Consider the following 118,351-nt stretch of genomic DNA (forward strand, 5'->3'; position numbering starts at 1 on the left):
AGCTGCCAGTTCATCTGAACTGGTATTTCCGAAGATCAGCTGTGCTGCATGATTTAAAATTGCTAGAAAGCAGGAAATCCTGCTTTCTAATGAATCTATATCACGCAGCACGGCTGATCACCCCTCACTGTTCTATTTACCTTCCCAAGCCTCCTTTCGGTGCGTACTGTGCATGCGTGTGTGCGCAGCCAGTGAACCAGTGGCAAACTGGTTTAGATGTCACCACTGGTGTACGCATAAAGCTAATATGTAAAGCATTTGCTGTGCTTACTTAATGCACTTAGCTTGCTCAGTTATAAACCTAATAGTTGCATTCACACAATACGCTATTGCACTCATTGTGCTTTTCGATTGGTTTATGTTTTGTATCTTGTGTGAATCCAGGCGGTCAATGTCTTATGAGACTCACAACTTGCTTTCTGCCAGCTGTCTACCCATGGAGACAGATCCATCACATCTGGGGAAAAAAGTTTTGAACTCAGAAGGAAGGTATGTATGTATTTATTTGTATCCCACCTTAATTATTCATGCAAATAATTCAAGGCAGCGATCATATCCAACACACCTAATGTCAACCGTCCCACTCACTCATCCAGCAAAGAAAGACTCCTGGCCATTTGTGTTTGCCAAGAGTCTTTTATTGACGCTTAAATGGTTACAGAAGTAGCATAAGTTGAATCTGAGGATTTCCCGTGCAAACACAAAGGAAAGTTCCCTCTCCCCCAGTTATCTCTAAATATCCAATTAGGTGCTTGTATATTGTTTAGGAAACAGGTTCTTGGTTCCCAGCTCTGCATACCGATGGTTGACCTTGGCTGGCTGAAGCTTCTCACAAGGCTCAGCTGGGCTTCCATCCCCCCCTTCTTCCTCCTTACATTTCAATCTTTCCCTCCCCCCTCCTAATGTCAGGCTGTCAGTTCATGAAGCTTAGAGAGGAGAGATGCAGCCATGACACCTTCCTCCTCCTATTTTGCTTACAACAATCCTGTGAGGTGAGGTGGGCTGAGAGAGAGGGGCTGGCCCATTGTCATCCAGCTGGGCTTCATGGCTAAAGCAGGACTAGAACCCAGAGTTTCCTGCTTTCTAGCCTGATGCCTGAGCCTTAAATTTGGCTCAAATAGTAATAGTATTAATAGGAATAGTAATCTGTTACAGAGAAAATTGAGTATGAATGGAATATGATAGCCATTGTATTGTCTGTAGTTATGCTCATTCAATGTATTAGCATTCCTTAACCACAGCTTGTTAAATTAAGGTATCAATGGCTAAGTTCATGCAGTACCATACACTAAATCAGGAGTCTCCAACCTTGGCAACTTTAAGAGTTGTGGACTTCAACTCCTAGAATTCCTCAGCCAGCTTTGCTGACTGAGGAATTCTGGGAGTTGAAGTCCACAACTCTTAAAGTTGCCAAGGTTGGAGATCCCTGCACTAAATGAACCACACTGAGGCTTAATTCCTTGTGTGTCCAATCACACTTGGCCAATAAAGAATTCTATTCTATTCTAATGCATTGTGTGAACTCATTCATAAAAATACCCACATTTCTTTAAATAATTGTAAATGTATGATATTTGGCGTTGCTTGTGTGATTATCCAAATGATGTAAGTTAACATCCTTTGCACAGTGCAAACACTGCCTATATGATGATGGTTGATGAAATGATGTAATGCATATCAAATACGTGTCCTTATCCTAAAGAACTAATTTAGGCTATTTGATTTAATTGGATTTTCTAACCTTCGAATATCTGTCTGGCTGTAGAAAATCTGCTGTTTCTCAGCCTCAGTTTCACCTGCTAACAGCGTCCCTCATAGGGATGGTATGGTTATAATGTTACTTTAAAGAGCCAGTTTGGTCTAGTGGTTAAGACATCAGGCTAGAAATGAGGGGGCCCTGAGTTCTATTCCTGGCCTTAGACAGAAGGCAGGCTGGATGACCTTGGGTGTTTCTCAAAACACAAAGTGTGTGCGTGAAACGAACCAGTTGTAACACCGGTTGAAAGCCACCACTGTCTCCCAGCATTGGGGCAGCAGGCAAGGGGAAACCACTTCTTAAAAAATCTTGCCAAGAAAACTGCAGATTGTTGCCAGGCAATTGCCAGGAGTCAACACTGACTTGAAGGCAGAGAAAGCGTGTAGAAGTCATGTTAAACACTACAGGAATAATTAACCTTTTAAAAAAATCTTCCAGCTTCAAATCTTTCTAGTGACAATCACTGTGACCAATTTGCCATAACTGTGGAATTTGATAGCTGGCTGCTCCACACTTTTCCATCTAGTCCTCCCCCCCCCCGCCTTCTCTGTTTCTAAATATTTGCCTGCTTCAACTCCTGTCTGCAGTCTGTGAGAAGACCTGGGTGATAGAATAGCCTCAGTCAGTGGTAAGGAAGGGCGTTTCAGTTCCAACCTTTTCCTCCCCCTTTCCCCAAATGCTGAATATTAATGTTCCCACCTCCCTTCCTGACTTTCTCAGCTCCTCTTAGCTCTTCCCATTCAAAGGCTGGCTGTGTCCTAGCTTGAAGCTTCTTGATATGGCTAGATTGCTGGATCTCTGCTTCCTTCTCCAAAGCTTTGTCTTCTCCTTAAGCCAGTTGGTAAGTTCCATTCATACATACATACATACATACATATATATATATATAATTTCTGGAAATGTATTGGGGGAGGTATAGAAGGTGTTGCTGGTGGCCTGAAAGGGAATGTTTGGGAAACAATGATCACCACTGAGGATCCAGTGTAGACAAAAGAATGGGTCAGCGTGCCTTAGAATCAGTATTGTGTAATTGGAAAGCCCTGGGGGTTTTCATACTCTGTGTTTGATTGTTTTTGGTTTGTGTTGGTGTGTGTTTCAGGGCCAGAGGAGAAAATTGTTCTTGTTTGATTTCGTATTCCTTCTGTAGATCTAGTCATTTTTGGTAGTTAGTTACTTCTAACTTAATAGGGTTGGTTTCTTTAGGTTTCATCTTTATATGTGTTTGATATGGTTTCTTTAGGTTGCAGTCTTTACGTGTGCTTGGTTGGGAATAAATCTCACTGAACTCTACCAGTTTGCTTCTAAGCGGGTGTGCAAAATCACACTGCTAGGATGAGATTTTTACTCAATTGGGTGGATAAACTATTTCTTGTTTAATAGATAAGAAGCCCCAGTAAACTCTATGGAGCATTTTTTGAGTTCCTAAAATATCTGCATAATCTTGAGCAGAATCTAGGTAGGTAAGACAGGTCTGCATCCAAAATCTGGTATACAGAACCAGACCCATCAAAGAGGCCGGATGGGTGGTGGCAGTGGTGGGAGGTAGAATTAAGATGAACTTAATTTGGAAACCGATAAAAACATCACTTTTGGAACATGATATAAACTTTCTCACCTGTTCCCAAAAGGCAGAACAGGAGGTGAGAGAACACAGATACAGTGGAAGACTACAGCATCCATGCCCCTGTCCCCAATGTTTCCTGTACTTAATCTTCTGTTATTCATCAAGAACAGGGAGTCTCTGTCCAGTGAAATAACTCTCTTCTGACTGCAGTTTAGAAGCAAGTTGGCTGTTATCTTGATAACAGCCAAGAGGCTGAACAGAGTCAAATTAAAATTGCATTTCATTTGAGTTCAAAACCAATCTTCTCCATGAGCAGCAAGGATTATGAAAGTTATTGCTTTTAAGAAGGAGAAAGTTTCTTTCAGGATATCTGTGCCCATTTATACGATGCCTTCAGTCCCTCTTCTAGAGTTGGGTGCTGCTTTCTAAAAAGAATAAAGTACTGTTCGGTAGCCTCAGAAGGACAAAGAGGACCATTCACACATCAAATACCTGCTGGAAATCTTTACTGCAAAGGTGGTATTTTAAGTTCAGTAGCCCTCGCACATGTTTCTCTTTTTTGAACTTGCAAACATTCCAGATGCAAAATATCACCCTTAAATGTATTTATTCATTTGAAATATTTATATAGCTGTCCATCTTCCAACCAACTCTGGGTAGTTCCCAATCAAAATGAAGCAAGAGTGGAAACATGAAGACCCTGGCCTCCACTTTTTGATACAACTAGGAATTGGGTGTTCCTTTGAACTGGTGGGATTTTGATTCCCCTTGAAAGTAAATGCTCTGCAATGCATTGCATTAATTAAGAGATTGAATTAAGAGTGAACCATTCTAGCTGATGAATTCACAAAGTGAAACTTGGGAGAGAACCATGTTCTTATATTTTATGACATCTTGGACTTCATTTAAGCAATTTTGCTGCCCTCCCTATCCATATATAATCATGCTTATCCTGGAAGACCTGAAGTCAATTGCTTTACAGTCTTAAATTTAAATTTTCAGATTTAATTTAACTTAAATTCAGTTGGGGTCAGAGGTAGGCACTGGCAGTGCAGCCATATAGTGGTCCACAGTAGTTCCTTGTTTGCAGCTCATTTCTGACTTAGTAACACATCTGTAGACCACATACACACAAGTATCTTTTCAAATCGAGAGTCAAGGAGAGACAATTATACCTTGTTTTGAAATGTCCAAAAACAATGGAGACTCATAACATTCCCCCACCCACTTTACTCTGCAAACAAAGGTGAAAGACATAAACCTTCCAAACAGGCTTTCAGTTTGAATACGTTTGGCGTTGTTATTTGTGAAGAAATAGATTTTGTCCACATATCTACAGAAACTCTAGAAGACTTAAAGCTGTTAATGATGGAGCAGACTAGGGATGGGAGTCTCTCTATTAGAGATATTTCTACAGAGGCTGGAGCTCCTTTGCCAGAGATTGTAAGAGCAAATCCAGCATTGAACAGAGAAGGGTCCCCACAACCTTAACATCTCTTTTTTAATCTCTGTGGAAGTAGATCCCATTGAGTCTAATGAGAGCAAGCCTGAAATGCCCAGATTGTAATAATTCTTTGAATCTTCTTTCACTCTTCCAATGGGATTTATGTGACACCATTGATTTCTTTCTTTGTCAGCCCTTCAGAGTAGGCAAGGTCAGGAAGCAGACAGAGCAAAGATTTCAGGAATGCTACTTTTTTCTGTTATGGGATCCAACTGCAAAATCTTGAAAGCCTATCAGACTATCAGTCTACCTACTCTTACACCAAACAGAATCAAAGTGGAGTTATTTTATGTTACTTTCTCATGTCTTCTCCTTTCCTGAGATTGAGTTTTCATTTAGTTTTTTGTAAATTTCTTGTATACCTTCACAGGTGTTATCACCCTACGCTCCCCCACCCCTAAAGAGTCTCTGTAAAAAATGAAACTGTTCTTACCCTTGAACTAGAAAATATTAAGTGGAAATTTACCCATCAAGAGGGCTGTTGGGTGCCCACAAACAAGGGGTTAAGGTTTAACAGTTAAATTAAAGTAAAAGTCCTGCTAATAGAAATCTGGACCGCTTCCATGTTGTGGTATTTGGAGCAGCATTTTTTCACTTGGGTGTCATCCTTCACCCTTAATATATTGGGATGCAACACTCAGAACTGCAAAATTAAGAAATAACTCTCTAAATGTAAAGAAGAAATATCTAATTGATTTGCAGAGACTTAAAAGCTGACTATTCCATACATTAAGGGTTATCTATTTTACAAGCTGCTTTACAGCTTAAAAAAAGATAGGCCCCATATTCACTTTAGCTCTTTAAAGGAATATAATATATATATATATAATTATTCATAAGTACTAATCCTATTTTAGAAAGCCATAACTTCTGTGACATGCTTAAATTCCTGTATTACTTTTTCCATGTTCTCTCCGCACCTTGTTATTAAAAATAACAAAAAAATGACAGATCTGCATGAGAAATGGGTAACTCAAGCTAACAAGTCAAGCTGCATGCTACTGGGGAAGCCACTTGTTTTTAGAACTATAACTCGGAGAAAATGTATGCCCATTTCACAAAGGTCCCAGGGTTAGTACTGTACATCCAGGATCCATTTTTTTTTAAAGAAAAGAAATGGGATTTTTCCTCCTCTGAGTGAGATACAATTCCAACCTCTGGGGGCTAAAGGGGGAGTTGCAACGCAAACTAACAATTGAAATATTACTGTCATCTTCTCTTTTCTCTTTTGCTGTTGGAAGGAATGAGTGTTTCAAAACTGAAATGTATTTTAACCTTTCAGTCAATTGGATAAAATTGTAGTGAGGCATTTTTTGGATTTGGACTGAATGCTGGTCAGGGAGTGCCCAAAAAGTCTGGTTGGGTCCGAAGATACATATTCGATTATTCATATCATAACAGCAGCGAGAATAGTATTTGCACAAAACTGGAAAGCAGAAAAAAATCCCATCAGAAGGAGAGATAATAAAGAAAATGTTAGAATGTGCAGAAATGAACAGATTAACATTAAAAATAAAAGATAAAGAGGAATCGGTGTATTTCAAGACATGGGAACATTTTTATGATTGGCTAGAAAAGGAATGTGAATAAAAGATTAGAGATTAACAAATTGGATAGGACAAAAATAAATGAGAGAAAAGACAGGAAAGGGATAGAAATCCAGATGACACCTGAGTAAGGAGAAAGAAGGGGGAAAATGGAAAAAGTGTTACTATACAAATGTACATTAAGGATGTATATGGGTAACCAGCAAAATAGAAAAAAAATGAAAGGAAAATGTATGTGAATAGAGAATTGGGATTACTTGAATACCATCTTGAAAATATATTGAATTGAAAATAATCACAACAATGGAGAGGGAATGGAGAATGAAGAAGAGGGACAGACAGGAAGAAGAGAGGAGAAGAGAGGAAAGGAGAGAGAGAGAGAACGAAGGGAAAAGGATGGGAAGAAAGGGAGAGGGGAAATAAGACTAGGAGAAAAGGTTAGAAAGGGAGGAAGAGGGGAGGAGTGGGGGAAAAGAAGGGGAAGGAGAGAAGGGGAGGAAAGGAGGAAAGAAGAAAGTGGAAAAGGATAGAAGAAGAAAAGGAAAGGAAGGGAGAAGGAGGGGAAGGGTTGTTGTGAAATAAGGGAGATATGGAATGGTAGAAGAGCAACTCCGAGTATACTTTAAATCTTTAGGATGAAGAATGAATTAATATGAAAGTCAAAAGATAATATATATGATTAATAATGGCTAAGAGATTGTACATTTATGTATGTTTATGAGAAATAAAAATAAAAACCTTTACAAAAAGTCTGGTTGGGTCCCTGGAGTCATTGTTGTCCCTTCCTGGCATCTCCCTCTGATTTTCAGTGTTAAGCAAGATTTCTCCAGTCTGTTCTCAGCCACAGCGGGTCTTGAGAGTTGGTGAACCTCAAGAGTCTCTCCTACATGATTCTCAAACATGGATAGTTCTTCCAAAGGTTCTGTTTTCCCACCGAATTCCCAGGGTGCTTCAGTTTGGATTGATTAAAGACTTGTTTTAATGATCCAACCAGGCTCCGAAGAGCTTCAGGCCTCCAGTCCTGCACCAAATATTAGCGTTATGTTGAGGTCTGAATTCAGCATGTATTTGGCCTAACAGATGGTGGTGGGGACCCTCAGGTCTGCTCTGGTTTGCAGTTTGCCCTTCGGGTCCCGATCCTTGCATAGCCCTATAGATCGGGGGGCTCCAACCTTGGCAACTTTAAGCCTGGTGGACTTCAACTCCCAGAATTCTGGGAGTTGAAGTCCGCCAGGCTTAAAATTGCCAAGGTTGGAGACCCCTGCTTTAGATTCCATCCCCTTCCAGGGAAAAAGGTCCCAGTGACTGTAATCCAAAAATCCTTTCCACCATCTACGTCTCTTTCTTTTCCTCCTGCCTTGCAATTGTGGAAGAAATGCAACCGGTTCAGTTCTTCTGTTTTCCTGGGATTCTCTTCCTCCACTAAATAACCTTTTTTTTTTGGATTTGCTTTCTTTCCTTAGCAAGGTCCGCCAGGAGAACCTGGGCCACGGGGCCCCCCAGGTCCACCCGGTGTGCCAGGAGCAGACGGCATTGATGTGAGTCCACCGCTGAGCTCAGGAGCCAAAGCAGGCAGGAAAAGCACCTCTGCGCACAATGATGGGCATTGTATCTAGAAGGAAACGCGATGCTGTGTCCCTCCAATGTGGCCTAAGGTTGCAGGAGGGGAGGAGGAAATTCTGTTGGCTCACCCCCCCCCCAAAAAAACAGGCTTCAACTGTCAAATTCTCCCAGGCCAGCATTCCCTCCCCCCATGTGGGGTTTTTGCAGGGAATTTTGCAGCAAATGTGAGAGTGGCAGAAGTTTGCAGTTGGCCCTTCGGCAGCCTTAATTCACCGGTTTTTAAGCAGAAGTATTACCTTTTTTTACCCCCAAGTGAAGGTAGAAAGGATTCTGTGACTATGGGAAATGTTCCTGCTGGTTACTTTTGGAAGATGGGATGCGGGGGGGGGGGGAGGGGGAGAGGGAGAAATGAGGTAAGGGAATAAAATTGAACCATTTTGTTAACGTGGAGATGAAATTTGCAACCTGCAGCCACCCATCTTAAAGAGGGTCAGAGTCTAATTTAATCCTTTGCTCTCTTTACTTTCTTAGTGATGGATCATTATTCATAGAGGTTTTTTATGTGTGTATATAGGTAGTCCTCAATTTATAACAGTTCATTTAGTGACCGTTGGAAGTTACATCAGCACTGAAAAAAGCGACTTATGGCCATTTTTCACACTTAAAACCGTTACAGCATCCCCATGATCACACGATCAAAATTCTTTTATTAATATTATTTATTATGCAATTTTCTTTGTTATATGTAAAATTTCCACATTCACAATAGCAGTGATGATGGATCCTAATTTGTTCTGTTTTGGAACAACACAATACTTACAGCCACTCCTCTGTGTCCCAAAGGCCCCGGAAGGCCTGGTTGACCCACACTTCCCTATATGGCAAAAAAGAGAAGGAATAAAGAAATTAGGAAAGATGCAAAGAGAACGGCAAGTACAGATAGTTCTCTACTTACAACATAATCATTTAGTGACCGTTCAGAGTTACAACTGAAAAGTGACTTATTTTTCACACTTACGACCCATGCACCATCCCCACATCACGTGATCAAAATTCTGAAGTTTGGAAACTGACTCATATTTATGACGGTCCTGGGGTCATATCCCTTTTGTGATATTCTGTCAAGCAAAGTCAATGGGGAAACCAGATTGACTTAACAACCGTGTTGCAAACTTTAACAACTGCAGTGATTCATTTAATAATCGTGGCAAGAGAGGTCGTAAAATGGGCCAAAGCTCACTTTATAACTCTCTCGCTTAGCCAAAGAAATTTTGGGTTCCAGTGTGGTCATAAGTCAAGGACTATCTGTATGGGAATTAGTATCTGGACTGAATGAGAGAAATATGGGCAGTTTGAATTTCAGTGTGATTTGAAATGCAAGTTTCTAGTCCTTATTGCTGCAGGCACATATAAACACGTAGTGATTTGAGGAAACCTATGATAGTAAAAATGAAGAAGCCAGAGGCCTCAAAGTTATTAAGGAGGTACCAGCTCTGGGGTTTTACTGACCTGGCCGTTGCTTTCATCCATCCTCCCCAATCATTTTTGGTTACCTCAATCAGGATGGTCAATTTTTCTCTCCCCAAATACTTCATTTTTGTATGATAGAAGGAGTTACTGTACAATGTGGTTCCCAAATCTGGATGGTTCCTCCAAAAATGCTCCCCCCTCCCCAAAGCTTCTGTTTTCCTGCCTTACTCTTAGGTTGTTTGAGGGCTCCCTGGTTCTCTCTGAGCCTGGTTGTTTTATTTCAGACATTTCAATACCCAAATTGGGTCACGTTATCAATGCTAGTTGATCATCAGCACTGATTAATAGAATAACAGAGTTGGAAGGGACCTAGGAGGTCTTCTAGTCCTCAGGCAAGAAATCCTACACCAGGGGTCAGTAACCTGTGGCTCTGGTGCTGCATGTGGCTCTTTCACCCCTCTGCTGCGGCTCCCTGTCACTCAAAATAACCGCCAATGTGCAACACCCGCCAGCATGCAATTTATTGAGCTTTTCAACCCCCGGTAGGCCAACCATGGATAAATCCAAGAAAAGAAAAGTTTCAGAAGAAAACAGAACATTTAATTCAACTACATATGCTAGTTTTGTGGCCGCTCAAGAAATAGTCAGGCACGGGAAGGGTTTTGTGGCTTCCGGTGCTTTCTTTTCTGTGGGACATGGGTCCAGATGGCTCTTTGAGTGTTTAAGGTTGCAGACCCCTGCCCTATACCATTCTGGACAAATAGTTGTCCAAGTCTTGTCTTAAGTGTTGGAGCACCCACAACTTCCAGAGGCAAGTTGTTCCACTGGTTAATTGTTTTCACGGTCAGGAAATTTCTCCTTAGTTCTAGGTTGTTTCTCTCCTTGATTAGTTTCCATCCATTGCTTCTTATTCTGCCTTCAGGTGCTTTCAATAAGTTGACCCTCTCTTCTTTGTGGCAGTCCCTTAAATATTGGAACACTGCTATCATGCCACCCCTAGCCCTCCTTTTCATTAAACTAGATTTACCCATTCATGCAGCCATTCTTCATATGTTTTAGCTTCCAGTCCCTTAATCGACTTTGTTGCTCTTCTCTATACTCTTTCTAGAATCTCAGTATCTTTTAGCATCATGGTAACCTTTTTTAAATCATGGTGATTATGTTACCTATCTTGGGGATGAAATGCCTGCAAGAAAACCACCAAGCTCAGAGAGCATCAAGGACAGTGGTGGGATTCAAATAATTTTAACAACCGGTTCTCTGCCCTAATGATTTCTTTCAACAACCAGTTCACCAAACTGCTCAGAAAGTTAACAACTGGTTCTCCCGAAGTGGTGCGAACTGGCTGAATCCCACCACTGATCAAGGACCCCTCATTTCAACGCTGAGCTACAACTGTTCTCCTTTATTGGTAGGGTGGTTGAGTTTGGCCTTATTAAAGACCTGCTTTATTGCTATCTGCTTAGAAGTAGGGAGAGCCTAACTGTTGGTATTAGTGTTTTCTCTGATGAAGCATCCTGAAGCTCAGGATAGCTTCCCTGGTTGCTTAGTTTCCCAGCCTCAGAAGGGTCCAGAAGTGGACTTCCCTTAGGGTTGAATGGAAGAACAAGAAGCCAGGGAAGCTGGAGACAAAATTGTGCCATGAAAAACAGGACTTTTGCCCTCCCACTCTTCATTAAGCCAGTACAAGAACATCTAACCACCAGAAAAATTTCTCCTGGATTCTTTATTTCAAAGGACATTTTGCAATCTTCGTATATCTCTGAGCTTTGAGAGTAAGATGGGAGGTGTATAAATTTGATAAATAAACAAAATATTGCTGCTCTACCAGATGCTTTGTATTTGCCTTGAAAGAATGACTTCCTAAAAGGAGGCTGAAACTTATCAAACTGAACAATAATGACTATTTTTTCTTCTCCGTAGGGCGACAAAGGTTCACCCGGTGCAGCAGGTATTCCTGTAAGTATGTTGACTTTGCAAGCCAGGATCTGTAGGTTTCTCATGCCTACACAAGGCTCAGGATCTGGGGCAGAACACCAAAGAGAGTCCTGCAGCTATTTTCAGGCTATAAGTCTTTGCTAGGTGTTGCAAAAATAGCATATTTGAAGGACGCTCTTTATGGATAACTAGTGTGTAAATAGTGCTTGACTTATGACCAGTTGCTTAGCAACCATTCAAAGTTATGATGCACCTATCTTGAGCTACTTATGACCCAATTCAGATTATCGGGATGCTTCTATAGCCATCTAACCAAACTTCAGGGATTCGACAACATAGTTGAGTTTAGGGGTATTTCCAGCATCCCACAGTCGTGACCATGTTTTCCTTCTGGGTTTCGGCAAAATCACACCCATAATAAACCATGGGTTTGCTTTATTACTATACTGTTTTTTACGACCACCGTGGTCACATAACAGCTGCTGCAAAAAGGGTTATAAAATCAGATCAGTTACATGACTGATCCATTTTACGACCGTCCCAATTTACAACTCCAACAAACAGGCTCCATTACAATCATATATCAAGGATAACCTGTACTACACAAGTTGCCCTTGGCTTGCAACCATTCATTTAGTGACAGTACAAAGTTACAGCAGCATTGGGAAAAAAAGTAACATGACCAGTTTTTGTACTTACAACTGTTGCAGCATCCCTATGGTCACATGATCAAAATTTGAGCGTTGGGCAACTGGCATGTACTTATGACAGTTGCAGTGACCTGGGGTCATGTGATCAACATTTGTAACCTTCACAGCTGGCTTCCGACAAGCAAAGTCAAAGGGGAAAACCAGATTTGCTTAATAACTGCATGGTTCACTTAGCGACTATGGTGATTTGCTTAACAGCTGTGGCAAAAGAGGTCATTAAATGGGGCACAATTGAACTTTCTTACCTAGCAGTGGAAATTTTGGGCTCAATTGTAGTCATACGTCAAGAACTGCTTGTGTTAAAATTTGAGGAATGTGGGAATTTTGAGCTTTGGACAGTCTAACTTGCCTTTCCCAGATGGGCATTCTCCAGATAAATTGGGACTACTAATTCCATCATTCTCACCCAGCATGGCTAAATTCAGGATTGGACGTCCTAACATAGCTGGAGGGCATTAAGTTGAAAAACAACAGCTTAAATCTTTCCAGAAGGGCTAGGTACGAGGCACCTGCTTCTCCTTGAATTTTTTGAAGACTCTTTTGTAATGTCCCCATCCTTTCCTTGCAACAGGGGGCCAAAGGAGCTCCAGGCCTACCAGGACCAGATGGAGCTCCAGGAAAACCCGGAATAGATGTGAGTAGTAACTCAGCCCAAAATCTGAATTGCACTTCAGCATAGCTACAAGGCTCTGGGTTCTGATTTAGAATATTATTTTGCTTCATATAAGTATGCAAATGTATGCAAACACCTGTTTCCTTTAGATGGTGTTCCATTCCCCCTCAAACCTTAATTTGACCCTAGCTGATTCCTTGATCATTCCTGGCTTACCTTCAGGGCTTCAGCCAAGCTTCTGCTTCTCTCTATAAATGCTGTTTGATACCCTCAAACTGATCCCTGTAGTTCTCTTTCTTATCCTTTCTCTTATTTCTTCTTCTTCTTTGCTTTTTGCAGGGCCTTACGGGAGCTAAAGGAGAGCCAGGCCGTGTTGGAAGACTAGGTCCCAAAGTGGGTAACTGTTTTTTCTGCCTGGGGGAGAGATTTCGATGCATGTAATGTATTGAAGTCACCAAAGCATTCTTCCTCAGCTTGTTATTTCCCATGTGTTGGGGCTGCAACTCCAGATACCCCCAACCAGCTGTGATCTCAAATGTGGGGAGGGGGCAGAGTTTAGAAAAACAGGATCCATGATTGACTCAGTGGTGAGTTGCTACTGGTTCGCACCAGATCGGGCGAACCGGTGATGGGAAGCTCCGCCCACCCGACTGGATGCGCCGCACATGTGCGGCATGAGCAAACCAGTAGTGACGGGATTTGGAACCTGCCCCTGGATTGACTTCAGTTTTTGATCCTGCTTTCTAACACCATGATTGTTATTACTACTGCTGAAGAATGAATGGGAAAGGTCCCTGAGTCTGTTAGGCATGGAAGAAGAGTTAGGTCATCACTGCTACCTGGGACAGATTGTATCTTCTTCTCTTTGCTGATGATGGCAAATGCAAAAAAATATTTTAAAAATCCAGGCCACTCAGGTGGTGGCAGATCAGGTTTTGGACCTTGAAGCTGAAGTCAGCATCTGTTCAAGAAATAAGTCATTGTCCCAAAAAGCAACAGGACTTTCTTGTTTTTCTTTGAAGACATTTCACTTCTCATTCCATCCTTCTTCAGCTCTGACTGGATGGCGGGGAATGGAAGGATTTATATTCCTTGCACACAGCTGGTTATCTGCATTCTTTTAGCGAGTTTTTGAGGCCACTTGGAGGTTTATCTATGTCCTCAGGGTCACCTGAGTGGTGCAAATGGGTGCGGAGTCTTCTTGGAACTGCTGAAAGGACTGGTTGTGGTCTGCCGGCGGCTTGAGGAGCTGGCAGCAGAGTCAGACAGTGAGGAGGCTGGGGAGGAACATGGGCCAGTCCTGGAGTCTGGGGAAGGCTTGGACGAAGGCTCTGCATCGGAGGCAGAAAGGAGGCTAGGGCCATTTGGGAGTTATGTGCAGACTCCGGAGCCTGCAGAGTTGGACATCAGCAAGGCAGAGGAACAGGGGGAGCCTGTTCCCAGTGTGTGCATGCACAGAGCTGCCAGAAAGTTAAAACAAAAGGGACTACTCGGGGGTAGGGCTTGGAGATGATTGGCCCCTCCCATAAGACATAAAGGAGGAGGAAAGGCATGTGAGCCTTTGCAGGAAGCAACATTGTTCTGTCTGGCCGGTTTAAATTCTGCAGCTCAATTTTGACTCTGTGTTCTGTGTGGCTTTGCAAAGTTAATTGCCAATTAGGTCTTGGCAGCATGTCAAGGGAGATAAAGGTGGTGCTTATTAGCCTTATCCCGAAGTACTGTGACAAACTTCTGTCAGACTCTTTACCAACTCTTTGTGACTCATCTGTGAATGAACAGAATGAGAATGAACAAGCAGTGAATGAACAGAATTCACAGTGGTTGAAATAAAAAGAGGGTTTGGGGAATTAATTGTGTGATTTTTACTGTCTCAGGAAGCCTAAATTAGAACAGGACTGTGTTGTAGTCTGGAGATAGATGATGTCATATCCCTCCCCCTCTGTTGAGAGAGGGCTGTTTTGACATAGATGGCCTTTTTGATCCCTGTTTCAAACCAGCCGTCCTCTCTGTCTAAAATGTGGACTTTGCTATCTTCAAAAGTGTGGCTTTTGTCTTTTAAATGCAGATGGACTGCTGAAGCTTGTCCTGATGGATTTGTTCTCCTATGTTCTGCCATGCATTTATGTTGCTTTTTGGTCTGTCTCATCTACAACACAGTCCTTTCAGCAGTTCCAAGAAAGCTCTATACCCATTTGCACGTCTTCCAAAAAGAGAAAGAAAGAAAGAAAGAAAGAAAGAAAGAAAGAAAGAAAGAAAGAAAGAAAGAAAATCCAGTTGTCTCTTGAAAAAAAAGCACCAACCATGACCTGGATGACCGAGAATCTCCATAGACAAATAAGTCTTTGGGGAAACCTCTGAAACTGGAAGTTGAATCAAAGTCTTGTTTTGTGGCTCCTGCTGCGTCAAAGTTCTCTCTTCTCTTGCAGGGCCAGCCTGGACTTCCTGGACCACCAGGGCTCCCAGTAAGTGTCTGCTTTTCTTTGCACGTGCTGGATGAGAAAATACCTCTGTTGTACAGAGTAATGACATATATCTTTAATGTAACAGGGGGAAATCATGGTTTTCCAAACCTGGCTTGAGTTTTGACCTGGCCAGGGCTTCTCTAGCATAAGCCAAAGCCAAGCCTTTGTTTATGATCTTAGATTGTTAATGCATCACGCAAGAATGCAAGTTTCTCTGAACCCAGAGACAATCAGAATTTTCCGATTCATTTGGGGGCGGGATCCCAGAATGGAGCACTAGAAACACCTTTGGGCCTCAGAATGTTCCAATGGAGAACCAGAATGGAACCCTAAATATCTGCATGATCCATATTTAATGCAGAGCCACTGGACCCAACTCAGATCCCACAGGTGGTCTTAAAAATAAATCATGGGTGGCTGCAGCCAGGGAATTAAATTTTCCCCTGCCATAGTTTTTTTCCCCCCATGATTGGCCATGTCCAGCAGGATGATAGTTTTGTGAGAATTTCTCTAATAAGTTCTCAAATTCTAAATGTGCACCATGGCTGAAAAAATTATAATCCCCCAATGCAGTGAATTCTGACTGGAGAAAAGCAAGATGTTTTCTAACTCTTGGAAATTTTGGTGCCAGTGCTACAGCTCTTAATTTTTCAGCAGTTGACCTGCATTCAAAAGTAACAACCTGTTGTATCTGTCTGTTTCAGGGACCTGGATTTCCAGGACCTCCTGTAAGTGTGACTTGTGACATGTTTTTATTTGTATTTATTTAGTTTGTCAAACATTTACGAGATAACAGGTATAAGTATAAACATGAATATGAACACAGGAAATGGATATGAATAAAAAGGGACAGTAGGACAAGGACGGCAGGCATGTTTGTGCGCTTATGCACGTCCCTTACAGACCTCTTAGGAATAGGGTGAGGTCAATAGTAGACAGTTTAAGGTTGAAGCTGTGGGGGTTTGGGGATGCAACAACAGGTAGAGCGTTCCAGACATTGATCACCCTGTTGCTGAAGCCGTATTTTCTGCAATCGAGTTTGGAGCTTGAGTTTGTATCTATTGCATGCTCATGTATTATTGTGGTTGAAGCTGAAGTAGTCATTGACAGGTAGGACATTGTAGCAGATAATTTTGTGTACTTTGCTTAGGTCAGATTGAAGGTGGCATAGTTCTAAGTTGTCCAAGCCCAAAATTTCAAGCCTGGTGGTATAAGGTATTCTGTTGCGAGCAGAGGCGTGGAGGACTCTTCTCGTGAAATACCTCCGGACTCGCTCAATTGTATTAATGTCTGATATACAGTGCAGATTCCAGGGCGATGAGCGGTATTTGAGAATTGGTCTTAGCAAAGGCTTTGTATGCCCTAGTTTGCAGTACAATATTACCGGAGAAGAAGCTTTGCAAGATTAGATTAACAACTCTTAATGCCTTTTTGGCAATGCTGTTACAGTGAGCTCTGGAGCTTAGATCATTTGAGATGTTGGGTTACACTGGTGGTAGGTAGTGTGCTTGATGACAATAAAGAAGAAATTTGCTTGATTCTCACTTAAATGCAAAATAATCGGATACTCCTGATGTATCTGGAGTCCATTCATTTGATGACCATTCGAAATTACAACGGTGCTAGAAAATATGGCTTATTATCAGTCCTTGACTGTCATCTGATTACATGAACTGGCAGTTGGCAACTAGCATGCATTTATGGCAGCTGCCGTGTCCCAGGGTCACTTGATCACCATTTGTGATCTTCCCAGCCAGCTTCTGAAAAGCAAAGCTAATGCAGGAAGCTGGACTTGCTTAACGACCGCACGATTCACTTAACAACTACAGTGATGTGCTTAACAATAGTGGCAAAAAAAGGTTGTAAAATCAGGCACAACTCACTTAAAACTGCCTTGGTTGGCAATGGAAATTCTGAGCCCATTTTGTAGCCATAAGTCAAGGACTATCAGTATTCAGAGCCAGAAATAGAATCAGAAAGATGTAATCCAATCAATGCAGCAAGCACAGATAATCCTCAATTGAGCCCAAAATTTCTCTTGCTAAATGTGACATTTGCTAAGTGAGTTTTCCCCAGTTTTATGACCTTTCTTGCCTCATGTGTTAAGTGAATCACTGCAATTGTTAAGCTGGTATCACGGCTGTTAAATGAATCTGGCTTCCCCACTGACTTTGCTCGTCAGAAAGTCACAAAAGAGGATCACATGACCCCGGCCAGAGGTGGGCTGCTGGGGGTTCACAGGGGTTCAGGAGAACCTCTAGCTAAGATTCTGTGCAGTTTGGAGAACCCCCAAAGCCCACTCCTGGCTGGCCCCACTCACCCCACCCCGCCCCGTCCAGGAGTCTCCACTCAGCCTGTTTTGGATGCAGGTAAGTGCAGGGTGCGTGTGGAGGCTCAGAGGGCAAAAAACGGGCCTACCGGAAGTTTGGGAAGGCTGGAAATGGCCCCGTTTCCGGCCTCCAAGGGCCTCCGGAGTCTGGGGAGGCTGTTTTTGCCCTTCTGGAGGCTCAAAGAAAGCCTTCAGAGCCCGGGGAAGGCAAAAACGCCCTTCCCGCTGTGGTGCAGGAGGCCAACTAGCCACGCCTACCATTAAAAGTTTTGAAGCCCACCCCTGACCCCGGCGCATTGCAACCATCATAAATATGCATCAATTGTAAGCATCTAAATTTTGATCGTATGACCATAGGGATGCTGCAATAATCATAAATGTGAAAAATGGTCATAAGTCATATTTTTTCCTGTGCCGTTGTAAATTTGAATGGTCATTAAGCGAACCGCTGTAAGTCTAGGACTACCTGTAGTTAAACTAATTTCATGCATGGAATCAATTTGGCGTCCTGTACGTGGGCAACCCTTCTTTTTTTCTAACTGGAATATGATTTTTTGAAATCAAAGCAAGGGAGATATGCAAAGCTGTGTGCCTTCTTTTAACAAAGAAAGAGTGGGAGGAAAAGGGCTTTCTTTTAGGCAGCTTATTAGTCACATCGACAATCTGATTCAGCGTCAGAGGATTTGGTATATGCTGCTAAATGCCCAGAACTTTGCTGACCAAGGCAGAATCCGGTGCTCTTGGCTGATGATCAGAAGCTGAAGTAGCAAACCAGGTGATCGCCCCACTCCTCCCTGTACAAAAAGAGCACACGGTGATTTTTTTAAAAGATACTTTCCAATTTTTAAAAGAAGTTAATAGGAAGTCAGCCAAACAAATCAGAAGTCTCACAGTCTTTTCTTTCCAACCATGCCTTTCGACACCACTGCAGGCAGTCCCCAACTTATGACTGTAATGGAGCCTGCCCATTCCAGTCATAAGATGTGACCGATTCAATTTCATTATCTTTGTTTGCGGTGGTCATTTGGTTGTTCAGTGAATCTGCAGTCGTTAACTGAACACCACAATCGTTTAGCAAACCCACTGTTGGGGATTTTTGCTGAAAATCTGAAGCAAACAGCAGTGTTCAGTAAAAGCATTGTAAACTGCAGTCCTGTGACTGCTGAATGCTACAAATGGCCATCAATTTCAACTTCTACCCTCAAAACGACGCTATAGGACACTGCATGTCAGAACAACTAGACCAAAGACAGTTTTTTTTTAATTGAAAAAGTTTTACAACAATTAAATTTTTCCCCTCCCCTCCCTTCCCCCCTCCCTCCAAAACCCCCCTCTCCCCCCCCCCGACTTCCCGGAGCAAACACAAGGTATAGTTCAATAAACAAACAGTCATACATTAAATTTTTAAAATCTAATACAATTATAATCCTTCTCTCTCACATAACCTGACTTCTTCCATTAAAATCAAAAACAACGTCCTTCATTCAAAGGCAATCTGAAATTTCTTAATCTGATATCTATTTTGAATATAATCAGTACAATTCTTCCATTCATTTAGATATTTTTCCTGAGTACTGTCTTTCAAGAAGGCTGAGATTTTAGCCATCTCAGCCAAATTGGAAACTTCCGGTGGCAACCAAAGACAGTTTTGTCCCCCCCGCCATTACTCTGCTAAACAACTAATTCCCACAACACTGTCTAGAAAGGCAGTATTACCATCACTATTCTCATATTCCCTATCTTCTTAATCTTCTTATGACTATAACTTTGTTGCTTGTATCTTACGATTTATACTGTTTATTTAGTATCCTAGTATGATTTATGTTGACTGCTTATTTAGTATCCATGACTATCACTAAGTGTTGTACCTAATGTTTTATGGTGGATGTATTTTTACAATGACTGTGATAATGGTCTATCACTATTGCTTGTATGTACACTGAGAGCTTATGCACCGGAAACAAATTCCTTGTGTGTCTAATCACACTTGGCCAATAAAGAATCTATTCTATTCTAAATATGGGCTGGTTGCTTAGCACCCAAAAATGCAATCATATGGGAGGGGAGAGCAGCCATCAGAAATTGAGAACCAGGCTGTAAGCACTTTTTGGCATCTTAAGTTAAGATCCATCTGTAGAATATATTCTTGGGATGGTAAATTGCTGTTTTATGACAGGCTGTACCGGTGCTGTAAACTCCCATGGATGGATATCAGCAAAGCTTATACCATGACACTGATACTCCCTGTTCTTAGAATCATAGAGCTGGATGGGCCCTCAGAGGTATTCTAGTCCAACCTTCTGCTTAAGGCAGGAGCCTTATACCATCCCAGTCAAGTGGTTGTCCAGTCTACACCCTGCAATGGTGTTAGGGCAGGATCAAGATTTGCATAATGAACTTACAACATGGCTTTTGCCATATTTCTCCCAGGGCAGCCATTGTGTGGATATATTTGTTACATACTTTGATGTGCTCCTGGCCCAAACAATTTGCTGTCCCTGTTTATAGATATGCATTATTGTAATGCAAGGTTGGTTTTGAAGTATCATTGCTGAGCAACACAGAATCTGGCTAGCATGTAGAAATTTACAGCATCAGTTCCCACCTCTCCAGGTAGGACCAAGAAAGAGATCATGCTGAAACCCTCAGGAATTTCTAGGCTAAGTGAAATGAAGCTCTTATATGATATAAGGCAGTTTTCAGTCTTCCTATCAGCCAGAAGAAGAGCCATCTAGTCTTAGTTTTGGAGAGCTTCCAAAATTTGTCTTTTATTTTTTAACCAAGCAAATCTTTTCTGCAAAGGAGGAAGTCCAGCTCAACCTGCATGGTGAAATAAATCCTCCTTAGTGTCCTTCATTCTCTTATTCTTTCATCTAGAATGCATATGGTGAAAATAAAACCCCCTCCCTCTCTCTTTTCATGTCTCAGGGCCCCCCAGGTCAAGTTGGACTTCCTGGAGAAATGGGACCTTTAGGACTTAAGGTAAGGGTTCAGTTGAGATGATATTCCTTGGGGTTACTGAGTTGTCTAAAAGTGTTCTGGAATCAGTTCCTGGGTACACATTGTAGAATGATAATATGATGAGGGTCCTTATAGGAAAAAAGAAAGATAGGGTGGATGGATGGATGGATGGATATGATATTGGATATAAGGAGAGAGAAAGAAAGGGAGGGAGGGATACAATATTGATGGATGGATGGATGAATACTGTATATTGGATGGATGGAGTGATGTATAAATGAAAGAATTGAGGGATGAATGGATATGATATTGGATGGATGGCAGCCATTCAGAGACTTCTCTGGAGCTCTTCATTGGACAGAATGTTCCAGGCAGAAAAATCAAAGTTTGCCAGAATGAGAGAACAAACAAGAAACACCACTCCTTCCAATTTTCTTTTAGCCATGAAATTTAAAGTTGGTTTCAAGGTGGACATTATCAGCCTCAATGTCTTATTCCATGGTGGATATTGCCCATGCCGGGTTATATTAAATAGAGGTAACAATAATGATGGCTAATGTACTTCATTCCAGGTCTGGAAGTAGGTTTACTTGGTTTTTATCTGTAGACAAGATATATGCATCATGAGACATGTATCAGGGTATTTGTAGAAATTGTCCAGGAAATACTATAAATAAAAAATAAGCTGACACAAAAATGTAATCTGGAGGCAACATGTCTAGAACACTAGGTTTATATATAGTTACTGCCACCATATGGCTGAGGATACTTGCATCTTTGAGACTAACTCAAAAAATAAGGAGAAAGAGAATGAAAGATTCGGAAAGAGACCCAAATTAGAAATTAAAAAATGAAAGCTGCCCAATCTCTCCCTTTCTTTTCCTAGGATCAGGACTATGCATGCTAAATGAGTTAAATTAAATTAGATAATGCAAATCCTGTGTTCAGAATAGGTTGGTTCTGCATCCTACATAATTTATATCCTCATACTAAAAATAAATATTGCACAAGTTATTCTGTTGTATTTTAAAATAAACCAGCCATTCGGCAAAACTTTGCTCCATTTTGGGCAGAAGGAGGCAAAAATAAAATAGAATTGAAGACTGGCCCCAGAAATCATTCTTTTCCCACTCCAAATTGCCTAATAATTCCATTTTTCCTTCCTTGTCTTTTTTATCCCTTCATTCTCTGCACTCCTGGTTGCTTCCTTGGCTATCTACTTCACTGTATGGCTTACATAGCTCAGGTGGCAATAGGAGAGCCATCCTAAGCAGTATGTCTCAACCTTGGCAACCTGAAGATGGGTGGACTTCAATGCTCAACCTTCATCCATGCCAAGGTTGAAAAATTATGATTCTAATAATTGTGGATATTAATCCTGATGCCCATTGTTAAAGACTGTGGATGCTCACAATGGAAGTCTTTGCTGCTGAAATGGTTTTGGGATTCTTCTTGTGTTTTTTAGGGGGAACGTGGACCAGATGGACCACAAGGGCCTCCAGGACCTCCCGGAAAGCCAGTAAGTTCTTGTCAGGCTCCAAAAACCAAGAAAGGCACAGTGAGGTTCTTCCAAGCAGATTACTTTATTATTCCTCACCCATAGACAGAATGATAAACTAAAGCATGCTAAAAGGTAAAGGTTCCCCTCGCACATACGTGCTAGTCGTTCCCGACTCTAGGGGGCGGTGCTTATCTCCGTTTCAAAGCTGAAGAGCCAGCGCTGTCCGAAGACGTCTCCGTGGTCATGTGGCTGGCATGACTCAACACCAAAGGCGCACAGAACGGTGTTACGTTCCCACCAAAGGTGGTCCCCATTTTTTCTACTTACATTTTTTACGTGTTTTCGAACTGCTAGGTTGGCAGAAGCTGGGACAAGTAACGGGAGCTCACCCCGTTACATGGCAGCACCAGGGATTCGAACCGCTGAACTGCCAACCTTTTGATCAACAAACTCAGCATCCTACCCCCTGAGCCGCTGCATGCCTTTTTAAAGCATGCTAGCGCCTCCTAAAAGCATATACTCTGGGAACTATTAGGGAGAAGCCATCTTCACCCTCTTTCACACAAGCTATCTGAACTGAGTTGCCTCTTGCTCCTTTGGAGTGCAGCCCCTCCCTCCTGGGAATCCAGACTATATTCCATCACAGCTCTGTTGCTACTGATTTGGGTGCTTTACACAGCAGTATGAGGGTGAGTCACTTATAGATTTGAGAGTAATATCTAGTGAACAACTCAAATATCAACACCTGTGCTATATAGAAGAACTGAATTCAGTTTTAACCAGGCATACTTGTTCTTATTTCTGTCAGGCTGTAAAATGGTTAATCACTGATGTGCATATCCTTCAGTTACTTCAGGGGAGGCTTTCACCGTTAAATGACTGAGTCTCAGGTGGTGGGAAAATGAAAAGTAACTCCCCCCCCCTTTTTTTTTACAAGTGAGAGAATGTTTTGCATTTTTATGCTTTTTCATGTTTTCCAAGGGCCCAATTGGTCGTATCCAAGGAGCCGAAGGCAGTGCTGATTTTGTGGTAAGAAGGACTGCGTTTAATTCCCATTTCAACACAAAGCCATCATGTCTTAGGCTAGTTGGAAAACAGTAAGATGCAAAGTAACTCTTTCTTCTGTTCCCATGGTTGGTTTTTCTTGCACTTCATGATTGTTATTTTTATTTTTATTTTTTTTAGTAAAAAAGTTTTATTTCCATTTTCCAACAACTTATTCAATATACAGTCTCTTATTCAACATTAGTCATTAACTTTCATTTGTTACTTATTCGGACCTGCCCAGCTACCACTTCCTTCCTTAACAAACCTTTCCTCCTCCCTTCTCTACTTTCTTCTACTTTCTTCATCCTTCCTCTCCTTCGCTTTTCTACATCCTCTCCTCCTTCCCTACTCTTCTCTTCCACCCTTTCTAACCCTCTCTCTTTCCCCTTTCTTCTTCCTCTTCTTTCCCCCTTTTCTACCTCTCTCTTTCCTACCTACTTTCTTCCTTCACTCTCTCCTCTCCCTTTCCATTCCTTTCTGAAATGGCAGCTGACCAGCCCCGATTTCATTTTAAATTATTTCTATTTCTTAATTACATATCTTCAATCATTCCTTTACATTGATCCTTCATCTCCCCTCTTCCCCTTCCCTCCTCCCCTCCCACCCCGAGACTTCCCAGAACAAAGTACAGGGTATAAGATTAATAATCATAAATTAAAATACAACATGTCATAATCCATAGTCACTCCTCTCTCTAAGACCTTAACTCCCCTTCCAGAAACAAAAAAGTACATTCTTCTTCTAGTCCATTATATATCAGTCCATTCCACTCCTAAAATCTTCAGAATCTTCCAATTAAATTAGTATTTCCAGTTCATCAATAAAATACATAGTTTTTAATATCCAATCTTCATCAATTAACACCAAATATATATCAATCCATTCCACTCCTGAAGTCTTCAGAATCTTATAGTTTTTAATATCCAATCTTCATCGATCAAGACCAAGACGATATTCCATCTTCCAGTATTTTTTTTTATTTTTTTTTTATTCAAAAAGTTTTACAAAATTTTTTCCCCCCCTTTCCCCCTCCCCTCCTTCGCAACCCCTCCCCCGACTTCCCGGAACGAGCACAAGGTATAGTTAAAATAAAACAAACATATGCTAAAAATTTTCGTCCCAACTTAATTATACCCCTACAATCATCAATTCCTAACTTCCCCAAAAGCAATCAAAATAATACATCATAATCATTCAAAACAGTCTGATAACTCTTAGTCTGATATCTACGTTGAATATAGTCAATCCATTTTTTCCATTCCTTTAAGTATCTTTCTTGCGTATTGTCTTTCAAAAAGGCTGATATCTTCGCCATCTCAGCCAAATTGGCAACTTTCAATATCCATTCTTCTATTGTTGGTACTTCTTTTTTCTTCCAATATTGTCCTATTAGTAATCTTGCTGCAGTTATTAGATTTAAAATCAATTTAGTCTCAATTACTGTACAATCCGTAATAATTCCCAACAAGAAAAATTGCGGCAGGAACTTTATCTTCTTTTTCAGAACATTTTGTAAAATCCACCAAATTTTTATCCAAAAGGCCTTTATGTCCTTACAAGTCCACCAAATGTGAAAATATGTAGCGTCATCACAATTACATCTCCAACATTTTGCTTGCATTTCTGGATACATACACGATAATTTTTTAGGATCTAGATGCCATCTATAAAACATTTTATAAAAGTTTTCCCTCAGATTCTGTGCCTGCGTGAATTTAACATTTCTAACCCAAATTTTTTCCCACGTTTCCAATAATATTGGCTCCTGAAAGTTTTGTGCCCACTTTATCATACAGTCCTTTACCAAGTCCCTTTCAGAATCTATTTCAAGTAACACATTATACAATCTCTTTATATGCTCCTGAGACTGATTTCTAATTTGCTTTACCAAATTTCCCTCGTTCTGCTCTATACCAATTTTCTGATCTCCCTTCCATCTAGCACGTAGTTGCTCATATTGAAACCAAGTATAATTTTTCCCTTCCTCTCTTAATACCTGCAGAGATTTTAACTGCAAATTACCTCTTTCAGTATACAAAAGATCTTTATATGTAATCATTTCCTGATTCTGTTCTATGTTTATATTTTCTACTGTATGTCTAGGACTTGCCCATATAGGAACCTTATAATTTAGTTTATAAGAGTATTTTTTCCAAACACGCAGAAGGGCATTTCTTAGCACATGATTTTTAAAAGCCTTATCCACTTTTTTGTCATAAATTAAATATGCATGCCATCCATATAGCAAATCATAACCTTCTATATTCAAAATTCTGTCCTCTGTTAAATTAAACCAATCACTTATTGCAGAGAGAACAGCTGCTTCATAATATAATTTAAAATTAGGCATTTTTAAACCTCCCCTTTCCCGAGAATCTTGAATTATTTTCATTTTAACCCTAGCTTTTTTACCTTCCCATATAAATTTGTTAATTCCCTTCTGCCATTCCTCAAGATTCTTATCTTTCTTAATTATTGGTATCATCTGAAAGAGGAATAAAAATCTAGGTAAAACATTCATTTTAATAGCAGCAATTCTCCCCAGCAATGATAATTGCAATTTTTTCCAAACAATCAACTCCTTCTGAACTTTTTGCCATAAAACCTCATAGTTATTCTTATACAATTTCACATTTGACGACGTAATATAAACCCCTAAGTACTTAACCTTCTTTACAATTTCAAATCCTGTTACTTCCTCTAGTTTTTCTTTCTGTTGTCTGGCCATATTTTTTGTTATCACTTTTGTCTTTTCCGATTTACCTTAAACCCTGAAACATTCCCATATTGATCAATTATTTCCAACAAAGATTTACTAGAATTTATAGGGTTTGTTAAAGTAATCACCAAATCATCTGCAAAAGCTCTTAACTTATATTCATACTGTCTAACTCTAATTCCTCTATCTCCTTTACTTCTCGTATTTTATCCAATAATGGTTCTAGAGTTAAAATAAACAATAATGGTGATAAAGGACATCCCTGTCTTGTTCCTTCGCAATCTTAAAAGGTTCTGTTAAGCTACCATTGATTATAATCTGTGCTGTTTGCTCTCCATAAATTGCCCTAATTATTCTTAAAAACCATCTCCAAATTGCATCTTTTCTATTAATTTAAATAAAAATCCCAATGCAATCGATCAAAAGCTTTCTCTGCATCGAGAAAATAAATGCTGCTGGAATAAAATTTTCTTTTCTAAGTACTCCAGTAAATTAACAATCTGCCTAACATTATTCCTCATCTGTCTCCCTTTATAAATCCAGATTGATCATTATGAATTCTTCGCTGCAGAATCAACATTAATCTATTAGCTATTATTTTAACAAAATCTTATAATCATTATTTAAAAGTGAGATTGGCCTATAATTCCCAGGTTTAGAACAATCCTGTTCCTCTTTGGTATCAATGAAATAAAAGAGGTTCTCCATGAGGGGAATTCTCCTAGTTGTATCTGATTAAATAATTCCTTAAGTGGACCTAACATCTCATCCTGTAAATTCCTATAATAACTAACTGTAAGCCCATCCATTACCAGGAGTTTTCCCCATTTTTAATTGTTTAATTACCAAAATAATTTCTTCCGAGGTTATAGGCCGATTCAATTCATCCGTTTGTTCTAAAGTTAAATTTTTAACCTTATATTCCTTCAAATAATTATCAATATCCCTATTCAATATATTATCTTTAAGATATAAATTTGTATAATATTCTAAAAAAGCTTTTTTAATTTTATCCTGTTGATATCTCTCTTTACCTTTGTATTCTATTTTTTCTATAGTACGTTGTTTTGTCTTTTCCTTAAAGTATATGCTAACCACCTACCAGGTCTATTTGCGTTACAAAAAGTATTATGTTTGGCATATTGTATATTTGTTGCCACCTGATCAGCCATTATCATATTAAATTGGTTCTGTAGTAACTTTATTGCATCTTTAAGTTTTTGATCATGTGGATTATGTATTAATAATTGTTGTTTCTTATAAATTTCCTCTTCTAAATACCTACGCTGTCTTTGTTGCTTATTTCTCTGTCTATTATTAAGATATATTAATACACCTCTCATAAAGGCTTTACTGGAGTCCCAAACCATTTCTATCGATGTTTCATTATTCAAATTATAATCAAAAAATTCTTTCATCTGCTTTTTACATTGATTTACATTATCCTGATATCTAAACAAATTTTCATTTAATCTCCAAGTTCTTCTACCCTCTTTTCCATATTGCAATTCCATCCAAACAGGACTATGATCAGACAAACATCTTGGAAATATCTTAGTTTTCTTCACTCTAAAAAGCAAATCATTAGAAATTAAAATAAAATCAATACGTGAGAAGGATTGATGCCTATCAGAGAAAAAAGTATAGTCTCTTTCCTCCAAATTTCGCAGTCTCCATACATCTCTTAATTCAAAATCTTCTATCATATCAAAAAAGGATTTAGGCAGCTTTGCATGTGCAGGTATCTTCTTGGAAGAAATTCTCTTGTCCTTTCGTGTATCTATTACTCCATTCCAATCTCCCAATATAATGCACGATTTATAATCCCATAGATTCAACTTATCATATAACATTCTATAAAATTTTTCTTGTTGCTGATTGGGTGCATATATACCAAGCAAGAGAGTCCTTTTTGTTTCTATTGTAAGTTCAATAGCAATATATCTTCCGTGAATATCTGCCTCTATTAACTTGGCTGGTATATCTTTTCTCAAATAAACCACTATGCCATGTTTTTCTCCAAAGCTGAAGCAACAAAATGTTTACCTAACTTTGAGTTTATTAGGTACTTTTGATCTGATAATTTAATATGCTTCTTGTAAGCAAATAACATCATTTTAAATTGTTTCAAATAATGAAATATTTTCTTCTCTTCTGAGCTGAGTTCAAACCATTGACATTCCAAGTCAAGATTTTATTTGCCATTACTGGGCTGCTGAAGCCTTTGAGCAATCAACTGAAGATCGTCCTCCCGTATCTTCGGCCGTGCTCCTCCACCGCTTCTGTAGCAGAATCCTGAACTTTACTTTGAGTTTGTTGCTCCTTTTCTTTACGCTTAAGGGCTCCCCTCGTCAGTCTTTGTTCTTGTGGTTGTTCCTCAGATGGTAACATCACTGGAATCACCTCAGCTTCCACACCCATTTGAGTCTCTTGAATTCTTTTTTCTATTATTTCTATTTCAAGTTTCAGCACTGTAGAAAGAAAATCTTTGGCCTTAAGCACTGTGTCAATACGATATCTCCTTCCCTGATAATACACTGTCAAGCCAACTGGAACCTCCCATCTAAATTGAATCTGGTATTTCTTAAGTTCTTGAGTGAAAAATGTAAAGTCCTTTCTATCCCTTAACATCTTGGGAGGAATCTCTTTCAAAACCTTCAACTCCTGTTCCCCTATTTTCAAGTTTTTCTGAAAAGCAACTTGCAAAATTTGATTCCTCACTGTTCTTTTCAAAAAATAAACCACAATGTCTCTAGGAAGTTTCTTTTGCCTAGCAATCCAAGAATTAACTCTATAAATTTTGTCAATTTGATAAGCAACCTCTTGTGGATCAAGTTCAATAAATTCAGCCAGAGCTTCTGATAAAATCTTTAAATCTTCCCCTTTGTCCTCATTCAAACCTCTAATTCTCAGAGCTCCTTCCATCATTCTATACTGCATCACCACCACTTGATCTTCATTTTTATCCAATTTGATTTGCATTCCCCCCATTCTATTTTCTATTTGTTGATTTGACTGAACAATTTCTTGCACCTCCTCCTCCACCACCTCCAGTCTTTTTGCCAAACCTTGAAAAGCCATCAAGATATCTTCTCTTATTTTTTATTATTCTCTTTATTTCTTCTCTTATTTTCTCATTATTATCCATAATCTCCTTAAACCTTTCTTCAGACACTTTCCTTGCTCTTTAATCAGATCTTCTAAAGCTGGTTCAGAACCCTTCTGCCCCCAGTCTTAGGTGGTTTAGTAGCCATTTCAGTTTTAAAATTCACAAAATATAAGTCTAGAAACTTCTTTTCCCCTTTAAGTATAGGAGAGCTCAGTTCACTTCATTAAAATCCACACATAACATTTCTTATCTTCTTAGTTGGACAGACTGTTTAAAATTCCATTCGTCACTTCACTCCCGTTCAGGCGCCATCTTTAAGAGTCAATTAGAACAAAGGAAAAAAAAATTTCTCTTTTTTAGAAGGTAGAAGTCAGGAAGTCAAAAATACTTGCAATCCAATAATTGTCCGCTGGCACTCATTCCGTCTGCTTAAAGAGATCCATAAAGATAAGACAATTAGCAGAGATGGACACTTTCTTCTTTTCCTGCTTTTGCAGGAGCGCACTGAAGTCGGAGAATGGCAGGAATATTTATGGGACCCATCAACCCTTCGAAGCTCTGCTTAATTAAAACAAAGCCTCTTGGGAGGTCTACCAACATTTCCTGCTGCTCTTATCTTTCCTCTTTCATCCAGAGAAAAAGATTAAAGCCGGCTTTTCCTGGCTTTTACGATGTTCAGTGCGGAGCCCCTTTAATTAGGGCTCAGCGAAGAGGTGGAGCCACCCGGAAGTCTTCCAGTATTCATCAGAAATTCTTTTATAATATACCTTTCTTCCTTAAACAGTCTCCCAAATATAATTCATATTTCCAGCTTAAATTCTTAAATTTTTATCCAATCTCCAAAAATAAACAATATTCTATCTTCTCATATCTTTAATATCACTTACATAAATCAAATAACATTGCTAATATTAATATTTCTTCAATTACCTTACATCTGTCAAATAACATTATTAAAATTATAACTTATATCCAAAATATATCAGTTATAACAATTAAATTCTATTTAACCAAATACCAACATTACATCCATAACTTTTTCTATCTGTCCTCCAAAAGTTAAACAATATTCCATCTTCCCATTCCTTTATACCTCACATATATCAAATAGTAACACCTTATACCCAAAATAAGTCAGTTGTAAAAATTAAACCCTATATATATACATTAAAAAAAAAATACCATCAAAATCACATCTTAAGCATTCTCCTTCCCCTTGTCTTCTATCTTACACATTTTCCACCATCTGCTCACCAATCAGCTTAACATCTAACAATAAAGAATTTACAATCTTTAATATATTGGTGTAAAAATCTCTTGTTTAAAAACTTATTAAGAAAAGATAAGCCTCCAAAAGTTCCTATAAAAAAATAATAATTCCATATTTGAAGTGAAGTTTCCAAGATTTTAGTAGTTAGTTCTGTTTGCTTAAGAGCCATTCTTAAACTGTAAAATCTACCAAAAAGAGAAAAAAAAATTCAATAAACTTTTCTTCTTAAACATTGTGATAAAGAAAAAGGTAAAAAAAAAATCATTAACAGTTCTTATTCATTCCATTTAAAAAGTAGCTTGTTATGTTCTTCTCTTCCTTTGTCCTTTTATAGTTTCACTTTCCTTTGTATATTGCAAACGCCATTTTAAATCCACTCAAGTTGAAAGTTAGTTCAAAGGAAAGCTATTTAAGAGCTGAAGTTAAGATTTATTACTTGCAAATTCTTGTTAGTCCTCCTACTTTGTTCTGTGTGTGTTGAGTTCTCTTTAAAAATAAATCTTGGCACAGAGATGGTCGCGGCTTCTCGTTCTGTATAAACAGAAGCACCCTGGGCACGGAGCTTCGTCAGACTAAAGGGGAGCTCTCACCCTTCGATCCCCTGGTTAAATTCCAGGGGCTCCCGGGGAGCTCTACCCAAACCTGACCACTCTTCCCTCCCCCTTCTCCCGGGGGAGAGAATTCCAAACCATTTGACAGCCCATTTACACTGTCAGGGATGGTTTGACGAAACCCAGGGCAGACAATCCCAAAGGAACGTCCACGAAGCCTGCGTTGCCAGCGGAAGTCCCACTTCATGATTGTTATTAAGACTTTCATTTTTCAAAGCATTACCATACGAGATGCTCAAGAAACTTCACTGAGCTTTATTTGAGGCTAGCAAATATCCTGAACCAGTCACAGGCTATAATATTTGGAATATAAATTGCATAATATACTAATGTAGCTTTCATCGGTTTGAGTTCACATTCACACTTTAATAGAAGGAAAATTAAGGTGGGGGAGGAAAAGGAGCACAATCAGACTTGCAAGTCTGTGTTATTTTAGCCATTCTCTATAAAAATCGTTTCAACCCTATAAAAATAGTTTCAAAATCATGTGGAGTTGATTTCCTGGCCTGGTCTAGCTGGTGAGGGTGAGATCAGCCTTGCTTGTTTGATTGTGCCATATCTCCTCCTCCTTGTTATATTTCTGTGAATTAGAGAGGTGCCTTTTTAAGCCTCTTTGGTATGTTTTCTGTTTATTGTAGAGCTTCAGCCCTCCTCGCTTCGGTAACAGATCTTACATATTTCCTGTTGCCTTCCTTAGCTCTACAAAATTGGTGACTAGGTCAGTTAAACTTGCAGTCTAATCCAGCTCGTGGGTGTCCTTTAGGTTCTTCTGGTCCAAGATTCTTTCCTTCTCAGTAACATAAAGCCAGTGAATTCCCCAATCACCCAGAATGATATCTATATAAGGTTCCAACATTTTCATCTTAGCTGAACATCTTAGGCAACCAAGCCATTGGTGTTTTGGAGAACTGGCTAGATTTTATTACCAGCTTCTTCCCTTCCCTTCCCTTCCCTTCCCTTCCCTTCCCTTCCCTTCCCTTCCCTCTCCCTCCTTCTCTCTCTTTCTTTCTTTCCCTCCCTCCCTCCCTCCCCTCTTCCACTATTCCTTCCTCTACTCACTCAGCCACTTTTTTTCCTCCCTCCTCTCACTTTCTTTCCTCCAAACCCTTCTGTTTCTGTTATTCCTCCCTCCCCCCCTCCCAATTTCTATAGCCATCCAACTCAACCAAGTGACTCTTGCAGTTATTGCTATCCAAATTGCTACTTGGATAAAAGAGATTCTTTTTCCCCCCCCTTTCCCTTCATGGCCTGCAGTGTCCAAGCAACTGCCCACCTGGACTCAAGGGACCTCCGGGTTTACAGGGGTTGAAGGTAAGGATTTCTCTGCTCCATGATCTGTGGAAGTTGCTTTGTTAGCGATAATAACCAGACAGACTTTAGAATCATGATGAGTTTCTCTAGGTTAAGCACCCATGGATGTCATATTGGTTAATCTTAATTAGCTTCCACCCCTAATTCTGACTCTTGGAACAGCGGGAAATATTAAACTACATTATTGAAACTGCCAGTAATATAGATTAATATTTCCTGCTGTTCAAGAGTTAGCAGAAAAACCTGGGTATATCATGCTGGAAACAAGCAAGGGACATTAGTTAATTTCATTAGTATTGTATTGTTTACGTAGATAGACAAATAGACGGACAGACAGATAATTCTTTTTTATTGAAACTTTTAAACAAGATAAAAACTAGTACAAACTAATATAACATAAGGAAGAAAATAGAAATTAAAGAAAAGGCAAAACATGCCAGAAAACAAGAAAAAAGGGAAAGAATAGGGAAAGAAGAAAAGGGAAAAATGGGGGCAAAAAGGAAAAAAAAACATTAAAATGTGGCTTCCGATATTTTTTCATAGCAGTTATAAGAAGAAATATATTTTAACCTCCCTCTCTAAAGTTACATCGTGACTCTTTTCTTTCTAAAATCTACCTTGTCTCATCTTCAAAATCATAAATCACAAGTTCATTTTTTTCACTTTTATGCAAAATGTCCATAAGAGACTTCCAGTCACCAGTAAATGTAGATAATGCTGCTCTCTAATCAAAGAAGTCAGGTTTAATTTTATTAGTATTGTATTGTTCAGGAGACGAAAATTGAGTGAGGGAACCTTTTCCTTTTCATATACTCTTTCTATTCTCTTTCACTATTACTCGCTAAAGGTCAGTTTCCATTCTGATTAAAGGGGCTCTGCCTAGCTTTATTTTTGTATTTTTATTTGTTTCTATATTTTTATTTCCTTATCTGTTTCTATATCAGATTTAGAAACTCCCAGTCTCCCACACAGAACAACTCTGGGCAGTGTGCAAGTAGGCATAAAAATAAAAGCTATATAGCAGAGGTCTTCAAACTTGGCAGCTTTAAGACTTGTGGACTTCAACTCCCAGAATTCTCCAGCCAGCTATTCTGGAAGTTGAAATCCACAAGTCTTAAAGCTGCCAAGTTTCAAGACCTCTGCTATACTGTATATAAATATTATACTAGACAGCAGTTAAAACAAGTACAGGTAATCCTCAACTTACGACCACAATTGAGTCCAAAATTGATGTTGTTAAGTGAGAAATTTGTTGAGTGAGTTTTGCCCCATTCTACCACTTTTTTGCCACGTTCGTTAAGTGAATCACTGCAATTGTTCAATTAGTAACATCGTTGCTAAGTGAATCTGGTTTCCTCACTGGCTTTGCTTGTCAGACGTTCGCAAAAAGGATCACGTGGCCCTGGGACACTGCAACCCTCATAAACATGAGTCAGTTGTCAAGCATCCGAATGTAAACCATGTAACCATGGGGGTGCTACAATGGTCATAAGTGTGAAAAATGGTCATAAATCACTTTTTTCAGTGCTGTTGTAACTTCGAATAATCACTAAATGAACTGTTGTAAATCGAGGATTACCTGTATAAAATAATTGTAAAAGAGGGGGAGGCCCAGTGGTGGGTTTCTACTGGTTCGCTCCAGTTTGTACGAACCGGTAGTGGCGGTGGCAGGAGGCTCTTCCCACCCACCCAGACGTCATCAAATATGCTCTGCGCATGCGCAGAAGCGTTGCATGCTCGCAAAATGAGCCTGTGCGCCTGCGTGTTACCAATAGCGAACCGGTAGCACTTGGATTTGAATCCCACTGCAAGCAGCTCCAAGGAAGCCTTTCTAGTCCAATCCCCTGCTTGATCAGGGAAACTTATACCATTTCAGACAAATGGTTGTCCAATCTCTTCTTAAAAGATCTCCAGTGTTGGAGCACCTACAACTTCTGGAGGCAAGCTGTACCACTGATTGATGGTTCTAATTGTCAGGAAATGTCTCCTTAATTTTAGGTTGGTTCTCTCCTTGATTAGTTTCCATCCATTGTTTCTTGTCCTGCCCTTAGGTGCTTTGGAGCAGGGGTCTCCAACCTTGGCAACTGTAAGCCTGGAGGACTGGAGGAGTTGAAGTCCTCCAGGCTTACAGTTGCCAAGGTTGGAGACCCCTGCTTTGGAGAATAGGTTGACCCCCTCTTCTTTGTGGCAGCGCCTTAGATATTGGAACACCACTAGCATGTCTCCCCTGGTCCTTCTTTTCACTAGACTAGGCATACTCAATTCCTGCACAAATAACACTGCAGAAGGAGACCAGCAGCCAGTGCAGCTTGAGCTGCAGAGGTGTTACATGCACCTCCTTTTGTCCTTGTACGATGGTGATTGCTGACCCTGATGAATTGTACAAGTCTGGATGTGCTTCCCTCCTCCTCTTATTTTCGTGAGAACTAGGGAGGGTTTTGTTTGAGTCATTTTATAATTCTGGCCCGCACTCAGATTTTTTTTTTTATCTGACTGTTGTCTTGGTTGTGTCTCTTCCTTCTGTACCTCAAGGTTATTCCTTCTTCCCATTACAAACTGTTGATTGACATTTGTTTTGAAAGTTTGATTCGCTTTCCTTTTAGGGACACAGAGGGCGATCAGGAGCCTCTGGAGAGCCTGGAAGACAAGGCCGGCTGGTGAGAATGTAGATGCTTCATCCTCCCTTCACTTTTCTCTTTCACTGATTGAACATTAGCTATTAAAGATTAAGGGGCTTTGTTCAAATCCTGTACTGTGTTCTCACAGTTCCATCCCAAAAGTATTGCCAACCAAGCCTGGTGGATGAGCATATAAGAAAGGCTCATCCAAGGCCACCAGGTTTGCCAGCTGAAGAACTCTCAATCATGTAGCCCAATGTTGCTCAACTTTGGTTAGTTTAAGATGTGTGGAGTTCAATTCCCAGAATTCCCCAGGCATCAATTCTGGGAACTGAAGTCCATACATCTGACACTGGCCAAGGTTGAGAAGCACTAATGTAGCCAACCCTGCCTGGCTGTTAAACTTTTGGGGTATGGGGTATGTTAGCTTCCCTTAAATTGGTGCCCTCTGGTACAGAGCAGCTGACACCCCCAAATTCATTGCCAACAGGATCTCTGACTCCATTTGACTGATAATGTAGAAGTGGTATAATTCTGACAATGTGTAGGGCACCAGGAAGATTTCACAACCTGGAAACCTAACTTCGTGTGATTGGAGTTGACAGTTTAAACAGGCAGTCAATCTGATGTCTAATTCTCTTGATTTAAAGCCCATCTCTAGATGTTTGTCCTTTCTACAGCTTTAATACTTGTCTCATTTTATTTCCTAGGGTCCAAGGGGTGATGTGGGGCTGCCTGGAGAACAAGGCATTCAGGGTCCTCCTGTAATGTATTTAATTATTTCTACTTCTTAATCTCATTTCCTTTGCTGCAGATATTTTATTACTCTTGTGCCATAGACCCTCCTATAGCCTTATTCCCTTTTTCCAGTCTCCCTCCAAGGCTTGAAAAGGAAAAACAAGAAACGGAACAAGCTGGAGATGTATTATTTTACTTTAGGAGCCTGACAAGCAAGCATAATTATTCAACTTTCTGACAATTTCTAAGCTTCCATATCTGATCATCTAGACATGGTCATTACTTATAACAGAGGGCATCTCTCTACATAAGTAGGTACCGAGAGCTCATAAATCCAAGTAATATAATTTTTATTATACCATATATCAGTGTTTCTCAAGATTGGTAACTTTAATATGTGGATTTCAACTCCCAGAATTCCCCAGCCAACCTGTTGATATTTTTTGATATGCCATCTCACAACAGGACAAACGGGGTCAAAGCAGGAGGGTCCACTGATGGGAAGAAGATTGGTGGAAGTCAGGATGGTGGTCATGACCAACCCATTGGAGCCCTCTCCTTTTTTATGCACATTGTACATTTTTAAATATCCCTTCAGTGACCGCTTCTGGACCATGGATGATGATGGTTTCTGTGATATGATCAGTTTGCAGATTACATAATCCTGTTTTGGTTTATCTTTCTTTTTCAGGGCCCAGAGGGTCCCAGGGGGCATCCAGGAATGGCAGGACCAAAAGGGGAGATGGTAAGTGAATTAAACACTAGGGATTTGGGGGTTGATGTTACAATAGCCCCACACTGGTACCATGCGAGTTCTAGTCCTTCTTTAGGCCTGAAATGTGGGTGACTCTGGGCTTGTTGTTCTCTCTCAGCTCAATCTACCTCATATGTTGTTGTGGGGAAAGTAGGAGGAGGAAAGAATATTAAGTATGTGTCAGGGCTCAAAAAACCCAAGAAAGACACATGATTCTTCCAAGGACATTACTTAATTGTTCCTCACCTATAGACAGAATCTTGCCAAACTAAAGCAAAGTACTATTTCCGTAAGTCATATATGCTGAGAACTATTTGGAAGGAGCTGTCTTTACTGCTGATTTCAATTGTGCACTTGTTTTAAGAATTTTCTGAATTAAAGTGCATATTTGAACTCTTAGCTTTTTTACCTGTCCACCAAAGGTGTGTTCACCTCTTCTGAATATCATGTGTTGCCAGCTAATTTAGAATTTGCAGGATGGATACCAAAACTGGAGGATTTGAGGGGCGGTCACAGGAAAGAGGGGGTCAATTTATTCTCCAAAGCACCTGAGGGCAAGACAAGAAGCAATGAGTAGAAGCTTGTCAGAGGGAAATCCAAATCTAAGGAAAAACTTCCCAACAGCAAGAACTATTAATCAGTGGAACAGCCTGCCTTCCAGAGTGGTGGGTGCTTCATCGCTGGAGGTTTTTAAGAAAAGATTGGACAATCCTTTGTCCAGGATGGTATAAGGACTCCTGTCTTGTCCAGGCGGTTGGCTTAGAAGGCCTCCAAGGTCTCTTCCAGCAGTACGATGCTATGAGAATTTTGAAAAAAAGATGCCAAGACTGAAACAAATATCATGCTGTTTGTTTAAATTGTCCTCATGTATTATTTGTAGCACCAGGGATGCCTCTTCCATTTAGAATTCAACTCACAAAGGGGTTGCTTTTATTGGGCATGTTTTATAGCCATGCCACCTCTCTTCCCTCCTCCAGCCCCAGAGCTCCCCAGTTTAAGAATCAGTAAAGGAAGGTTACAGATGAATGAAGATTAAATTTCTAGCAGACACTGGGTGCCTGCTATGACCAAAAATGGAAATAATTATCTGATTGGGGTTAAAGTTGGAAGTTCGTTATCTCACAGCTTACAAGAGGAAATAAAAAGAGGCACTACCTTGCTTAAGCAGCTTTTCTTCCAAGTCAATTAATTAAAGCTATAATTAAAAAATGCAGGTCAACCACAAGACATTCTAACATACAAAAGTTTCAGTGTACTGGTTTTCAGGCACATAGTCTCTCATATCTGGATTCTGTTTCTCGGATGTAGAGCAAAAATATCCAAGAAGATCCGCTACTAGCTAGTAGCCCTGTTGGCTCCTACTCAATTCTTGTTCAAATATAGCTGGGTCCAGTCCTGCTTTAATTTCTGAGACCTGCAAAGGCTACCTAGTGATTATCTACCGGGACACTGAGAAAACCATTTATGTAATAAATATGATGAACGAAAATGGATAAAAAAAATAAAAGGTCAGATCCCGGAGCAGTATGAGTTAAGAGGGATATCTTGAAGAGGCATTGAAAATATAACAAGGGTAAGAAGGGTTACTATATATCAGACTCTAGGGGAAATAATCCAAATAGATATGTAGTAGTAATTGCCATGTAAATCTCTTGTGAGATTGGGGCCATCATTAAACTGTTCTTTGGTCTTAGTAGTTCAGGAGCCCTGTAATGAGGGAAATAGTCGTTCAAGCCACCTGATCCCAAGTTCCTTCAAATTTCATATATTCACCACCATTAGAAGAGAATATTTGTAGCTCAGGTTTTGAACTGAGTGGTTTTTGATGCTCTCTGAGCTGGGTTGTTTTCTTGAAGACGTTTCATTACCCATCCAGGTCACATTATCAGTACTAATGCGTCTGGCATTTGTTTCCTGTTTATACTATAGACCAATGATGGCTAACCTTTTTGGCACAGAGTGCCCAAAGCAGGCGTGCGCATGCGTGCGCACACCCATAATGCAATGCACACTTGACCCCCCGTGACCCCGTTGTGCATGTGCTTGCAACCCCACCACATGTGCCCCGCCCCTGTGCATGCATATGCATCTCCCGCATGCGCCCCACCCTCCGTGCATGCGTGGCAGAGACCTGAAATCCAGCTGGCTGGCAGGAGGCATGCACACATGCGTGGTGGAGCTGTGCTGAGGCGATGGCTTGCATGCCCGCAGCAGAGCAAGCTCTGCGTGCCACGTATGCCACAGGTTTGCCATCACAGTTGTTGTAATAGTAGCTTGATCTGCCAGTGAAGGACTGACAGATGAAGCACTTATGATGTTACCTAGTTGGGTAATGGAAACTTCTGAAACAAAACAACCAAGCTCAGAGAGCACTGAGGATCCCACATCAGCCGCCATGTCTTTACCTAGTTCTGTTCTATGCAGACGGTTAGTCTAGTTATCTGAATCTCTGTAATGGAATCGTAGTCTAGTAGCATCAAAATTCGGCATGGGGCTGTCGACAAGTTTTGGGCGTTATTTTCCATCATTCCTAGACAGCTATCTGGAGTTAACAGGATTTGAAGTCCTACTCATTTTGCTAGTGATCACATTGGAGAAAGCTTTGGCTGCTCTCCTCAATAATGCCTCCCCCTGGTCTACTTGTTTCCCTCTGTATAATCCCTCGCACATTAAATCTTTTGAATCCAAATAAATTTCCACGATGGGACTTTTGTTTCCCAAGAGACAGGATTGATCTGAAGAGTAAGAATTGCAGTCTCTCCCTTCTTCCAGTTGTCCGAGCTTGGTTTTCTTTAGAAGCTTCCTGAATGATTTTGTACCCATCACTTGCTCTCAGATCCACTGAGTTCACCAGGGTAAATAGCAATAGCCCTTAGAATTGTATACCACTTCACAGTGCTTTTATAGCCCCTCTCTAAGCAGTTTACTGAGTCAGCATATTGCCCCCATCAATCTGGGTCCTCATTTTACCGACCTGGAAGGATGGAAGTCTGAGTCGTCATTGAGCCAGTGAGAATTGAACTGCCCAAACTGCTGGAAGTCAGCAGAAGTAGCTTGCAGTACTGCCATCTAACCACTGTGCCACCACAGATGTATGGAGCCGAAGGCAGTGGTGGGTTGCTCCCAGTTCTATAGAACCGGTAGTAAAACTGGTGGTAGGCTCTGCCCACCCACCCTGACGTCATCAAGGGGCTTCTGCGCATGCACGTGTGCTCCTGTTGTGAATTGGTAGTAAAGCTAAGTAGAACCCACCCTGATAGAAGGCTTTGAGCCTTGTGTGTCTCAGTAAGGCATGGTAAGATCAGGGGTGAAATGCTACAGGTTCCCATCAGTTAGGGAGAATCGGTAGTAATAAAAGTTACCGGTTCAGGTGAAATGGTAGTAAAAAAAAACTACTGGTCCATCTGAACCGGTATTTCTGATGATCAGCTGTGCTGTGCGATTTATATTCTGCTTTCTAGTGAATCTAAATAGAGCGGCACAGTTGTTCCCCCTGCTGTTCTGCTTACCTTCAAAAGGTTCCTTTTTCCGTGTGAAGCATATGTTCGGTGCGCACTGTGCATGCGCGTGTGTGCATCATGCATTTGGTGTGTACTGCACATGCACATGCAGCATGTGTTTGGTGCACACTGTGCATGCGTGGGCAGTGAACCGGTGGCAACCCATGGAGGATTTCACCACTGGGTAAGATCCAGTTCATTCATCCATCCATCCATTTAGTACATTTCTATACCACCTAAGTGACCCTGGGCAGCTAACACTTAACCAAGTCAAAAATAGAATTAAAAGGTAGGGTTATGGTATTAAAATTTAAAACAGTGGAGAGAACATTGTTACAACATCAACCTTCCCCAGGATTGCCTAACACTCTTTGATCCCCGTGCCAATTGGCAGAGCCAGAGGGTGACACTCTTTCTGAAGGTCAGAAGAATAGAGACTCACCTCACCTCTGGTGGTGATAAGGGAACAGTAACAGGCTTGGAAGGGACCTTCAAGGTTATCTAGTCCAACTCCCTGCTCTCGAAGGAGAGTTATACTATTTCTGGTAAATGGCTGTCCAGTTTCTTCTTAAAAGCTTCCAGCAATGGGGCAACTTCCAGCAACTTCCGAAGACAATTTGTTTCAATGGTTAATTGTCCTCACTATTAGGAATTTTCTCCTTAATTCTCTAGGTTGCTTCTCTCAGGATAATTTCCATCCATTGTTTCCTATCCAGCATAGAGGTGATGGGGAAGAAGACAAATTACATGAATTGCAACAGTTGTGTTTTAACTGCATAACAGTGTTGGAACCTGGCAACCTTTTGCAAGAGAGAGGGGTCAAAGAGCCAGTGAGCCTCCCTAAAATCTGGCAAGATTCCTATTTCTAGGCCAGAGGTCTTCAAAGTTGGCAGCTTTAAGACTTGTAGACTTCAACTCCCAGAATTCTTCAGCCACCATAGCTGGCTGGAGAATTCTGGGAGTTGAAGTCCACAAGTCTTAAAGCTGCCAACTTTGAAGACCTCTGCTCTAGGTGAACAGCAGTAAAGAACCTACTCTGGGCTAGCCCATTGGGCTGGTCTTTATTCCTTGAGCCTGACATCAACAATGCTAGACTAAAGCAGATAAAATTCTGAGACGCTTTTAGGGAAGATCCCTTCTGGACGGATGAGTTGCTTAGGGGTTGTCCATCCTCCCAGTTTGAAACTGATATTCAGGAAAGTGAAATTCCCCTTTTACTTTTTATTTGTTTTCTTTTTTAGGGTCCTCAAGGTTACAAAGGCATGACTGGGAGTATTGGAGCTGTTGGTCCCCTGGTAATTTCTTTCTCTTTTATCTTCATTTCTAATTTCTTCATTAATTACCCAGCCCCGTGGGGCTAGTAACGTTCAGGGAAAAAAGGCTCTGCGCATGCGCAAGATGGCGGCTTGCTAGAAGATCGGAGCCGCCGACGGGATGTTCTGCGTTGGATGGCAGCGTCCAGGCGGCAAGCCGAGCTGCTTGCGCCCCCCGGCCCGCTTTACCATCTTCTCGGCAGCCGTGGGAGAGGTCTGCGGGCCTTCTCGGACTCACGGCTGTCGAGAACGAGGCCGGGAGAGCGAGGGCGAGCGGCAGACGGCGGCCATTTTCCTGGACGCGAGGTGAGGCCGTGGCTCGTGGTTTGTCACTGACAGACGAGGCCGCAGCTTGCTCTTCTGTTTTTTCCCCCCGCATCGGAATAACTACGGTGTTTCGACCTCCCCCTGGCCTTGTTTTAGGGGCGATGGGGGTTGAGGGTTGTTTCTGGCTCCCCCACTGCCCTCCTTGTATGAGACTCTCTTTTATGACGTTTTTATCCCGCTCCTTGCCGCGTTTGGGACCTGCGGCTTTTTACATCGCACCGGCCTGCTTCAGAGGTGTCTGGCCTGGCTCTTGGGAAAGGCCTGGACCTGTGGAGTGTCCAGGCCTTTGGCCTTTGGTCAGTATTTGGATTTCTTGGAGCGAGGGGTCTGCCTGGAGAGATCTTCAGCCTTGGACCATCCTGGCGGAGGGGAGTGGTGCGGTGGGCATTGGAGGCGTCCTGGCCTATGTGGGCCTGCTTTTTCCCATAATTACCAATGTGCATTGTCATCGGCACTTTACATGGCCTTTTGGGATTCTTTGGCCATGATTGTTCCTTGGAACTGTGGTGGAAGAGGCTTGGAGACCGGTTTGGGATCTGCCGGGGGACTTATCCAGAAACAGCTGTAGACATTGTTGGCGGTGATAGAAGAACCACCTACCTCATTTTTAATGGATTTTAGGACTGAGCTACTTTTCCATCTTTTTCCATCTTTATTTTATTTGTCATCATGTGCCAGTCACCATTTGAAGAGTCATCAGATGATGGGTATCCATTTGAGGAACTATTGTATAATATTCTGCCATCCTGGGACAATATCACCTCCCGTCGACTTCTATCTTCTAGTTACGCGATATATTTTTATGATTTTTATACGATATTCGGTACAGGAACTCTTGCACCTGCGAGGTGCCCCCGCCTCGCAGGAGTGGCCCACTTTATTACCGAGGGCCGGCCTCAATGACGGGTCTTGGGACCCACAGAGGTGGCATGCGTCGAGGAAGAGCCTTTGGGGTTTTTTAGATAGGGAATTTTTAAGGGGTGGGAGGGCAAGGGAGGGTGCTGGGGTAGCCCATCAGGGGGGGGGACAGTTTCTGCGTGTGCTCGCGGCGTCCATTTAACAGGTTCGAAGTTTACGGGGGAAGATTGCGTTCCTTCTGGTGAGGGTGGTCCTATTTGTACGGTAAGTGGGAGGGGCAGATATGGCGGAAGCGAGGAATTGCATCGCTTCCCGGGGGCGCGCGCTCGATGTCTGAAGGCGATCGCGCGCCCCGATCCCTCAGACTTCTCCTGTTCCCCGGATGGTCAAGACCCTCAGAGCCTGGGCCTCCGGCTGATGTTGTGCAATGCATGGTCCGTGGTCAATAACTCTAATTCCCTCTATCTCCTTTACTTCTCGTATTTTATCCAATAATGGTTCTAGAGTTAAAATAAACAATAATGGTGATAAAGGACATCCCTGTCTTGTTCCTTTCGCAATCTTAAAAGGTTCTGTTAAGCTACCATTGATTATAATCTGTGCTGTTTGCTCTCCATAAATTGCCCTAATTATTCTTAAAAAACCATCTCCAAATTGCATCTTTTCTATTAATTTAAATAAAAAATCCCAATGCAATCGATCAAAAGCTTTCTCTGCATCGAGAAAAATAAATGCTGCTGGAATAAAATTTTTCTTTTCTAAGTACTCCAGTAAATTAACAATCTGCCTAACATTATTCCTCATCTGTCTCCCTTTTATAAATCCAGATTGATCATTATGAATTCTTAGCTGCAGAATCAACATTAATCTATTAGCTATTATTTTAACAAAATCTTATAATCATTATTTAAAAGTGAGATTGGCCTATAATTCCCAGGTTTAGAACAATCCTGTTCCTCTTTTGGTATCAATGAAATAAAGAGGTTCTCCATGAGAATTCCCCTCCTAGTTGTATCTGATTAAATAATTCCTTAAGTGGACCTAACATCTCATCCTGTAAATTCCTATAATAACTAACTGTGAGCCCATCCGTACCAGGAGTTTTCCCATTTTAATTGTTTAATTACCAAAATAATTTCTTCAGAGGTTATAGGCCGATTCAGTTCATCCGTTTGTTCTAAAGTTAAATTTTTAACCTTATATTCCTTCAAATAATTATCAATATCCTATTCAATATATTATCTTTAAGATATAAATTTGTATAATATTCTGCCATCCTGGGACAATATCATCTCGCCGACTTCTATCTTCTAGTTACGCGATATTTTTACGATTTTTATACGATATTCGTACAGGAACTCTTGCGCAAGTAGGTGCCCCACCTCGCAGGAATGGCCCGTTTTATTACCAAGGGCCGGCCTCAATGACGGGTCTTGGGACCCACAGAGGTGGCATGCGTCGAGGAAGAGCCTTTGGGGTTTTTAGATAGGGAATTTTTTAAGGTGGGAGGGCAAGGGGGGGTGTGGGGGTAGCCTGTCGGGGGCAGTTCTGCGGTGCTCGGCGCCATTTAACAGGTTCAAGGTTACGGGGAAGATTGCTCCTTCTGGTGAGGGTGGTCCCATTTGTACGGTAAGTGGAGGCAGATATGGCGGAAGCGAGGATCGCTTGCTGCGGGCCGATGTGTGAAGGCGATCGCGCGCCCCGATCCCTCAGACTTCTCCCGTTCCCCGGATGGTCAAGACCCTCAGAGCCTGGGCCTCCGGCTGATGTTGTGCAACGCACGGTCCGTGGTCAATAAGGCTCCCCTAATATATGATCTTATCCAGGGGGGTTCCGCGGACCTTATGGGCGTTACAGAAACCTGGTTGGGCACAGAAGGGGGCGTGCCCCTTGTTGAAATATGCCCACCGGGTTTCCAGGCATTCCATCAGCCGAGGGCCCAGGGTAGGGGTGGGGTGGTGGTGGTTGTGATTAAGGAGAGTCTAGAGCCGAGGGAGACCACTGTACCTCAGGTGGCCGGTTGTGAATCCCTCTTTGTGAGGTGGGGCCATAGGTGTCACATGGGCTTGTTTGTCACATACCTGGCTCCTTGCTGTGTGACAGCTGCCCTGCCCGAGCTCCTGGAGGTGCTTGCTGGAGTGGCAGTTGAGACCCCCAGACTTATTGTCATGGGGGACTTCAACTTGCCATCGACCGGCATGTCGTCGACAGCAGCTCGGGAGTTCATGGCTTCCATGACGGCCTTGGACCTGACCCAAGTAGTTGATGGCCCTACTCACATTGGGGGAGGCACGCTGGATTTGGTTTTTATCTCTGGCCAGTGGTTGAAGGATCTGGACTTGAGGGATTTAGTCACTGAATCTTTGTCATGGTCAGATCACTCTCTCCTTCGCCTGGACTTTCTGACCACCACTCAACACCGCAGGGAGACGGAACCCATACGTTGGTTCCGTCCCAGGCGCCTGATGGACCCGGAGAGGTTCTAGACGGAGCTTGGGCCGTTCCCTGAGGGTCTAGCCCACGGCACGGCTGAGGAACTAGTCGCGGCCTGGGAACAGGCCGCGGCTGGGGCTTTAGACCGTGTCTTGCCTTTGCGGCCTCTGACCCGGCGCAGATCTCAAACAGCTCCTTGGTTCTCCGAGGAGCTGAGGGAGATGAAATGCCGGAGAAGACGCCTAGAGAGTTCTTGGAGGTCCAGTCGTTCAGAGGCTGATCGGACACTAGTTAGGTCCTATAGTAGGACCTACCTAGTGGCTCTGAGGGAAGCGAGACGTTGTTACGTCTCCTCTCTCATAGCGTCGGCAGATAACCGCCCAGCTGCCCTGTTTCGGGTGACCCGCTCTCTCCTTCAACAGGGAGAGCGGGATGACCCGTTGCAGGGACGTGCCGAGGAGTTTAGTGGTTATCTATACGATAAAATCGTTCAACTTCAGGACGGTCTGGATCAAAATTGGGTGGATCCAGGTGAGATGTCGGAGGGCTGTCTTGTTGAGACTGTTTGGGATGAGTTTGACCCTGTGGCTCCTGAGGATATGGACAGGTTGCTGGGGTGGTTGAACGCCACCACATGTTTACTGGAACTGTGCCCCTCCTGGTTGGTACTGGCCACGCAGGAAGTGACACGAGGCTGGCTCCAGGGGATTACGAATGCTTCCTTGTTGGAGGGGATCCTTCCGGCCGCCTTGAAAGAGGCAGTGGTGAGACCTCCCCTCAAGAAGCCTTCCCTGGAGTATTAGGTAATTATCGTCCGGTCTCCAACCTTCGCTTTGCGGCGAAGGTTGTAGAGAGTGTGGTGGCATGTCAATTACCTCGGTACCTGGATGAAACTATCTATCTAGACCCGTTCCAGTCCGGCTTCCGGCCCGGTTACAGCACTGAGACAGCTTTGGTCGTGTTGGTTGATGATCTCTGGAGGGCCAGGGCCAGGGGTTATTCCTCTGCCTTGGTCCTATTAGACCTCTCAGCGGCTTTTGATACCATCGACCATGGTATCTTGCTGCACCGGTTGGAAGGATTGGGAGTGGGAGGCACCGTTTATCGGTGGTTCTCCTCCTATCTCTCTGATCGGTCGCAGACGGTGTTGACGGGAGGGCAGAGGTCGACCCCCAGGCGCCTCACTTGTGGGGTGCCGCAGGGGTCGATTCTCTCACCCCTCCTGTTCAACATCCATATGAAGCCGCTGAGTGAGATCATCAGTGGTTTCGGTGTGAGGTATCAACTGTACGCTGATGACACTCAGCTGTACTTTTCCACACTGGGCCACCCCAACGAAGCTATCGAAGTGCTGTCCCGCTGTCTGGAAGCCGTACGGGTCTGGATGGGGAGAAACAGGCTCAAGCTCAATCCCTCCAAGACAGAGTGGCTGTGGATGCCGGCACCCCGGTACAGTCAGCTGCAGCCGCGGCTGACTGTTGGGGGCGAGTCATTGGCCCCAATGGAGAGGGTGCGCAACTTGGGCGTGCTCCTGGATGGACGGCTGTCTTTTGAAGACCATTTGACGGCCGTCTCCAGGAGAGCTTTTTACCAGGTTCGCCTGGTCCTCCAGTTGCGCCACTTTCTAGACCGGGATGCCCTATGCACGGTCACTCATGCCCTTGTGACATCTCGCCTGGACTACTGCAATGCTCTCTACATGGGGCTCCCTTTGAAGAGCACCCGGAGGCTCCAGTTGGTCCAGAATGCGGCTGCGCGGGTGATAGAGGGAGCCCCTCGTGGCTTCCACCTGACACCTCTCCTGCGCAGACTGCACTGGCTACCTGTGGCCTTTCGGGTGCGCTTCAAGGTTTTGGTAATTATCTTTAAAGCGCTCCATGGCATTGGGCCGGGATACTTACGGGACCGTCTACTGCCACCGATTGCCTCCCACCGACCCGTACGCTCTCACAGGGAGGGACTCCTCAGGGTGCCGTCAGCCAGGCAGTGCCGGCTGGCGACGCCCAGGGGAAGGGCCTTTTCTGTGGGGGCTCCCACCCTCTGGAACGAACTTCCCCCAGGACTTCGCCAACTTCCTGACCTTCGAACCTTTCGCCGCGAGCTTAAGACACATCTTTTTATCTGCGCAGGACTGGACTAGAATTTTAAATTTTAAATTTGGTTTTAATGGGGTTTTTACTATTCTATTGGGGTTTTAATATTTGGCCGTATTTAATAAGTTTTTTAATTGGGGTTTTAACTTGTATTTATGTATATTTTTTACTTGGCTGTAAACCGCCCTGAGTCCCTTGGGAGATAGGGCGGTATACAAATATGATTAAATAAATAAATAAAAATAAATAAAATAAATAAAGCTCCCTCTCTTCTTGGGCAAAATTCTTTGGATAAGGAGGAAAAAACTAGCAAGGTGTGACATTTCCCTTGAAAGAAAGTGGTTCATGTACCACCCTGTGTTCTGCCTGGCTTGATGTAAGGAGGTTGACTGCCAGGAAGAACTTCTTTTCTGCCCTATTGTTTCCCCCCGCCCCTATATATATATATATATATATATATATATATATATATATATATATATATATATGTAAAATTGGAAGTGTCTTGGCGACGTTTCGACGAAGTCTCATTCGTCATCTTCAGGCTTCAGCTTCGTGCTTCTGGGAAAACAAATATATATATATGCTTATATATATATGCTTATACCTCCTTTCATTTCTTCATATATATGTTTATATACTATATAATTTTTGTGTGTGTGATGCTTACGTATATTGTTGTGACAAAATAAATAAATAAATAAAATAAATGGATTCACAAGGGATGCTAAAGGTAATTTTGGTAATTTGTTCAAACCTGTGATCCTTGGAAGAGGAGAGGGAAGGGAAGGAAAGAAAAGGAAAGAGGAAGAGTGGAAAAAGGAAGGAAGGAGAGGGAGGGAAGGAAGGAAGGAGGAAGGAAGGAAGAAAGGAAAGGAAAGGAAAGGAAGGAAGGAAGGAAGGAATCAATCCCTAATCCTTTCATGTTGGCATTTTGAATTTGGGGATGATTCTGATCCCAAGAATTTCCATCCTAAAAACCCTTCTGTACTCACTTATAAAACCTGATGATTAACATTCCTTACATCCTGAAAATGTGACTCTTAGAGAATATTGGATGTTTAACCAATTTTAAGATTAAGGAAAGATTGGAGCAATGGATTTCTTGATCTGCAGCTCTCAAGGTTACGGCACCCAAAATTAAGTGGCTGTGTCTCCAGCGCTACTCACGTCTTAGCCATACGTTTTCTCACACTTTCAGAATTTAAGAGTAATGGGGCTCCAGATTGCTCCCATTTTTCCTCACTTGTCAGCTTTTTCAGAGGCACTGGGATTATTCTATTGAAGACCCAGGAACCCCAGTTCCTGCATCACATGAAGCCCCAAAGAACCCCCCTGTCCTTAACATTAGCCCAGACTGGTGTGTTATGCAGAGGTACTCACTGGTTTACAATTAGCCCATTAATATGCATAGTGAGTGGCTACAGCTAAGATGGATTTGCTCAGGCTGATCCTGCTGCATAAACACTTTTACTCATTGCTTTCTCTGTAACCATGATTTAGGGTGAAGATGGTCCCAAGGGGCCCCCAGGACAAGTTGGAGAGAAGGGAGAAATTGTGAGTGATTTTATATTTCTGAAATATTGCATTAAATCTTTGAAAAGCGGAGCGTTGTACCAAAGCACTAATGGCACTCTACAGGGTGTCCTCGAATTGACCCAAACAGGCGCTTATGAGCCGGTTCTGAATTTCTGATGCTCCACATTCACATGACTGAACTTTGAGCGCTCAGCAACATGGGCTGCTGTGAGTTCGTTTACACTGTCGCACAGGCTGCATTTTAGGATCGCTTAAAAAAAAAAAACAGCACTGTTCAATTTTTGGCAAAACTATACATATAGCAAACCATTGGTTTGCTTAACAACCACTGTGTTCACTTAACAACCACTGAGGCTGCTTTATGACTACTGCATTTGCTTAACCACCAACTGCAAAAACGGTCATAAAGTCAGGTTACTCATTGTTACACTGTCATACATTGTCTGTGAAGGACTACCTGTGTATATTTAATGCATTTGTTCCTTCTCCATTTCTGGGGAAGAGCTGAATAACTTCCACCACTCTGTGTGTTAATATGCGTGGGTATTAGATGTGCCAATTCTACTTCCCTGAAAGGAGGAGGAAGTAAAATTGGTGCATCTACGGTAATACCCACACATATTAATCTACTGAATCCATCGGCTTTATTTACTTCAACAAGTTAACTCCAAAAATAAATAGAGAAAAGTTTTTCTTGCAAAAAAGTATTTCTTGAATACTCTTCTGCAAGAAATAACTTTTCCCCATTTATTTTGGAGTTTCTTATTGAAGTAAATAAAGCTGAAAAATGTGGTTAGAGTTTCAGAGCTGAAGCTTCTCTGACTTCCCAAGCTGCATCTACAGTCCTGGGATGTCTGAGTGGTCTCCCATCCAAGAATTAGCCCAGTCCAGCCTTGCTTATATGTTCTGAGGCCTTGATTCATGAAGCAACCTTTGGTTTTCTTAAAGCTCTGAACCTGGGAGGTTAATATTCAGTCGATTTCCTGGACTTAGTACTTCTCAGGTACTTGTTAGTACTTGTCAGTGGTATAAGGCAGGGGTCTGCAAACTTGGCTCTTTTAAGACTTGTGGACTTCAACTCCCAGAGTTCCTCAGCCAGCTGGCTGAGTTATTAATTATTGTTAATCCCAAAGTATTGATTATTTAAGTAAGTATAATGTAAACATATGTATTTAGCAGGAAAATTGAACATAAATAGAGAATATGCATGTCGATACAGAAGGATGTAAAAATGGCATATATGTATAGTTATGTTTCTCTTGTTTTTTACTATGTTTTTGTCCCTGGTTTTTTTTTCTGTTTTTAAAGGTAAAAAGCTTAATAAAAACTATTTTAAAAATATGGTTAGCCATCATTGGTATAAGATTTCCTGCTTGAACAGGAAGTTGGAGTAGAAGACCACCAAGGTCCCTTCCAATCTGTTATTCATAATGGTGTATTGGTACACATACCAATAACAGAGCCTTTGCCTTCTTCTTTTTGAGGGTCCTCGTGGTTTCAGGGGTGCTGAAGGTGAAATGGGCCCCAAAGGAACACGGGTGAGTACATATTATTTCGAGCCCAGTGAGATTTTGGGAATAATCACGTAGGGAAGCTGGCTTAATTTTTCCATTAGAGGTCAGAAATAATGCCCCATTCTTTCCCCTCACCCCCTTCTAGGGTCTTCCTGGGATTGATGGCAAAGATGGATTTCCTGGAGTTCCTGGGGTGAAGGTAAGAAGAGGCCCTCAAGAAGTGCAACATTTGGCTATTTATGATTGATCTCAAAAAGTGAGTAGAATCCACAGCAGCACATCTGGATGGAGAACCACCATGACCATGTTGGTATGGGTGCTGTCTTGACTTTTTTGACCAATCCTTCCATCAGCCCACCTTCACCTAGGGCAGGGGTCTCCAACCTTGTCAACTTTAAGACTTGTGGACTTCAACTCACAGATTTTTTTCAGCCAGCAAAGCTGTTGAAGTCCACAAGTCTTAAAAGTTGACAAGGTTGGAGACCCCTGACGTAGGGGGAAAAATATCCAGAGATGAAATGAGGGAAGTCATTTTTTATAGGGCCACCAGAACTGGGGTTGCAAGCTAAGAGTCCGGAACATATTTTCTTGTGTTCCCCTAAGCAGGAGCCAGTTCCTGACCTGGGAAACACAGTTGTTCCCCTACCATACATCCTTGGAGATGAATAAGTCATTCTCTGGTCCAGTTTGATTCCTGATGACTTCAGGGAGATGGTTCACCTATGATGTTTTTTTGGAAATGATCCTGAAGAGGGTTGCCACACCATTCTCCTAAGATGCTTTACAACTTCCCATTATACTCCTGTAATCCTACATAGAAATGTGACACTGCTAAGCTTTTTGAAATCAATCAAGAAATGCCAGATGTCAAGAAATGTCACAGTCATGTTGCCATGACTGTGACATGTTTTAAATGTCTTAAGACCCAAGGCAATGTAACTGCTAATTTAATGGAACTAACACAACCATAACTATTAAAATTAATATTTTTATGTAATTGTTAGTAGGGCTGAATACTGTAGGTGGCAAGAGAAGATGGGGTGGGGTGGAAGAAACATAATTCAGGGCCAACATTTGTCTCGGGGTGCAGTTTAGCCTTTCTTTTCACTTGGTCAATATTTCTGTTAACACCTTGGTTGATGAGGTGGGTGGATTGTTTATTGATCTGCAGAGGAGATATGTTTGGTGGATTTAGATTATACCTTAGACGCTAGAAATGGAATTTGATTCAAAACAGTGTTGATAGATGAACGAAATGGGCTGTAAAGCACAGAATGAAGTCATGCAGTTAGGAAACAGAAATCCAATGTATAGGCAGTAGGGGAAAAAAATTGGAATAGTGGTTGATAACAAAACTGGATTTGAGCCAGCAAGATGTGCTGTCCCACTCACTCACACATACATGTATGTGTGGTTTAGAGCAGGGGTCTCCAACCTTGGTCCCTTTAAGACTTGTGGACTTCAACTCCCAGAGTTCCTCAGCCAGCTTTAAGACTTTCCACAAGTCTTAAAGTTGCCAAGGTTGGAGACCCCTGCTTTAGAGAGTTTATTGATGTTCCCCAGCAGTTTCCTTCACCCAGCCTCAGAAATGCCCCAAATAAATCCAGCCACAAGCAGGCCAAGGTTAATCGACAAGGCAATGGCCAATAGTCTATAAAGCAATGGAAAGGTGCTCCAACAAATAAGTCCACTAAACAAACTTAAATCCACCACGCCAAACTGTAATACACCCCAAGAAGTTCAGAGTCTCCAAGGCGCAAAGTCAAGCAGGAAGCACCAGAAACAAACACACACAGTCATAAATCAAACATGTAATAAAACATGCAATGGCTCCCTCTGCCTGCCCATGATAAATAGCTTTCCGGTGCAGCTCATTGAGACGGGAGGGGCCTTCTCCCAAATAATCTGGCAGATCTCCGTTGCTCTTGTCTTTTCTCTGCCCTGCGCGCTCTTGGATCCACCATGGAAGGCAGCTCCTCCTCCCCTCTTCACTGACCATCCGCTCCTACAAGCTGTCCCCAGCCAAAGCCCCCTAGAAATCTCTTTGGCTGGCTGTCCAGAGTCATTGATTAACCTTGATGTGCCGGGAATGAGCTCATCCTCCCTTGAGCCGACCTCTAAGAAGAATCTGAGTCATCATCCAAGGGAGTCATCACACAAGACAATGTGAGGGCAAAGAAGTGAAATGGAGTTTTTAGCCTGCATCAACTGAATATAATGTTCAAATCATGGAAGGAATCTATCCACTTGACAGGTATTCCTCGACTTACGACCACAATTGGGACTGGAGCTTCTGTCACTAAGCAATGCAGTCCTTAAGTGAGTTACCACTTGATTGCACCCAGTTTTACAATCTTTTCCAATGCAGTCGTTAAAACGAATCTGGCTTCCGGCATTGACTTTGCTTGTTAGAAGTCCCATGGGAAAGTTGCAGATGGGGATCACATGACCCTGGGACGCTGCAATCGATGTAAATGCATGCCGGTTTCCATGGGCCCAAATGATGATCATGTGACTGTGACGACGCTGTAATGGTTGTAAGTGCGAGGAACAATTGTGTCGTGTCCCACTCCTCCGCTGACGGCCGGGTCAGGGAAATCCGAATCAGGCGTGCCTCTGCAGCTCTGCCAAAGTCCTAGCAAAGTCCTCAGGGCAGGCAGGAGACCAGAAAGTGACTTCAGCAAGATAAGTTCGACTTTGCCTGACTCAGAGACTGCCAGAAAGCAGATCCTTTATATAGGCCATGGGGTGTGGCTCCATGACTCAGCACTTATCCAGGCCTGCCCCTCCCTTCCTTCTGACGCCGCCGCCTATCAATTCTTCTGAAGCGAGAGTCACTCCAGTTGGCAGCTGTTGGTAATAAACCTCCCTCAGGCTCACATGCTGTGGGGGAGGGGGAGGGGTCTAGTTGCTCCGTTTGCCTGGGCATGGAGCCAGGGCTGGGGCCGGGAGGTGCTCCCTCCTCCTCAGCCTGTCTGGGCATGGAGCCAGGGCTGGGGCCGGGAGGCATACTAGGACATTCTTCAGCGTTCGGAAGCAGATAAGAAGACCCCGGCTGCGGTGAGAGCGGGCAAGACACAACAAATTGTAAATCATTTTTTTCAGCGCCATCGTATCTTTGAATGGTCACTCAACAAATGGTCGTACATTGAGGACTACCTGTGTTCTGCTTAAGTCAGACTGGGATATTCCATTTCAAATTTAGTTTCATTAAGTTCTTTCTGTTTTAAAGAAAGGAAATAAAGCATCCCATCCATCTGGTAGCTAATACAGGGAGTCCTTGACTTACGCCCACAACTGAACCATCACAAATATGAATCAGTTGTCAAGCGTCCGAATTTTGATCACGTGATGTGGGGATGGTGCACCAGTCGTAAGTGTGAAAAATAAATCACTTTTCAGTTGTAACTCTGAACGGTCACTAAATGATTATGTTGTAAGTAGAGAACTACCTGTACTTGCCGTTCTCTTTGCATCTTTCCTAATTTCCTTATTCCTTCTCTTTTTTGCCATATAGGGAAGTGTGGGTCAACCAGGCCTTCCAGGGCCTTTGGGACACAGAGGAGTGGCTGTAAGTATTGTGTTGTTCCAAAACAGAACAAATTAGGTTCCATCATCACCCAAAACTAAACTTGAATTCTACCAACGTTTAAAATGGAACACCTGCTGCTTGGTTTTCCTCCAAGCCACAAAAACACCCCAGCCCAAATGCCCAACAACCCTGAAGCCTTCTTTGAAAGGAAGTCACCAGGTTTTTTGTTAAAAATGGGCTGGTACCTGCCCAAATTGTAATTACTGTAAATTGGAACTCTAATGGGAAATTATGTATTATGGACAGGTTCAGGAAACCTTTTCCCAAAAGTGAAAAGGACAGGAATTGCTACAGAAATGGGTTCCTTCCAAAAGAACAAGAGAGTCTTCAGAGAAATAATTGCCTCTGTAATTATTGCTGAATTTAAAAACATTGCTTATTTTCCTAGGCTAGCAGAGCTTCTAAAACGATGCCAGGGCATTGTGAGAGGACAGTTGGTGGAATAATTAAAGACACTGGAATAATAAAAAAAAAAACCTTCTGCCTTAGACATGGAAACCACACAGATGACCTTCGGCCACTTCCTCTCTCTCACCCCTGGCAGAGAAAAAGACTTTCTGAAAATGTTGCCAAGAAAACAACAGGACTTTGTTCTTGTAGACTAAGGGTGTCCTACCTTGGCAACTTAAAGACTTAGGGACTTCAACTTCCAGAATTCCCCAGGTAGCCAGGGGAAAATCTGGGACTTGAAGTCCATAAGTCTTAAAGTTGCCATGGTTGGACACCCCAATATAGACACCAAAAGTCAAGATTGACTTGAAGGCAATGACAGCCAGTTTGGTGTAGTGATGGTGAGCCTGGATTAGAACCCAGAAGACCATAAGGTCTTCTGCCTTAGGCACAAAACCAGTTGGATGGCCTCAAGCCAATCACCCTCTCACTCCTAGAAAGGAAATAATGGCAACTGCTTTGAAAATCTTGCCAATAAAACTTTAGGGACTTGTCCAGGTAGTTACCAGGAGTCAAGTCTGGCTTGAAGTGAGCTTCCCATCTAATGCCATTTTACAACAGGGCCCCACTCTCAAAGAAAATGATTCCGGAGCTTCTCTGGTGTCTTCTCTGCAACCAGATCATTGAAGACTTGGTGTAGACCAAATAAATTGGATTTTTCCAAATTATGAAGGACATAATTAAGGGGGGACATGATAGTTGTATTCCAGTATTTGAGAAGTTGCCACAAAGAGGAGGGGGTTAATTTATTCTCCAAAGCACCAGAGGGCAGGACAAAATACAATGGTTGGAAAATAATCAAAAAGAGAAGCAACCTGGAATTAAGGAGAAACTTCCTAATAGTGAGGACAATTAACCAGTGGAACAGCTTGTTGTGGGTGCTTCATCCTTGGAGGTTTTTAAGGAGAGATTGGACAGTCACTTGTCTGAAATGGTATAGAATCTCCTGCTTGAGCAGGGGGCTCGACTAGAAGACCTCCAAGGTCCCTTCCAACTCTATTCTAATTCTGATATATTCTTGTCTCCTCAAAGGGTTTGCCAGGCACTCCTGGGAGCAAAGGTGGTCCTGGAGACAAGGTATGGACTTGAGCCTCTTCCTGTTCTTGTTACTTGAATTATTATCTTAGTTTACCTCTTCCAAGCACTTCTGATGAATTGGGAATGGATTATATGAATTTTCTTCTTAATGCCTTCCTAGGGTGAACCAGGAACACGTGGCCCGTCAGGCTTACCTGGGCCATCTGGAAAAATTGTAAGTAAAAGAGGGTTTCCATCTCTTTCTCTCTTCTATCAACCGCAGTTTTGAGAGCATTGAAAAAAAATGTTCTTTTCATCACCTTCCTTGTTTCGTGTATCTTCCCCTCCTTTTTTTTTTTGCATTATTCATCTTTTTTTTTTTTAAAAAACAAGATGATTCCCAAAACAATTCACTTCTATTTAGTTGAGCCTCCATCTCACTGTTTCCAGGTTTCAGCTTATGGTCATGAAAGCCAAGACTGTGTCTGTTGGTGCAGTGGTAGCTCAGAGGCCCCTGCAGAAGGAGAAGTGGGCCCCAACCCCAAATCTCGTGCTTCCTGCATTTGCAGAGGGCATCGCCCACATCTGCCATAAGGCTTTGGGGAAGCCAGAGGGCTTTGGTGTTCTGAACCCCTTGAAGTGATCAAAATCATGTCCCCACAGGAGGAAATTGAAGCTTGCTGCTACTTAGATGGATCTGCAAGGCAAAGGCATTCTGCTTTTTTTTCTCTTCTCATATTGCAAATAATTTTGTCTAAGTAGGGGAACAGTAAAGTCGAAAAAAGAAAAAAAACCAGAAGTTTAAACTGGCTGGCTAAGAGGGTCTAAAGCAGAAAGTCTCTTTAGTAATAAGGATAAGTGATCTGCCATTACTTTCGTTCAAGCTTTTAAAAAAAATCCTAATACAGGTAGTCTTTGACTTGCGCCCCCAATTGAGCCTAAAATTTCTGTTTCTAAGTGAGATAGTTGTTAAATTAATTTTTCCCCATTTTACGACCTTTCTTGACATCGTTGTTAAGTGAATCCCTGCAGTCGTTCAATCAGTTGTAAGTGAATCCGGCTTCCCCATTGACTTTGTTTGTCAGACGGTCACAAAAACTGATCACGTGACCCCCGGGAGGCAGCAACCGTCATAAATAGGAACCGGTTGCCCAGCATCTGAATTTTGATCACGTGACTAGAGGGATCCTGCTGTGTTGTAAGTGTGAAAAACGGACATAAGTCACTTTTTTCATTGCCATTGTAACTTCAAACAGTCACCAAATGAACTGTTGTTCAGTCAAGGGCTACTTGTATATTATGATTTTATTATAATACAATACAGTGTTATTATTGATAATAATATATTATGATTGTCACAAAGCCAGATGTTTAGACTGGATTTGACTTTTTTATCCACTTGTCTACCGCTTAGAGAGGGCTGTAAAGCACGGTGAAGCGGTATATAAGTTTCAGTAGAATTGCTATTATTGAGTCTTTCGGGAGGAGGAAGAGGAGGAGGAGGAGGGGGAAGGGGAAGAGGAGGAGGGGGCAGGAGGAGGAGGAGGGAGGGGTAGAAGGATTTTAATACAGCTTCCTTTTCCAGTGGATTCAGCAACCTGGTGATGTCTCCTTAAGAACTATCCAGATCATTTAGAATAGAATAGAATAGAATAGAATTTTTTATTGGCCAAGTGTGATTGGACACACAAGGAATTTGTCTTGGTGCATATGCTCTCAGTGTACATAAAAGAAAAGATACGTTCATCAAGGTACAACATTTACAACACAATTGATGGTCAATATATCAATATAAATCATAAGGATTGCCAGCAACAAGTTATAGTCATTCAGTCATAAGTGGAAAGAGATTGGTGATGGGAACCAAGCCAGCTAAATATTTACTTTCCAAAGACATCTTCATGTCATCTTTCTTGCCTATAAGCATAGAAATAAAGGAATTCAAGACAGGAATTCTTGGAGTTTGGACAATTCCCTGGCTGGGGAGAAAGTCCCAGGCTCCACCTGGCATTTTGCTGGTTGTTTCAAATTCCCCCCAAAGGATAGTTGTGATGCCTGCACTCCCAGTCGCTGCCAGAAGGGGGAAGCATTGCCCTATGAAATAATACAAGCAAGCCAGCAAAGGCCACCAGCTGTGCTGAGCTGAACAAATCATATGTAAATAACTTTGACTTACTTTCATAGCATGCATGTTTTTCTTTGATTCAGTATTTATTTCTCTTGCCACAGGTTTTTGAAGCAAAATGCTACATATTTTTTTCTTTTATTTATTTATTCATATTTTATTTATTTATATTTTATTCATATTTATATTTTAAATATATTCATATATATATATTCAAATATTCATATTTTGTTCTTCATTGCCTCTTTTAGGGAGAGCCGGGTCCACCAGGAGCAGTGGGTCCTCAAGGCATCGCTGGGGTGAAAGTGAGTCTGCAAAGAAATTAGGCTTACAGTACTTACAACTCTAATATTCTAATATTCCAAAATTTCCCCTGTGAGGTGAAGACTTTCTTCCATCTTGTGGGCGATAGAGAGTGGATTTCAGTTGTCCATTTAATTTTTCAGAACAGAGATCTCCAACCTTGGTCACTTTAAGACTTGTGGACTTCAACTCCCAGAATTCCTCAGCCAGCTTTGCTGAGAATTCTGGGAGTTGAAGTCCAAAAGTCTTAAAGTGACCAAGGTTGGAGACCCCTGTTCCAGAAATGTCTGATTTTTTCTAAGACTTTTGTGAGGTGTTCCATCCTCTCCTCTTAAGATACAATGTTCTTTTTGGAAATCCTGATCTTCTATTCAGGCTGGAGTTACTGTGAGTTACAATGGTCCTTCAAAGACGGAATGGCAACTTTTGGCCTCTCTCATCATGGCTCATGTTGGCTGGGGCTTCTGGAAGGTATAGTTCCACCCTTTTGGGGGAAATTGGAATCCTGAACCCCTGTTTTATGTGGAAAACTGAGAGTGAATGGCGAATTGGACCTCCTGATTCATGACTTCCTAGTTGATGTAGACTCAACTAGGAAGTCATGCCTGTTAATAACTAATTTTATTATCAATTATAGAAAGATCCTTGCAAGAAGTGGTGAAATCCATTTTTTTACTACCAGGTCTGTGGCTGTGGCTCGATGGGCGTGGCTCGATGGGCGTGGCAGGGGAAGGATACTGCAAAATCCCCATTCCCTCCCCACTCCTGGGGGAAGGACATTGCAAAATCTCCATTCCCAGCCCACTCTGGGGCCAGCCAGAGGTGGCATTTGCTGGTTCTCCGAACTGCTCAAAATTTCCGCTACTGGTTCTCCAGAACCTGTCAGAACCTGCTGGATTTCAGCTCTGCCTGCAAGGCTGAATATGGTTCCCCCTCTGTCTTTGAGAACAAAGGAGTGGCTTGTCTGAGTCACTTATCTAGATTTCAGTTCTTGCCAATATTCAGATTTTTCCTTTGTGGCTGTTGCCTTGGTTGCAGCTCTTCCTCCTGTTCCTCAAGGTTATTCCTTCTGCCCATGACCACCTGATCTTCCATCCTCTCTTTTGCAGGGAGATCGGGGTGAGAGGGGGCCTACGGGACCTTCAGGTCCACAGGGAAAAGTGGTGAGTATGAACCCTTGGATCCAAACAGCTCCCCTTTGCTTCCTGCCAAGAAGGAAATAGAGATCCTTGGAAAGCCCAACTCCTTAAGCAATTGAATGGACATTCTTTCTTTGCCTTTCTTTTTACCATGGATAAAATATTTTTGTAAATATCATCAGGTGGATACAGCCTTTGTCAATCATCTGTGCCAAATTGCCTGATAATAAGGTAAAGATAAATGTTCCCCTGCACATGCATGCTAGTCATTTCTGGCTGTAGGGGATGGTACACATCTCCGTTCCTAAGCCGAAGAGCCAGCACTGTCCGAAGATGTCTCCATGGTCAAGGCGCACAGAGCACAGTTACCTTCCCACCAAAGGTGGTCCCTATATTTCTACTTGCATTTTTTACATGCTGGGATATGTAACGGGAGCTCACTCTGTTATGCGCCACTAGGGATTCGAACCACTGAACTGCTGACCTTCTGATCAACAGTATTGCCTGATAGTAGGGCCAGCTATACTTAAGGCAAGAATACTTAGCTTGCTAATTGTTTAGCTTCCTCTAACCCTATGAAAAGGGTCTGTTTTGTGTAGTGGTGAAGACATCAGGTCAGAATAGAATAGAATAGAATAGAATAGAATAGAATAGAATAGAATAGAATAGAATAGAATTTTTATTGGCCACGTGTGATTGGACACACAAGGAATTTGTCTTGGTGCGGATGCTCTCAGTGTACATGAAAGAAAAGATACCTTCATCAAGGTACAACATTTACAACACAAATGACGGTCATAGGGTACAATTTAACACTTGGTGATACAACACTTAATGATAAGCATTAAAAACTAAAAATAAATGAATAAATAAATAATAAATAAATAATAATAAATAAATAAATAATAAAATAATAAGCATAGAAACTGGGAGTCTGTGAGTTTTAGTTCCACCTTAGGCACATACAGTATCTAGCTGGTTGACCTTGGACATGCCACTCACTTCCTCTCAGCCCTAAGAAGAAGGCAATGGCAAACCAATTCTGAAAGTCCTTGCCAAGAAAACTATGGAAAGTTGTCCAATCTCCCCAAAACTGGACACAACTGAATGGAACAAAAATTTACAAAAATCATCTTAGTCTTAGAGGACACCCTTATATTTGGAAAAAATGAAACCAGCCATTATCAGTGGTTAATGCAAAGATTCATATTGAATTTAATGAATTTAATCTAATGAATTTAGATCCTTTAGTTCATTCAAAATGCAAAGCAGAGGGGCTATTGGCCACATAAGACTTTAGAGCTATCTCCCCCACCCTCAATTTATGGCTTTAGCGTGTATTCACCAGGCAGGGTAGAAGTTATTGCTGTTTAATTAACAACACTTTGCTTTTATGAATTGTATATCTTTCAGACAGCCTGTGAAAGTAGCTAAGCTATGTCACATAAAATCTTTGCCAGCTATTTTTTCGTGGCCGGCAGATACAGTAAAACTTTGATTTAATGGCCCAACTGGGAGGAAAGGATGCATTAAATCCAAATACACACAATCTACAGACATTATCTGGACTGATTCACCAAAAGTTGTTCTTTGGCAAATTCAATTTTGTCCCTTCCATCCTATTCCATCCCCTCAAAACCTATTGAGGGGTCCCTTGGGACTCTCTGAGCTTAGTTATCTCCTTGCAGAAGTTTCTTACCAAACTAGGTAAGATCATCAGTTCTGGAAGGGAGTGGGGTTTGCTCTCTATATACAAGTGCACTGATAATGTTACCTAGTTGGGTAATGAAACATCTGCAAGAAAACAAGCAAGCTCAGAGAGCACCAAGGACTCCTCGTTTCAACCCTGAGCTACAAATATTCTCCTTTATTGATTAAAACCCATTGAGTGAAAAATTCAGGCTTTATTGTAGGAGCAAGAGACTGTTTTTTATTTATCAAACTTGATAAATAAAGTTTGAGTATGTGTGTCTGTCTTTGTTCTTGTCTTCTTTTTTTCTGCCTCCCATTTTTCTTCCCTTTTTTCTCTTCTCTTTCAGGGTCCTAAAGGAGACCAGGGGCCCCCTGGAATTCCAGGGCCACAGGGGCTCCCAGGAGTTAAAGGCAGCAAGGTAATATTTTGATCTTCCTGACTTGAAGTCAAAATTCTGTGATCAGCAATGGTCAATTTGAAAGTTCTGATTTAAAAACAACAACAACACTCTGCAAGATTTTTGTCTTTGCAATCCCCATTTTTCCTGCAGTGTTCCATGATTTAATGTAGCATTGGTACGTACCTAGAAGTGTAAAATGTTAACCGATTCACAAAAACAGGAAAAAAGGGAGATTTGATAATAGCTCATATGACCTCATAGAACAGATCAGACACGGCAATGTAATGAGATTTTGGCAACTTTAAGTATTTAATTAAAATGTTTTGATTGTGAAGATCTTTGAGTGCCATTCAGTACAATTATTGTGGTCATAAGCACTCCTATGTGTTACATTACTGATCTCAGAATATAGGTGCCACCCCAAAAGGTTGTGTGTGTATGTGTGTGTGTGTGGGGGAGAGGGTAGGAGAGGGGAGAGAGAGAGAGAGAGAGAGAGAGAGAGAATAAATTGTGACCTTGCCCACTTCTAATGGTATGTCGGAATGACTTTGGCAGACAGAGGGGAGGAGATGCTGCTTAGAGAACATATTTTTTTCCCTTTTAACAACCCTGTAATCCCTTGCATCAGGCAACTGGGGCAACTGAATGGAGCTCAAGACTTTACTGGCCAGATGCCCTTCCTGGCGCCTATGTGGAGTTTACAACACACAATTACTCATTGCATCCAAAGAGAGAAATATCTGCCGCTACCTAGGATCAAACTCGCAGCCTCCTGATTGTGAGGCGAGAGCTCCACCTCTAAGCCACCATGCTGCTCTGCCTAGAGAACAGATAAGAGAGGGAATAACCAACGCTGCATAATGGGTGGAGAAAGAGGGTCAGAAAGAGGAGCCTCCCTAAATTCTCAGGCTCTAAAGGTGATTTGTACTTGCAACATTCTGTTTATGCAGCTTTACAGATTAGCTCATCTGTAGAATTACAGAGGAGCTCATCTGGTTGTGGTTGAGGGTTCGTTCTCCAAGCTTGTGGGTTGGTTTCTGAACATTTCATTACCAGGCTAGGTAACATCTTCAGCGGAATTTAGGGGGTGTCATTGTTCTTCTGTTTCTAAGGGCTTCAGGAGTGGGTGTGTCAAGTGAGGATCTTGTGGTGAGTCATCAGTGAGTCTTGTGATGGGTCTTGGGGTGGGGAGGTTACAGCAGGTCAGTGTCGTTGGGAGGTGAACTGGTGGTGGGGGTTGCATGGGTTGGCTGAGGGTTGGTGCTGTCGCTGCTTGGCTGTGTGGTTGATTTGGATTCTGAGCGGTTCGTAGGCTGGTTGTAGGTCAATGTGACCTGATGTAATCTCCTTATCACAAGACCCATCACAAGACTCACTGATGACTCACAGCTCACCCGTCACAAGACCCTCACTTGACAGACCCCCACCTGAAGCCCTTATAAACAGAAGAACACAGACACCCCCTAACCTCCATTGAAGATATAACCCAGTCTGGTAACAAAACATTCGGAAACCAACCCACAAGCTCAGAGAACCCACCCTCATCCTACACCTGGGTTACAGATGTTTGTCATCTGGCTGTTTCTTCTTACCTGGTCTAACTGGGAAGGCTTACATTTTTTGTTATGCAGCTGCAGATTATGCCCTCTCTTATCTAACCAGATAGGCAGCATCTCTTACCTCCAAGGTCATTCTCATATAGCATTATATCACTTTGGGCTGTAGCTCTGCTCACTCCTTTATTCAGCCCTACCACCTTCGGCCTACGAGGCAGTCCTTAACGCTCTTAGTCCTCACTGAGACCCTGAATGAGCCAAAAAGTGGCTTGTCCTGATCTGGATAACATTGAAGTTGATGGCCCAGAATAGAGACTTGGATTGTTAATTAGGTTGCTGCCAGTAAGAACAATATAAGAACCTTGTGGGATCAGAATTATTTGGTTTTGTGTAGTAGCCAACCTGGTATCCATTGAAATCCCGTAACTGGCATAGTCTAGTAACAGATTAACAGAGTTGGAAAGGGACCTTGCAGGTCATCTAGTCCAACCCTCTGCCCAAGCAGGAGACCCTACATCTGCCTCTACCTAGGATCGAACTCACAACCTCTTGATTGTTAGGCAAGAGCTCCACTCTAGGCCACCTCTAGTCATTCCCAAAAGATATTGGTCATGATTAGACTATCTAGTTTTCCTGGATATTCAATTTGGGAATTGTGTAGTCCCAAACTATCTGGAATAAACCTGTTAAAAACCTTCTCAGAGAGCTAGATTCCACTTCTTCAAAATTTCATATTTCCCCCTTTTTCTTCTCTGTAGGGCTTCCCGGGAAAAAGTGGCTCCAAAGGCGGCATTGTAAGTACATCTGTTGCATTTTTCCCCCTTTTAATCATTGTTACTACACAGCTACCCTAGTGAAGCAACCAGCAATTTATTCCCTGTTCTTTTGATCATATTTTCTTTAAGTTTTCTTTAAGTTTTGTTCTGGTGATGCCTTCAGCATAAAATATTCCCTAGACAGCTAACAAAACATACAAAGAGTTGTACAATTAATCCATAGAAATCAATGGTGAAACAGCAGCAGATGCAGCCTAGTCAATAACTATGAAATAAATAAGGAAAAACAGAAAGATTTTCGTTAGCTCAGAGAGTCTCGGCACATGTGGGCAAGTGGAAAGATTAAATGGCCTGGGATAATGGAGAAAAACAGGCATCGAACTCTCACAACTGCAGCACATGTTCATAGAAGCAAGATTCACACGGACTTCCTTTAAGGAGATTTAAGACCAACAATTCGGGGTTAGAATACAGAATTTTGAGACGTGAGATAAGAACCCTCCAGCTTTCTTTTATTAGTGCATTTATTAAGGCAGGATTTCTCTGAAGCTTTTAAATGTCTTTTTCCCAAGCAATCTGCATGATGAGCTAAGAATCTGTTTTTGCAAAAAACCAGCAACACTTTCTCTCTGATTGGCTGATTATTTGAGTCAACTGCAGCTCAAATGGGCTTCCACGATATGGACTAGGTGGGCTTCTTGCAGCCCACCCAGCATGCCGTTGCTGCCTCCACCCGACCCCACCCCCACCCCAGGATCCTGAAATTACACTGCTGTTTTACAATAAAATGGCTGAATTTCGGAGGTTGCAGTTGAGCCCTCTTCAGATGGGGTGGAAATGAAGCAGGAGGGAGCACCCTTCTACCTAGTCAGCCCCCGCCCCCAAAAAGTGGGCTGAAAGGGCTTGACCCTATCAATTCCACCAACAGATCTAAAGACTGACATGTATACAAGGGGCACAATCAATCATTGCAATGCCCACAGTGCTATTTTCATTCTGTTGACTTGAAGCATCAGATCCTGTGGATGTCTCTGTCCAGAGGTCAAGCTATCTCCAAACTTAAAAGTTAAGAAGCATCTTCTCTCTGCTCCAGTAGCTAGAAAACCTCTCTTCATCTAGGACCTTCCAGATCAGACCTGGGCATTTTACGGTCCCCGGTTCACATCTGGCCCTCTTACTGGCCCGCATCTGGTCTGTGTGAGGTCAATTGAAATAAAAAATAAATAAGTGAGCTGCAGGTCGATAGAGGGTGAAGAGAGAAAACACTTTTCTGTACCTGCGCAGTGCTGCCCCCTTGCCTGGAGCAGCCTGGCGAGGCAGTGGCAGTGGTCATTGCATGAAAGGACAGAGTTTGCAGCAGTCCATCCAGCACACAAATAAAGAATTCAGCAGGATTCATGTATAAAGAAACTTCTTTATATACAGTAATATAAAGCATGATGTATGTATACAATACCCATGCAGCAGAAGCCAGAACCAGAACTCAGAATCCATAGGTACAGAATCTATATAATCACAGAAGCAATAATGCAAGGACAAACCAATTTGTTTACACATAACAGTCAAGCTAAGCTACGCCCAGGTTCCAAACTGTCTGAGTCACCAAACAGTCCCCATTGGCTGACCTGTTGCCATGTCTATTTCAGTTCATGAACTCTTATACACTGACAGACTGTTATTATAGCTTATTCTTCTTTTCTCATAGGGGAATCCTGGTGTTGAAGGCCTTTCTGGAGGAAAGGGGCAGAAGGTGAGATGATCTACAGCAAAGTTTCTTAATCTCAGCCCTCTTAACAGGGGTGGACTTCAACATCCAGAATTCTCCAGCCAGCAGGCGGAAGTTGAAGTCCATCCCTCTTAATTATTAATGAGCAATTTCCAGAAGTGATTAAGAAAGGAAATAGGTGACTCCAGTATCCTTTCAAAGGGGCTGACTGTCGTTTGAGTGAAGATGGCTATTCCCTTGGCTCCCAGAGCTCTGAACCTGCTGGAGACCATGTCTTACAGTCTCCTGATGGAGAGCTGCTGTCTGGAGTGAATGTGGCTGATCCTGTGTCTTCTCCCGGTCCAGAAAGGAATTCTGAGAAGCTGGTTAATTTGCCAGCTCCTTGATAGAGTAACAGAATAACAGAGTTGGAAGAGACCTTGGAGGTCTTCTAGTCCAGCCTCCTCAAGCAGGAAGCCCTATACCATTCCAGACAAGTGACTGTCCAGTCTCTTCTTAAAAGCCTCCAGTGATGGAGCGCCCATGATTTCTGGAGGCAAGCTGTTCCACTGGTTAATTGTTCTTCCCCAGAAGTTTCAAAACCTCTTTCCTATTTGGAGCCTCAGCTAAACGTTTCTCTTTGTTCTTTATTTTTAGGGGGAATTGGGGGAACCTGGATCAAAGGGGGAGGTAATTATTTGCTATTATATCTTATTTTGAACAGTCTTGGGTATCCATATATATAAATATGGAAACATATATATATAATAACTTTTATGATTGGGGATGAGAAATAATTGTTCTTATGGGAAAAAAAGGCTTGAGTAATGGGTTATTTATGCTAAGAACAAAATGATAATTTTGGTGGATCTGTAACTTTATACAAAAAATAGTTTTTACCTCTCTGTAGCTTATCCCTTGCATATACTATATAATTATACTGTTTTACATTTTGAACACCTTCAAATAGCAAGGAATAAAAAATTGATAATAAATGCTAAGGCAAACATCAGGCAATTTTCTTTAACATAATACAAAATCACGCTTGTTACTCACTGGAAGATTTTTGCATATTTTTAAAATAGCTCGATCTTTTTTGTTACTTTCCTCTCAGGACACCTTCTCACTTTTCAAAATTGTTGGAGGATCCCAAAAGAGTTTTTGTTTATATGAGTTATATTTTTTGATATTTACCATATTAAAAATGAAAATGGATGCATCTGTTTCTACTTCTGCTTCTCGCCGTTTGGTGGGATTTTAATACAGGCGGTGCTCAGTTAATGACTGTAATTGGGCCCAGCAACTCACTTGTTAAGTGACACGGTTGTAAAGTGAAAAATTCCATGACTATGTCAACTTACAATGACACTTCCAGCAGTTCCACTTCCGATTGTTAATTGAATCATGGGTTCAATTCCCGCTGGGGAATTCTGGGAGTTGAAGTCCACACATCTTAAAAGTGGCTGAGGTTAAGAAACTCTGTTCTTGTCCTTTCACAGCCAGGCATTTGTGGGGAGCCTGGTTTTCCTGGACCTCCTGGAGACATCGGAGCACCTGGAATCAGAGGTTTCCCGGGACCTCCTGGCCCTCGAGGACCTAATGGGGAACGTGGTATACCTGGAATGCCTGGGTTGCGAGGTACCCCAGTAAGTAAATGTCATAAAAGTTCCATGTCATGGTGGGATGCAGTTAGGTGGCTTAATGGCTAAGACACTGAGCTTGTCAATCAGAAAGGTCAGCAGTTCAGCGGTTCGAATCCCTAGTACAGCTCTCCTGCATGAGCAGGGGGTTGGACTATATGACCTCCAAGGTCCCTTCCAATTCTTTATACTGTTACTATAAAATGTACAGACTTCAACTTCAAAATCCTTGTGTTACCATTAAGGAGAATTTTAGGGGTTCATTTCCACATCCTCTGAAGGATGGTGTCAACCTGGTATATACCTCACTACAGAAGAGGTGATCTTAGAGAAAAAAGATCTCTAAGGTCTTTTTTTTTCTCTTGAGATCTACTGAGGAGGTTTCATTATGGGTCTGTACATGCGAGTTCTGACTTCTAATTAAGTATCATCTTAGGCAGAATTTTTGTGGCATGGAATTCTGTCAAAAGGGGGAGTACTGACGTTACTTGGGATTCTTGTTAAAGATTAGCGTGGTACTGCTCTGACTTGGCCTTCCAACTGCATGGTGCCTCTTTCATTGGGTCACTCAACCATTCCCCCTTCAGAGGTTCAGTCTTAGAGGAGGCTGCCCGCTCCAACTTGGAACGAGTCCCCTGAAATGAGTCTGCTTTTGAAGAACTTTGATCCTTGACGTTTGAGAGCCATTTCATTGTTGTGACAAACAGACGGTTTGGCCGGTCTCTTCTGAGGTGCCTCTGCACACGTCTCTTCTCACTGAGACAATCTGCTACATGCAGAAACGCTCCTTCAGACTGCCACCATTTAAATGCAATTTCACTTTCATGAAAGACATTCTGGTGAAGCCCTGGGACTACAGTGGTGTAAGTGAAGGACCTTCAGGAGTAGGAAAATATGGTTCTTAGAATTCCTCTTGAAACCATGTAAGCTGACGTCAAGGACCTTCAGGTTAGATGGTTGCAAGAGGAATGCTAAGAACCATAACTTCCTGCTCCTGATTATTTTTGGAATGTTTTAATTAAACTATAGCAATATCTCTCTGTCTTTCTCTCTCCCTTCCTATCTCTGTCTCTCTCCCTGTCTCAGTCATCTCTGTCTCTGCCTATTCATACAGTATATACTGATACTGATACAGATACAGATACAGATACATATAAATATACTTATACATGTAACCTTTGAGATGGTGTTGACTCCTGGAATCTGGCCCCTGCTGTTTCTTAGCAAGAGTTTGGAAGCATTTTCCTATTGCTTCCTTTCCACGGCTGAGAGAGAGAGAGAATGGTCCAAGACCAAACAGTTGGCTTCAGTGCCTAAAGCAGGACTAGAATTCACAATCTCCAGCCTGGTGCCTTCACCACTCTTCTTCACTCTGCTGGTCTTGATATTGGCAGGAGCATCCAATACCAGTCCATTCTCTTTCCAACCAACTGATAGGAAAGGGCAGAACGGGTTGTTCAGCCACTGCCTTGTTCCCTACAGGGGAAGATATTCCCTACAGCAGTGATTCTCAACTTTTATAGTGCTGCGACCCTTTTAATACAATTCCCCACACTGTGGTGACCCCGTTAATACAATTCCCCATGATGTGGCGACCCCAACTGTAAAATTATTTTCGTTTTGAATTTATCGCGCCTGAAGCCGTATTGGCTAGCGATCTGAACTGCTTGCGATTGCCTTGAGGACGGAGGCATTAAAGCGGAGACTCCTCCCCTATTAAGTTTATCACGCCTGAAGCCAGATTAGGCTAGCGATTGGGAGTGATTGCAGCTGGCTCGAGAGGGAGACAACAGAGCAAAGATTTCTCTCTTTTTTAATTCATTGTGCCTGAAGCCGAATTCGGCTAGCGATTTGAAGAGTCTGCACTGGCTTGTGGAGTCAACCATTGGAGCGTGATTCTTCGACTCGCAAGTATACTTCCCATATTTCCGATGGTCTTAGGCGACCCCTGGCAAATCGTCATTCGACCCCCAACGGGGTCCCGACCCACAGGTTGAGAACCGCTGCCCTACAGAAGGGAGGAAAATTAAATAAATAAATGCCTTCCTTCTTGTTTTAATAGATGCTGTACACATTTCTCCAGGCATTATCTATCCAGCATATAAATTTCCACTAAAAAGCATCTGTGGCTGAAGATTTCTGTGTGTGCACGCGCATGGTGGGTGGGTGGGTGGGGTGGGGTGGGTGAAAGGAATGACAGGAATGACGAGCCCAGATGCTGGTAGGCAATTGAAGACTAAAGCAGACTAGTTTTTTACAGACACTGCTTGAGTATAATAAACTTGAAGCCTCCCTGCGGGGATCTCAGGTCCTGACAAACTGATTTAAGAGTGTTGTGGTTGCTGGCATTGTGATGTAGGAGAAGATCACAATCCACGGCTTCTCTTCCACTCCCCAGGGCAGGGACACCGGAGATCAGCATATTGTTGATGTCGTGATCAAGATGCTACAAGGTCAGTGTATCAAAAGGCCACCGCTGGCCAAACCACATGCTAAGCAATGTGATGACCCAGGGCCAAATGGAAATTAAAGCTCATGAATCAAACACCACAAACTTGGCAGTGATTTATCCCTCTGGGCCTGGCACTCGTCTGGAGACATATTTGGGGGCTGCAGCTGGGTTTCTTGATTGACGTTGTGTGACATCCCTCGAAATGTGTGTCTTTTCTAGTATGTTTCATTGAAATGGGCTTGTGTGAACACCCATCCTCCTGCTTAAAATCCATCCCCAACTCCAGCCTGAATTTTGCCCCATTGAAATTCTGCTGGCCAGTTTTTACTACAGGGAGTCCTGGACTTATGACCACAATTGAGCCCAAAATGGATGTTGCTAAGTGAGACATTTGTTAAATGGGTTTTGCCCCATTTTACGACTTTTCTGGCCACAGTTCTTAAGTGAATTACTGCAGTTGTTAAGTTAGTAACCCGATTGTTAAATGAATCCGGCTTCCCCATTGACTTCGCTTGTCAGAAGGTCACAAAAGTTGAACACATGACCCTGGGACACAACAATGGTCATAAGTATGAACTAGTTGCCAAGCATCTGAATTTTGATCACATGACCGTGGGGATGCTGCAATGGTTGCAAATGTGAAAAACGGCGATAAGTCACTTTTTTCAGTATCATCACTTTGAACGGTCAGTAAACAAATTGTTGTAAGTTGAGGACTATCTGTAGTGTGATGTGGGGTGATCGGAGATGCAAACAAAATGCAGATGGCCTGTGGGTGATCTGACTTGCAAGTTCCATTTATCCTTAATTAATGGCCATTCATTAACCCATGTTCAGTAAAACCATCTAAGTCAGAGGTCTTCAAACTTGGCAGCTTTAAGACTTCTGGATTTCAGTTCCCAAAATTCTCCAGCCAGCATAGCTTCTGGAGTATAGAGAATTCTGGAAGTTGAAGTCCACAAGTCTTAAAGCTGCCAAGTTTGAAGACTTCTGATCTAAGTCAGGGCAAGGAACAATGGCCCCTTTATGTCTTGTGGACTTCAACTCCCAGAATTCCTGAGCCAGCCATTTTAATATGTAAAGCTCAGGATCTAAGGCAGGGGAGGGGAATGATGGCCCTTTTATGATTTGTGGACTTCAACTCCCAGAATTCCTGAACCAGCATGATTGGCTCAGGAATTCTGGGAGTTGAAGTCCAGAAGTCATAAAAGCACCATCATTCCCCACCCATGATCTAAGCAGAGGCAATCCCTCGTCAATATTGCCCAGGCTCAGAAGCTAAGCAGAATCAAGGCTGATCAATTCCTGAAGGAAGAACCATCAAGGAATTCCAAAGCTGTAGGCTAAATTGGGAGGTTGAAAAAAAGATATGTACGTTCCATGTTCATATCTTCAAAGTTCCCAAGAATCAAGCAGCAGTTACCGAATACGTTTTACTTGGTTATGATTTAATCCATTTTCTGAATGTCTACTTCAGTAACTTGAATCATAAGCTAACAAACTAGCCGGGTTCATATAAAACATTAATCTAGAAACCGTTCAACCAAATGAAAACTAATCCAGCTCATCATGTTGTGCAAATACAGCTGCTAGGATGGTAATTAACGCAGTTGTGTAAACACAGCTGTTGAGGAGCAAAGTACATTTGTGGAGAAACATGTTTTCACTGTCAACCTCCTGCATTTGGGAAGGATGGCGGAGGACACCTGGGAGATGGAGCTTTTCTTTTCATCTTTGCCTTCCAGAACAACTGGCCGAGTTAGCTGTGAGTGCGAAAAGAGAAACTTTGGGTGGAAGTGGCATGATGGGACCACCTGGCCCTCCAGGGCCTCCTGGACCACCTGGCTCCCAAGGCCCCCATGGACATCCTGGTTCCCGTGGCCTTCCAGGAATCTTAGGAGCTGTTGGACAGATAGGCAACACTGGACCCAAAGGTAGGAAAAGATCTTTGCATGGAAACTTCATGTAAGGTTTTGTTATCTGTGAGGGTTTAGAAGACGTGAATGCAAAGACCTGCAAATTTATTCCTGATCAACCTGAAGGACTTTATCCTTGAAGTTCCCAGAGAAGCATTAGAAAGAAATTACAAAATACTCCATCCTAATTCTTTAGGAAACATGTGGGTTCTAAATGGGGAATTCTTCCTTTGCCAAACCTTTCAACAAATCTTGCTAAAGAAAATTTAATTCATACTGGGAAAAGAATTACTCTCCGCTGGAGTCAACTGTCCAAAAGCTAGATACCTCATCTCTACTTATTGGATATTAACAACATCTGGAATTAATTGCCTGGAGAATCTTGCCAGGAACATCTGTTCAATCCCCTAATATTTTGGATGGCACCTTTATCTTGGTGCCACTGAAAATTCATCCTGAACTGAATTCAGCCTTTACCACTTAGGACTCCACAGTGGATCCTCCTGTTCTCCCTTTTCATTCTCATACACTATGAAAGTTTTCTTTTGTTTTTCCATTATAAATCTGTTATTGGAAGTTGTCATTCCAGTATAATTGCAGGATATCAGAAAAGGTTCCTGAAGTATTTTCTTGATAGAATCTGCATAATCCATCCAAGCACCAGGAACAGCTAAGGATTTCTATGGATTATGTTTTATAGGTCAGTTACTTAGAGATAAGGGCCCTCCAAGGTGGCTCTGATCAGACTCCATATTTTGGAATTATATTGATAAAGGCTATAATAACAGATTCTTAGAGATTCAGTTTGGTGTAATGGTTAAGGAACCAGGCTAGAAACGGAAGGTTGTGAGTTATAGTTCTGCATTAGGCACAATTCCAACTGGATGATCTTGAGCCAGTCATTCTCTCTTAGCCCTAGGAAGGATGCAATGATAAACCACTTCTAAAACCATTGCCAAGAAAACTTGTCCAGGCAATCATCAGGAGTCAGCACAGAATCTTAAAAGCCTGATTATTTTTCTCCTTTTCCCCCTGTTACACTCCAGTGAATTAGCGTGGAGCCAATCTGAGTTTCTTCCAAGTGTGTCCTGAATTTTTGCTTTTGGAACCCCTGTGGCTGTCTTTAATCGGGAAGAACTGGGAAGAAGGTCCAGTCAAACAGCAGATCTACAAAATGGGACTCTAATTAACGTTAACGTTTGTGGTTTCCTTATCCCACAGGAAAGAGGGGTGAGAAAGGAGACCATGGAGAACCTGGCCATGGACATCAAGGGATGCCAGGGCCTCCAGGCATACCAGGTGAGAGGATCTGTTCAGTTACCTTGAGAGAAACAGACCTGTAAGTTTGGCTTCCACCTCCAAGTGTGGAATAACGTCTAGAATTCCCAGACATTCTAGCTAATCACTACACAGGAGATCTTTGGAGGACATTCAGAGCCACTCAGAGTCACCTTTTAGGGGAGATGAGTGGCATAAAATTAATAAATAAAATAAAATAAATAGTTGTGGAAAAGTTCCATCTCCAGACACTGCACAAAATAAACCACAGGTGAATCTTTTGAGGTTTTAGAGAAAGTGCTGATATGTTTACAGCTATGGATTTGAGGTAATAAAATCAGTGCAGTGTAACTCTCTTTAGAGTATAGCTGTCTCCCTTGAGAAAGATTTTGTTTTCTCTTTACTGGGAAGGAGAAAAGGAATTGTTCAATCATTTTTCATGGTGGGAGGGATGAAGGAGTTGCTGTCACAAGAGGTCTGGAGGAGATGACTTTGGGGGATATTATACATCTTCATTTAGTTATGGATACAATAGATTTTGTACTTGCAAGAAAGAAATGAAAGATCTATATCTGGAGAAGTAGAAGAAGCAATGGCAGAAGAGACCTTGGGCTATAGAGACTCTTTGGTGATGTCTAGCTTCACCACGATGTCTTCTGCCCACCACTGCTTTCTAAACCAGGGGTCTCCAACCTTGACAACTTTACGACTTGTGGACTTCAACTCCCAGCTTTGCTGGCTGAGGAACTCTGGGAGTTGAAATCCACAAGTCTTAATGTTGCCAAGGTCGGAGACCCCTGTTCTAAACAATTGATATCAAGAGCTCTTAGGTCTAGTTCTTGTAGAAACTGTTGGCGCTCTCAAGGGACGTCAGTGTACAGTCTGCATAGTCTCTTTTCCTATGGTGTTCCTTCTTTACCAGATCTGAAGCATTGGCCATTAGGAGCTAGCTGGCCTCCAGTTCACATCAGCTTGGGTGTTAGATTTTGTTTGTTGCATGTCCAAGTCTTGTTGTTCAGGCCTTCTTTCCTGCAAGGTGATGTCAGTAAGTACGTGGCTAAGAGAACATGAATTCTGAGACTTCACCCAAGTCTTTTTAGTGCTGATGGTGTTTTTAGAAATTTGAGAAGTAATAGTGGTTATGGAAGGGGGTATGGTACGCAATTATAAACTGTACATTGTTTCATTTTTCTAGGTCCCCCTGGTCAACCTGGTCAAGCTCTCAATGGCAAACATGGAGAGCGAGGTGTTCCAGGTGCTCCAGGAGAAGCAGGACGTCCTGGTTTACCTGGGCCTTCTGGCCTTCCTGGGTTTTGCGAGGCAGTTGTCTGCCTTGGGGCTTCTGCTTCAGCTCAGCTAACTGAAGTAGGTTCTGTCAAAGGACCTTCATACTGAATGCTGTCAAGTGAAAGGGCTCCATGGTTGACATTGCTGATTCATCAGAAGCTTCACTACTTCATTAAGCAATGAACACACCAGGCTTGGGCCCAAAGAAATGTGAAAGCCACCAATCCAAAACCTCTTGATTGATGAGAAACCTTTGCTTGGATCTCAGCATCCATGCATATCTAGTCACACTTGGACATTCTGAGTGGCGCCAAATAGAGACTCACATATATGCAAAAATTGCTGGCATCTTGGATCAAGCTTGAGTTTCTCATTGAAGGATTGCTTCTTTTTTTATTGATAAGAAATCACAGAATCCCCCTTCCCCCAAAAAATGTATATGCTATTTTGAGGCAATGAGGGAAAATTCTCATTTTGGGCCCCAATAATTTTTTTGAGGTAGTGTTCCACACAGTAGGTTTTTTTTAATGTTTATGGGGTCATTGGTGCTCCCTGAGCTTGGTTGTTTTCTTGCAGATGTTTCATGACCCATCTAGGTAACACCATCAGTTCTAGAAGGGAGTGGGGCAAACCCCACTCTCTTCTAGCACCGAAGATGTTACGAAGTTTGGTAATGAAACATCCTTAAGAAAACAACCAAACCCAAAGAGCACCAAGGAACCCACAGTTCAGCCTTGAGCAATAGATAGCCTCTTCTGTTAAGATATTTATATGATCTATGTGGGAGAAATTCAAAATTCAAACAGAAAAAAAAAATCCTTCAAAAATGGTATCATTCTTGTTATTTCTGTGAGGTTTACTTCTTACAAACACCTCATCATAGTAAAATATGTTACAAAATGTCTTTTTCTCAAGCAAAATCTCATGAGTGAATTGAGATAATTCTTGATTTACGGCCTCCCCCCCATACTCCCATCATTTCAGCTGCTTTTGTACCGAATGTCTAATTTCTTAAATTTTGGTCAATTATATATTATTATATCAAGTTGGTTGATGGGATTGATCTGTCCAAATTAATTGCATTTTTAATTACAAAATTAACCTTTTTGATCTCCTTTTTTATTATAGTTATTATTTAATGGTATACAATACTCAGTCTGAGTCATCTTCCCAAAGTTGTAAATCTTTGTAAAATAAGGGTTTTTAAAGTAAATACTAATTAAAAAAATTTTTTCTCCACCAAAGAAAACAAACATGAAGAATGAATATCAATGAACTTAACAGTTGTGTCCGATTCTCTTGATTTAACAGGCTTGTAAAACAGTTATTCTTCACTAATTATTCTTGTTAAGTTAATTAATCATCTTCATGAAAAAAATGGATCTTGATATTATTCTAGATGTCTGCTTGGATTACTCTGGAGGAACCCTTTAGTTTGGTCACTACACTGTAAAATATGTTCAGACTCTAGAAAGAGTGCAGAGAACCAAGATGATTAGGGGAATGGAGGCTAAAACATAGGAAGAACGGTTGCAGGAACTAGGCATGGCTAGTCTAGTGAAGAGAAGGACCAGGGGAGACATGAGAGCCATCTTCCAATATTTGAGGGATTGCCACAGAGAGGAGGGGCTGAAGCTGTTTTCCAAGTCACCTGAAGGCCAGACAAGGAATAATGGATGGAAATTGAACAAGGAGAGATTCAATCTAAAAATAAGGAGAAATTTTCTGACAGTGAGAACAATCAACCCATGGAACAGAAGTTGCTTTCAGAAGTTGTGGGAGCTTCATTGCTGGAGGCTTCCAAGAAGAGACTGAACTGCCATCTGTCAGAAATGGTGTAGGGTCTCCTGCTTGGGTGGGTGTTTGGACTGGATGACCTACAAGTCCCTTCCAACTTTGTTATTCTTAAATTCTGTGAAAGTTAAGTGATGAAGAGAAGTCACGATGCCTAGGGTGTAAGGAAGAAAATGGGAACTTTTAAGCAAAACTTGAAATAACTGCTAGTTTCCTAACTCCAATTTTATAACCCATTTGTGGAAGAAGTCGTGTTTCTCATAACTCAGTGCTACAGCTGTGGCCCTCCATACATTGGAAAGCCCTGTGTTCACACAGCCCCTGTAATGTGCTAACTGAGGTCTGAATTAGTTAAGTCCATGTCAGAGTTTCTTGCAAAAATCAAATCCAGAAGCACCCACAGATAACTAGATTCATTAACTCCATTAACTTCTTTATATACATAATAACAGATGACGTATTTACAACAGAGGTAGCATTCAGCAGATTCTGACAGTTCTGGAAAACCAGTAGTGGAAATTTTGAGTAGGTCAGAGAACCGGCAAATACCACCTCTGACTGGCCCCGCCCCCATCTATTCTCTGCCTCCCAAGTCCCATCTGATCGGGAGGAAATGGGGATTTTGCAGTAGCCTTCCCTTGGAGCGGTGTGAGAATGGAGATTTTACTTCCCCTGCCATGCCTACCAAGCCACGCCCACAGAACCAGTAGTAAAAAAATTTGAATCCCACCACTGATTTACTATACCAATATAGATTCTTCAATGTAGTAGCAGTTACAACACAAGGCAGGAGAGAACAGTTTCATTTCAGCAGAGCAGACAGCATGCACAGGGCCGTGGTAGCTCAGGCTGTAGAAGCCTGTTATTAAAACACAGCAGCCTGCAATTACTGCAGGTTCAAGCCCGGCCCAAGGTTGACTCAGCCTTCCATCCTTTATAAGGTAGGTAAAATGAGGACCCAGATTGTTGGGGGGGCAATAAGTTGACTTTGTGAAAAATATACAAATAGAATGAGACTATTGCCTTACACACTGTAAGCCGCCCTGAGTCTTCGGAGAAGGGCGGGATATAAATGTAAATTAAAAAAAAATGCACAGACTGCTTCGTTTCAGTTCCAAAGCTGAACACAGAGCTTAATAGAAAGAGATCCTCCTCTATACAGGGCAGTTAAGCTTCTGCACAAGCCACGCCCAGACTTCTAGCTTCAGTTTCTGTTTCAAAACAACCTTCATTGGCTGAGCCTGTTACCATGCCTATTCATTGGCTGATCTATTCCACTCCATGAATATTCATACTCTGACAGTCCATCACTGCACATCAGGGAACCTAGGCGTCATTGTTCAGAGGTGGTTGCATTTATACATCTATGAATGTTCACTCTGGCTAGGGGGTGCTCAGACAGCAAAAAGCAGAACAGGAAGCTGAGTCAACCAATCAGAATGCAGGATTTATACCTCCCTACAACGCAGAGTTGGGATTCAGGAAGTGTTTGCATTGCCCCATCTTCAGCCCTCTGAAACCCCCGTTTACCCATCAACCCCTCTGCAACGTAGTTATGCGGCGATAATTGTGGCAAGGCAACTCTAAATCGGCTTATAGTTACCAAACTGACATAGGACTTCTAACATAGTTTAGTGTTACCTAAACTTGAAAGTTTGCTCACAAACTCTGGATGTCTATTCTATTTTGATTTGCAAATGTAGTGTTTGCTTTACAAAATTGGAACCATTACATAAAGAAAACACTTTATTAAACACAGGTCAGGAGCCAATAATATAGAAATGCCTCTGTAGCTCTTTACTTGCTAGCTCTCCTTCCTTTGTGGCTATTCTATGGTGCCCATTGACTGTCATAGATCTGTTAATTGGCCTCCAGCAAATTTTTTTAAAAAACCATCATCATGACACCCCCCCACGCCCCCCTTTTTCAGGAAAACAGTGTCCATTCTTCCTTATCTCACCTTTCTCTCCTCCCTATCTTGGCTAAAAAGGCAGGACTTAATTTCCAAATTTATATCAGTAAAATGAAATTTAATCAAGAAATTAAGCCACTTGAATACTAACAAATCTTGATGTATCTGACAAATGGAAAATACAGAACAACCCCCCCCCTTCCTTTTTTCTTTCCCTCCCTTGCGTGCTCCCCATCTTCTTCATTAAGGACATTCATAAATATTCATTGAATAAATAGAAGATAGGATGCTATTAAAGCGACAGGGGAGAGAGATTGAGCGGGGAGCAGTTCTGCAGGAATGAAAGGCCAGCCCATCTTTCCAACGTCTGCCTGAATAGCAATAAATCACAGAGACAAGCGAGCTGAGAAACAGCCCTGTCATAGCTGCGTCATCACAGCCTTCAGGGGAAATCAAAATAAAGTGCAATAAAACTCCTTCCTTCCTTCCTTCCTTCCTTCCTTCCTTCCTTCCTTCCTTCCTTCCTTCCTTCCTTCCTCCCTCCCTCCCTCCCTCCCTCCCTCTTCTTCCTTCTTCCTCTTCCTCTCCTTCCTTCCCTCCTCTTCTTCCTCCCTCCATCCCTTATTCCAGACAAACAGGTAGGTAGTGATTGAGTTGTATGAAAAGAATTGAGTGGGTATCCAGAAATTGGCAGCGGTTATGTCCCTTAATAATTGGAATAATTTAACTGGAAGTGCTGAAAATAGATTTTTGTATTGTTTTTCATGCATATCACATGCCATGCCAGCAAGCAAGATGTTTCTCTCCCCTCTGCTTAGGCCTTGCCAATCTTGTAGGTCAGAAGGTAGGATCACAGTGATCAACTGGAGGTGGGTTAAAGGCTGTCCAAACTGACCTCAGCTGGATGAGGAATTAATGGAGGTGGAGATAGGAAGGATTAAAGAAATTGTTATTCTTGACCCAGCCATACTTCATAGATAAAAGCCAACGATGACTGACTTGCCTTCTGCTCTTTTCCAAGTGCCTCATGGGAAACTGCTTTGGAGTTCTGCTCCTGAAATGGAATCCCAACTAAATTAAAAAGCCTTCAAAAGTCAGTTTTCCAAGCTATTACTCATCAAAAATAATTTCCAATCTTTATTCCGCTCACGAGGGCCTTTAACATGATGTGAGGGTTTTTTTAAATCACAAACAGGATAAAGTTCAGATTCAGATTCAAGCAACAATCAGTCAAAACTCCAGTGGAAGGATGCGGCTTTTATTGTTTGTGTAAACTTTTTGTTGTGTCCCACTCCTCCTCTGACGGCCGGGTCTGTAAAGTCTGTCTCAAGCGTGGGCACGAAGCCTCTGCAGCTTTGCCAAAGTCCTGTCAGAGTTCTCGGGGCAGGCAGGAAGGTGTGACTTCAGCAACCAGATTAGACTTTGCCTGACTCAAGGAATGCTGAAAGCAGATCCTTTATATAGGCCATGGGGTGTGGCTCCATGACTCAGCACTTATCCAGGCCTGCCCCTCCCTTCCTTTTGCTGACATCGCCTCTCCATTCTCTGGAAACGGGGATCTGTCCACCCTCCAGCTGCCGGCAATTCTAGCTCGTGACTGGCTTCATACTCACACGCTCTGGGGGGGTGAGGTTTATTTGCTCAGTCTGTCTGGGCATGGTGCCAAGACTGGGGGCTGGAGGCATGCCAGGCCATTCGTCTTGCTCAGTCTGTCCGGACATGGTGCCAAGACAGGGGGCTGGAGGCATGCCAGACCATTTGTCTGCACTATCAGTCTCTGGCTGAGATAGAGGAGATGAGAGGGGCCCGGCTGCGGAGAGGGGGGCGGGCGAGGCACAACACTTTTATTAGAACTGTAGAGCAGCTGCTGTCCATCCCTGTTTTGCTGTGATTGCCCTTCAGCCACCGAAGTTCCTTGCTCTGCATGAAGTTCCTCTTCTCCTTAGAATGACCAAACAGCCATTGGTCGTTCTGTGAAACAATAAAAATGAACACAGGTAATCCTAGACTTACGACCAAAACTGAGCCCAACATTTCTGCTGATATGCGAGACGGTTGTTAAGTGAGTTTTGTCCTTTATTGCCACAGTTGTTAAGTGAATCATTGCAGCTGTTAAGTTAGTAATACAGTTGTTAACCTGAATCTGGCTTCCCCATTGACTGCTTGTCAGTAGGTCACAAAAGGGGATTGCATGACCCCCAAGATGCAGGAACAGTCATAAATACGAGTCAGTTGCCAAATATCTGAATTTTGATGATGTGACCGTGGGGAGGCTGCAATGGTCAGAAGTGTGAAAATGGCCATAAGTCGCTCTTTTCAGTGCCATTGCAGCTTTGAATGGTCACTAAATGAACTGTTGTAAATTGAGGACAGTTGTATTAGTTCCTGATGAGCTGGGCTTGATTTTGCATGACTGCGTGGACCTGTCAATACCTTGACTTCACTATAGGAATGATTTATAGGTAGAGGTAAAGGTTCCCCTCACACATACGTGCTAGTCATTCCCGACTCTAGGGGGCGCTGCTCATCTCCGTTTCAAAGCCGAGGAGCCAGCACTGTCCGAAGACGTCTCCGTGATCATGTGGCCAGCATGACTAAAAGCTGAAGGCGCACGGAACGCTGTTACTTTCCCACCAAAGGTGGTCCCTATTTTTCTACTTGCATTTTTTACCTGCTTTTGAACTGCTAGGTTGGCAGAAGCTGGGACAAGTAACAGGAGTTCTGTCAGGCTACCTCCGATTATAACTAGGAAAGAATTCACCTTGACTTCATTTGGAATAAAGAAAAGTACTTTTACTCGTTATAGTCTTGATGGCAGCTTAGTAAAGTTGGATCTGAGACAAAATATGGCTAACATATCATATCCCCCCAATTGTCCCTCCTCTTCCAGGAGGTCAGGCTGGTCTGGTCCAATGCCAGCTCCTTCTCGGCCCCTCGTGGTAATCTTCTTCCACAGGTCTCTAGTTGTCAGTCATCTTAGGAATGCAGTTTCTGTTGGAAAAGCCCGCGCTGTTAACACTCAGCCGTTAATCACCCCTCCCACACTGTTATGTCAGCCGACACTCTTAAGAGGCTCCTTTCCCTTACCCTGTACGGTGGTATGATACATCTCAGTTCCTTAATTGTTTTATACTACAGAAATAAACATTTAACATTCTATCTACTGATATAAATTATTCAAAAGTATACGAAGATTGGAGTGGAGGCTGACATTCGGCCCTCCTGCAACAAGGACGTCAGTCCTGGAAAGAAAATAGAGAGTTAGGGTTTGTCAGGATATTTTTTATAGAATTGTGCTATCTTTTCCGAAGCATGAACATCTTCTTTGTTCACCCATTCAGCTTGGGATAAAGGGAAGTGTTTCCAAGCAATGAGATATTGAATTTTATTTCTATGTTTTCTTGAATCTAATATTTCTTTTATTTCAAAATGTTGTTCGCCCTCTATGAGAATTGGTATAGGAGGGGGTGTATGAGTAGTACGGAAAGTAGATGTGTGTTCAGGTTTCAGCAAGCTCACATGGAAAACGGGGTGAATTCTCCTAAGTGTTTTCGGTAAGTCTAGTTGTACTGTCATGGGGTTGATGATTTTTACTATGGGGAAAGGTCCCACATATTTGGGTCCAAGTTTCTTAGAATTTTGAGTGGTTTGAAGATATTTGGTGGAAAGATAAACTTTATCGCCCACTTGATATTTGTTCTCAGGGGACCTTTTTTTATCTGCTTGTTTTTTATGCGCACGGTGAGCGTCGTCGATCGCCTTGCGAGTCATTTTCCATGTGCTTGGTATTTGATCTATCCATTCTGACAAAGAGGAAACAGTAGTTTCTTCCTTAGGAAGTTCAGAGATAGGAACAAAATCTTGACCTGAAGCTATTTTAAAGGGAGTAAATCCCGTGCTACTATGAATTGAGTTGTTGTAGGCAACTTCAGCAAAAGGTAGGAGGTCTGCCCAATTGTCTTGCTGGTTTCACTGGTTCCTTTTCACCATCAGAGGTCGTGTTTGGTATCAACTTAAACCGACAGTCGGCTGCTCGGTGGCCTTCTTTCCCACATCTGTAGCACGCAGACGAACGTGGTCTTCCACCCTCCGATCTAGGGACGTCCCTATAGGTGCCTCCTGGAGAACGGCCAGGGTATGGCCCTCCAGTGCGTTGTCTTCTGCCACGGTCCTTCACTAATTCGATTTCCATCTCTGCTGCCAGGGTGTACCAGCCGTACAACGTAGTTGGAGAGGCTTGTGCTCGACACAGTTCATAGAGATCTCCATTCAGACCATCTTTGTAAATGTCCACCAGGGTCACCTCCGACCACCCTCTCATCAAGGGAACTAAATCACTGAACTCCTGGTTATAATCAGCCACCGGTCTCCTCCCTTGCCTGATGGTTTTCATTCGACCTTTGGCCTTCTGCTCTGCCAGGGGGTCCTCAAACCTCCTCCTCAGTGCAGTAATAAAATGCTCGTAGTTTTGCAGTAAGGGGGAGTGGTTGGTATATAGTGACACAAACCATGCAGCTCCTCTTCCGGTCAAATTGTGGGTCACAGCTCTAACTTGTGCTGCCTGTGACCAATAATCTTCCCCCCAGTCTATCATGTGGTCATTCACTATCGCCAGGAACAGTTCCAGCTCCTTCGCATTTCCATCAAATTTCTCTGATATGGGGGGAATTTTCGGCTTTTTCCTTCCCCTGCGCAGCCTCGCTTGGTCAGCAGGTGGCATGCGTTCTCTATCCAATTCAGCTGCCTCTGGGAAAGGGTTTTTTAGCTTTGGGCCTTCTGAAATCTCTCCGCCTTGGGAAACCCCTCCATTGGGCCCCTTGGTAATTTCTTCCTCCTCTTCTCCACCCCACCTGGAGGACTGAACAGGGGATTCATACCTTTGGCGAGCAGCTTGCCTTACTTTCACTTCACGAAATAGCCGTAGTGCCTCTTCCAACTGGAGGCTGTCTCTGACTTTCTGCTCCTCAGTCCACTCGGAAAAAGTGCGTAGTTTCTCCTTTCTTCTTGTAGTTACTCCAGAGGGAGGTTCCTTGAAGTCGGGTAGCCTCCTCTCTTCTCCCAACTGCATTATCTCCAGTTCAGGGTTAAAACCGACAGAAGAAATACCTCCGGTCATCTCCCCCAATTCAGCAGCTGGCATGCTTTCCCCCAAGTGTTTTCTGTCAACACCCTCGGTATTTAGGTTAAATTCCTGGTTTGTCGACATGCTGGGTGAGATCCAACTTAATGTCAGGCTACCTCCGATTATAACTAGGAAAGAATTCACCTTGACTTCATTTGGAATAAAGAAAAGTACTTTTACTCGTTATAGTCTTGATGGCAGCTTAGTAAAGTTGGATCTGAGACAAAATATGGCTAACATATCATATCCCCCCAATTGTCCCTCCTCCTTCAGGAGGTCAGGCTGGTCTGGTCCAATGCCAGCTCCTTCTCGGCCCCTCGTGGTAATCTTCTTCCACAGGTCTCTAGTTGTCAGTCATCTTAGGAATGCAGTTTCTGTTGGAAAAGCCCGCGCTGTTAACACTCAGCCGTTAATCACCCCTCCCACACTGTTATGTCAGCCGACACTCTTAAGAGGCTCCTTTCCCTTACCCTGTACGGTGGTATGATACATCTCAGTTCCTTAATTGTTTTATACTACAGAAATAAACATTTAACATTCTATCTACTGATATAAATTATTCAAAAGTATACGAAGATTGGAGTGGAGGCTGACAAGTTCATTCTGTTACATGGCAGCACTAGGGATTCAAACCGCTGAACTGCCGACCTTTCGATTGACAAGCTCAGCGTCTTAGCCACTGAGCCACCACGTCCCTGGCAATTTATAATAATTTATAGCTGCTCTAATAAATCCTAGGTTACAATTTCAGCTTAAAAATTTCACTTCTTATTTATTCCTCTTCTTGAATGCTATGGCCTTGAAAGTCATTTCCCTGCCTTTCTGCAGCCAGAGGGCTTCCATGAAAAACGTCTACCTTGACTTTCACATTAAGGTACAAAGCATCGAAATGGCTTTTTTGCTCCTTCTCATACTTCAGACCCAGAAGGTGTGCTCTCTTCCACTTCTACCACCAGGGAGCACTGTTTGCTTTCCAAAGACTGCTTTAAGAAATTTCACAAATGGGAGAAGCACTTCAGCTGGTATGCTGTCCAAAAAAAAGAAGCATCCGAATGAATTGGTACACGGAGCAGATGTGAAATGGAGAACAAATTGGCATATGCTGGTGTGTACTGTACTCTTATGCATGTCTGCTATTTGTGTGTGTCCTGGGAAGGCTTTTCTTGATAGTCTCCATTTAAAAAAATATAATTGCTCATTTTAATTGTGGATTTTGCTCGAGAGTTTCAAAAGTTCTAATTTCTGGTTTCAATCGATAACTAGGAAATTAGGACCAAAATAACAGAATGCAAGTTAACACAGATGTACATAATATCCTATGTTTGTTTTTTAAAAAATCCCCGAGCGGCACAGGGACTCGGTGGTTAAGACGCTGGACATTGGCTGGAAAGCTGGCAGCCCAGGTTCGAGACTCGAGTGCCACGCGAAGGGATGAGCACCCATCCTCACTACAGCTCATGCCAAATTCAAATCATGGAACTGATAGGTGCACTCTATCTGTATAGATACTCCTTGGCTTACAACAGCTCATTTTGTGATTGTTCAAAGTTACAACAGTACTGAGAAAAGTGACTTTTGTCCAGTTTTCACACTTGTGACCTTTGTAGGAACCCCCCGGATCCTGTGATCAAAATTCGAAGGTCCAATCCCCACCTCCAAAAGGGATTCACCAGCAAACAAGTTATACAAATCTTTGATGAGTTTTGGTTGATGTTCCCCAATCTCAACTAGTGGAAAGCAACAAGCTGATATTTAGAGGGTCCCAAGTGGCATGGCTATGGCACCACCCACCCCACGGAATATTCTCTCCGTTCCACTCCCAAATTAAATTAATTGCAACCTTCTTGATGTTCTAGAAAGCCCTCAACACCTGGTTAAATCATCAGGTCTGGAAATCCTCAGGCACTTGAAGTATGCTTAGATGACTCTTATTCATTCTCTCTCTGCCTGGGGTTTGAATATATTTTATTTAACATTGAATTTTTAATGTTGTCTTTTTTTCTACTTTTTCTATTTCTAATGCTCATTTTTATATAGGCATTGTTCTTTAATTATAGCATGCCACCAGCATCACTTCATGTGAGATGGGCAGCTATATAAATTTGGTTAATGAATGAATGAATAAATAAAAAAAACCAAGGATGAAGCAATTAAAAATAAACTACCTTTTCAAGGCAACAGCAGCTGAAGAGAATTGCAAGAGCAAATTGAAAATTGTTTTAAAATAGCTGTTCAGATCGCAGTGTCTCTTTTTCCTTTCTATGGCTCAAACCACAATTCAGCATTGTGAGATTTTTCTTGAACTCGGGGGAAATAACCTCCCGTTCAATTTAACTGCCTACTTCTTTGTAAATTCTAAAAGGCCTGATTTGCAAAGGTTGCTTGTTTGTGAGGTCTACACTTTTATCCTTCCAGACAAGGGAAGAACAAGAAGCAATGGGTGGAAACTAATCAAGGAGAGAAGCAACCTAGAACTAAGGAGAAATTTCCTGAAAGTTAGAACAATTAATCAGTGGAACAACTTGCCTGCAGAAGTTGTAAATGCTCCAACACTGGAAATTTTTAAGAAAATAGCCATTTGTCTGAAATGGTGTAGGGTTTCCTGCCTGGGCAGGGGGTTGGACTAGAAGATCTGCAAGGTCCCTTCCAACTCTGATATTATTATTATTATTATTATAAGATTTCGAAGGGCTTTTTCTCATCAGTTGCCTCAACACATTAACACCAGAAAGAATGACTAATAAGGATAGGAAGAAACCACATTTAGTTTATATTTAAAAGTAAACTTCTCAACTTTCAAACGTTTCAACCAATATATAAAATCAAGACTTTAGAGTTTTTGGTCCTCTCTGAGCTTGGTTGTTTTCTTGCAGACGTTTCATGACCCAACTAAGTAACATCTTCAATGTAGTGAAGATGTTACCTAGTTGGATAATGAAATGTCTGAACGAAAACAACCAGCTCAGAGGGCATCAAGGACTCCACAGTTCAACCCTGTGCTATAAATATTCTATTGGAGTGCAAACTTGAAATGCTGTTCATCAATTAAAGTTCATTTGGGGAATGTCTTTGAAAATACATTCATGGAAATAATTAATAAACATATATTATATGACCAGAAACTGTTTGCATAACATGCATTTGATGAATTGTAAAGAAAATTATTTTTTTAAAAAAATGTGCATCAGAATGCAGACCGTCCCAAAGGTGCTTTTTCAAGAGGCAATTGGACTTTCTTATTTTTCTTATTTTTTTTTCATAAAAAAGTTTTATTTTTACAATCATATCCAACAGCTCATCCAATGTACAGTTATATACAATTAGTCGGGCTTGCCCAGTCACCACCACCCTTTTTAACACTCTTCCCTCTTCTACCTTCTTCTACTTTCCAGACCTTCGTCTCCTTCTCTTATCTACATTCTCTCCTCCCTCCACCCTCCACCTTCCTTCTCCCTCTTCTACCCCTCTTCCTTCCTCTTCTCCTCTTTCCTACCTCCTACTCTCTCCTCTTTTCTCCCTCCCCACCGTTCTAAAATGGTAACTGGGCAGACCCGACCCTTATTTTTCTTTGAAGACATTTTGCTTCTCATCCAAGAAGCTTCTTCATCTCTACTTATATATAATAAGTATACATCCTTCCATTCCCTACCATCTAGTCAGAGCTGAAGAAGCTTCCTGGATGAGAAGCGGAACGTCTTTAAAGAAAAACCAGAAAGTCCAGTTGCCTCTTGAAAAAGCACCTTTGGGACAACCATGACCTGGATGACTGAGAATCTCCATGGACATCAAAATGCAGATAAACTTCAGCACATCTTTTTTAATTACCAGAAAATGAGAATAACCAAAATCCACCAATTCTCCAAAATGAGTGACTGTTTTGGTGGAAAAACTTGCCTCCAAATCACAAACGATTGAAGATGACCCTAAACACAGAACCATTTTATCAGTTCCAAAGCCAACAAGTTATGGTGAGTCGTTATAGTGAGTCCTTGGTTTCTTGCACTAGAAGAGTCAAAAGCAAGAGCTCAAGATGACATAGATCCTAAAAAGAACATTGATCAAAGCCTATTTGAGCAATATAAACTCTAGCAGAAGGCACTCCAGTACAGAAATAATTGCTTTACACTTGATAATGACACCAGATAACTACCAAGGGAGATGATGGGAGAACGGATTACAGACATATTCCTAGTACATTTGATGTGTGAATTGAGTCAAGACTCTGATTGTTATTCTAATGGACTGACATGCATTTACAGCAGGAGAGGGAGGAGATAAAAGAACCATGGCAGCATAACCTTGAAACACGCCACTTTCCTAAATTCTATAATCAGCTAGACAGCCTGTGACTCTTTGGGTCATCATCATTTCAGATATATTTCATTACCTAAACAGAGGGCAAAAAAATAGTAGAAGTAAGAGCGACCTCTTGACTTCCTGCTGGTTTTTCCATTGACTTTCCTTGTAGGAAGCTGCCAGGGAGCATTGGAATTGACAATCACATGATTGAGGCTGGCTGTGGCAGCACAGCAGTGTAGCAGCACTTGAAGCAACCACAACTTTGGTAATTTCAATCCCACAGGAGTCCCAGCTTTTGGATGCATTCTATTAGTTAGGCCATTTGATTAAAAAATTCTTGCCTTATGATGGACTGCTTTGTCCGACAGCAGACAGACAGAGTTTTAGAAGTATATAGATTATTAGTCACTACATATTAGCCCAATAGTAACATTCTTAGGTTTTCATTCTTAGGTTTGCTACATGACAGATACAAGAAAGGATCTCTATCCCCCTGGAAACATACACGAAACGCTATGCTTATAGTTACCCTGTTGATTCAATTAAATTCTTTCTCAGCTTTCCACACTGAATAAGAAACAAACTAATATACTTGCAAAAACAAGAAATTGAAAGCATCAAAACTCACACAAATGAGAAAAGAAGTCAATCTGACATGGATAGTCTTGTTTCTTCCTAAATGCTAACTGTAAAGCTGTGTACTCTCAGAGTTAAATCTATGGCACCCATTCCTACTTTCTCCTTACATACACCACCCCCCTCCATATTATTCTTTCTCCCAATGCTGCAGAACAGGTCTCCTTCCAGGTGTCAACTCTGAAGCTGACCTGACTGAGACCACCTTGGAGGCTTCAGTGTTGCCACAAGGATGCTGAGGGATAGGGAGGGGGGAATAGAGAGAGCTGAGATTTTGTAGCCAAAACAAAATAGATTCCCCTGAGGACCAGGGACATTCCCACAGGAGGCTGAAGAGAGGAAGAGTGAAGTTTCCAAGCAACTGGACAGCACCTTGATTTGACCATGTGACTGATTGTTTGGGAAAGGGGGAAAAACTTTAGGTGAAAATCGTGGGAACCTTTAGAATCGGTTTTCACTAGTTCGTGCCAATATGATATATCCAATAAAACTGTTCTTTGAGGAATTTACCTGCCTCAGAGTTCTATTTGCTATGGGTATATTACTTGGAACCCTGATACCAGGTTTTTCCTCCCTTGCCGCAAGTACAGGTAGTCCTTTGAGTTGCGACCACAATGGAGCCCAAAATTTATGTTGTTAAGTGAAATATTTGATAAGTGAGTTTGCCCCATTTTATGACTTTTCTTGCCACTGTTATTAAATGAATCATTGCATTTGTTAAGTTAGCAACGTGGTGGTGAAGTCTATCTGGGTTCTCCATTGACTTTGCTTGTCAGAAGGTCACAAAGCTGATCATGTATGATCTTGGGAGACTGCAGCCATCATAAATATGAACCAGTTGCCGACCATCTGAATTGTGATCACGTGACCATGGGGATACTGCAACAGTCTTAAATGTGAAAAACGGTCATAAGTCACTTTTTTCAGTGCTGTTGTAGCTTTGAACAGTCACTAAATGAACTGTTGTAAGTCGAGGACTACCTATAGTTAGTGTTGTGTCCCACTCCTCCGCTGACGGCCGGGTCAGGGAAATCCGAATCAGGCTTGCCTCTGCAGCTCTGCCCAAAGTCCTAGCAAAGTCCTCAGAGCAGGCAGGAGACCAGTAAGTGACTTCAGCAAGATAAGTTCGACTTTTGCCTGACTCAGAGACTGCCAGAAAGCAGATCCTTTATATAGGCCATGGGGTGTGGCTCCATGACTCAGCACTCATTAAGGCCTGCCCCTCCCTTCCTTCTGTTGCCTCCGCCTATCCAATCTTCTGATGCAAGGGTCACTCCAATCAGCTGTTGGAAGTAAACTTTCCTCAGGCTCACATGCTGTGGAGGAGGGGGAGGGGTCTAGCTGCTCCGTTTGCCTGGGCATGGAGCCAGGGCTGGGGCCGGGGGATGCCCCCTCCTCTGCAGCTTGTCTGGGCATGGAGCCAGGATTGGGGCCGGGAGGCATACATTCCTCCGTGTTTGGGAGCAGATAAGCAGACCCCGGCTGCGGTGAGAGCGGACAAGACACAACTCACTGACACCAGCAGTTTGAAAGCATGCAAATGCAAGTAGATAAGTAGGTACCACTTTGATGGGAAAGTAACAGCGCTCTGTGACGCCATACTGGTCACATGACTGCAAAAATGTCTATGGACAGGGCTGGCTCAATGGCTTTGAAAGGGAGATGAGCATTGCCCTCTAAAGTTGGCAATGACTAGCGGAGTAAAATCCGCAGGGATTCACTCCTTTTACTAAACAACATCATTAGTGCCCTGGCATACCCATAGCTGTTAATGAAACATTGAAAGGAAAACAACCAAACTGAAAAAACACAGAGAATCCAATCAATATTATGTCCCAAGTGATGCAAAGGGATAAAGGAAAGTTTTATCTCTTTCATTCATAATTCTGTTTGCCATTCAATTGATGTGCGTCTATAGGTTTGTTTGCTGCAGTTCCAGCAGAGGCAAAGCTGTGATGGGGGCTGTGATTACAATGGCAACAAAGAGTTCTGCTTCTGTTTGCATCTGGATTGTTGCCTCACAGATCTGATAGCTGTCATAATGCAATTGATTTCAGCAGAGTATGTCTGCTTCCAGCTAAGGTTAGCATACCAGCTTCAGGTAGATCTAAGTATAGTTACATTCCCTTTGGACTTTTCTAAAACAATCTGCACACTTCATAAGGTCATTGAAAGATGTAGCAGGTTCTTTTGTAAAACACGCTAAGCTTAGTTACTGCTAATCCTGCTTAAATTTGGCTTAGTCTATTGCACGGACCCCATCTATTGTTGTTAGTTGATGGCTCAATAAGTTATACAAACACAAAACAAGAATTCATTGCATAGCTGGGTTGTGCAAATAAGCCTATATTGGATTGTCATTTGCTGGAAGATCTCAAAAACATCAACCTGCCCTGAGTGCTGCATTCAAACTATTGACCTGTTCAAGGGAAATTGACTCTCCTTTGGCATAACTATTTTAAACTAGCTGGAGGTCTGTTTCCAGGAACAAAGCTCTGTGCAGGATTTTTTTTTTTGGGTGGTGGTGGTAAAAAAAATATCTTAACATAACATAACATAACATCAGAGTTATGTCTTTACCATGAAAGACATCTCTATGTCTTTACCATGAAAACAAAATAGATTTAAGTGTCTCTTGATCTCATCACTGTCAGAAACATGCCTGGTTGACAGGTACAATAGAACTTCTTCAATGGTGCTTCCCACATTCGAGAATTCCCTACACCAAAAGAGTATAGGAAACTGAAGATGTTACCTAGTTGGGTAATAAAATATAGGCAAGAAAATAGCCAAGCTCAGAGAGCACCAAGGACTCCAAAATTCCTCTTTGTTGTTTGCTATCGAGAAGCAAAATCTGCTGAAGGTAAGAGACATGTAAATTCACACATATAGAATAGAATAAAATAACAGAGCTGGAAGGGACCTTGGAGGTCTTCTAGTCCAACCCCTTGCTTAGGCAGGAAACCGTACACCACTTCAGACAAATGGTTATCCAACACCTTCTTAAAAACTTCCAGTATTGAAGCATCCACAACTTCTGGAGGCAAGTTGTTCCACTGATTAATTGTTGTCACTGTCAGGAAATTTCTCCTTAGTTCTAAGTTGCTTCTCTCCTTGATTAGTTTCCACCCATTGCTTCTTGTCCTGCCCTCAGGTGCTTTGGAGAATAGCTTGACTCCCTCTTCTTTGTGGCAGCCCCTGAGATATTGGAACACTGCTATCATGTCTCCCCTAGTCCTTCTTTTTATTAAACTAGACATACCCAGTTTCAGCAACCATTCTTCATATGTTTTAGCCTACAGCAGAGGTCAATCAATCAATCAATCAGAATAGAGCTGGAAGGGACCTTGGAGGTCTTCTAGTCCAGCCCCCTGCTCAAGCAGGAGACTCTATATTATTTCAGACAAGTCCAGTCTCTTCTTAAAAACCTCCAGTGATGGAGCACCCACAACTTCTGAAGGCAAAGCTGTTCCACTGGTTAATTGTCCTCATTGTTAGGAAGTTTCTCCTCAATTCCAGGTTGCTTCTCTTCTTGATTAGTTCCAACCATTGTTTCTTATCCTGCCTACAGGTCCATTGGTAAATAAATTGACCCCTTCCCTTTGGTGGCAGCCTCTCAAATACTAGAATACTTTAATTTAATTTAATGGAAGGAGTTTTCTAATATTGAGAGTTATTCAGCTTTAAAAAGTAAAGGTGAAGGTTCCTCTTGCTAGTCATTCCTGACTCTAGGGGGCGGTGCTCATCTCTGTTTGACTACCACTGGCCTACAGTCTCCTCATCACCTTTGTTGCTCTTCTCTGCACTCTTTCTGGAGTCTCCACATCTTTTTTACATCGTGACGACCAAAACTGAATGCAGTATTCCAAGTGTGGCCTTACCAAGGCTTTATAAAGCGGTATTAACACGTGATCTTGATTCTACCCCTCTGTTTATGCAGCCTAGAACTGTGCTGGCTTTTTTGGCAGCTGCTGCACACTGCTGGCTCATATGTATGCATATGGACACACAATAACTTACATGAAAAATGCAGAATCAGCCTAGCTCTGAATGGCTTCCTTGGCATAAGATCCTCAGTCCTAGGAATGTATCTTGCATTCCATTCCACTCCTGGGTCTTCATATCTACAAAGTTATTGTCTATTAGAAGGTCATGATGTTATTGTGCAAACAAAATGAATTGGCACACACATTACGTAATTCCTGCCATTGGTGTGATGATGCATATTATGTCAATGCAATGTGCGTTTGTTCCTTTGGGACACTTGCCCTTGCCTGCTGTGATTAGGGAGTGAGTAACAGAAGATCCATAATCCACAGCTGCCTTTTTATGGAATGCATTTTCCTTTTGACTGCAACTCCTGTATTTTGCCATTTTATTTATATTCTTGATTGTATCTTTACTTATTTGGTTGTCTTTATGCTGTGAGCTGCCCAGAAGTTGGATGGTGCTAGAGATAGATAGATAGATAGATAGATAGATAGATAGATAGATAGATAGATAGATAGGAAGGAAGGAAGGAAGGAAGGAAGGAAGGAAGGAAGGAAGGAAGGAAGGAAGGAAGGAAGGAAGGTTAGAATGTGAAAGCAATCTAGGAAGGATACCTTCCTGCATTTGACTCAAAACTCCAGTGACATTTACAAGGAAATCTCAATTTACAACCATTCGTTTAGCAACCATTCAAAGTTACAGTGGCACTGGAAAAAGAGACCCACAATGGCTCCTCACACTTGCAACCATTGCACCAATCCCATGGTTCAATTTGTGTGCTGGGCAACCATATATAGTTAGAAGGGTGGTAGCGTTGCGGCTGCGGGTCATGTAATCACCATTTGAGACCTTCCCAGCTGGCTTCTGACAAGCAAAGTCACTTAAGGGAAGCCAGATTGGCTTAAACAACCATATGATTCACTTAACAACTGCAGTGATTCACTTAACAACCATGGCAAAATAAGTAATAAAATCAGGCATGGCTCTCTTAAGCTTGCTTAGCCAATGGAAATTCTGGTCCCAGTTGTGATTGTAAATTGATAATTGCCATAACCATTGGGCGATACTTTCAACTGAAAACTGCCCAATTGAGGCTTCTATGCAGATCCAGGTGCTGTTAATGAACTCCATGCACAAAAGACTGAAAACACTAAAAAAACACCTACAGTTCTTAGATGCTTTATTTTGATTCTGGCCCATCCTTCCAATAATTTTCTTTTATTAAGCACCACGTGCTGCCCTTTTAAAATTTAAATGACCATTAGCCGAATTTATCGCTGATAGCGTGGGATTGCCTTCACATCATATTGCCTGTTCCATTCAATTTAGACTTGTCTTTTCTTTTCTCTCCCCCCTCCATTTCTGTAATGAGAAAAGTAATGAGGAGGGGGGGGGAGAGAGAGAGGGAGGGAGAAAAGACTGTCATCTCTCCAATTGCAAATGTGTTTTTTAAATGCTCTGCCCCCAGTTCATTGTCTGCCTCTTCCATTATTCTGATCCAATAGCCACCAGAGTTTATTTTTCAAACCAGCAGAGACGAAGGTCTCAGGAGCTCCACCCCAAGTGCTATATAGCTCAGGATGTCGTTCTGACTGCCCATCCAAGGGTAAATTTCATTTACCCAATCCAAGCAACTAGAGAATGCCTAATAAATGCACTGATGCCTCAGTGGCTAAGACGCTGAGCTTGTTGATCGAAAGGTCGCAGTTCAGTGGTTCGAACCCCTAGTGACACATAATGGGGTAAGCTCCTGTTACTTGTCGCAGCTTCTGCCAACCTAGCAGTTCGAAAGCATGTAAAAATGCAAGTAGAAAAATAGGGACCACCTTTGGTGGGAAGGTAACAGCGCTCCATGCGCCTTTGGCATTGAGTCATGCCGGCCACATGACCACGGAGACATCTTTGGACAGTGCTGGCTCTTTGGCTATGAAACAGAGATGAGCACCGCCCCCTAGAGTTGAGAACAACTAGCACATATGTGTGAGAGAAATCTTTATCTTTACCTAATAAAAGTCCCTACCAGTGGAAGACCTCCAAGGTCCCTTCCAGCCCTAGCATTCTATGATCTGACGTTCATGCTCCATTCAGCCCTTCATCTGACAGTGGTCCCCCATTCCTTTCCATCCAGCTGGATGAACATCCTCCCTCTGTTTTCCCAGATCCTGCCCATAGGACCACAAAGCTTCCCTAATTCCTTCAGCCGTTATCTAGATAAGCAGGAATTAAAATCAGACATCCAGTCAAGCGAAAAAGATTACCCTGGGAAATACAAAGGAGAAAACCAACACTGCATGGCAAGCTGTTGTATATAAATAGGGAGCAAACCCCACTCCATTGGCACTGATAATGTTACTTTGTCAGATAATGAAAGGTTTGCAAGCAAACAACCAAGGATCCCACAGTACAGTCTTTTATTCTTTATTCTTCAAGAATTTATTCTCTTCTATTTGAGGAATAAATCACATTCTGCAGCCGTTCTTGCATTCAGCTTTATATTGGCTATGCTGTTGGTGAAAAAGGATATATTTTTGTGTTTATTAACCAATTAACCAACATTAATTGGGACAGTGGTTGCTTTTGATTCAGAGGATGGCTTTAGAACTTATTTTTTTTTTGTGGGGGAAAGGATATCAGCTTCAGAAGTCCTGTGGTTTAAAAAAAAGCCCTATCTAATTTATTTTTTAGTATTTCATATTTCATAAAAGATTTTTGTTTTTCTCCCCCAAATGCCTTTCTTAACTTTCTGCCTCATGGTTCTCTTATTTATGCTACCCTTTCATTTTTTAAAAAAATATCATAAAATTATTTGCATATAATTATTTCTTTTTCCATTTATGGCTCCAACAAACAAACAATTTTTGAGGCTGAAATAATGATTTTTTTCAGATGGCTTCAAAGTTAAGTACCGGTAAGTATAATTTATTCTTCAAGAAAATTGTTTCATTGTATGTCTGCTTCCAGAATTACCATTTCAGGGTCTTCCATAGTAGCCTCGTTCTGTCATTCGTAGAACTATACACTCATAGGGCTGGAAGGGACCTTGGAGATCTTCTAGTCCAACCCTCTGTCTAAGGCAAGAGACTTTACACCATCCTGGACAAATGACTGTCCAATCTTTTCTTGGAAACCTTTAGTGATAGAGTACCCAAAACTCTGTGAGGCAAGCTCTTTCATTGATTGTTCTTACTGTCAGGAAATTCATCCAGGTTGAAGCTCCTTCTCATGAGCTTCCACCCACTGCTTCTTGTCCTGCCATTGAGTCCTATGGAGAACAAACCCAGGTCCTCTTCCTTGTGACACTCCTTCAAGTATTGGAAGACTGCTATCATGCCTCTCCTAAGTATTCTCTTTGCTAAGATAAACTTACCTGGTTCCTTTAGCCATTCTTCATAGTATTTATCTTCCAAAGTAGGGGTCTCCAACCTTGGCAGCTTTAAGCCTGGAGAACTTCAATTCCCAGAAAGCTGGCTGGGGAATTCTGGAGTTGAAGTCCTTAAAGCTGCCAAGGTTGGAGACTCCTGTTCCAAACCCTTATTATCTTTGTGGCTCTTCTCTGCACTATTTCTAGAGTCTCAACATCTTCCTTGTATCATGACGAGCAGAACTGAATGCAGTATTCTAAGTGTGCCTTACTAATGTAGAATAAAGCATGATTGGTTTTAGCTGTTAGTGTTTACTGGTCTACCTTATGTTAAAGACCAGAAATAAAGGGAAATTTCAAGTGTGAAGTGTTTCTAAGAAATATACAAAACGAATTCAGAACCATGTCTATTTACAGCTTGACAACAATAGGGACCTCTTTAGCCTATACATCTCCATTTAAGTGTAGAAAAATGAAATGTTTATGAGACATTATAAATTCACCATTTTCATATATAATTTATGGATCATTTAGTAAGCTTGAACCAAGTTAATATGCATCCCCAAACAGTTCTCCAGCAGAGGTTTGTGTGCCCAGATCTTTAAATTGTACCCATACTTCAGTAATGAGTTAAAATTCTTTTTCAGCACATTTTACCTCGCTGTTGTTTTTAACTCCCAGCAGAATGCAATATGCTAGCAATTTTTCAGTGCCCGATGAACTTTTTGACCGCCAGTCTGGTTTAAAAAAAATGCCACATCCAAAATTTAGGATTATAGTTCAGTAAAAGGACATATTATATGTGAGGTAAAATTGGAACCCTCCGAGCGAATGGGTTTAATTTAAAGACTGTCTCACATAATGTTTGCCTACTATCTTATGTCAATGTCTTCCTGCTACCTTATAATTCCTAAAATGGGCTGTTAGTCTTTTCCTCAGTCCCTAACATAACCTGACTAGCCCTTTCTGCTGGAACAATCCTGAAGCCCAGATCTAAGCCTGCTGACAGAATGATGACCAACATTTGTCTCTAATGGAGACACTGTTTTCCACTGTGGCTTCCAACGTTCTATTCAAGTCCAGGAAAGGGAAGAAAAAGGATGAGAGAGAGAGAGAGAGAGAGAGAAATCAAAACTGTTTATTAAGAACAACGGAGGTCTTGGGAAAACAAAGCAAGTTTAAGAACCTGGGCAGTTTCACTGGCCCTAAAGCTTTTGAATCAAAGTAGGCTTGTAAAGCATCCCTAGATGCATTGGCATGGTGGTGGATTCAATGAGAGATATTTGTCATCAGGTCCCGTCAGCCATTTCAGTATAAATATATGGCAGTCCACAGATATCTGTGGAGATTCTTAGTCATCCAGGTCATGATTGTCAAAAAGCTGCTTCCACTCTGACCGGATGGTGACTGAATCCTTCCATTCCCCACCATCCAGTCAGAGCTAAGAAGCTTCTTGGATGAGAAGCAAAACGTCTTCAAAGAAAAACCAGAAAATCCAGTCGCCTCTTGAAAAAACACACCTTTGGGACAGTCTACAGATACTGCTAAAAATGGTTTCCAGCATTCTAAAGTCTGATCAAAGCGTATAGAGGTGAATGTCATGGAATAGGAGCAGGAAGACCCAAGTTCAGTTCTACCCTCAGCCATGCAAACTCCCTGGGGGACTATGGGTCAATCAGCCCAACCTACTTCACAGGATTGTTGTTGTGCTGGTAAAAATGGAAGGAGAGAGCACATGCCGCTTGGAGTTTCTAAAAAAAAAAAACAACCCATGGGATATAAAACGAACAAATAATTAAATTACAACGCGCCGGTGATCACTTCAAAATATGGTTTTCCTCCTTGTGAGAACATGTGGGCTGCATTGATGCAAATACAGGATTAGGATAGAAAAGATCCAGGTTCAAGTCTCCTTCAGCTGGGAAATTTTCAGGGTGAATTTGGGACAGCGGTGGGAGGGAGGGAGGGATGGAAAGTGTGGGGGGGAGGGAGGGAGGAAAGGAAGAGGGAGAAAGGGAGAGGAAGGGGAGAGAGAGGGTGGGAAAGAAGAAAGGGAGGAGGAGGGGGAGGGAGGGAGGAATGAAATCCTGCTGTACTTTCTGTGATTTTGATTCTAAATGCAAAACTGTTTTACATTCATCATTATTCAACTTATCATTTTGAATCTTTGCAGCCTTCTTGATTAAGTTCTTTCTTTTTTTCCTTTTACAAAGTAAGTTGTTTCCACACAATCTCCCAATTCCCTTCTCCCATACAATTTCCCCCCTCCCCTTAAGAATCTTTTCACAAAAGCATGACTATTTTTTCCTTTCGGGATGCTGCTGACGGTTTAGGTAGGATCGTTCCTAGCACTATATACAATATTTCTTACCATTTGGCCAGAAAACCTTAGAGAAAGTGCATCGTTTAGGGGGAACTTTAGCTCGAAGGGGTTCTTTTTCACAGAACGTGTGAAACTTTTCACAAAAAAAATAGGCAGTCCAATATTACCTGCACATTTCTTCCAATCCTGCCAAGAAATGAAACAATCAGCGGTTTCTTTTTATTATTATTATTATTTTAAATCCAGTGTGAAAAGCTCCTTAGTACAAAGTTACCTGAACCCTTTGCGTGACATTTTCCATTTTCTATTCCCTCCTGGAGCACTAGCATTTTGACAAAAAAAAAAAGTTACAGAACTGCCCTTTGAACTAAACAAGTAACTGCAGTAACAGTTGGACATTTCCAAATCATTAAATCCAAGTTCACAGCAAATCTTGTGCTTTTGCACTGTTTTAGTATTGAAAAGAAATGCCCAAGCATCTTTCATTTATATTTACAGACAAGTCAAGAAACTTTATGGAGTCAATGACCGCTCCATAAAACACGTTGCATAGATGGAGCTAACATTGGTTAGCCAATTAGGTAACTGAACAATCAAACCACTGTGCATCTAACCTATTGCTTGACAAAATTGGGCCATACTTAAGAATATAGAACAATTTAAATTTAAAAGAAAAAGATTTAAATAAAACTAATCAGAGCAAAACCAGGATATTTAATTAAGTATGTGAATACAGAGATCAAGACAAGCTTTGGCTCAAAATGAACCGTTCAATTTTTATCTGTTTAGCAACCATTTGAAGTTACAGTGGCATTGAAGAAAGTGACTTACAACCAATCCTCAAACCTGGGAAGTGGCTCAGGCTGCTAATGCAGCCTGTTATTAACACACAGCTGCCTGCAATTACAATTACTGCAGGCTTGAGTCCCACCAGGCCCAAGGTTGACTCAGCCTTCCATCCTTTATAAGGTAGGTAAAATGAGGACCCGGATTGTTGGGGGGGCAATAAGTTGACTTTGTATATAAATATACAAATAGGATGAGACTATTGCCTTACACAATGTAAGCTGCCCTGAGTCTTCGGAGAAGGGCGGGATATAAATTCAAATAAAAAAAACAAAAAACCTATGACTGTGTCAGTGTTTCTGTGGTCACATGATCAGCATTTAGGCAATCAGCAAATGGCATGTATTTATGATGATCGCAGTGTCCCAAGGTCACAGGTTCACCATCTGCAAACTTCCCAGCCAGCTTTAGATATGCAAAACCAATGAGGGAAGCAGGATTTGCTTAATTCAGTTAACAACCACGGCAAAAAGGTTATGAGATTGGGTGTGACTCAGTTAACAACCAACCTGCTTAGCAACAGTAATTCTGAGGACTTGTTGTTCGTCCAGCGTATTTGAAGAGGACCTTGATGTCTAACAGGTTGTGGGCTGTCCACAATATGTCCGCAGGTGGCTGGTAAGGCCTATATGGGCATGAAATGTTTTGCCACATTTCTCGCAGACATGTGTGGGCACCATTGTTGCAGCATTTGTAGCTCTGGCTTTGCAGAGTACTCACTTCTCTTGTGCTATGGTTGTTCTGTTCTCACAGGTCTGGCAGCCTTGGTGGATCAGCGTGCACCACATCGATTGATCTTGTGCCAGGGTTTCCCAGGAGGTGGTATCGATATCCAGGGACTTGAAGGAGCCTTTCAACATGTCTTTGTATCGCTTGGTCTGGCATCCTTGCAACATGGCCTGCCCACTGGGTCTGGCTTTCATCAACAGAGTGTGAACTGATGGCAGGCCTGCTCTGGAGAGGACTTCTGTGTCTGGAATCTTGTTCTGCCACCAGATCCTCAAAATTCTACAGAGGCAGATCATGTGGAAGTGGTTCAATTGCCTAGCGTGCCCCCAGTATACAGTCCAAGTCTCACTGGCATACACCAGGGTAGTTAGCACTATTGGTCGGTAGACTTTGAGCTTTGTAGCAAGTCTTATTCCATGGCAGTCCCATACATTGGTCAATAGTCTGCCAAATGCAGAGCTTGCCTTGGCCATTAATGTCAATTGTCATTGCATGGGAGAGGGTGCTGCCAAGGTATGTGAATTGGCCCACTGCTTGCAGCTTTTGTCCCTTCACTGTGATGGTGGGCTCTTGGTGTTGGGCTTTCTGAGCTGGCTGATGCATCACTTTGGTCTTCTTTATATTGATGAGGAGGCTGAAGTTGTTGCATGATGCTGCAAATTTGTCCATACTGGCTTGCATTTCCTGCTCTGAACCAGCATTCTCAGCAATTTTGAGGACTATCTGTAATAGTACAAACTAAGTGGTTTCAATGGCTTCTTTGCCGTATGGGCAAAATTGGAACACTTATATTTTGGCTACAGGATTTGGGCTGCAAAGCTTTTGATGACTGTTGGATAGCCCAGGTTTTTTGCAGCCCATACGTTCCTAATTTATAGTTAGAATAGAGCTGGAAGGGACCTTGGAGGTTTTCTAGTTCGGCCCCCTGCTCAAGCAGGAGATTCTATAGAATCTCTGTCCAGTCTCTTCTTAAAAACTTCCAGTGAGGAAGCACCCACAACTTCTGACTGTTCATTGGTTAATTGTCCTCATTGTTAGAAAGTTTCTCCTTAATTCCAGATTGCTTCTCTTCTTGATTAGTTTCCATCCATTGTTTCTTCTCCTGCCTTCTGGTGCTTTGGAAAACAAGTTGACCCTCCCCTCTTCTTTGTGGCAGCCCTCAAATACTGGAATACTGCTATCATGTCCCGCCAATTCTTCTTTTTTCTAAACTAGCCAGACCCAAAACCTGCAGCCATTCTTCATGTTTTAGTCTCCAGGCCTTTAATCATCTTAGTTGCTCTTCTTTGCACTTTTCCAAAGTCTCAACATCTTTTTTGTAATGTATTTATATATATTTTTTGTAATTTCTAATGTATCTATATAGTATACAGGTAGTCCTTAATTAGTGACCATGATTGGGAGGGGCAACTCTGTCGCTAAGCAAAGCGTGATGGACTTATGGCATAACTTCCTATTCAGTCATTAAGAGACATTACATAGCAGCCACTTAGTTCACCTCCACATTCTCTGTTAACTCTGCTTCTCTCTTGCCAGTTGCAAAGGACCCAAATAGTGATTGTGTGATTGCCAAATGTTGCAACAGCCATAAATGTGAGAACTAGTTCCAAAGCTATATTTTTTTTCCACACAGTTCTAATTTTGGATGGTTCTTAAACTAGACTGTCAGTAACTGAGAACTACATGTATTCTCTTTCATCTTGTGACTAAGAGGGTCTCTAAAGTTTAAATATATTTGCCTTAAATACATTATAACTTCCAGTCACTGCTGAAATGAACTTCTCAAATAAAAGAGCTACCCTGATAGCAGTTCTGACTTTAGGGCATCCCAAAAGAATTGAGAGAATTGATAATTCATCACTGAAACCATCTTGGATTCTGTCTTTCTATGTATAAAATATTTCATAGATTCTGTTTAAGTTAAAGCTAAGTTAAAGTAGTTGAAGGCAGCTTAAGAAAAATATATGAAAATGCCCACAAATATGTTGGGGTTTTTTCTGGAATAGACCAGCAGAGCTATTTCAATGAGAGCAATAGAATTTTTTCTTATTAAAAGCTTTTTTTCAGCATTGAAGTAAACAATTAAAGCCACAGTTGAGGTTATCTTAAGCACCACAAAGTCTGTTTGTTTCTGCCCAAAGACAAAACCCCTTGATTGGGATTTGATTAGAATTAAAACCACCTGCTGAAGCTGGTCAATGTTTTCACATCAACATTAGTGAGATTGGATAGTGATCATTATGAATGATTGGATCCTTTCTAGATTTCTGAAATATCAAAAGAAAGGGCTCACAAGCAAGATTTGGTATGAAATTTCTGGAATCTAACTTGAGCTTCCTTGCCTTTTACTTCAAGAAGTAGGTGTGCACCACTATCAAAATGTTTGAGATCTTATACCATAGTAGATATGAAACTGCGGGCACAAAACTTCCGTAATGAATTGTTTAAGCACTATAAATGATCAACTCCCATTCATTCATTCATTCATTCTGATATACTATCCCTCAGCCAGGGTGATGACACATTGGTTGGGATTTTTAGAGAAGACACCACATGTAGCAGTTGGGTGACTTGAGTCAGAAGTCTTCATTTTCACATTCACCAACATTGCTTCTTCTCTGGTGGAATTTACTGTTAATCAGTTTCTCTTTGAATCCATGCTCCGTTTTTTAGTGAAATGCAATGTTCAGTAATTTCCACTTACTCACTTAAGCTCCTTCCCATTTCTCACTGTCTTAGAATGATCGATCTTCTTTTGATGCAAATTGGTATCTACCTTCCCATGGTCACAAATGGTATCTTGGGTCATTTGTAACAGACCTTGGCAGAACTTTCTGCATTGTCAATGCAGTGTAGCTTGACTAAGCTCAACTGTACTCAGCTTAAGTCTGTCACATTACAGTATAACTAAAAAATAATCTTTACTGCATATTGCATGTTAGAAAGAAACCACTGAAGTGTTTTTTTTCTTTCTTTTTGTCAACATGAAAGTGCAAATCCTTTTTTTACGCCACTTTAGTTTAATTCTCATACTTCTTTCTCTTACATCTCCCATTGTTTAATGAACCCATGGTGAATATACCCTAGATGTGAAACTTGGAAACCATTGGTTATTGACACAATTGACAGCTCTGTCCTGACCAGCCTTAGGACTCAGCTAACTCTTGCAGAACCTTAAACTCAACCAGAGAATCAAAAGATCTGGTTCCATCATTCTTAGGCAGTGAAAGGGAGGGCAATTGATCAAGTGCCAAGCTGAAAAGTAGTACTCCCTTCAGGTGCTCTGAATCATGTGTATATAATCCTGATATTTTCTTTTAATGACACCATACTTCCTTGCATCAGGTAGGGTAACAGAAGGGAGTGCTTACTAGCCAGATGCCCTTCCTGATGCCTATGTGGAGTTTGCAGCAGACAATTACTCATTGTGCCCAAAAAAATATCTGCTGCTACCTAGGATCAAACTCAGCAGCCTCCTGATTGTGAGATGAGAGCTCCACTTCTAGGCCACAGCACCACTCTGTATATAACCCTTGAATAAATGGAAGAAATAGCATACTTTACTCACTTCAATAGTGTAGCTTTGATCTCTTAACGTTTTCAAAAATTAAAATGTTTCATTGCTATTTGAGATAAGACAAATAAAACCAGGTCTGATAAACAGAGAGAGACAGTTTGGTTTGGTGCTTAAGGCACCAAGTTTAGAAATCAGGAGTCAGGGAATTGTAGTCCCACCTTAAACACAAAAAACAGCTGGATAACTTTGGGCCATCACTCTCCGACAGCTCAACCTACCTCATAGGGCAGTTGTTGTGAAGAAAATAGGAGGAGGAAAGAGCATTAGGTATGTTCACTGCCTTCACTGCCTTCAGTTATTTATAAAAACAATACTGTATAAGCGGGATAAAAATAAATAAGCAAGCAATACACTAGATTTTGCCTAATAATTTTCTCCAGAGCAGGTAAGAGCAAAATCAGTTCATTTTTAGCTGATGATTTCTGTTCATAAGAATTATTGTGAGATCAACAGACATTTAGAGCTATAAAACAGCTATTTGGCATTTGTTCAGTGACAAATAATTTGCAGGGTATCCATTCTCTTGGATTTGAGGGCATTGAACCAAGTCAGAACTTAATATTCATTTGTTTTCTTTTACACTTACTATTCATTCACTTGCTTTAACAAAATAATTCATTTATTACATGCCTGAGGCTGCCCAACTCCACGATGACTTTGATCGTTGTGCAATAATAAAATCATTACAAATACTTATTAAAAAAAAGATACAAATGGCAAACCACTGAGATTCAGAAGGATATAGACGCTTCATTTGAAAAACAACACAACGCACAGCAACCACCAATGGATCTAACCCAAATTTAGGGGAAGAGTCAAGTTTTCAGGGTTTTTCTAAACCCAGACAGGTGGGGCCAGGCCGACCCCCGGGAGAAATAGGGTTTCAAATGTCAGGCCTTGTAATACCGAAGGGACGTTTCCTAGATCCCATTTGATGATACTGCTTAATGGATGGAACTTGATGCCAGCTCTGAACAATTGTACAGTAATGATAATGCAGTGGTGTTCTGGGTCTCATAAGAAGGAAGAACAGCTTAATAAAGGAGTAGAATTATTATTATTTTTTGTTAAAGCTAAAGGCAGAATTCATCCAGGGAAAAATGTTTCAGAAGCAGCAGAAAGGGCAGCAAGCAGACCCAGCACTTAGTCTCTGTCTGTATTTATTTCTTGTTATTTATGGATTCTCCTGACACTATCTGAAGAATAGAGATAATGGTTCTCCTCTTAATGTTTTGAAATGTGAGCCTCAGGTAGCATTTATGTCCTCAGGTGCAAAGAAAAGCTGAAGTTCTGGGCACATCTTAGCAGTATTGATCTTAAAGTCTCGTTTTGATTTTAGTTGCATCAATTTTATTGGTACACTTAATACTTATTTTTCATTGTAAACGGTTTTATAGGTTGGTGTCAACAGAAAGGAACAAAATCAATCTATTAATAAGAAGCAGTCATATTTAAAAGAATACCAAACAGAATTTTAGCAGGAGCAAAAAAAAAAAAAAAAAAAAAACCCAACTGGAAAAATCCAACAATATAGATAAACATGTGAACAGCTGCTGCTCTTGTCTGGGCCCTCAGAATAGTCCATCAGTCCACTACTACTTTCGGATCCAGTTCTCCTTTCCTTTCCAGCCAGTTGGGAAGATTGTCTTGTGGGCTGATGTAGTAGCAATGAGAAAGGCCATCGTTATCCCTGGGAATTTAATGACGTTGTCGTGTCCCACTCCTCCGCTGACGGCCAGGTCAGGGAAATCCGAATCAGGCTTGCCTCTGCAGCTCTGCCCAAAGTCCTAGCAAAGTCCTCAGAGCAGGCAGGAGACCAGTAAGTGACTTCAGCAAGATAAGTTCGACTTTGCCTGACTCAGAGACTGCCAGAAAGCAGATCCTTTATATAGGCCATGGGGTGTGGCTCCATGACTCAGCACTCATTAAGGCCTGCCCCTCCCTTCCTTCTGTTGCCTCCACCTATCCAATCTTCTGATGCGAGGGTCACTCCAATCAGCTGTTGGTAATAAACCCTCCTCAGGCTCACATGCTGTGGAGGAGGGGGAGGGGTCTAACTGCTCCGTTTGCCTGGGCATGGAGTCAGGGCTGGGGCCGGGAGGTGCTCCTTCTTCTGCAGTTTGTCTGGGCATGGAGCCAGGACTGGGGCCGGGAGGCATATATTCCTCCGTGTTCGGGAGCAGATAAGAAGGCCCCGGCTGCTCTGAGGGTGGGCAAGACACAACAGACGTACTTTGATTTCTCCTTCCTATGAAGAAAAGTCCAGAGGTTTAAGGGGTCATTCTGAGCTAACCTGCTTGATTTTGATTTACTCTTGTTTATGCATAATGGAGAAGATGTGTGTGTGTGTCTCCATGTAGATTCAAAGCTTTGCCCCCTGTGAAAGTTTCAGCTGATTCATTCTTATCTCAGAGTCATGTGCTGGTCAGTCAAGATCAGGTTTTGCATTCTTCTGACCATAGCAAAGTCATAAAGTCATGGTGCCAGTTTTCACAAAAACCTTGGGATTGTTGTTTGTTTGGAGCTTCTGCACAGAACCTTGCATTGGGTTCCGTAGAAACTGTCCACCCTTGGTTATCTCTGTTATCATTACTGGAAAGCTCCTGGCAGCTTTTAAGAGATCTTGCTTGGTGTCTAGAAATTTTATGGTTTTGACTTTATTGGCTTGAACAAATAATACAAGATTCCTTATTTACTGGATTATTCATTGTCTCTGGAACCAAAAGAACCAACTGCCTGAGCACTTGATTATTGCTCTGACACTTGACAAAACAGCCATCTAGTATGGAACCAAATATCCACTCAAGGCCCCTCCTATGGGCCTTTTGTCTCATGAATGTCCTTTAGATAGATGAACCATCATGGAACTCTAAGGAAGCCGTAGGGTTGAATTAATGATAATAATAATACTTGGGAAGTACTTATATAAATGAGTGAATGTAAGGGGAATAATAATTTGAAAGTTTTCCCCTTTATTCTTTCCAACATTGGAAGTAAATCATAGAAAAAGGCCTGCCCAATTCTCCCAAAAAGAACCAAATAGGACCAGATTTGGAGCAATGGAGAAGCTGATAAAAGAAAGATCAGGTTGAAAAAATATATCTGACTGAGGGTTGTAGACAAAAATGTTGTGTAAAAATGCTTCCTAGCGGAGAGACAAATGAGCAACAGCTTAGAACATTGTAGACGGCTCCATTCTGTTCTCTCCACCTGGTCATGTGACCGACAGTAAAATATATACAGCTTATCCTGCCTCTATGGTCCACATATACACTAACATGCACAGATGCAGCCCAGCAAGAAAAAAGAAATATACAATACAAACTAAACACACTAATTTCAGGGGTGCTATTCAGCAGATTCTGACCAGTTTTGGAGAACTGGTAGTTGAAATTTTGAGTACTTCAGAGAACTGGCAAATGCCACCTCTGACTGATCCCACATCTATTCTCTGCCTCCCGAGTCCCAGCTGATCAGGAGGAAATGGGGATTTTGCAGTAGCCTTCCCCTGGAGTGGGGAGGGAATGGGGATTTTGTAATATTCTTCCCCTGGAGTGGGGTGGGAATGGGGATTTTGCAATATTCTTCCCCTGCCACGCCCACCAAGCTGCACCCACAGAACCAGTAGTAAAAAAAATTGAATTCCACCACTGTCTAATTTCTTACATGGACGATTAAAAAGCCTCTTTGGGCCACTGCTATTGGAAAATGGCCCAAGGAAAGACTTTGTTTTGCAGGCTTACCCTAAATGATTATACTTTTGAATCCTGCAGCATATAGGAAAGAAATTCTGTAGAGGGGCTCACCCTGTCTATCTGCCAGTCTGTACATGTATTGGATAGGTCTCCCAAAAGAAAAGTAAACGGGAACAATTTTTATATGGCAGGGCAGCAAAAGCCAGCCAAGATAAGATGGCATTGAAAAAAATATTGCTTACTTGCTGTTCTACTTTACTTACTATTTTATACTGCACTGGTAAGGCCATACTTGGAACACTTGATCCAATTCTGAACATTACAATACAAAAAAAAAAAAAGTTGAGATTCTAGAAAGAATGCAGTGAAGAGCAACAAAGATGACTAGAGACTAAACTGTACGATGAACAGTTGTGGGAACTGGGAATGTCTAGTCTAATGAAGAGGAGAATTAGGAGTGATATGATAGCAGTCTTCCAATATTTGAGGGGCTGTCACAAAGAAGAGGCGGTCAAGCTATTCTCCAAAGCAGGACAAGAAGTAATAAGTGGAAAATCATTAAAGAGAGATCCAATATAGAACTAAGGAGAAATTTCCTGACAATGGGAACAATCAATCAGTGGAACGACTTGCCTCTGAAAGTTGAGGGTGTTCCATCACTGGAGGTTTACAAGGAGAGACCAGACAGCCATTTGTCCAGAATGATACAAACTCTCCTGCCTTGAGCAGAAGGTTGAACTAGAAGACCTCCAAAGTCCCTTCCAACCCTATTATTCTATCTTCTAAGTTCAAAATGGGACTGATCTGGCTGGGGGATGCTGAGAAAAATAACCCAAGAAAATAAACTCCCCCACAGGAGAGGCAATTGGGCAGTAGCTCAGAAAGTTGCCAGCTCCTCCTTTCTAAGCTGCCTTCTGGTCTTGTGGCCCAGTGAAGCCCATTCTTATGATTTATATTGATATACTGACCATCAATTGTGTTGTAAATGTTGTACCTTGATGAAGGTATCTTTTCTTTTATGTACACTGAGAGCATATGCACCAAGACAAATTCCTTGTGTGTCCAATCACACTTGGCCAATAAAATTCTATTCTATTCTATTCTATTCTATTCTATTCTATTCTATTCTATTCTATTCTATTCTATTCTATTCTATTCTATTCTATTCTATTCTATTCAGACTGCTTTGTGCATCACCAGATTAGGAAGATGTTATGTGAGCTTCCCCCACCCAGCCAGCCTTCTTTGAGCTCAAAAATCCCTTCCCTCATGATTGCTTAGCTTTCCTTACCAACCTCTACAAGCTGATCTTTTATTTGTTTATAATTAATGCCTACTTTGGAGACAGAGTGGCTTTTTCTTCCATTAGTGGAATTTAATAAGAATTTGTTTGTACTAATTTGAAGGCATCCAAGACCTTGGGCATTTTACTGGTACAATGAACCCACAATTTATCGAAGCACAAAAAAAAAAAAAAAGCAGACTAAAATGCAAAGTCGGCCTCTGATTAAGCAGCAATTGAAAGAGATAAAATGCTGGATGGCCTCCAACCTCTTCACTTCATTTACCTAACCTGGTTAAATATGTGATGCAAACGCAGTTAAAGGTTAGTTGCTACCACCTTATTTATTCTCCACCAAAGGTTTTCTCCCACTGACACAAGTCAGTCGATTAGGTTGCTTTGTTGTGTAACTTATTAGCAAAGAGATGGCAAGAATATTAGAATGTTTTACATTATAATCGTATAAATGCTATTTTTACTGTTACTGTTACTATATCTTATCAAATATGTTACCTTATAGCTTACCAAGGAGAGAACTGACCTAGAACTAAGGAGAAATTTCCTGACAGCGAGAGAAATTAATGGAATGACTATCCTCCAGAAGTCACGGGTGCTCCAACACTGGAGGTTTTTAAGAAAGGACTGGACAACCATTTGTCTAGAATGGTATGGGTCTTCTGCTTGAGCAGGGAGTTAGACTAGAAGACCTCCAAGGTCCCTTCCAACTCTGTTCTGAATTCTGTATTCAGAATTCTGGACTCGCTTAAATCTTAAATTTTAAATTATCAAATTGATTTTATGGGTTTTAAATTTTTTGTAAATTTTAGAGGGTAATATTTTATCTATAAGTAGCCATATCAAATAGGTTTTTTAAGGGTTGTTTTTAGTTTTGTATTGTTGTTTTCTTTCTGTATTTTAGTCTTGGCTATATACCGCCCTGAGTCCTTCGGGAGAAGGGCGGTCTATAAATAAAAATATTCTATTCTATTCTATTCTATTCTATTCTATTCTATTCTATTCTATTCTATTCTATTCTATTCTATTCTGTATGTTATATATAGATATATGTGTAATCATGAAGGTTGTTAGCTTTGGCTTGTTAATTTTGTTAGTACAACCAGCATGGCTAACATGATGAAAAGTGGCTATACTCAGATGCTTAACTAGGTTAAGTAAAAGATCATCCAGATATGTCTGTACCACATATCAAGTTTAGCTTGTAGAGAAGATGAATTGAGCTCTGGCTTTGAGAAAGAGTTGCTTAGAGGAGAAATGGTTGCTTAGCCCTAGGAAAGTAGAAAGTACAGGAAAGAGATGCAGAATAGTCCAGCGGTGAAATCCCCCCAGTTCTATCCGTCTTGCTGAACTGGTAGTGCCAGGAGGCTCCGCCCACCCACCAGGACATCATTAAACATTTTTTAAACATTTTTTAAACATCTGTGAGGTTCTGCACATGCGCAGAAGAGGCGTGTGTGCATGTAGTGCACCCAAACTGGTAGCGAAAGTAGTGAAAGTAACCCACCACTGGAACAGACCCACCTTAACTTTGATGTCCTTAAAAAGTGGGGACTAGGATAGCTTTCAAAAGTCTGTTCATAAACACCCACCCTCCAAACAATAACCCTCCAAAAGCATCTCTGCAGTTTTTTGAACTCCCCTACCTTGAACAGCTGACAAGTATTAACCTTAATTAGGTCTGTTTGTGACCTAACATCCTGCCCAAATCCACCCTAGTAGTTAGTTAGAATTGATCATCAATTGTGTTGTAAATGTTGTACCTTGTTGTACCTTGATGTTGTACCTTGTTGTACCTTGATGAACGTATCTTTTCTTTTATGTACACTGAGAGCATATGCACCAAGACAAATTCCTTGTGTGTCCAATCACACTTGGCCAATAAAATTCTATTCTATTCTATTCTATTCTAGTTAATGGTTCAATATATGTTATGAGCAAACACAATGGTTCAAATCATCCAGGTTATATATGCTATGAGAAAGCAGTCAACACATCTGGAGAATACCTTTTTAGGCAAGGCTACCTTAGAATGAAATATGCGTATGTGAATGTTTTTCACCTCAGTGCTTCTCTTTCAATAGGAAAGCCAGCCTATGGGCTTTGAAATCTTCAAGAGGCAGCTGCTGATAGACGTCCATCTTGATGGGAATTGACACCACTTGTTCTCAGGCCTTGAGTTAAACATGACAGCCAGTCAAGGTGCCATCCCTTAGAGGAATGGCAGTTATTTCTCCTTTAAGAGGAGATGTCACTTCTGTGGAATTGGCTGCAGAGAAGAAGACAGGATCCTCCTTAGTTTATGAGGGGACATCAGTGGAGGTCATGGCAAGGTTGCTCTGCTTACTTTTGGCTTGTGAAAAATGTCTTATTCCAGAAGGTGGATGCTTTTGGCTGGCTGCTAGATGGCTAAATTGATCTGATCTGAGCACCATTTTTCTGAATTTCTAAAAACCCTCCTTAATCATACCGAAGGTCAGAAAGTGAAAACTATAAAAGGCAGAGGTTGGTAGTTATTTTAAGGCTGGGGAATATGGAATGATTTTCTTTAAATTATGAAATATCTATTCTGGGTCGACAATGCTTTGTCTTCTCTCTCAAAATGGCAGGAAACTACATTCTGTTTGTAGAAATGGTGACTTAAGTGGGGTATGAAAGCAACCATGGGATGCCTTAGTTCAGGGGTGTCAAACTCGAGTCATCACAGCATTGTCACATGACATAGTGTGACTTTTCCCCTCTTCGCTAAACTGAGCATGGGTGTGGCCAGAAAGTGACACTTCCAGCCTGCAGGTGGTGAGTTTGACACTCCTGCTTAGATAGTGCTGGAGAAAGAGATTGTGCCCTATTCCAGTCTATGCCTACATCATTGAATACCAATGTATGACATTGTTTCTCTGGAGCATTCAAATGTGGATGGTACTTTCTAGAGAACTAACTGTTCTATTTCAGTCCCAAAGCAGGAATTTAAGCAGGAAAATTTTCCAATCAACTGTAGGTTTGCTTTATTTATTATTTATTTATTTATTTAGTTTTTTATACCGCCCTTCTCCCGAAGGACTCAGGGCGGTGTACAGCCAAATTTATAAAACAGTACAATATACAATTAAAACAAAGACTTAAAATAAACATATTCCATAAATGGCCGAAATTTAAAACCATCAAATTTAAAACCCATAAAATTCATAAATAATAACCCCAATTAAAATTATTTAGGATTTAAAAGATTTAGGCCAGTCCCGCTTGAATAAATAAATGCGTTTTCAATTCACGGCAAAAGGTCCGAAGATCAGGTAATTGACGCAAGCCAGGGGGAAGTTTGTTCCAGAGGGTAGGAGCTCCAAGAGAGAAGGCCCTTCCCCTGGGGGCCGCCAGCCGACATTGCTTGGCGGATGGCACCCTGAGAAGACCCTCTCTGTGTGAGCGTACGGGTCGGTGGGAGGCGTAAGGTAACAGCAGGCAGTCCCATAAGTACCCGGGCCCTAAGCCATGGAGCGCTTTAAAGGTGGTAACCAAAACCTTAAAGCGCACCCGAAAGACCACAGGTAGCCAGTGCAGTCTGCGCAGGAGCGGTGTTACATGGGAGCAACGTGTGGCTCCCTCAATCACCCACGCAGCTGCATTCTGAACTAACTGAAGCCTCCAGGTGCACTTTCAGTGCAACATTATTAAATAAAGCCTTTACTCTGCAAATATAGATGTGAGGTCGAACGACTAGCCTTGTGGTGCGACCGAAACAATCTGGAACTGAACACACTCAAAACTGTAGAAATGGTGGTAGACTTTAGGAAAAACCCTTCCATTCTTCCACCTCTCACAATACTAGACAACACAGTATCAACAGTAGAAACCTTCAAATTTCTAGGTTCTATCATATCGCAAGATCTAAAATGGACAGTTAACATCAAAAACATCATAAAAAAGGACAACAAAGACTGTTCTTTCTGCGCCAACTCAGAAAGCTCAAACTGCCCAAGGAGCTACTGATCCAGTTCTACAGAGGAATTATTGAGTCTGTTATTTGCACCTCTATAACTGTCTGGTTTGATTTTGCAACCTAACAAGACAGACACACACTTCAGAGGATAATTAGAACTGCAGAAAAAATAATTGCTACCAACCTGCCTTCCATTGAGGACCTGTATACTGCACGAATCAAGAAGAGGGCCGTGAAAATATTTACAGATCCCTCACATCCAGGACATAAACTGTTTCAACTCCTACCCTCAAAACGATGCTATAGAGCACTGCACACCAGAACAACTAGACAAAAGAACAGTTTTTTCCCGGAGGCCATCACTCTGCTAAACAAATAATTCCCTCAACACTGTCAAACTATTTACTAAATCTGCACTACTATTAATCTTCTCATTGTTTCCATCACCAATCTCTTTCCACTTATGACTGTATGACTGTAACTTTTTGTTGCTATCATTAAGGGTTAAATTGTACCCCTATGACCATCATTTTTGTTGTAAATGTTGTACCTGGATGAAGGTATTTTTTTCTTTTTCTTTTATGTACACTGAGAGCATATGCACCAAAACAAATTCCTTGTGTGTCCAATCACACTTGGCCAATAAATTCTATTCTAATTCTAATTCTAGTCTGTGCCTTTAGATATTCTTTTTTTTTATTTAATTTTGTCACAACAGTATACATAAACATTGTCATAGTAAAAAAAAGAAAAACATATCATGAAATATATATATATATTTATATAAATTTTATATAAATATTTTATATATATTTATATAAATATACATATACATATATATATATAGGTCTTTAGTTGTTGGGTTTTCTCCGTGTAAAATTGGAAGTGTCTTGGTGACGTTTGACGAAGTCTCATTCGTCATCTTCAGGCTTCAACCGTGCTTCTGGGAGCAATGTGATCGCATTGCTCCCAGAAGCACCTGAAGCCTGAAGATGACGAATGAGACTTCGCCGAAACGCCGCCAAGACACTTCCAATTTTACACGGAGAAAACCCAACAACCAAAGACCTATATACACACTCCCGTGAAACCCACAGAAAACATATATATATATATATATATATATATATATATATATATATATATATATATATATGTATATGTATATGTATATGTATATGTATATGTATATGTATATGTATATGTATATGTATATGTATATGTATATGTATATGTATATGTATGTATGTAAAGGATATGCATAGCTATATTAATTAGATATAATAAAGAGAACAATAGGACAGGAACGGTAGGCACTTTTGTGCTCTTATGCACGCCCCTTATAGTCCTCTTAGGATTCTCTTGAGAACGTTCTAAAAAAACTTGAACCAGCAAACCTACAAACAGGAGGAGGAACCTAGCTTCCTGCCTCTATCTGGCAGTTGTCCTTGTTATTCTCATATGTGCTGTGTATCCTGTCCTAAAAACTGAGCAACCTATCTGCAGGTGACACCTTAAGCCCAGATGAAAAAGGCACAGATTTGGACTTTGGCAGGAGAAGGTATCAGGACCTGGGACAGTAACCTGTAAGACATTGACTCTCTGGAGCTGTAATTCCAGTAGCTGCTGCTCGAGGGAAGCTATAAAAGGGGGTCACTTGGTTTTGTGTATTACTGATCCTTAAGTTGGGGGCCACATAATTCTTTCTGAAGTTTATGTCTGGGCTTTAAGAGTAGAATTGTTCATTATGGTGTGGTTTTTGCTAGAAAATGGAAGTAAACGTGAAAAACATCGTAAATTGTGGCTACAAGACCGTGGGGTGCTGCAAATGGTCATAAATGGTACTGAGTGTACAAAATGCAGTAATGTGACTTGGAGAGTGGTGGTAGACATCAGAACTTCAAATCTGGGTCATAAATCCTGTTTTCGGGGTCTATCCTAACCTTAAGCCATTGCTAGGCGACCAGTTATAAGTCACGGGCTACCTGTGGTTCAGATTGTTTAATTTAACAAAATTTTAAAAAAATAACATCACCATTTAAGTACCTATTTCCTGCATTAGAAGCAGACATCCAAACTCAGGTGGCTTTTTATTTCAACATAAAGAGACAATAGAAGATAAGTGACATGAGCAGAACAAAGATTCTTCAGTTCTATTGCACAGATTCAAATGTAATGATCAATCATCACCATCACCATCAATCATCATCACCATCATCTCAGATTACAGATCAATATATAATTGTACAAGACTGAGTCCAAATTTATTCATGTTTAGGTACCCCATTAAAATAAATAGGCTATAAATACTGGATTTAATAATGGGGGAGCAACTGATAGGACTGGCCTATATGGATTTTGACAGCTGTTTGGACCTTTGAGGAAATCAGTGCATAGCCTAAAAGTTGAACAGTTCTCACATGTTTAAAAAGTTTATGCAGGGAACCAGACGTAACACACTGTCTTTGTTGTAATAAACAAGAATGGAAGGAAGGAGATAGTGTGTTCATTATTGACGTAATGTGGCAGATCAAATAAAGGAGCAGAATAAGATACATCTCTATCCAGTTTGCTATTTCCCTAAGCAGGTCTGGAAGATTAATTCCACTCAGCACCAAACTGTGTATCCTGGCCACGGTTTTTTAAAAAATCCACAAGAGGATTTTATTGGGATTAAATGCTATTGTCCATGAAGAGATTGTTCATTAGCGAGAGACAGGCATCTTGATGGGGGCTTAGAAAGTTAGCTTTTGTGTAAACCTGTGGGAAAGTCAGCCACATGGAGTGCTCACTTATTATTATTGAGTGCTCACAATCTGATGCTGTATTGAGTGAAGGTTGTCATCTTTCAACTCTATTGATGGTTTTTACTGTTATGTCTCCAAGAATAGCAGGATAATCTCTTCCCTTCCCTTCCCTTCCCTTCCCTTCCCTTCCCTCCCCTTCCCTCCCTCCCTTCCAATCCTGGGGGAGATGTCAGAAATGGGCTCATATTCAGTGCTTACAGGGACTCCTACAAATGGATGCATGGAGAAATTTCTTCAAAATGGATTGTGTGACATCCTTGCCATGCTTTATTGACAAGGTGGCTAAGAATTGGATGTGAGTATCATTCTATTTCACTGTTTATGAGCTTCTCCCTTGGCCTCCCTGATTTCTCACATTTTCATATAATCCCAAGGAAAACCTCAAAGGGCAATTCTTGCCACAGAGCTTCTTGAGACCAGGAAGGATGGGCAGCCAGGAAGGCTACACAACACTGGACCATAACCCCAACATTAATGTGAACTCAGTAAGAATCCAAGAGATTCCTGAACTCTTGAAAAGAGATATTCAAGTGCTACGAAAGTGTAAGAAAAAGACAGAGGCTTCTTTTGTAGGGGAAGAAAACAGTGGTAACTATATGTCATTCATCCAGGTCATGGTTGTTCCAAAGATTTCCATGGAACCTTCTTGGGACTATTGAAAGGACTGTGATGTAAACAGGGGATAGGTGGTCTCACATCCATTCACACTCTGATTCAAGTGACTCCGAAGATACAGATAAACCCCAAGTGGCTTCAATGACTCCCAGAGAGCTAACAACCAACCCTAAGAGTGCTAATGACCAGATGACTGCAAAGAATATAAATTCTTCCATTACCAGCCAATCAGGTGAAACTGAAGAAGCTTCTTGAATGAGACATGAAAAGTTTTCAAAGAAAAAGCCAAAAGAATCCACTTGCCTTTTGGAAAAGCACCTTTGGGATGAGTGTAATTATAATAATTAAATGGAGTCCTTCCAGTTTGTGTAAGCTGAGCATAAGCTATGCATCCACCATTCCCACATAGTTCACCTATGTGGTGGGAAGGCTGAGAAAATGGATGTTGTAGTCTACCTGCAGCCTCCAGGTTTAAGAAAGCTGTCTTAAGTCCCAGGTGTCCTTGAATTTGGTTGCATTTTGTCACTGAAAAAAGAATGTGAATGCATTTCATGAACAGGCAAATTGTCTCCGTCCCTTTGGTGGTTTTATTCAGTTCAGTTCAGGTTTCCTCCATGGGCTGAGACAAGAGAGAAGTTTTAAAAAAAACAGAAAGGAAAAGGAAGGGTCGTCAATCTTCATTTTTATAGCCACTTATCATTTTAATAACTTATCTAGCACATTAAGTAAAAATGCCTTTTTCACTAAATGATCCCGAGAATGTAAGAGAGCAGAGCTGTTAGGAGGGGAGGGAGGGAGGGAGGGAGGGAGAGGGAGAGAGAGAGAGAGAAACTTGGGGCTATAGAAAAGGAGGAAGAAGAAAATGGCTGAGATGGACATTTATTTTGAGAGCCCTTTTACTTGATTTATTTATTTCATTTATTTCTTGCCACCTACTTAGTAATTAAAAAAAAAGAAAAACTCAAGGGAACTAGCCACAGCTAAAGGCCATAAAATCCAATCAATTAATTTTCTTTGGGGGGAAACAGTAAATCTTTCTTCCTTCTTTTGCCACCATCCATATACACATACACAAAAACCTGTACTGCCATCTCCAAGACATGATCAGAAGAGGCTTCCAGCTTTGGCTTTGCAAAAGACTGATGCTTTCGGACAGGGGTGCCCAAACTTGGCAACTTTTAAGACTTGTAGACTTCAACTCCCAGAAGTCCTCAGTCAGACAACTGAGACCTTGTGTCATGGTAGCCCTTTTTTTTTATTATTTGCATTTATATCCCGCCCTTCTCCGAAGACTCAGGGCGGCTTACACTATGTTAGCAATAGTCTTCATCCTATTTGTATATTATATACAAAGTCAACTTTTATTGCCCCCAACAATCTGGGTCCTCATTTTACCTACCTTATAAAGGATGGAAGGTTGAGTCAACCTTGGGCCTGGTGGGACTTGAACCTGCAGTAATTGCAAGCAGCTGTGTTAATAACAGACTGTCTTACCAGTCTGAGCCACAGAGGCCCTTGTAAGGTGCTAAAGATCAGGTTGTTATTTCAGGCCATGAGGACAGGCAGCGAGTCGTATTGATGGGTTGGCTATCAATTGAAAGATAGAAGGATTTATTTGGACTTTTGGCATATGATTGTTGTTATAATTCCCTTTTAATTATTTTGGATTGTTGGCTCCTTTTCAGTTTTTAATTTATTTTTTGTTACTCAGAGTCATGTTAGCTAGATGGGTGGCCACATAAATGGTATGTATGGATGTACGGATGAGTACATGGGCGTGATGGCTCAGCAGTTAAAGACCCTGAGTTTGTCAGCTGGAGAGCTGACAGCTCAGGTTCAAGACCTCAGCGCCATGCAATGGGATGAGCTCCCGTTCCTGTTCCAGGTCCTGCCCACCTAGCAGTTTGAAAGCTTGCAAATGCAAGCATATAAATAGGTACCACTTTGGTGGGGAGGTAACTGCATTCCGTGTGCCTTTGGTGTATAGTCATGCTGGCCACATGACCACGGAAATTATCTTCGGTCAGCGCTGGCTCCCTCGGCCAAGAAACAGAGCAGACCACCATGCCCTACAATCAGACACATCTAACAGGGAAACCTTTATGTTTCTTTATGTATCAATCCATCCATTAATCCAGTATAAACCAATCAATCACTCTTGCAACCTTCTATGAAACAAAATGTTAAAAAGTTATGATACTAATGTAGTTACTTACCAAGCACACCTAAATTTTATTAAAGTAATCAAAATATATTTACAAACTCTAAGGCATGTTACAACTTTGAGCACCCATAATGTTTAGAAATTGAAAGTTAAAAAAATTGACATGCCCTAAGTCTGGAATATTCAACGTTTGGGTTTTGAGAGAATGCTGTATCATCATAGGGTTGAAGGAAAAACTACAGAACTTCAGTCATAGCCACCTGTGTTCTTGTTCCATGCCTTGATTTGAAGGAATGTGTGAATAGGACTTTTATTTTCTGGGATGTTTTACAATTTGCAGAAAGGGATGCCTTCTGTCAATGATAGGAACCTCCAGGATTCTTGCACAGTTTGAAGGATATCAGCCAGGGTTGGCTGGCTTCGAAGATGTTTGCTCAGCTGGAGGTTCGGAGATATTGTTTTGTAATTATCCTACCTGGCTGAAATCTCATCAGTTTTTATGTTTTTATTATAGTTGATAAATCAGAAATAGGAATTATACAAAATACCAACACCTCGTACACACACACACACACACACACACACACACACACACACACACACACACACATCTCATACTTGTATATAAATAAAGTGTTATACAACAGTGTCAATAAAGGATAAACACTTTTCATTCATTCATTCATCCATACATAACCTACCTACATCTGAATGCTGCTGGTTTATAAGTCCCAAGGTTTAAAATTCACTCAATAATTGAAGCTATAAATCTAGCAATCCAATGTTGATAGATAAGTCTGCTTGCAACAAGAAGGTTACGGAGAATCTATTTTTGTTGTCCAGTCATCAATTTCCATGTAAAGGTATATAGTTCAAAGGATTATGGACAATCCAAAATATTGAAAACTACAAAATTCTATTTACAGAAAGAAAAATTGGAGCTGGCTAGGAGGAGAAAGCATAAAGCAAGATTTTATTAGCATAGGCTCACAACATGAATGCCCAGCCTTTTGGCTATCCTGGGATGCATTGAGTGAAGAGAAATGGTCTCTATAAAATATATAGAGTGTTTCCCTGAAAATAAGACATCCCGTGATAATAAGCCCAATTGGGCTTTTGAGCACATGTGCTAAAATAAGCCCCCCAAAAATAAGCCCTCCCCAAAAATATTTAAACGCATGTGCAGCTGGTCCACACCATTTCCTCTGGTTAGGGTCAGGGAGACAGATCTGGAAATAAGGTAAGATGACAAGAGGAGCCCCGTCTTGATCCATGCACCCCAAAATAATAAGATCTCCCCGAAAATAAGGCCAAGCACTTATTTCGGGGTTCAAAAAAATATAAGACAGGTTCTTATTTTCGGGGAAATACTGGTTTTATAGTTAATGTATACAAGTGTCAGCCTCCACTCCAAACTTCGTAACTCTTTGTACTCCTTATATTCAGTTGTTAGATAGCATGGAATTGTATTTCTAATGTAAATAGCTATTGGATTCAAGTTAAGTAGAGAGGGGCCTTTAAGAGTGTCGGTCTGACATAATTAAGGTGGGAGGGGAGATTAATGTTTTGAATTCAACAGGAATGTTTGAGCGCGAACTCTAACGGACATTGCATTCCCGATATGATTGACAACCAGAGATCTGCGGAAGAAGATTACCACGGGACCCTGGGAAGGAGCTGGCATTGGACCAGACCTGATGACCTTTTGGGAAAGAGGAGGGAGGAATGGGGTGATACAGATTGTTAGCCATATTTTGTCTCAGATTCAACTTAGCACTGCTGCTATCCAGATGTAACTAGTAAAAGTACTTTTCTTTATTTGCAAATGAAGTCAAGGTGTATTCTTTCCTGGTTATAATCAGAGGCAGCCTGACACAAGTCATATAAAAATGTTAAAAGTTTACGATCTATCTAGGAAGGTTGATATCAATTTTGTAAATCTGAAAGTACAAATCTCCCACCATCTCTTTTACTACTTGATAACTTAGGGAAGTTCCTTTCTGAGTTTCTTTCTCTGCTCATTTTGCAGCCGCAGATTATGTCTCAATTTATCTGTTCAGTCCCTAGGCAACAACTCTTCCCACTGTCTCCAAAGGTCATTCCCACAGATGCTTTCCCTATCGTTGTAGTGTGTGAGAAAGATTGGGTATTTGATGCTGCCTTTCCAATGATTGAAAAAGTAAAATCATCATCATCATCATCATCATCATCATCATCATCATCATCATCATCAAGTTCTATAGACC

At 41.6% G+C, this 118,351-nt stretch overlaps 1 protein-coding gene across 1 annotated transcript; it reads left to right on the forward strand.

Annotated features, from left to right (window-relative positions):
- Positions 1-2,534: 2,534 nt before the first annotated feature.
- Positions 2,535-73,244, forward strand: COL9A2 (collagen type IX alpha 2 chain). The gene is made up of 31 exons (XM_058195900.1): positions 2,535-2,597; positions 7,835-7,909; positions 12,624-12,686; positions 13,005-13,058; positions 15,092-15,127; positions 15,832-15,855; positions 20,385-20,438; positions 21,883-21,936; positions 22,900-22,947; positions 31,929-31,985; positions 34,589-34,642; positions 35,314-35,367; positions 36,033-36,086; positions 40,837-40,890; positions 48,123-48,176; positions 49,643-49,696; positions 49,818-49,871; positions 53,190-53,243; positions 54,747-54,791; positions 54,913-54,966; positions 57,108-57,161; positions 58,269-58,322; positions 60,338-60,409; positions 62,706-62,741; positions 64,429-64,473; positions 65,086-65,118; positions 65,928-66,074; positions 68,467-68,521; positions 70,266-70,454; positions 71,658-71,735; positions 72,910-73,244. Exons 1-31 carry the CDS (start codon positions 2,535-2,537, stop codon positions 73,107-73,109), a joined length of 2,022 nt encoding a protein of 673 aa, XP_058051883.1. The 3' UTR covers positions 73,110-73,244.
- The last annotated feature ends 45,107 nt before the right edge of the window (positions 73,245-118,351 follow it).

The sequence above is a fragment of the Ahaetulla prasina genome, chromosome 10 (genome assembly GCF_028640845.1).
Source record: "Ahaetulla prasina isolate Xishuangbanna chromosome 10, ASM2864084v1, whole genome shotgun sequence".
Lineage (NCBI taxonomy): Eukaryota > Metazoa > Chordata > Lepidosauria > Squamata > Colubridae > Ahaetulla > Ahaetulla prasina.

Bases quoted from the DNA above. Each gene is read 5' to 3' on its own strand.
- COL9A2 (XM_058195900.1), top strand. From the start codon at position 2,535: ATGGCTAGATTGCTGGATCTCTGCTTCCTTCTCCAAAGCTTTGTCTTC. The intron at 21,937-22,899 runs GTAAGTTCTTGT...ATGTTTTCCAAG, and splicing joins CAGGACCTCCCGGAAAGCCA to GGCCCAATTGGTCGTATCCA. The intron at 54,792-54,912 runs GTATGGACTTGA...ATGCCTTCCTAG, and splicing joins AAGGTGGTCCTGGAGACAAG to GGTGAACCAGGAACACGTGG.